We start from the raw sequence: 144,179 nt of genomic DNA on the forward strand, positions 1-144,179 counted from the left end.
TCAAGCCCAGCTTAGTAATGGAGAGGCACTTTAGCACTACAGCACTTTCTTTGAAGATGTGAGATATTATGTGATATGGATATGAATGGTATTATATGTTTTATGGAAAATTATTTTATCGCACTTTGTTATAAAATTATGAGAAATTGATGATTGTTAAATATACCTATAAAAGCACCCTTGTATGTTATACCCACTGCTGGAGAAAGGCTCAGTGTGAGCCAAAACATCGCCCTGACATGTGGCTCTGAATAAAGTCCATCTTTATTCCACAGTGCAAAATATGGAGTGCTGCCTTCATTTCTAATTTTTGTCAGTAATTGTATTATATAGAATTTTTTATGATGTTACATCGGCTCATCTTCTCACTCAGGTCTCTACAATATCGGATCCTCTCAGTGAAGATCTTCTACAAAAGAGAATTTTCCTGATTTACCCATCAAGGATGGATATGGACAGAGACAAGATGGCGGAGAGGATATTACACCTCACCCTAGAGGTCCTCTTCCGTCTCACTGGAGAGGTGAGAGATTCTGATGACGTCACATTACATCATTCTTATCTATGGGAATAACAGATGGACAGAACTGGAGAGGTGAGGACTCTGGAAATGTCTGTAGTGAGATTTATTAATGTGTCTCTCCATAACTAGGATTACACAGTGGTGAAGAAGACCTCTAGTGATCTCTGTCAGGACCCTGTGTCTGAGGGATGGGGAAGACCCCTAAGCCCAATCACGGGGTCTCCACCTCACCCACTGATCCATGAGGACATCAATGACCAGAAGATCCTAGACCTCATCTACAAGATGATTGAGCTGCTGACTGGAGAGGTGACACTGCTGGGAATGCTGGGACATTATACAGTAACACTATGAAGGGATTGGGGGGATGACGGTATCATTGTATGTGTCAGGTTCCTATAAGGTGTCAGGATGTCGCTGTCTATTTCTCCATGGAGGAGAGGGAGTATTTAGAAGGACACAGAGATCTGTACAGGAACGTCATAATGGAGGTTCCCCAGCCCCTCACATCTCCAGGTAATAGACAGGACTAAATACACACGGTCTATAATTATCTGTATGTAGAGAATGAATTCAGTCCCTGTATGTGTTTCCTCCAGATCTATCCAGTAAGAGGACAACACCAGAGAGATGTCCCCGTCCTCTTCTTCCACAGGACTGTAACCAAGAAGATCCCAGTGCTCCTCAGGATCATCAGGTAGATGGAGAGAAGGTGTCAGGAGATCTCCCCTATGATGTATAGACGGCTGTGAAGGTCTTGTGCTCAGTCTTGTTTTATCCACCAGTATTATATGTTTTATACTTGTGTAATGAGAACGGTGGAGATGGCAGGATTAGAGCTGATCATAGATGGGACTTCTCCATCTGTCGGTGACTTTTACAATATTTGTTTCAGGGTGAAGATCTGACCCATATTAATACTACAGAGACATATGTGAGGGGTGATGAGTGGTGTAAAGAGGAGATTCCCACATATGACTACCCAGGTGAGTAGTAACCACTGAATGCAGAGAAGTCACAGATTCCTCTCAGTCACCGGCTGTGGCTGCTTTATCGGTGGTGTAGTCCGGCCGTATTACCATGATCACCATTTTAGGCCTGTTTCACACATCAGTTTTTTCCCATCAGTCAAGATCCGCCAATTTTTGTAAAAAACGGATCCGCCAAAAATGGGGCGGATCCGTTTTTTACACTCATAGACTTACATTATTGGCGGATCCTGACTGACGCTTATCCGTCACACCCATTATTGTACGGATCCGCCAAGATTTTAGCGACTCCTGGGCGGATGAGACGGACCCTGCAACTTTTTTTGCAGTGACGGTCCGCTATTTTCACTCCGGGAGGCAATTTAACCCTTGACTACCATCCCGGGAGCCGCTAAAATCTCTCTCTCTCTCCTATGCCGCGAGACCATGCGAGATTACGCCGATATCTTCTCGCGGCCATCTCTGTAATGCTGCAAGATCACGCCAATATCTTCTCGCGGCCATCTGTGCAATTCGGGAGCGGGTTCCTTTAAATTCTAACCTTTCCCGGATCCGTCCATCCACCACTCCGGTGACACCCGTTGCTGTCAGTAAGCCTGCGGATCCGTTTTCCGCTATTTTTGCGGATTTAGACTGACCTTAAAAACTGATGTGCGAAACAGGCCTTACCTCTAAACCACAACATTCTCCTCCACCCAAAACTGTTCAAATGACTTTGGGCATTGAAAGCCCTTTTCTATAGAACTTGCAACCTGGTAGATCCACCTACCCCCTGGGATTAGAAGACGCTGACCGTTACCTGCCCAGATCTGTAAACTATAAAGCCAAATGACAGCGTACGTAGAATGTGCTGACAAGATAGAAAATCACTTGTAGAAAAATATTATGCTGGCCTGTAAGAGAAAGCGGAGGGTAATGATGCTGTTGGCTTCCTACATCCCTAAGATCTTATCGGATGAATCTTCTCTCCCTTCTGTGCTGCTGAATGTCTCACGGTCCCTACAAGACCAGGTCCAGTCTTTCTGGCCAAACTTCCCTTTTATGATTGACAACAGTAAATGTACAGTGAGGCCGAGTGTGAATTTCTGTACAATAACAGCAGAGTTTCCCGTTATCCTGACTTTTCAGTTTGTATTAAAACCAACTAACTTCAAACAGGATCGCGTTAAACTACATAAAAAATATTCCACCTGTGCCATGATATATCTCAAAGCTGTATGTGGTTTATGGCTGTATTCATTTATTCGTGCCTGCCGGAGATACTGTATTTTTCTGATTAAGAGACCCACTTTTTTCTCCCAAATTTGGGATGAAAATGGGGGGGTGTCTTATAATTCAATTTTATCTTACCGGCTGCGGTGGAGCAGGGTCACTGCTGAAGGCGGCAAGAGTGGCGTGTTGCTTCAAGCCGCAAGCTGGGATGAGGGGGTGCAACACTGCTGGTTTTCGGTGGTGCGGGGGCTCAGCCGACTTTGTGAAAGCCCGGGACCCCCTCACTTCTATGGTTTACATTGTGGTGGATTCCGGGAAAATGGCAGCCAGGGGCAGGATGGGCACAGATGGAGATTGTGATGAAGGAGCGGCCGCCATCTTAGATGTGGGGCCACATATCTGAGCTTGGCATCCATTTTGGTCTAAATTCAGAAAATACAGGCAGCTAAAGGCTTCTATACCCCCAGGCGCTGTGTACTTAGTGAATACAAGCAGGATTTAGTGTTCCAGTGCTAAATAGCCAGGGCATTGGTGTGATAATGAGGATAGGCCCAAAACAGAGCTTCAAAGCCCAGGTATGGAGCCGTGCCAGCAGGGGGCCAGATAAAGCCTGAGGGCTTCAATTAGAATGTGCGTGCTAGCAGACACAGGAATATGCATCCTTTGTGTGTCCCAGACACTGTGGCTCCATCCTATGAACACAAATTATGAACTCATGAACTCATCTTTAGAGTTATGGACACATGAAAATATCCGAGTGACCCTGAGGGAATCGTGCATCTGGCAGTGTGACTCCCGAGTCGATGAGAGCACTGATTCCTGAGATATAGAGATTGGCCCTCTACAGTGGCCCAATAGGGCCATGTTTGCACTCCACACGACCGGCAAAGCAAACCGCATTCACTGGTACCTCTCATGTTCTGATTCGATTATGCTGTAGAAAGTTATCCCCTTTCTTAGATATTGGAAATAAGTTCTGCAAAGAGCTAAAGGGTGGAGATTATTAGCCCACCCTCTGACACAGGGGGAGGAACCCAGCGTGTTTAAGGGCTGGCAGGCCCTGGCATTCAGTCTTTCACAAAGAAGATCCAGACGATGATGATCTAAGAAGGACCTGGGGACAGACCTGCCGAGGGGAGCAGCGGCCCATGCTTTGGGGGTCTGTCCAGCAACTAAGATTCTTGTACCTGTGGACTGCAGAGCTCCCCGGCAACCGCATGCACCCTACAATACAATCTTGTAAATTGACCTCCAGCTTAATATCTCTAAGCCTTGTACCCTATTGTTATATCTTTTCTCTGACTGCAAATTTGGTCCACTATAAATGTGTGGAAGTCCTTTTGAATTTTGAATTCTTCCTTCATACATACTTTGTTGTCAGGGATGTAACTTTTTTTTATTTTGTCTGAGGGGCAGTTCAGGGGCCCAGGTTCCTCATCTCCTGTTTTCCCATTGCTCTTGTGACATTATAGTCGTCCCAAAACTTTACCTTCCGTGGATCCCATTGTTTCCTTGACTAGACAATTGGAGGCTCTGTCCATCCAGGTTGCAGAGCTAAAAGGGGTTCAGCAACAGGCCTTGTCAGCTTCTGCGGTGCAATCAGAGGCATCAAACAGGTCATCTGGACCAAAATTGGCCCTTCCAGAGCAGTTTGCAGGAGATCGCAGTAAGTTTGTTTCTTTCCGTGAATCATGCAAACTGTATTTCCGTCAGTATCCTCTCTCTTCAGGGGTGAGGCTCAGCGTGTGAGTATAGTGGTCTCATTTGCATGGGCTTTTTCTCTACCCTCCGATTCCCCTGATTTTGAATAGGTGGACTTTTTTTTTTTCTGCACTCGGCCTTATCTATGATGATCCAGATAAACTGGCTTTGGCCGAGTTCAAGATTCATTCTCTTGTTCAGGGGAATCCGCCGGCCGAAGATTACTGTGCTGAAATTCGCCGCTGGTCCATGGATACTCAGTGGAATGACCCTGCTCTTATGATTCAGTTTTTGCAGGGAGTGTCTGAGAGGATCAAGCAGGCTTTGGTGATGTATGAGACTCCCACCTCTCTGGAGGTAGCCATGGCACTTGTAGTCCGTATTGACCGCCATTTTCATCAAAGGTCTCAGGAGACAAAATCGGTATGGGAGGGGGTAGCAACATCAATAGCAACCCCGGAGACCTCTGTAGAGCCAATGCACATCGCTGGGGCATCGCATGAGGATAAAACACCCTTTATCCCTAAAAAAGGAGGGGTCTGTTTTTTCTTCAGCAAAAAGGGACATTATATTATCGCTTATCCCATGGCACCGAAAAATGGTGCGCCGGTGGAAAAGTGGTAGGCTCAGGGGGTTTGGAGGATTCCAGACTGAGTCTCCCCGCAAGGGTAATAATCGGGGGGTCAGGAGGTTTTTATTGAAGTTTTCTTGGATAGCGGTTCTGCGGCGAATATTATTGACTAATATTTTGCCCGCACATCCGGGTTAAGAGATAACAAGCTTTCTAGTCCTTTACAGATTGTTGCCATTGATGCGTCTCCACTCTCTCAAGGGGTTTTTAAGGAGTGTGTATTGGATTTGGAACTCCGCATCGGGGTCCCCCATTCGCAGCCTTTAACATGCCTTGTGCTAAAAAAACTACCTGCACAGGTAGTTTTGGTGTTTCCTTGGTTGTCGGTTCACAATCCAGTAATTGACAGGAAGACATAGGACATAGTCCAGTGGAGCGCATTCTGCAGAGAACTGTCTAGACACGTGTATTTCAGCTATGATTCCTAGTATCCCTGAACCTTTACTGGAGTATTCTGATGTGTTCTCTGAAAAGGGGTGTCAGGAGCTGCTGCCGCCGCATCGGTCCTATGACTGCACTATAAGGTTGAAACCAGTGGCTAAGCTTCCTAAGTGCAGAATGTATAATCTGTCCGGTCCGGAGACACAAGCCATTAAGGAGTTTATTACTGAAAGTTTGATCAAGGGTCACATTAGGCCATCGTCGGCTTCAGCCGGTTTCGTCTTTGTCAAGAAGAAAGATGCTGGATTACATCCGTGTCTGGACTTTAGGGAGGTTAACCAGATCACGGTCCATAATCCGTATCCTATGCCGCTGATTCCGGATCTGTTTAATCAGGTGTCGGGTGCCTAATGGTTTACTAAACTTGACCTCGGGGTGGGGGTGCACAACCTCAAAAGAGTTTGTCAGGGGGATGAGTGGAAAACAGTTTTTAATACTCCTGAGGGTCACTTCGAAAATTTCATAATGCCTTTTGGTTTAACCAAAGCGCCGGCAGTTTACTAGCATTTTATAAATGATGTATTCGCTCACCTCTTAGGTAAATTTGTGATTATTTATTTGGATGACATACTCGTTTATTTGCTTGACCGTGATTCACACATGGAGCAAGTTAAACAAGTGTTGCAGTTGCTCAGGAAGAACAAGCTATACGCCAAGCTTGAAAAGTGTGTTTTCACCGTACAAGAATTACCATTTCTAGGATACGTCATTTCCGCCTCAGGGTTTATGATGGATCTCTCTAAGTTGCAGGCTGTGTAAAATTGGGACCGTCCCGATAACTTCAAAGCATTACAGCAGTTTTGGGTTTTTCGAATTATTACAGGAAGTTTATCAAAAACTTTTCCGTGGTTGCTAAACCTTTAACCATCATGACTAAAAAGGTACAGACTTTTTATTAACTGGTATGAGAATGCTGTGCACGCTTTTGATTGTTGGAAAATAAGGTTCACTTCGGAGCCCATCCTTGTTCAGCTGGATGTGTCCCTTCCCTTTACTGTGGAAGTGGCCGGTAATTATTGGATTTCACGATTTATAAAAACATCATTAAAATCTAGGACCAATTCTAAAGTAAACTTTGTATCGTGGGACCTAAATCTGGTTCTGACAGCCATAACGGACGCTCCTTTTGAACCCATGGAATCGGCATCCATGAAGGTTCTTTTGCTTAAAACAGGTCTGCTGGTAGCATTAACATCAGCCAGAATTGTCAGTGATATTCAGGCTCTTTCTATAGCCCCACCATTCACCCAAATCCTAGATGATAGGGTTATCTTTAAGCCCGATCCAGCCTAAATTTACAAAGTAGTGTCGCGATTCCATGCTACAAGAAGTTGACCTCCCTTCTTTTATTCTAATCCAAAGAACTAGAAGGATAAAAAAATGCATACTTTGGATGATAGGAGATGTGTAACTGGATTCCTGTCCACTTTGAAACACTGGAGAAAGGATAGGTCTTGGTTCGTATCCCTCCAGAGTTTTAGGAAAGGGTGTAGAGCCTCAAAACCCACAATTGCTAGGTGGGTCACAGAGGCCATTTCTCTAGCCTACTTAGCAAGTGGCAAGATGGCCCCGTAACGTCTCAAGGATCATTCTGCTCGCATTCTACTCGAGCCGTGGCATCCTCCTGAGTAGAGTTGAGTGAAACGGGTCGGTCAAATTCATAAGTCACCGACTTTCGCTGAAGTCGAGTTTCATGAAACGAAACCCGACCATAGCGTGAGGTCGGCCACGAGGTCGGTGACCAAAGCGCCAAAGTCGCGTTTCAAAAGATGCTTCCAGCGCCCTTTTTCAGCCAATGATGGAGGACGCACACTGTGGGCAATGCGATGACATGGGCATCGGTCACCACCATCTTTGAGAAGGGCATGCAAGTGATTGGCTGGCTTTGTGTGGCATCACAGGGGCTATAAAAGGGCGTGAACGCCGACCGCCATCTTACTTATGCTGATCTTAGCATAGGGAGAGCTGCTGCTGCTGATGATTCTGTAGGGAGAGCATTAGGCAGGGAAGAAGAACCAAAAAACTGCTTCTGCTGTTAGCGATTTCCACTTACAACACAACACTTTGTGTGCAGTGACGGGGAGGCTCTATTTTTGTGCATCAGCTCTGTTGGTTATTAGGCTGCCTTATAAGGCTCCCTGATAGCTGCATTGCTGTTTGCACACTGCTGTGCAAACTGCTTTTTTAAAAGCAAAAATACTTTTCTTCCTCTTTTCTGCACAGTTACCAAGCGTTCATTTTTCCACCTTTTGTGTGTGCACTGTGCAGCAGTCCTGCTTATTAGGCTGCCTGCATCCATGCTTGGACTGAGAGCATCATTGTCAGCGTCCTCAAATCTCTAGTGAGATCCAAAATCTCACTAATCCTATAGACACCCTCCACCTTGTCATACACCATCCAATTTCAGCCTGTTACATTGAGGTGTAATCTCTCCTGGGCCAGAGACAATAGTTCTGCGTCCTCAAATCTATAGTGAGATTCAAATTCTCACCAATCCTATAGACACCCTCCACCTTGTCATACACCATCCAATTTCAGCCTGTTACATTGAGGTGTAATCTCTACTGGGCCAGAGACAATAGTTCTGCGTCCTCAAATCTATAGTGAGATTCAAATTCTCACCAATCCTATAGACACCCTACACCTTGTCATACAGCATCCAATTTCAGTCTGTTACTTTGAGGTGTAATCAATCTCTCCTGGGCCAGAGACAATAGTTCTGCGTCCTCAAATCTATAGTGAGATTCAAATTCTCACCAATCCTATAGACACCCTCCACCTTGTCATACACCATCCAATTTAAGCTTGTTATATTGAGGTGTAATCTCTACTGGGCCTGAGACAATAGTTCAGCGTCCTCAAATCTCTAGTGAGATTCAAAGTCTCACTAATAGTAGATACAACTTCTACCTTGTTTTACCGTACCATATAGCTGGTGGTATTTTGGGTACATTTTCACAAAAATGAGCAAGTATGGTGTAAGACGTCATGGAAGTGGGCGGGGGTTGCCAGCTGGTCCCGATGGTGGTGGTGGTGTTGCATCTGTTGGTAGTGGCAAAAGCACAATAGCACCTAAGGCAGGAGGTGTTGAGCCTGCATCATCATCTGGCTCCACAAGGCCTCGAAGGCTCTCTTTTCTGGGAGTAGGTAAACCACTTTTAAAGTCGGAGCTTCAGGAACAAGTTTTGGCTTACATTGCTGACACAGCCTCCAGCTCTCTCGCCTCCTCTTCTGAAGTTTCAAAAAATAAAAGCACTGAGTCGTCATTGGAGGCTCCTGGTCAGGAACAACACCTTTCCTTGTGTCCTTCACCCCTACCAAAAGTGAAGGATGCGGCAGGCCACACTACCGATTACTCCATGGAGCTCTTTTCACATAGTACCATGCCTGTGGTAGCAAGTCAAATCGTGAATTCCCCAGTCCAAGATGAATCTGACATGGAGTGCACTGATGCACAGCCACTGCTAGATTTTTCTGCTGGTACATTCACTCAGAGCACTACATTGTCCTCGTAGTGTACTGAGGCAGAATCAGACCCTGATGAAACTCAGGTTCCCCTTCCCACATACTGTACCACCTTACACGGTGACACAGAGGAAGTTGCACATGAAATTGAAGAGGAGGTGATGGATGACCCAGTTGTTGACCCAGATTGGCATCCAATGGGGGAAGAGGGTGCCACTGCCAATAGCTCAGAAGAGGAGGAGGAGGATCCGCAGCAGGCAACGACATCGCAACAGCTGTTATCTGGGCAGGACCGTAGCAGTCCAAAAACGTGTTACAAAAACCAAAAGAGTTGCAGGACAGCTTGGCCACACGGTCAAATTAGCACAGCGTGCAAGGTCTCAAAATGTCTTCCATAGTAGGAAGAGTGCAGTGTGGCACTTTTTTGAACAAAATCCTAATGATCAGGCAAAGGTTATCTGTAAGAAGTGCACAAAGACCTTTAGCCGAGGGAAAAATCTGAGAAATTTGAATACCAGTTGCATGCTTAGACACTTAACCACCATGCACTTGCAAGCGTGGACACAACACCAAACCTCACATACCACAAGTGCAACTGCTCCGAATGAAGGTAGTCAGCAACGCTACATCGCTTCCCCCATTGTAAGCCCACCGGTTAGCACACCACCAGCAGCAAATGTCGAGGTGTCGTCTCAAGGGCAAAGCAGTCATGGAATCACAATGTTATTGCTACGAAAGACTGAATCTAGGCCATCAGCAACACCACCATCACCATCACCAACCCTCTCTGTCCGCCATGTCCACCTCTAGTTCCACCATATGCAGCTCTCAAGTCCAGCTCACCCTACCAGAGACTCTGAGTAGGACAAGAAAGTACTCATCCTCTCATCCGCGTACACTGGCTTTGAACGCCCACATTGCCAAACTAATCTCGTTAGGGATGATGCCCTACCGGTTGGTTGAGAGCAAAGCTTTCCGCGAGCTCATGGCCTATGCAGTACCACACTATGACCTACCCAGTCGGCACTTCTTTTCGCGAAAAGCCATCCCAGCCCTCCACGTGTATGTGAAAGACCGGATTGTCCATGCACTCAAGCAATCAGTGAGTGGAAAGGTGCACCTCACAACAGATACATGGTCCAGTAGGCATGGCCAGGGCCGTTACATATCCATCACTGCGCACTGGGTTAATGTGGTGGATGCAGGCTCCACAGGGGACAGCGGTGGTGGGACGGTGCTGCCTGGCCCACGGTATAGGAAACAGTTGGCTGTAGGCGTTCGATCCTCCTCCTCCTCCTTCAGAAGCGAAAGCTGGTCCACAGAGCACAGTCGCACGAGCACTCCATCCGCAGCTGCCAGTGTTGCACATGAGGTGGCCCACTATCGAACAGCTAGTGGTAAGCGTCAGCAGGCTGTGTTGAAGATGATGTGTTTGGGCGACAACAGACACACTGCAGAGGTACTGGCCGACTACTTGCAGCGACAAACTGAGTCATGGCTGGGCAGTCTACATCTTGAGGCAGGCAAGGTAGTTAGTGATAACGGCCGGAATGTTGTGGCAGCCATAGCCCCTTCAAAACTCAGACACATACCTTGCCTGGCTCACACCTTGAACCTGGTGGTGCAGTGCTTCCTCAATAATTATCCGGAGTTAACACCCCTGCTCCATAAGGTGCGAAGACTGTGCTCGCACATCCGCCGGTCACCCGTACACTCCAGTCGTATGCAGAAGCTGCAGCGATTGCTCCACCTTCCCAAGCACCGCCTAATTATCGATGTTGCAACAAGGTGGAACTCCACCCTGCACATGGTTCAGAGGCTGTGCGAACAGAGGCAGGCTGTAATTCATTTGTGGGAGCATACACGGGCAGGCAGTTTGCAGGCAGACATGGAGTTGTCTGGTGTGCAGTGGTCAAAGCTGAAAGACCTCTGTAAAGTCCTTCAGTGTTTTGAGGAATGCACACAGCTGGTAAGCGGAAACGACGCCATCATAAGCATGAGCATCCCACTTATGTGTCTGCTCATGCAAACTTTGACGCACATTAAGGTGCAGGCGTCTGCAGCCGAGGAGGAAGAGGAGGAGCGAAGCCTTGATGACAGTCAGACATTTTCTGGTCAGGGAAGTCTCGTGGACGAGGTGGAGGAAGAGGAGGATGATGGGGATGATTATTTTGGGGAGGATGCTTCTCAGAGGGCAAGAAAAACTGTTGGCGTGGCAAGGTCAGGTACAGGGTTTGTGCGTGACTGGAGGGATGTGGATTTGCCAGAAAGTGCTCCTCCACCCAGCACTCGCAGTGCATCATTGACACCTGGAACATTGGCCCACATGTCTGATTATGCCTTGCAGATCCTAAAAAGGGACCCCCGCATTGCCAAAATGATGAACGATGACGACTACTGATTGGCCAGCATCCTGGATCCACGCTATAAAGGCAAATTCCAAAACCTCATGCCACAGGAGAACCTAGAGCTAATATTGGCTAGCAAACAAGCAACTCTGGTAAACCGTTTGTTTGAGGCATTCCCAGCACACAGCGGCAGTGATGTTTTTCCAACAAGCCGTAGGGGGCAACATGGAAGAGGTGTTTGTGGTGCATACATCCGAAGTGGCATTGGACACAGGAGTTTCATGACTATGTTGTGGACTGATTTTTCAAGTACTGCTCACACGATTGGTAATACTGCATCGAGTGAAAGTGACAGGAGACAGCAGTTGTCATCTATGGTTACAAACTACTTCTCCTCCCATATCGATGTTCTCCCTCACCGGTCTTACCCCTTTGACTATTGGGCCAGTAAACTTGACACCTGTCCTGAATTGGCGCAATATGCCTTACAGGCGCTCGCTTGCCCTGCTGCTAGTGTGTTATCTGAATGAGTCTTCAGTGCTGCTGGATCAATCCTGACAGAAAAAAGGACCCATCTGTCAACCCAAAATGTTGATGATCTAACCTTCATTAAAATGAACCATGCATGGGTTTCAAAGGATTTTGTCCCACCCTCCCCTGCTGACACGTAGGTTGACAGAAAAATGGCTTGCTTTTGTCCTCCACTTCCGCAGACTTCTACAATTACTCCATTTGCAGCTGCTGAATGTCCAACATCAACATATGCCAATTTTTCCACCTCCCTAACTGGGCTGCCTCCCCCCACAGGGCCGGGGTCACCACATGGCACACGCACCCGTGCGAGAGCCATTGCCCTGGACAGGTGGGTGGGCACACTCTTTGGCACTAACACAAGGTCCCACATAGTAGAATCAAGTGTCTCTGACGGTGGGGGGATGTCATCGCCAATGAGTGGGCCCCCCCTACTTGCTCAGGATCACAGCAATTGCAAAGTTGAAATACCTCTCCCTGCTCCACCGCCGTGACGTCTTCCACGTTTCCTGACAGTGAAATTCTGGTCAGAGAGCGCGATGACATCACGTCTGTACGCCTTCTGCCTAAACATGAATTGTGGCATGTGTTAAGGGGGTTTCACACATAGCAAGATCGCTAGCGATATCGCTCGAGCGTCACCGATATTGTGACGCAACAGCGATATCGCTAGCGATCTCGTTAAGTGTGAAAGGTAGCGGCGACCGGACCCCCCGCTGCCTATCGCTGATCGAGCTAGAATGAGCAGGTCCATTTTTCCATCGTTGGCGTCCCGCTGGCCAGCACTCATCACTGTGTTTGAAGCTTAAAAACGACGAGCGACGTCGTTAGCGATGCAGAGCTCAGCGATACAGGTCTGAATCGGTTACAATTAAGTTGTGTGAAAGGTACTCAACGACCAACGTGGTCGTTATGCAGATCGCTGATCTGTCTTGCATCGTTGATGAGATTGGACTGTTTGAAAGCTATCTAGCGATCATGTAACGATGCACCAGCGATCTTTGCCAGGTCGGATCGCTATCGTTATCGCTGGTGCGTCGCTATGTGTGAATGGGCCTTTAAAGGAGCCCATTGACACTCTTTGGCCCTGGGCCCACGAAAATCTGGAGCCAGCACTACCCCCCCACAACTTTAGCCAAATAACCCCCAGTTTTCAATGCCTAACTATTATTATAAAGTAAATTAAGGTTGACAAGCTTAAGGAATAAGAATTGATGTTTTTGGCATTAAAATGGGCACTGTAGGTGTGTTTCCTGTCCTCCACTCACTGCCGACTTTTCTTCCCCATTGACTTGCATTGGGTTTCGTGTTTCAGTCGGCCTTCGACTTTTCACGATAATCGGCCGATTTCGTTTGACCCGACTTTTGAGAAAGTCAGGTTTCATGAAACCCGACTCGACCCGATAAAAGGCAAAGTCGCTCATCTATACTCCTGAGCAGAGAGGTCATACGACTCGTTAGACGACATCTGTAGGGCAGCAACCTGGTCCTATCCTTCTACCTTCTATATGCACTTTAGATAGGATATGGGTGATTCCTCCAACCTCACCATTGGGCAGGGGTGCTCCAGGTGGCAGTCCCACCTTAGATTATTATATTTCTCTGTGAATCTTTCATTGTGCTGTCATGGGTGATTGATAAAGTCTTAGTTACTTACCAGTAACGTGATTTTTTGGAACCCATGAAAGCACCCTTATATTCCCTGCCATTACATGTGGGTGAGCACTGCTTTCGCTAGCGTTGTGTTTCCACACCTTTAGTTTATTAGTTGGTAACATAGTTATTAAGGTTGAAGGAATACTTTAAGTCCATCTAGTTCGACCCATATCGTAACCTAATATGCCCTAACATGTTGATCCAGAGGAAGGCAAAGAAAAACCCATGTGGCAAACAGTAAGCTTCATTTTGGGGAAGAAAATTCCTTTTCGACTCCACATATGGCAATCAGACTAGTTCCCTGGACCAGCGCAATATCAAGAAAACTAATGTATATAAACTGTAACATTATACTTTTCGAGAAAGGCATCCAGTCCCCTCTTAAATTTTAGAAGGGAATCACTCATTACAACACCATACGGCAGAGAGTTCCATAGTCTCACTCCTCTTACAGTAAAGAATCCGCGTCTGTGATTATGCTTAAACCTTCTTTCCCTCAGATGTAGAGGATGCCCCTTTCTCCCCGTCTCAGGTCTATGAGTAAAAAGGTCATTAGAAAGGTCTTTGTACTGCCCCCTCATATATTTATACATTGTAATAAGGTCACCCGTTAGCCTTCGTTTTTCCAAACTATATAACCCCAAGTGTAATAACCAGTCTTGGTTTTGTAGACCCCCCAGTGCTCTAATAACCTTGGTCGCTCTTTGCACCTGCTCCAGTTCAGCTATGTCTTTCTTATACACCGGAGACCAGAACTGTACACAGTATTCCAAGTGTGGCCGCACTAGCAACTTATATAGAGGTAAAATTATGTTCTCCTCATTAGCATCTATGCCTCTTTTACTTGATCCCATGGTGTTAGTTGTTTTATGATGTTTTTATTAATAACCATTGGAGGTCTTCTCATGCTGTGTAATCCAACTTATGCGAGGGAGAGGTGCCACCTCTTTAGCCTGTAGGTTTCATATGCATGGTGGGCAGATCCCCTCTCTCATGGTGCTGTCATGGGTTTAGAAAAATCCTGTTACCCGTAAGTAACTAATTCTTTTGAGTCCCCACTCATGGAACAAGGACCTGAGTGGGGACTTATTTTTTTTTTGCGAGATGAGTACCAGATTTTATTGGTGTTATTTTCACCTACATAAGATTGTTTAGTGGCTGTTTATTCCAATATTTGGGAGGCAGAATGAGCAAACATTTGAACACCAGGCTCCACTGGTTCATCCTATGAGGTTTTCTATTAGACTGTGAACTGTCATTGTCCTGGTGAATAATTGAATCGTTTTACATAACTTGCCATTTTTACTGACAGTTTAAGTAGAAATGTTGGTAAAATGTGAAATTGAAGAATTTTTTATTCCTAAATAATTGGTTTTATTCTTGGCAGATGACTGTAACAGGAGATCAGAGGGACAGCTGACATCTTCAATTTTAAAATCAGACTATCTTGAGATCCCACAGGATACAATTGAAATTAATGCCATTACTCCAGATATACCATCATCTCTTCGCAGCAACGATCTGTCATCTGATCCTTTGAAACAGGTCCTGTCTTCTGCTTCATTACTGACTACTAAGGAACATCAATGTCACAAGCTTAGCATTAAAAAACTAATTGCTCCAAAAGCAAAGAAGCCATTTTCACGTTCAGAATATGGAAATAGTTTTCCCCTCAAAAAGTCTTCTCTTAAACATCAAAAAACTCACACAAAGGAGAATAGATTTTCTTGTTCCAAGTGTGGGAAATGTTTTAATCAGAAAGCGCATCTTGATAGCCACCAGAGAACTCATACAGGGGAGAAGCCTTTTTCATGTTTAGAATGTGGGAAATGTTTTTACCGGAAATCAGATTTGGTCAGGCACTGGGGAACTCACACAGGGGAGAAGCCTTTTTCATGTTCAGAATGTGGGAAATGTTTTAACCTGAAAACGCATCTTGATAGGCACCAGAGAATCCACACAGGGGAGAAGCCTTTTTCATGTTCAGAATGTGGAAAATGTTTTAATCAGAAAGCGCATCTTGATAGGCACCAGAGAACCCACACAGGGGAGAAGCCTTTTTCATGTTCAGAATGTGGAAAATGTTTTAATCAGAAAGAGCTTCTTGGTAGACACCAGAGAACTCACACACCGGAGAAGTCTTTTTCGTGTTCAGAATGTGGGAAATGTTTTAACCGGAAAATGCAACTTGTTAGCCACCAGAGAACCCACACAGGGGAGAAGCCTTTTTCATATTAAGAATGTGGGAAATGTTTTTATCAGAAAGCGCATCTTGATAACCACCAGAGTACTCATACAGGGGAGAAGCTTTATTCATGTTCAGAATGTGGGAAATGTTTTTATCAGAAAGCGCATCTTGATAACCACCAGAAAATTCACACGGGGAGAAGCCATTTCCATGTTCAGAATGTGGGAAATGTTTTAACCAGAAAGCAGAACTTGTTGCACATGAGAGAATTCACACAGCAATGAAGCCATATTCATGTTCAGAATGTGGGAAACATTTTATCCAGAAATATGTTGTTGTACACCAGAGAACTCACACAGGGGAGAAGTCTTTTTCCTGTTCAGAATATGGGAAATGTTTTACTCAGAATTCACATCTTGTTGCACATGAGAATTTACACAGCAATGAAGCCATATTCATGTTCAGAATGTGGGAAATGTTTTAGAGATAAATCATATTTTGTTACTTACCAGAGAATTCACACAGGGGAGAAGCCATATTCATGTTCAGAATGTGGGAAATGTTTTTATTAGAACGCGCATCTTGATAACCACCAGAAAATTCACACGGGGGGAGAAGCCATTTCCATGTTCAGAATGTGGGAAATGTTTTAACCAGAAAACAGAACTTGTTAGGCACCAAAGAATCCACACGGGGAGAAGCCTTTTTCCTCTTCAGAATGTGGAAAATGCTTTTTGAAGAAATCCTTTCTTCTTAGTCACCAGAGCAGTCACACAGGGTAGCAGCCTTTTTTTATTGAATGGCTCATCTTCCCGCCCCAGAGCCATTACTGCCTCACCTCAACATAGAAAAAGAAGCAGTCTTATCCCTCATGACACCTGACAGCTCAAGCCTGTAAGTCCTGCACCATCTTCTCCTCTCTTACTGTCGGCCTTAAAAGAAAAAAGCTCAACTAATCTCCCTGTACTCTCACCGAAAACCAGACACTGAGCAGTGCTTGCTTCACAGTGAAATGTACCGCCCCCCGCCCTAGCCACAGTAGATTCTGATATTGAGAAGGCCATAATTGACTTGCAACATCATATTGTGTATTTCCCTACTACTCAAGACATTGAACAATATATACAGAGGCTGGAGACCACATACAAAATGAAAATACGTTTCCTCACTTCTAGAATAGTCACAGCTTACTGACAAGATACAGAGATTACAGGATGATGTCATACAAGTTTTGAGCCATCAAAATGCTCATAAACAATCACTGGATCTTCACAAAATAAACAGTCTGTTTAATATGGTTGACTACCAAGAACCAGGGCTGTAGAGTCTGAGTCGGTGCTCATTTTGGTGGAGTCGGAGTAGGTATAGAATGGACCGACTCCGACTCCTAAAATATATAATAAATTGGGTACAGTAGTTCAATGCAGAATGTGCTGAATATTTTTTCATAGGAATTTGGAAAAGTTATGAAATGTCCTATAAATGGCTGTTCTATTCCTGATCTAAGGCTACATTCACACACAGCGTTTTGGCTGCGTTTTTTGAGGATTCGTTTGTCAGCTGCAAAAGCAGATCAGCTTTTTAAAAAACCGCATCACCTGAAAGGTTTTTGAGCTCATAGATAATGTTTTCAATAGAGCAGATTTCTAATCTGCTTTTGCTATCTATCCATCCATTTATCCATATCTGTCTATCCATATCTCATCTGTACCAAAATGAATGAAGGCTGGGTAGCACACAGACTAACACTCCTTTTTTTAGCACTAGTCAGGTACACCTCATAGCTGCCCAAAAGGATGCCCAGGACAGGCATTGCTCGCTCGTCTTCAGTAACACATCAACATCAATTGATAGTTGGAATAAATAGACAGCATTCACCACATCTGCAAGCTTTATTTTCAAGTGTAGGGGTGTGCACTATGAGGTTCTGCAGCAGCTGAGGTGTGCAGTATGAGGTTCTGCGGAACAGTATGAGGTTCTGCCCCCCTAGGTTTGATCCTGGCTACGCCCATGGTGTGAATGTAGCCTGAGGATCTAGCTTTGTCTTAGCTGAGATACGTCAGTGCTGCACTCCAGCACCAGTGAAGCTCCTCCTCTACAGACAAGGGTGCAAAGTAAACACTCAGAAAGAAGGAAGGCCTGCACTCATCTCAGAAGAATTGCTAGAGTACAGAGGATAACAAGATTAAGGTAATTACTTCTTAAAGCATATTTCACCCTAGCATGCGTATTGGGGGTGTGATAAAACACTCCGGGATCGCCTTTGCTGGGGTCAAAGGCCACGTGGGTTTAGCATGAAACTCAGGTGCACAGCCGGGATCCAGACATAACTGACACTGGAATGAATATCAGGAGAAAACATAGAGCAAGCAATATAAAAAATTATATTCAATTTTATTCAAGTAAAGTACTACAAAAGACATGTATCTATAGAATTGTGCAATTGTGGACAAAAACAGATAGTATCCGCATACAGTATCCCAGACCTCCAAATAGGTGGAAAAATTCCCGGACCATGTCCCAAGGAAGTACAAAAAATTCCCACAATAAGAAATTGTGGCCCCCAAGCACAGTGGCCTAAGCTAGACATTAGTAAGGGGCATCATTATAATAGAACAGGCCGCAATGAGTAAGCGGCAAAAAACAATGGGGAAGAAAAAGACCCCCAAGGGGCACTTACCAGGAATGGAGGAGAGGGAAAGGGCTGTACCACCCCCGACGCGCGTTTCGCGGCGTCTCAGGCCGCTTTCTCAAGAGGGATATGGTAAAAGGTCCATTTAGGACCTTAATATAGCCCCTGACCTCAGTCATGTGACCAAAACTGGCAAATAGAAAGAGCGCAACCAGCGCATGCGCCTGCAGTGATGCAAAGTCCAGAATAGGACCTTAGAATAGCCCCTGACCTCAGTCATGTGATCCTCAACAGGCCAATAGTAAGGGCACAATCGGCGCATGCGCCCCAGTCACCGCAAGTCCCGCAGAGCGCCACAAGCATCATGCACCGGCGCACACAGACCCAGAGAAAATCCCCGGGGATGTGTGCACCGCACATAGAGATGCCGAGCGCAGAGCGGGACCACAGAGAACTGGAGGCGATGCGCACGGCCAGATACCATAAGGCCAAAGCACAAATTGAGAAGTTCAATGGGGCAAAACAATAATATAAGAGCTTGCATGGAAAAATGTATATATATATATATGTCTACACGGATCCTATTATTCCAGCCACCAATTATAGATAGCCCATTATGAGATCCATCTCTAACTATACATATATTGCAATATAAAACGCCACATAAATATGTATATCAAAATACAACCAGATAACATGTACACGATATAAGTATAATATACATGCAATAAATTACATAGTATAGTGTATTGAAATACAGAAACATATCGCAAATAAAGGTAAATATACATTAAACATTATCAAAAAAAAAAAAAAAAGGGGCATCCAATATTGCAATGTCAGCACTGCAGGCTCTTGAAGGTGAAAGTCCAGTATATAAACGGTCACATCACAGATCCACGGACAAGGGAGATAATATGTGCAGAAAAGTAAGTCTATATGAAAAAAAGAAGAAATTATGTTAAAAACAAAAAATTAAAAACAAAATTAAAACAAAAAGACAGCCACAAAAAACCATAAGAAGATATGGAATGTGTAGACAAACAAAAAAGGAGGAAAAAGGAATAAAACTACCGCAATAATGGGACAAGACAATTGCCAATACTATATGGACAAATAGTGGAGGGAGGCAGCAAGAGAAATATAATATATTGCCAATATTATAAAAAAGAGGCAAAACTAAGATGTTCATTAAGTCCCTTTGGGGTCATGGTATCCAGTTCCACAATCCACCTTGCTTCCATTTGTGCAAGTATTCTCTTGTTGTCACCACCCCTAATGCCCATGTGCAATACATCAATCCCCCTCACCTTCAACATACCAGCATCGCTGTTATGATATAATCGAAAGTGTCGGGGGATAGTTTTTAAGTCAGCCGGATCAGACGCCGAGTTAGCCGCGCCAATGTCCCGCACATGCTCCCGAACTCGTATCCTCAATTCCCTAGTCGTCAAACCAACATAAATTTTCGGACACGGACATGTGGCATAATATATCACGTTAGATGTGCCACATGAAATCCGATTTTTGATTTTAAACTGTCTGATACCACTAGAGGAGGAAAAGGTAGAGCAGCGCAGGACATTGGCGCAGGAAATACAATGTCCACAAGAGAAAGATCCAGTGGTCGGACCACTAGAGCCGAAAAAATTCTTTAGGGTGGGAACATAATGACTCCGCACCAGAATGTCATTGAGATTTTTAGATCGGCGAGGTGTCATAGAAGGAAAATTCCCCAGAGCAGCCCCCAGGGAAGGATCCGTCTCTAAGATGGACCAATGTTTGCACAAAATATTGCGCATGTTTTGCCACTCATGGTTATATGTTGAGATAAATCTAACGGGCCCATCACCAACACTGCCTCCACCCTTCTGAGCTGAATGTAAAAGACTACTGCGTGTGGTATATCTAGCCCTATTATAGCCGGCTTTAATACATCTCCGGCTATATCCTCTATTGAGAAAACGATTCGTCAGATCACTGGCTTGTTTCTCAAATCGGTCATCGGTGGAACAGATGCGTCGCATACGGAGAAACTGTCCGACCGGGATGGCTCTCACCGTGGCATAATCATGGGCTGACGTGGCGTGTAACAGAGAATTCACAGAAGTGGGCTTCCTGAATACGTCCGTCTGGATGCGCCGGCCAGCATCGACCTCCAGACGGACGTCCAGGAAGTCCAAACACGCCTCATCACATGAATATGTAAGATGAATATTTTTGGTGTTATCATTTAATGTCCTCATGAAATCCCCGAGCTGGTCGACTGTTCCGTCCCACAAAAACAGTACATCATCTATATAGCGGTACCAGCACAGCACACGGGACGCGCCCCGTGGGCCCCCGTCGCCAAACACCTCCCTCTCCCAGGCGCCAAGGAAGAGATTGGCGTACGAAGGCGCACAAGCCGCGCCCATGGCCGTGCCCCGCTTCTGCAAATAAAACTGATCCTTGAAAACAAAGAAATTGTGGGTAAGGATGAAGTCGACCAGCTCGAGGATTAGCCCACACAGAGGGCCATCCAGGTCGGAGGTCCCCAAAAACCAGCGAACCGCATCTAATCCCACCGCATGGTCGATGCAAGTATAGAGGCTTTCCACGTCAGCAGTCACTAGAAGAGTGGATGGTTCCAAAAGGACGCCGTCAACCCGTGCCAGGACGTCCGTCGTATCTCTGATATAGGATGGCAGTGATTCAACAAGTGATTTCAAATAAAAGTCAATAAATTGACATATAGGTTCACACATGCCACCAATACCCGACACGATAGGGCGCCCTGGGGGGTTGAGGGCGTCCTTGTGGACTTTGGGCAAAAGATAAAATGTGGGGTTCCTGGGAGACCTGACAGTCAAACCATCAAAAACCCGCTTGGTTATGATACCACTCCTAAATGCCCGATCAAGAATAACCTGAAGTTCATGTGAGAAGGTGGCCCTAGGGTCGAATGAAAGTTTCAAATAAGTATCCGCATCTCTCAGTTGACGGAAAGCCTCCCGCTCGTATTTCTGGTTCGGCCAGACCACTATATTCCCCCCCTTGTCAGCCGGTTTGAATACTACATCACCCAAAGACTGTAATTGGGAAATTGCCTCACGTTGCTTATAAGTGAGATTATCAAATCTCCGTCTCGATGATAACTTCTTAAAATCATCACTAACCAGCTTCGTAAAAATCTCAACAGAAGGACAAATAGACAAGGGGGGGAACTTAGTGGACTTGGGCCGAACCAGAGGGGGAAACTTACTTGTACAAGGGCCGCCCTGTTCCGAGAGCAAATCCTCCAAATCGGAAAGCGCCGCCCTTTCCACATCACTCAGAGCCTCAAGAGTATGACTTCGGGCATGGAGTTTTTTCAAAATAAGTTTTCTTGAAAAGAGTTGGAGGTCTTTCAAGGCTGTAAAATAATCAAACGAGTTGGTGGGTGAGAAGGTCGACCAGCTCGGGGATTTCATGAGGACATTAAATGATAACACCAAAAATATTCATCTTACATATTCATGTGATGAGGCGTGTTTGGACTTCCTGGACGTCCGTCTGGAGGTCGATGCTGGCCGGCGCATCCAGACGGACGTATTCAGGAAGCCCACTTCTGTGAATTCTCTGTTACACGCCACGTCAGCCCATGATTATGCCACGGTGAGAGCCATCCCGGTCGGACAGTTTCTCCGTATGCGACGCATCTGTTCCACCGATGACCGATTTGAGAAACAAGCCAGTGATCTGACGAATCGTTTTCTCAATAGAGGATATAGCCGGAGATGTATTAAAGCCGGCTATAATAGGGCTAGATATACCACACGCAGTAGTCTTTTACATTCAGCTCAGAAGGGTGGAGGCAGTGTTGGTGATGGGCCCGTTAGATTTATCTCAACATATAACCATGAGTGGCAAAACATGCGCAATATTTTGCGCAAACATTGGTCCATCTTAGAGACGGATCCTTCCCTGGGGGCTGCTCTGGGGAATTTTCCTTCTATGACACCTCGCCGATCTAAAAATCTCAATGACATTCTGGTGCGGAGTCATTATGTTCCCACCCTAAAGAATTTTTTCGGCTCTAGTGGTCCGACCACTGGATCTTTCTCTTGTGGACATTGTATTTCCTGCGCCAATGTCCTGCGCTGCTCTACCTTTTCCTCCTCTAGTGGTATCAGACAGTTTAAAATCAAAAATCGGATTTCATGTGGCACATCTAACGTGATATATTATGCCACATGTCCGTGTCCGAAAATTTATGTTGGTTTGACGACTAGGGAATTGAGGATACGAGTTCGGGAGCATGTGCGGGACATTGGCGCGGCTAACTCGGCGTCTGATCCGGCTGACTTAAAAACTATCCCCCGACACTTTCGATTATATCATAACAGCGATGCTGGTATGTTGAAGGTGAGGGGGATTGATGTATTGCACATGGGCATTAGGGGTGGTGACAACAAGAGAATACTTGCACAAATGGAAGCAAGGTGGATTGTGGAACTGGATACCATGACCCCAAAGGGACTTAATGAACATCTTAGTTTTGCCTCTTTTTTATAATATTGGCAATATATTATATTTCTCTTGCTGCCTCCCTACACTATTTGTCCATATAGTATTGGCAATTGTCTTGTCCCATTATTGCGGTAGTTTTATTCCTTTTTCCTCCTTTTTTGTTTGTCTACACATTCCATATCTTCTTATGGTTTTTTGTGGCTGTCTTTTTGTTTTAATTTTGTTTTTAATTTTTTGTTTTTAACATAATTTCTTCTTTTTTTCATATAGACTTACTTTTCTGCACATATTATCTCCCTTGTCCGTGGATCTGTGATGTGACCGTTTATATACTGGACTTTCACCTTCAAGAGCCTGCAGTGCTGACATTGCAATATTGGATGCCCCTTTTTTTTTTTTTTTTGATAATGTTTAATGTATATTTACCTTTATTTGCGATATGTTTCTGTATTTCAATACACTATACTATGTAATTTATTGCATGTATATTATACTTATATCGTGTACATGTTATCTGGTTGTATTTTGATATACATATTTATGTGGCGTTTTATATTGCAATATATGTATAGTTAGAGATGGATCTCATAATGGGCTATCTATAATTGGTGGCTGGAATAATAGGATCCGTGTAGACATATATATATATATACATTTTTCCATGCAAGCTCTTATATTATTGTTTTGCCCCATTGAACTTCTCATTTTGTGCTTTGGCCTTATGGTATCTGGCCGTGCGCATCGCCTCCAGTTCTCTGTGGTCCCGCTCTGCGCTCGGCATCTCTATGTGCGGTGCACACATCCCCGGGGATTTTCTCTGGGTCTGTGTGCGCCGGTGCATGATGCTTGTGGCGCTCTGCGGGACTTGCGGTGACTGGGGCGCATGCGCCGATTGTGCCCTTACTATTGGCCTGTTGAGGATCACATGACTGAGGTCAGGGGCTATTCTAAGGTCCTATTCTGGACTTTGCATCACTGCAGGCGCATGCGCTGGTTGCGCTCTATTTGCCAGTTTTGGTCACATGACTGAGGTCAGGGGCTATATTAAGGTCCTAAATGGACCTTTTACCATATCCCTCTTGAGAAAGCGGCCTGAGACGCCGCGAAACGCGCGTCGGGGGTGGTACAGCCCTTTCCCTCTCCTCCATTCCTGGTAAGTGCCCCTTGGGGGTCTTTTTCTTCCCCATTGTTTTTTGCCGCTTACTCATTGCGGCCTGTTCTATTATAATGATGCCCCTTACTAATGTCTAGCTTAGGCCACTGTGCTTGGGGGCCACAATTTCTTATTGTGGGAATTTTTTGTACTTCCTTGGGACATGGTCCGGGAATTTTTCCACCTATTTGGAGGTCTGGGATACTGTATGCGGATACTATCTGTTTTTGTCCACAATTGCACAATTCTATAGATATATGTCTTTTGTAGTACTTTACTTGAATAAAATTGAATATAATTTTTTATATTGCTTGCTCTATGTTTTCTCCTGATATTCATTCCATTGTTTGAGTTTATGCATCATTTTGGCCTTGGAGGATAGTTCTTTCTTCCCTCCATACGCCATATAATGACTAAAGGGTTTTTGTTTTCATAACTGACACCGGGTCAGGTTTATTTAAGGTGAAAGCCAAAACATACAGGGAATAAAACATAAAACAAATCCTTGCATGTCCGGCACTAACTATACAGGGTCCGAAATAACTACCAACTGGAGGGCTTCTCCCGTCCAGCCCAACCACAGTTACCGTGAGCACTGCTTTCACTCACAAGTGTCTCTCACACAGACATGCTCTCTGTGTTCCCCAAGCTGAGCGACTAACACACCACCTGGCGTCCTTTTATATCCGCCTCCCATTACTCATTAGTCATTGGGTGAGATACTGACCACACTAGGCCACATAGGAAAGGTATCTGGGCGAGATATACCTGCCCTCATCCATGATTCCCCCATGATTCTCACATATCCCCCCTCTGCTCAGACCACTCCGGTCGAGCAATGACACCTGCCACACAGTGCACTCAGGAAAGGGCATCTGCATTCCCCATCTGTACCCCTGGGCGGTGCTCCACCGTAAAATTGTAGGCCTGCAGGGCAAGGAACCACCGGGTCACTCGGCTATTCCATTTCTTGTGCAAGTGCATCCACTTGAGAGGGGCATGGTCAGTGATCAGCCTGAGCTTTCTGCCCACCAGATAATATTTGAGGGACTCTATAGGCCACTTAATGGCTAGGCACTCTTTTTTGCGAGATGAGTACCAGATTTTATTGGTGTTATTTTCACCTACATAAGATTGTTTAGTGGCTGTTTATTCCAATATTTGGGAGGCAGAATGAGCAAACATTTGAACACCAGGCTCCACTGGTTCATCCTATGAGGTTTTCTATTAGACTGTGAACTGTCATTGTCCTGGTGAATAATTGAATCGTTTTACATAACTTGCCATTTTTACTGACAGTTTAAGTAGAAATGTTGGTAAAATGTGAAATTGAAGAATTTTTTATTCCTAAATAATTGGTTTTATTCTTGGCAGATGACTGTAACAGGAGATCAGAGGGACAGCTGATATCTTCAATTTTAAAATCAGACTATCTTGAGATCCCACAGGATACAATTGAAATTAATGCCATTACTCCAGATATATCATCATCTCTTCGCAGCAACGATCTGTCATCTGATCCTTTGAAACAGGTCCTGTCTTCTGCTTCATTACTGACTACTAAGGAACATCAATGTCACAAGCTTAGCATTAAAAAACTAATTGCTCCAAAAGCAAAGAAGCCATTTTCACGTTCAGAATATGGAAATAGTTTTCCCCTCAAAAAGTCTTCTCTTAAACATCAAAAAACTCACACAAAGGAGAATAGATTTTCTTGTTCCAAGTGTGGGAAATGTTTTAATCAGAAAGCGCATCTTGATAGCCACCAGAGAACTCATACAGGGGAGAAGCCTTTTTCATGTTTAGAATGTGGGAAATGTTTTTACCGGAAATCAGATTTGGTCAGGCACTGGGGAACTCACACAGGGGAGAAGCCTTTTTCATGTTCAGAATGTGGGAAATGTTTTAACCTGAAAACGCATCTTGATAGGCACCAGAGAATCCACACAGGGGAGAAGCCTTTTTCATGTTCAGAATGTGGAAAATGTTTTAATCAGAAAGCGCATCTTGATAGGCACCAGAGAACCCACACAGGGGAGAAGCCTTTTTCATGTTCAGAATGTGGAAAATGTTTTAATCAGAAAGAGCTTCTTGGTAGACACCAGAGAACTCACACACCGGAGAAGTCTTTTTCGTGTTCAGAATGTGGGAAATGTTTTAACCGGAAAATGCAACTTGTTAGCCACCAGAGAACCCACACAGGGGAGAAGCCTTTTTCATATTAAGAATGTGGGAAATGTTTTTATCAGAAAGCGCATCTTGATAACCACCAGAGTACTCATACAGGGGAGAAGCTTTATTCATGTTCAGAATGTGGGAAATGTTTTTATCAGAAAGCGCATCTTGATAACCACCAGAAAATTCACACGGGGGGAGAAGCCATTTCCATGTTCAGAATGTGGGAAATGTTTTAACCAGAAAGCAGAACTTGTTAGGCACCAAAGAATCCACACGGGGAGAAGCCTTTTTCCTCTTCAGAATGTGGAAAATGCTTTTTGAAGAAATCCTTTCTTCTTAGTCACCAGAGCAGTCACACAGGGTAGCAGCCTTTTTTTATTGAATGGCTCATCTTCCCGCCCCAGAGCCATTACTGCCTCACCTCAACATAGAAAAAGAAGCAGTCTTATCCCTCATGACACCTGACAGCTCAAGCCTGTAAGTCCTGCACCATCTTCTCCTCTCTTACTGTCGGCCTTAAAAGAAAAAAGCTCAACTAATCTCCCTGTACTCTCACCGAAAACCAGACACTGAGCAGTGCTTGCTTCACAGTGAAATGTACCGCCCCCCGCCCTAGCCACAGTAGATTCTGATATTGAGAAGGCCATAATTGACTTGCAACATCATATTGTGTATTTCCCTACTACTCAAGACATTGAACAATATATACAGAGGCTGGAGACCACATACAAAATGAAAATACGTTTCCTCACTTCTAGAATAGTCACAGCTTACTGACAAGATACAGAGATTACAGGATGATGTCATACAAGTTTTGAGCCATCAAAATGCTCATAAACAATCACTGGATCTTCACAAAATAAACAGTCTGTTTAATATGGTTGACTACCAAGAACCAGGGCTGTAGAGTCTGAGTCGGTGCTCATTTTGGTGGAGTCGGAGTAGGTATAGAATGGACCGACTCCGACTCCTAAAATATATAATAAATTGGGTACAGTAGTTCAATGCAGAATGTGCTGAATATTTTTTCATAGGAATTTGGAAAAGTTATGAAATGTCCTATAAATGGCTGTTCTATTCCTGATCTAAGGCTACATTCACACACAGCGTTTTGGCTGCGTTTTTTGAGGATTCGTTTGTCAGCTGCAAAAGCAGATCAGCTTTTTAAAAAACCGCATCACCTGAAAGGTTTTTGAGCTCATAGATAATGTTTTCAATAGAGCAGATTTCTAATCTGCTTTTGCTATCTATCCATCCATTTATCCATATCTGTCTATCCATATCTCATCTGTACCAAAATGAATGAAGGCTGGGTAGCACACAGACTAACACTCCTTTTTTTAGCACTAGTCAGGTACACCTCATAGCTGCCCAAAAGGATGCCCAGGACAGGCATTGCTCGCTCATCTTCAGTAACACATCAACATCAATTGATAGTTGGAATAAATAGACAGCATTCACCACATCTGCAAGCTTTATTTTCAAGTGTAGGGGTGTGCACTATGAGGTTCTGCAGCAGCTGAGGTGTGCAGTATGAGGTTCTGCGGAACAGTATGAGGTTCTGCCCCCCCTAGGTTTGATCCTGGCTACGCCCATGGTGTGAATGTAGCCTGAGGATCTAGCTTTGTCTTAGCTGAGATACGTCAGTGCTGCACTCCAGCACCAGTGAAGCTCCTCCTCTACAGACAAGGGTGCAAAGTAAACACTCAGAAAGAAGGAAGGCCTGCACTCATCTCAGAAGAATTGCTAGAGTACAGAGGATAACAAGATTAAGGTAATTACTTCTTAAAGCATATTTCACCCTAGCATGCGTATTGGGGGTGTGATAAAACACTCCGGGATCGCCTTTGCTGGGGTCAAAGGCCACGTGGGTTTAGCATGAAACTCAGGTGCACAGCCGGGATCCAGACATAACTGACACTGGGTCAGGTTTATTTAAGGTGAAAGCCAAAACATACAGGGAATAAAACATAAAACAAATCCTTGCATGTCCGGCACTAACTATACAGGGTCCGAAATAACTACCAACTGGAGGGCTTCTCCCGTCCAGCCCAACCACAGTTACCGTGAGCACTGCTTTCACTCACAAGTGTCTCTCACACAGACATGCTCTCTGTGTTCCCCAAGCTGAGCGACTAACACACCACCTGGCGTCCTTTTATATCCGCCTCCCATTACTCATTAGTCATCGGGTGAGATACTGACCACACTAGGCCACATAGGAAAGGTATCTGGGCGAGATATACCTGCCCTCATCCATGATTCCCCCATGATTCTCACAGGGGCCTTTTAGGTCCCCATGCTTACTTTTTTGCTATTATCTGCAAAATTACTTAAGTTAGAATTTTGAAACTCCAGGTTATCCTCAAGTATGTCATTGTTGGTAATATCCAGTTGTTCATATAATTTAATTCATAGGCATTTTGGTGTAACAATGCTTTTTTGATGAAAACCACATCTGTACGGATTGGGGGCCTTTTAGGCCCCCATGTATTTTGTTATCATGTTCTCAGTAGTGTTTGTGTCTCAAGTTACTTTATTTGTACTCAGTAATGCTGGTGGAGGGGCCAGGGTGTGGATAATGCCATATGAGGATGTCATGTGATTTTTGGAGGGAGAGATAAGGCCATGACATCATCTCAGGTCCTTCTGAACACAGTAATGAGCTGTGTAGAGAGTAATGAGGACAGTATACACTGTGAGCTAATTGTGAAGGACTTAAGATAAGATGTTGAGAGGAAGTCTGATTCAGTTTCAGTTTCTCTGATTCTAAGAAGCCTGCAAAGGGTAACGCTATTGAGCTACAGACATCCAGAGAATTGTACAACACCTATAAGAAAGTATAAAAGGTAAGAGAGGGTGAGAGGAGGGAGGGGGCACTTAACACTTACAGTGTGTCACATACAAGCAAAGAGTGGACAACCCTGATTGTGTTCATTGTTTTTTCTTTTAGTTTGCTAACATCTAGTCAGCAATGGCACAGTCTTCCTCCAAGCATCTGAGTGACAAAGAGATTGAAGCAATTGTGTTTCAAAGTGAAGATGAAAGTGAACTATCTTTGTCTGATGACGAGTACCTGCCACCAGAGAATCAAACATCCTCAAGTGATTCTTCTTCTGATGATGAAGTGAATACAGTGGATCCTCAAGAAGTGATGAATAGAACATCCAAAACGAATGTTTTTTGGGACAGTAATCCTACATTAGTCGGACGTACTGCAATCCATAATATTGTGAGACAGGTTCAAGGAGCTGTGGGAAGTCCCAGTTACTTTTCCCCTAAAGACGTATTCTGTACTTTTTTTCTGACAGTATTGCAGAAGAGGTCCTTCTATGTTCAAACCTAGAAGGAAGACATATCGCTTCTGCAAAAAATAAGTCCTGGAAAAATATCTCAAATGAGGAACTTTATGCATACATTGGACTTTTACTACTGTCAGGGAGTCAAAAATCGTATGTTCCAATACAAGAATTATTTCTGGACCCACTTTCAGATCCACACTATAAGGCGTCAATGTCAGTGGACAGATATGAGGAAATTAGAAGACACATTCGATTTGATGATAAGCGAACACATGCATTGAGGTTTGAAACAGACAAATTAGCCCCTATTAGTTATATCTGGAACACATTTATCAAAAATTGCACCAAACTTTACAATCCTAGTGCTAATGTTACAGTAGAGGAGCAACTTATACCGTTCAGAGGACGCTGCAAGTTCATACAATTCATGCCCAGCAAGCCAGCCAAATATGGAATCAAAATCTTCTGGATGTGTGATTCTGCAAATTATTATGGCATAGATGGCGTAATCTACTGTGGCAAAGAGGTTGGTGCACCAGTACAGAAGGATCTGGTGTCTGAAATTGTCAAAACTCTTGCTGTTCCAATATTCAATTCAGGTAGAAACATTACCATGGACAATTATTTCAACAATGTTGAAGTAGGCAATTTTCTGCTTCAAAAAGCAATTACACTTGTTGGTACTATCAAGCCAAACCGACGAGAAATTCCAGAAGCACTGAAACCCAATCGTCAGCGAGCACTTTATGAGAGTGTCTTTGGATTCAATAACAAAGCGACTTTGGTATCTTACAAAGCGAAGGAGAAATCAGTGATTTTACTCAGTACCATGCATCACAATTGCAGTATTGACAACAATGACAGAAAATTAAAACCAGAAATCATCCTGCATTACAATAAAACAAAAGGAGGTGTAGACAAAAAGGATGAGATGGTGGGAGAATATTCATGCAAGAGGCAAACAAAACGATGGCCTGTAGTACTTTTTTCAAATATGCTTGATGTAGCATCCCTAAATTCATTCATCTATACAGAAACTCATCCAGAATTCCATGCAGGGAGGAAGGACAGGAGACGCCTATTTTTGAAGGACCTTTGTCATGAACTTGTAATGCCTCACATGATACAGCGAAGCGACGTGAAAGGCTTGCTAAAGCAAACTAAAGAAGCAATGAAACAGTGCGGCGTACAGTTTCAGATGATTCCAGGGTCAGGAGAAAGAAAAAGAAAGCGCTGTTTCATGTGTCCAAGAAACTTAGAAAGGAAAACTGAGAGATTTTGTTCAATTTGTAAGGAAAATGTCTGCAAAGAACATTCTTCTGAAAAAATAACTTGTCAAAATAGTTTGGAAGACTAATATATTAGAAAAGAAACATAATAGAAATGTAGCTGCAGCTACCAGGACTGGCTGAATACAAACACTAAGGAAACCAGACAAAATCTCATGGAATAATAGCAGGGCAAAAACTTAGCTTTTAGTAGTCAGGAACTAAACTGGATGCAAGAGCTCAGAGCAGAAAGGATCACCAGCAGCCCTGCAGGGCGTCGGCTGCCTTATATCCACTCAGAAATTCCAGATGTCCAATCACACTCGCCTGTTCAGATGACAGGTTCTTCCAATCCCAATCAATTTCACTACCTCTCTTCACCAGCAGAGGGAGTTCATCAGACATCAAAGGTGAAGGGGAGAATGAACTCACAACAGTACCTCCCCCTTGAGGAGGGGTCACCGAACCCTCATCCACGCCACCAGGGCGATCAGGATGGGCCCGATGAAAAGCACGCACCAATCTTTCGGCATGAATATCGGAAGCAGGGACCCAAGAATTATCCTCCTGGCCATAACCCTTCCATTTAACCAAATACTGGAGTCTCTGTCTAGCCAGACGAGAATCCAGTGTCTTCTCAAGCTCATATTCCACATTACCTTCAACCAATACAGGGTCAGGAGGTGCCACCACAGGAACTACTGGCTCAACAAACCTCTTTAACAGAGACTTATGAAACACGTTATGGATCTTGAATGTAACAGGAAGAGCCAATCGAAAAGCGACCGGATTAAGAATCTCCAAAATCTTGTAAGGTCCAATAAATCTAGGTTTAAACTTTGGAGAAGCCACCTTCATAGAGATATTCTTTGATGATAACCAAACCATATCACCCACCTTAAACCGGGGACCAATTGTCCTATGCCGGTTGGAAAACCGCTGGGCCTTTTCCTGGGAGAGAGACAACTTATCCACCACTTGGTCCCAGATCTGGTGCATTCTCTCCATCACAGTGTCAACACCTGGGCAGGCAGAAGACTCCACCTGCCCTGAAGAGAATCGAGGATGAAACCCAAAGTTACAAAAAAAAGGTGACATCAAAGTGGCAGAACTAGCTCTATTATTTAAAGCAAATTCGGCCAAGGGCAAAAATGAAACCCAATCATCCTGATCAGCAGAAATAAAACATCTCAAATACGACTCCAAAGTCTGGTTTGTTCTCTCCGTCTGCCCATTGGTCTGAGGGTGAAACGCAGAGGAGAAGGACAACTGAATTCCCAGCTTGGAACAGAAAGTCCTCCAAAATCTAGAAACAAACTGAACTCCTCTGTCAGATACAATATTCTCAGGAATCCCGTGCAAGCGAACCACCTGTTGCAAAAACAAGGGCACCAACTCTGAGGAAGATGGCAACTTAGGGAGTGGTACAAGATGGACCATCTTAGAGAATCTATCACAAATCACCCAAATAACAGTCATTCTCTGAGAGACAGGCATATCAGAGATAAAATCCATTGAAATATGGGTCCATGGCCTCCTGGGCACCGGCAAAGGCATCAACAACCCACTAGAGCGAGAACAAGGTTTAGAGCGGGAGCAAGACCCACAGGACTGCACAAAATTCCTGACATCACGAGACAAGGCGGGCCACCAAAAAGACCGACTCACCAAATCTCTAGTACCAAAAATACCTGGATGACCAGCCAATGCGGAGCAATGAACCTCAGACATCACTCTCTTCCTCCACTGGTCAGGAACATACAATTTTCCAATGGGACAACGCTCAGGTTTGTCCTCCTGAAACTCTTCCAGAATACGTCTCAAATCGGGCGAGATGGCAGAAAGAACTACCCCCTCACCTAAGATGGTAGCAGGCTTGGTCACAATAGGAGAATCAGCAAAGAAAATCCTAGAGCGGGCGTCTGCCTTGACATTCTTAGTGCCCAGAAGAAAAGAGACCACAAAATCAAAACGTGTGAAAAACAAGGCCCACCTAGCCTGTCTAGGATTCAAGCGTTTGGCCGACTCCAGGTAAATCAAATTCTTGTGGTCAGTAAGGACCACGTCTTGATGTTTAGCTCCCTCCAACCAATGTCTCCACTCCTCAAATGCCCATTTCATGGCTAACAGTTCCCGATTCCTCACATCATAGTTACGTTCGGATGTGGAGAACTTTCGGGAAAAGAAAGCACGGATTCAGTTTAGGTGTTACAGGATCTTTTTGGGACAAAACAGCTCCTGCACCAATCTCAGAAGCGTCCACCTCTACCTGAAACGGGAGTGAGACATCAGGTTGCCGCAAAACCGGAGCAGAAGTGAACCTTCGCTTCAGCTCCTGAATGGAAGAAACAGCCTCCGGAGACCAATTCAGCACATCAGCCCCCTTCTTAGTCAAATTAGTCAATGGCTTGGCAATACCAGGAAAGTTAGCTATAAATCTACGATAAAAATTAGCAAAACCCAAAAACTTCTGGAGGGTCTTCAAAGAAGTGGGCTGAACCCAATCATAAATGGCCTGAACCTTGGCCGGGTCCATTTCAATAGTTGACGGAGACAAAATAAATCCCAAAAATGAAATCCTCTGTACACCAAAAGGGCATTTCGATCCCTTGACATACAGGGAATTTTCACTCAAAATCCGGAACACAGTCCGAACATGTTCCACATGAGAGTCCCAATCCTTGGAAAAGATCAAAATATCATCCAGATAGATGATCAAAAATGTATCCACAAAGTCTCGGAAAATATCATTCATGAAGCACTGGAAGACAGAAGGGGCATTAGTGAGCCCAAAAGGCATCACCAGGTACTCAAAATGTCCCTCCGGAGTATTAAATGCCATCTTCCATTCATCCCCCTGCTTAATGCGAATAAGATTATACGCCCCCCTGAGGTCAAGCTTGGTAAACCAGCAAGCACCTTTAACTCTGGAGAATAGATCAGAAATCAGGGGTAACGGATACTGATATTTAACAGTAATTTTGTTGAGGGAACGATAGTCAATACAAGGCCTTAATGAACCATCTTTCTTGGCCACAAAAAAAACCCAGCACCTAAGGGTGAAGAGGATGGTCTAATACGACCCTTCTCCAACGACTCATTAATATAGGATCGCATAGCCTCGTGGTCAGGTACAGATAAATTGAAAAGTCGACCCTTGGGAAATTTACACCCAGGGCTCAGCTCAATTAAACAGTCATAACTCCTATGAGGAGGCAAAGACGCAGACTCATTCTCACTAAATACATCATAAAAATCATCCAAATAGTCAGGAACATCATGCGACTGGGGAGAGGTGGAGAAAATAGGAGCGTCACTAAGGGCACACTGACAACCCCAACTCACCACAGACACAGATTTCCAATCCAAAACTGGATTATGGATTTGCAACCAGGGAAACTCCAGAACGATGGTATCATGCAAATTATGCAACACCAAAAATCTGCAATTTTCTTGATGGTCTGGGGGCGACCCGCATTACCACCTGGGTCCAAAACTGAGGTTTATTCTTCGCCAAAGGAGTAGCATCAATACCCCTCAAAGGGATAGGCGTCCGCAGAGGTGTCATAGGAAACCCACAACGTTTAGCAAAATCCAAGTCCATCAGGTTCAGAGCTGCTCCCGAATCCACAAAAGCCTTAGCGGAAAATGTGGACAGGGAGCAGATCAGAGTAATTGCCAGAAGAAACTTAGGTTGAACACCACCCACAGCAAATGTGTGTGCAAAACGTTTCTCTCATTTAGGGCAGACAGAAATAATATGAGAGGCATCTCCACAGAAAAAACACAGCTTATTACGACTTCTGAACTCCTGACGTTGCGCCCTAGACGAAACTCTATCACATTGCATAGGTTCAGACATTTGTTCAACAGGTGGCATCACCTCTCATGCAGTTTTGCGTTCACGCAAACGCCGATCAATCTGAATGGCTAATGACATAGAATCGTCAAGACCAGAGGGAACAGGAAATCCCACCATAGTATCTTTTACGGTTTCTGACAAACCCTTCCGAAAGAGAGCTGCCAAGGCACCATCATTCCAGGTATTAAGGACCGCCCACTTTCGGAATTTTTGACAGTACAACTCTGCAGAATCCTGACTCTGGCTCAATGCCAACAGGGCCTTTTTAGCCTGATCAATAGCATTAGGTTCATCATACAACAACCCCAAGGCCTGAAAAAATGCGTTCACATCAGTCAGAGTAGGATCATCAGGTTTCAAAGAAAACGCCCAATCCTGGGGATCGCCGCGCAGCAAAGAGATGACAATTTTAACCTGCTGCGCGGAGCTCCCCGATGAGTTAGGCTTCAAGGCAAAAAATAATTTACAATTATTCTTAAAATTCAGAAATTTAGACCGATCCCCAAAAAACACATCAGGAGTAGGGATCTTTGGTTCAGCAGCATGTGAATGAGCAAGATAGGCGGAAATTCCCTGCACTTCAGCAGTAAGCTGCTCCACACGATCAGACAATTGCTTAATCTCCATTGAGAAAAAAATCCCCCTACGACCTCAGAGAAAGAGGAAAAATATACACAAAAAAAAATTCTGACACTTATTTTCTTTGTTTTTTTTTTACAATTTTATCCTGCCATTGAGTACCCTAGAACCAGCGGTATGGCTGGTGATTCTGTTATCAATGAGTCACCGGAGGAGGAGAAAACAAAAATACAAGCTAAGTCCAGAAAACCAGAGAGGTTGGTAGCTATCGGATTGCAGACCCCTGATCCTATACACCACAACTAACAGTAGCCGTGGGGGGTTCCTACGGTGCCCTAGACCCCTCGTCACAGCCAGAGAACTACATAAGCCTAAAGAAGGAAAGGGGAAATCTAAACTGCCCCAGAGCAGACCCCAATGCAATAGACAGCCCCCAACATGTATTGTCTGTGAAAAACAGATGAAAACACAAACACAGACAGAAAGACAGGCTGAGCAAACGATGGGGCCCAACTAACTAGATAGGACAGGACAGAAAAGATGCTGGCTGCAATCCGCAAAAAACCCTACCAAAAAAGGCCTATCCGTCTGATAGGGAAAAAGGCCCTGAAGTCGCTAGACTTCAAAATCACTATATCAGCACTCAGGTATAATCTGGAAACAGAACAAAGAGATCAACTGATCAGAGACAAAAATGGAATTCAGCCAGTCCCAACCAGGATTGGCTGAATACAAACACTAAGGGAACCAGACAAAATCTCATGGAATAATAGCAGGGCAAAAACTTAGCTTTTAGTAGACAGGAACTAAACTGGATGCAAGAGCTCAGAGCAGAAAGGATCACCAGCAGCCCTGCAGGGCGTCGGCTGCCTTATATCCACTCAGAAATTCCAGATGTCCAATCACACTCGCCTGTTCAGATGACAGGTTCTTCCAATCCCAATCAATTTCACTACCTCTCTTCACCAGCAGAGGGAGTTCATCAGACATCAAAGGTGAAGGGGAAAATGAACTCACAACAGAAAACTGTGTGAGTAACAAATCTACTCACCCAGGATCTGGTTTTCTGTTCAGGGTAGAGGCGGTCAATTGTTCAGCCTGAGATGGAAGTCTAAGTGGTATATTATAACCCGCTGAAGGCCTCCAAGTTGTCAGAGAAGGGATTTCTATGTCTCCTCAGGTATTTTCTATATTATGGGTACCCATGCAATCAAGCATAATCAGAGAGACAGACTGCTCGTTGTATTTCCAAATACCGAATATACTCGTGTATAAGCCGACCCCCCCTAATTTTGCCACAAAAAACTGGGAAAACTTATTGACTCATGTATAAGCCGAGGGTGATGCTGCACAAGGGTTAATGGTGGTCCAAAAAGATGCTCCATAGATAAATACCCCCCATAAAATGCTGCACAAGGGTTAATGGTGGTCCAAGAAGATGCTCCATAGATAAAAAAAAAACATATATTGCTGCACAAGGGTTAATGGTGGCCCAAGAAGATGCTCCATAGAATAAAAAAAAAACATATATTGGTGCACAAGTGGCCCAACAAGATGCTCCATAGATAAAAAAAAAACATGCTACTACACAAGGGTTAATGCTGGCCCAAGAAGATGCTCCATAAATACCCCCCATATGCTGCTGCACAAGGATTAATGTTGGCTCAAGAAGATGCTCCATAAATACTCCCCATATGCTGCTGCACAAGGGTTGATGCTGGCCCAAGAAGATGCTCTTTAAATACCCCCATATGCTGCTGCACAAGGGTTAATGCTGGCCCAAGAAGATGCTCCATAAATACCCCCATATGCTGCTGTACAAGGGTTAATGCTGGCCCAAGAAGATGCTCCATAAATACCCCCATATGCTGCTGTACAAGGGTTAATGCTGGACCAAGAAGATGCTCCATAAATACCCCCCCATATGCTGCTGCCGCTGTTGCAATTAAAAAAAATGATAATGACATACTCACCTCTCGTTGCTGGGGGCCAGGTGCCAGTGTCGCCGCTGGCTTAGGCCCCCAGCACTGGCGATACTTACCAGTCCCCGTTCCGTCGCTGAGCTTGGCTGTCTCCCGGGTCTCTGCAGTGACGTTCAGCAGAGGGTGTGCAATGACGTCACAGCCAGAGGACCCGGAGACAGGTGAATATTGCTCTGCCCCCTGTCATACTCACCCCCTCCTGGCGCACGGTCTTCTCTGCAGCCCCTGCTTCTCCCTCGATCGTCTTCTTTCTGCGTTCACTTCTGTCTCTGTAAAAACAATCCCCTTTAACCCCTTTCCGACATCAGGTGTAAATGTATGCTGATGTCGGACTCTCTCCCCTTTGATTTGGGCTCCGGTGCTGAGACATCTTTTCAGGCACGTCAGCTGTTTTGAACAGCTGACATGTGCCCCTAACAGCCTCTGACAGCGGCATTTATCTCACACTTCTGGACAGCACCAGAAATCCCACCCATCAGTGACCCTGTCACATGATCGCGGGTCATCGATGGGTAGGTATGACAACTAAAGGTCTCTAGCAGACCTCTATGGATGTCATTGCCAGCTTGCTATCAGCGCTGCGCGCTAACTGAAACCTTGTGACCCAAGGATCATCCTGCCGAACTCCCACTCGCCTTTTAACATGGGCAAAACACTACTCGGACAACACAGGGTGAGGGTAAAACAGTGGGGAAATGCTTTATTGAAACACAAAACAGGCTGGTAGCACATAAAACAGTCCCAGCAAAATACCCAAGATGGTGCACATTACAGTCTCACCCTTCCGCTGGCTCGCCGGGCTAATAGCAGCTGTGACTTCAGATCTTCCAGGGTCACTACCCCACCTGTGGCACACAGACAGAGAGGAGGTAACGACAAGCATAGGAAGATGACAATCCATTGAGTCCATACATGGTACAAGGCCAGTTGATCCAAGGATCACAACCTGGCTTCATCTTCCAGGGTTGACTACATCACCTGTGACACGCACACAGAGAGGAGGTGATAGCAAATGTAGGAAGACTACTGTTCATTGAGCCCATATAAGGTACAAGGCCAGTTGATCTGAGGATTACAACCTGGCATCTCCAAATGTATCCATGGTTCAGCAATAGTCAATGGAACAGATCTGTATTTTTCCAACTGAGGCTGAAAACCTCAAGGTTGTTTGCTGTAGAATGATAGATCCGTGTCCCTCGTGATGGAGCCATGATGTAAAATGTCTGCTGTCCTGTCTCTGGTCCTTTTGGGACGTATGGATGAATCTCTCTGGCTGTTTCTCCCTCAGTCTCATTATAGAGGCAGTATTTCAGCTGATGTTATTTGTGGATTTTTCTTGGCATCCCAATTTTCCTGGCATTTGTTAAAAATCACAGGTGAGGATCCTACCTTTAGTAGCCATTCAAACCCAATTGTGTCAACTTCTGTGCATGTTATCAGGCCAAAATCACTAGGGTATGTAAACTTTTGCTCAGGGTCATTTGAAAGTTTTTGGTTGTCTTTATGATTTAAAAAGAGAAAACACAGTAGTTTGACAATAAATGGTGTCATCCAACCACTAAACATGAGTGGAGAAAAAGTTTTGGTGTTATCATTCATATTCTCTGAAAAAAAATAAGAAAGCAAAAATTCTGCCAGGGTATGTAAACTTTTGAGCTTAACTGTTTATTCAAGCGAGACTAGACAAAGAAAACCCTAAAATCATGTATCATGTTATCCGAAACAGTCAGAAAACTAGCCCCATATTGGCAGACCCCAGACCTCAGACTATATACTGTGTAAGTTTATAAGCCCCTCCAGTGTCAGGAATAGATAGTATGTGACAATACTGTATATACCACTCAGGGAACACTTACCTTTCAGAGATAATTTCCATATTCATACTAAATAATGGCACAGATCTCCCAGACATTATGATTGCACATATCCCTAGTCTTTACAACGATATTGCACTCATTCCCTGACAGACAGCAGCATGGCCATTAGTTAGAAGCTGCTAATGATCTTTGGAGCAGGTGAGTTTTCCCTGAGTGGTACATATTGGGCCGTCTGAAGACTGAGTTTAGTCTAGGACAATTTGTCTGCACTACTAATTATCAGCAGTTACATTACCAAACTAGGGCAGTCCCTATAGGAGGAAAACACAAGAATTATGCTGTATTGTCACATACTATCAATTCCTGACACTGGAGTGGCTTAGAAACTTACACAGTATATAGTCTGAGGTCTGGGATCTGCCAGTATGTGGCTAGTTTTCTGACTGTTTCGGATAACATGATACAGGATTTTAGTTTTTTTGTCTAGTCTCACTTGAATATAGGTCAATATTAAATAAAGTCTCCTTATGAGTCGTCTTTGGAGAGGACGATGAAACGCATAGAAATGAGAGGCTTGGAGAGTGAGTGTGTATACGTCACCTCACCCTATATACTGAGATGTGGGATATATGTTTTTTCTATTAGTCACCTATTGACTAACCTTCAGGGGGTGAATTATTGGTATAGTTTTACATTTGGAAGTAATAAAGTTTAATTTTATCTTTTTGTCAGCAAACAAGAGGAATGACAAGAGAAAACCCCTTTAAGATGATGTAATTTTGGTTAAAATGATTCCAACATTCTGAACAAAAAAAGGCTTCTCCCCTATGTGACGTCTCTGATGTTTATTAACAGTTGATTTGCGAGTAAAATATTTCCCACATTAAGAAAATGTAAAAGGTTTCTCCTCTGTGTGACTGCTCTGATGTCTTACAAAATGCTCTTTCCAGTTAAAATATTTCCCACATTCTGAACAGGAAAAAGGCTTCTCCCCTGTGTTTGCTCTCTGGTGACCATCAATATGCGTTTTCCAGATAAAACATTTCCCACATTCTAAACATGAAAAAGGCTTCTCCCCTGTGTGGGTTCTCTGGTGCTTAACTAAATCTGATTTCTGGATAAAACATTTCAAACATTCTGAACAGGAAAAAGGCTTCTCCCCTGTGTGGGTTCTCTGGTGCTTAACTAAATCTGATTTCTGTTATAAAACATTTCAAACATTCTGAACAGGAAAAAGGCTTCTCCCCTGTGTGAGTCCTCTGGTGCCTAACCAATTTTGAGTTATGATTAAAACATTTCTCACATTCTGAACATGAAAAAGGCTTCTCCCCTGTGTGAATTCTCTGGTGAGCATCAAGGTCTGATTTCTGAATAAAATATTTCTCACATTCTGAACAGGAAAAAGGCTTCTCCCCTGTGTGAGTCCTCTGGTGCCTAACCAATTTTGAGTTAAGATTAAAACATTTCCCACATTCTGAACATGAAAAAGGCTTCTCTCCTGTGTGAGTTCTCTGGTGAACAACAAGGTCTGATTTCTGATTAAAACATTTCTCACATTCTGAACAGAAAAAAGGCTTCTCCCCTGTGTGAATTCTCTGGTGAGTAACAAGTTCTGATTTCTGTTTAAAACATTTCCTACATTCTGAACATGAAAAAGGCTTCTCTCCTGTGTGAATTCTCTGGTGAACAACAAAGTCTGATTTCTGATTAAAACATTTCTCACATTCTGAACAAGAAAAAGGCTTCTACCCTGTGTGAGCTCTCTGGTGCCTAACCAATTTTGAGTTAAGATTAAAACACTTCCCACATTCTGAACATGAAAAAGGCTTCTCCCCTGTGTGAGTTATTTGGTGTCTAACAAGATTCCATTTCTGGTTAAAACATTTTCCACATTCTGAACAGGAAAAGGGCTTCTCCCCTGTGTGAGTTCTATGGTGAGTAACAAAACATGATTTCCGTGTAAAATATTTCCCACATTCTGAACATGAAAATGACTTCTTTACTTTAGAAGCAGTTTGTTTTTTAATGCCTCTTTTGTGACTTTGATTTTCCTTTATAATCGGTAATGAGTCAGAAGATGGCACCTGTTTCATAGAATCAAATGACAGATCTTTGCTGTGAATAGATGATGGTATATCTGGAGTAATAGCAATTACTTCAGTTGTATCTTGTAGGATCTCAAGATCATCTGATTTAAAAGTTGAAGATGTCAGCTGTCCCTCTGATCTCCTGGTACACTCATCTGCTAAGATAAAAAAAATATTACTTTTTAATAAAATATCCTTGAGTTTTATATTTTTGAACATTTCTGCTTAGCTTGCCATTTTTGTGGACAGTTTATGTAAAAAAACTTTAATTATTTACCAAGACAATGACAGTTCACAGTCTAATAGAAAACCTTGTTGGATGAACCAGTAGTGTGTGGTGTTCAACTGTTTGTTCATTCTGCCTCCCAAATATCAAATATAAAGAAACCAATCAATGTTATGTAGACGAAAATAATACCAATTCTCATCTCACAAAAAACAAGTCCCCACTCAGGTCCATCATCTGTCAATGGAAAAAGAGGTTCCCACACTATTAGTGGCTCAAAGGCTGTTGAAAAGCAACAAGGTTTCTATAAACCAATCCAGCAAAATCCGCTCTCACTTCGGAGTCTTGCAGTGTGCGCAAACAACATTTAGGATCCCTGTATTTAGCAATATTATAGTGAGAAGAACCCACTTAATTTTTGGTGTGTGTCTCCTGGAGCACAATCTGGGCACTATGTGCTGGGTAATAAAATGGCAAATGTGTAATTTTCACTCTCCAACATCCACTGCGTGTTAATTTCCAGAAAGTGGCTGTGGCGTCAAAATATTCACTCCTCCTAAGGATTATAACCCTCAGTGAATTAATTTATAAAATGGAATCACTTTATGGGGATTTCTACTATTCTGGTTTTCTGGCATTTAGTTATATTAGGGCTTCTGCATATGGTGTGTCCAATCTCATCTGGGATCTGTTCCTGCTGTCCAGCTGGAGTAATCTGCTCCCTACTTCAGCCAATTGGAAAGTACCACACCCTACTAAAGCGCAAAGCACATGGCCGGAATCTGCCAGATACAGCGCTGTTCTCCTCTGGTTCAGTCCTCTGTGCTCAGCTTGCGGCTTGTGCATTTGTTTCCTGCTGTGACCGTGGCCCGTTTACTGACTACTCTTGTGTCTTCTGATTCTGTATTCTGTCCTTCTGGTTCTGACCCAGCTACCTGACTATTCTTCTTGCCATCTAACACCACAGAATAGCAGGTAACACCATGGTCCAAGTCAAGGGGTCCCTGTGTAAGTCTAGATTCCATGTGAGGATGTTAAAGGGCGTTAAGCAAGGCAATCCTTGGGATATGGAAAGCAGAGAAGATAGAATCATAGAATCATAGAGTTGGAAGGGACCTCCTGGGCCATCTGGTCCAACCCCCTGCTCAAAGCAGGATTCGCTAAATCATCCCAGTCAGATGTCTGTCCAGCCTCTGTTTGAAGACTTCCATTGAAGGAGAACTCACCACTTCTCGTGGCAGCCTGTTCCACTCATTGATCACTCTAACTATCAAAAAGTTTTTTCTAATATCTAATCTGTGTCTCCTCCCATTCAGTTTCATCCCATTGCTTCTAGTCTTTCCTTGTGCAAATGAGAATAAAGTTGATCCTTCTACAATGTGACAGCCCTTTAGATATTTGTAGACAGCTATTAGAGCCAAGAATGTTCATGGTGGACATCTTTTGAGCTGCCAGGTGACCACGAACAGTGCTCCGAATACATTGTGTCTGCAAACTATTCCAGCTCGATCTGCATTCAAATAGCTAAATGGCGCTCCTTCCCTTCTGAACACTGCCATGTGCCCAGACAGTAGTGTACAAACGTATGTAGGGTATAGTGCGAAGCTGGAAAATAATTTTTAAGATCCATTTTTTTCCTATTTGGCTACCAGCCTCGCTAAAGCTGAAAACTGGGGGCTGGTATTCCCAGGCTAAAAATAGCAGCCTGCAGCTGCCCAGAAAAGACGCATCTATTAGATGCGCCAATTCTGGTGCTTTGCCCGGGTCTTCCCACTTGCCTTATAGTGATGGCAAGTGGGGTTCATATTTGTGGGGTTGATATCACCCTTGTATTGACAGGTGACATCAAGCCCACAGCTTAGTAATGAAGAGGTGTCTAGAAGACACCTCTCCATTACTAATCCTATAGTTATATGGTAAATAAAGACACAGAATAAAGTCTTTTATTAGAAATAAAACAAAACGCAGTTTTTGTTTTTTACTAAAAAATAACAAACAGAATTCTCACGGTGATCTGCTGTGACATCACTTAGCTTGAACTGTGGTGACCTCATCACTGACTTTTTCCCACCGTCCTGAGGTCACTGCAGTTCAGCCTGGCTGGAAACCTCGATGATGTCACTGCTGGTCAATGATGCTGTGCTTGCAGCAGCTCATTCACCAGTGGTTCTCTGCCTGCACGGTCGCATCTTGGCACCGTCCAGGTTGAAAACTAATTATCCTCCAGACATGGATTATGGCGTGGGACAGAGCGACAGACAGATATGGTATAGTGTTGTATTTTATTTTTATTGCAGAACGAGGTCTCCGGTGGAAATAGGCGTTAGGTGAGTATAACTGTGTTTGATATTTTTAAATAAAAAAGGAAAACTGTGTTTTGTTTTATTGCTAATAAAAGACTTTATTCTGGCTGTGTCTTTATTTTCCATGTAACCAGGGCCGGACTGGGAGTGAAATTCAGCCCTGGCATTTGTAAGACCACAGGCCCACGTCTTGTACCCTCTGTAATCTTGCTCTCTAGATAGTCTAATACAGGTCCGCGGCCTACAATCACAACGTTTAGTGTTGTGATCTGCAGAGCTGACAGCCACTGAATTATGGCCACTTTAGATGAGCCAATAATCATGAAATGTGGGATTGTAAGAGCCCGGCTTCCTGATTATCGGCTCATTTCAATAGGTCAGTAATCACCTGATGGAAGGAAAAATGATTATTAGTCACGGCTTAAAAATCCAGGTTCTTGGTGGCACATTGCTCGGGGTAAACAGGACATGCGCTCCTGAGAACAGGACATGCTACGTGCACAGAACATATTACCAGTCGCTGTGTGCACAGAGAAGTGCGTCCTCCTGTGTGAACAGGCCGTAGAGGACACTGACTGACGTGTATATGGCTGGTCGGTGGTCGTGGACATGCTGGAGCACAGTAATGACAGGAAAGTCTCAGTCAGACGGCCGTTTCTCACGTCCATGTTCTCTCTGTGGTTTTCATTAGTTCTCTTCCATTATAGTCTATGGTGCTGCTCACAGGCTCATGTTCTTGCAGACTGTGTCTCCCCAAATAAAAATCAGAGACATTTTCATTTTTTATCGTTGTCACAGACACATTCCCCTCCACAAGTCTCTGAACCTGCGCCGATCACAGGCCCCACATAGATCGCCCCAGTGCACACTCTGCGCGGATTAACACTGTGATGTACAGGAGAAGATTTTCATTCATTTAGTTTTTTCAAACGTGAAAATCACTAAAGTTCCCGTCTGGGGGCCGCACCCATCACCGGCCCATGTGTAGTGACTCATTAACCAGGTTATCGCTGCCTTGCCTTCCTTATAGAAGCAGCAGAGATTGGACAGATGGCTTTCATGCTGGGATGCCTGTATTTTGTGGCTGCAGAACCAAGGTAAGGGGATGTGCACACATCTTTGTCAGGCGGATTGAAGAAGCGCCACAAACCTGCCGCTAAACATGAACTTAGTGCACGGCAATGGAAAACCACATTGCTGTACCCGCTCCGTCTCTTACGTCTTTTATCTGCTTCAGTGCTTGGAAACTGAGGCCATTAATAGAAGTAGCACATTCTGTCACCTGCAACTATAATAGAAACTATCGAGAAAAGACGCCGGTGGCACAAAAGACATGGCGCCTTCAGGTAAAAGACTGGAGACACTTTCCTGAAGCAGCTCTGCCCCCTGAAATAAAACTGTGTGCACATACCCTAGATACAAACACTAGGCTACAGCACCCTGCAAACGCTGAGTACAAGAATCATTCTAAGGCCGGGGTCACACTAGGGTGTGTGATGCGAGAAACAACACCCGGCACTGCAACCGGCACTTGGACCGGAGTGTGCGGCTACATGGATTTCTAAGGATTTATGAAAAATGTTGTCCCAAGCTTGCGACCTTTTATTTAATTCCAAAGGTGCATAAGGACCCCCTTAATCCACCTGGGAGGCCGATTATTGCAGCTAATGATGGCCTTTGTGAAATAGCGTGTGATATTGTGGATCACTTTTTGAAACCTCTTGTGACACAACTGCCCTCTTTTATTAAAGACACTAACGCAGCTTAGGGTCATTTGGAGAGCATTCAACTTACTGAGGAAACGGTACTTGTCACCGCAGATATGGAGGCATTATATTCTTCTATCGGTCATTCAGACGGATTGAAGGCAGTAGAGAAATATTTGAGTCATAGTAACTTGAATGGAGATATGTCCTCCTTTATCTTGAAACTGTTGAGGTTTATCCTTACTCATAATGCCTTCACTTTCGATGGGAAGATATTTTTGCAGCAAAGAGGAACAGCAATGGGGGCCTCGTGCGCCCCCTCTTATGCAAATTTGTTTATGGGGGCCTGGGAATGGTCCATCTTCAAAGGTGAGGAGATCCCTAATGTTGATCGGGTCCACAACTGGATTCGTTATATCAATGATATTTTGTTCATCTGGGAGGGTCCAGTTGTGGACCTTGAGACATTTATGAATGCACTTAATGATAACGATCAAAATATCAGACTCTCTTATAAATTTGGACGAAAGATCGATTTCTTGGATTTATCCATTTCAGTGCTCCCTGATGGAAGTTTGTCTACCACGGTTTTTCGTAAACCAACATCAACTAATTCCTTACTGCATGCGTCCTCCGCTCATCCTAAATCAACAATTCAAGGCATACCAATTGGCTAGTTTCTGTGTATCAGGAGGATTTGTTCGGAAGATCCTCAGTTTGAGGAACAATCCAGTATTCTTAAAAAACGGTTCCAAGATCGAAGATACGGCCACCGGGCCATTCAAAGGGGATATAATAGAGCCAAAAATACGCCAAGAGAATCACTTCTTCACAAAAATCAGCCCCTGGTGTCGTGTGATGAGGGGGGCAAGCAGGTAAGGTTTATTACCAATTATAACAATTATAACCAATTATAAGGTGGCCGGAATTGAGAGGGATTATTGACAAACACTGGAAAATCCTTCTCACTGATCCCATTCTTAAACAATGCTTGCCAGATGCACCATCTTTTGTGGCAAGAAGGGCCCCCAACCTGCGGGATATATTGGTCCACAGTGCATATGACCCCAAAAGAAAAGAAAAAAATAAGAAAAACTCAGAACGTAAGGTGTTTTTCCCTTGCGGGTTTTGCAAGGGTTGTGCTAATATGAAAAAGGGCTTTAGTTTCTCTAACTTTGACCAGTCTAGAAAATTTGACATTATGGTCAATATCACCTGTTCATATAAGGGGGTTGTGTATTATGCAGAGTGTCCCTGTGGAAAAATTTGCATAGGTATGCAGTCATGAGCTCAAAGTTCGTGACCGTGAGCACTGTTTAGACATTCAGAAAGCTAAAACAGCCACTGTTATCAGCTCTCTAAAGACCCTTCCTAGGCATTTCAGGAAGTACCATCAATGTAATTCTAGACTGTTTAAGGTGAAGGGGATTGATATGGTTTTATGTGTTATGATGAGTCACCAAAGGAGGAAAAAACAAAATACTAGCTAAGTCCAGAAAAACCAGAGAGGTTGGCAGCTATCGGATTGCAGACCCCTGAACCTATCCACAACAACTAGCAGTAGCCGTGGGGGGTTCCTACGGTGCCCTAGACCCCTCGATCACAGCCGGAGAACTACATAGCCTAAAGACAGAAAGGGAAATCTAAACTGCCCCAGAGCAGACCCCAAAGCAATAGGCAGCCCCCAACATATAATGACGGTGAAGCAAGATGAAAACACTAACACAGATAGAAAGATAGGTTGAGCAAATGATGGGGCCCAAGCTAACTAAATAGGACAGGATAGGAAAGCCGCTGTCTGCCATCCGCAAAAACCCTATCCAAAATGTGCCAACCGACTGATAGGAAAACAGGCCCTGAAGTCGCTAGGCTTCAAAAGACTATATCAGCACTCAGGTATATTCTGAAGACAGAGCAAAAGATCAACAGATCAGAGACAAAAATGGAATTCAGCTCACCCCCGGCCGGGGATGGCAGAACTCCCAAAAAACAAGGCAAAACAAAAACAAAACTGAAGTGTACAAAGCAGAGCAGAAAAACTTAGCTTTGAGACGCAGGAATCAGACTGGTCTCCAAGAATCCAGCAGGATCACCAGCAAGGCAGAAGGGCGTCGGCTGCCTTATATCCAGTTGTCAATTCCAGCCATCCAGTCATCATCTAGCTGCCCAGGTGTTTGGTAATCAGTCTCACTACCTTCCTTCACCAGAGGAGGGAGTTCATCAGACCTCACCAGTGAAGGGAAAAATGAACTCACAACATAGAAACATAGAATCATAGAATCGTAGAGTTGGAAGGGACCTCCTGGGCCATCTGGTCCAACCCCCTGCTCAAAGCAGGATTCGCTAAATCATCCCAGTCAGATGTCTGTCCAGCCTCTGTTTGAAGACTTCCATTGAAGGAGAACTCACCACTTCTCGTGGCAGCCTGTTCCACTCATTGATCACTCTAACTGTCAAAAAGTTTTTTCTAATATCTAATCTGTGTCTCTTCCCATTCAGTTTCATCCCATTGCTTCTAGTCTTTCCTTGTGCAAATGAGAATAAAGTTGATCCTTCTACAATGTGACAGCCCTTTAGATATTTGTAGACAGCTATTAAGTCTCCTCTCAGTCTTCTCTTTTGCAAACTAAACATTCCCAAATCCTGCAACCTTTCCTCATAAGACAGGGTTTGCAGACCGGTCACCATTCTGGTCGCTCTTTTCTGAACTTGCTCCAGTTTGTTGATGTCTTTTTTAAAATGTGGTGCCCAAAACTGGACACAATATTCCAGATGAGGTCTGACCAAAGAGGAGTAGAGGGAAATAATGACTTCACGTGATCTAGACTGTATGCTTCTGTTAATACATCCTAGAATTGCATTTGCCTTTTTTGCTGCTGCATCACACTGTTGACTCATATTCAGTCTGTGATCTATTAGTATACCCAAGTCTTTTTCACATGTGCTGTCACTTAGCCCTATTCCTCCCATTCTATATATGCTTTTTTCATTTTTATTGCCCAGATGTAGTACTTTGCATTTCTCCCTGTTAAAAACCATTCTGTTAGTTGCTGCCCACTTCTCCAGTTTATTTAAATCTTTTTGAATCCTCTCTCTCTCTTCTCTAGTATTAGCTATCCCTCCTAGCTTTGTGTCATCAGCAAATTTAATCAGTTTACCCTCAATTCCTTCATCTAAATCGTTGATAAAGATGTTGAACAATACAGGGCCCAGGACAGAGCCCTGTGGTACCCCACTTGAGACATTCTTCCAACTGGATGTACAGCCATTTACGACCACTCTTTGGGTCCGATCACTAAGCCAGTTATGAATCCACCTAACAGTTGCCTTGTCCATTCCATACTTAGTCATTTTTTCAATAAGGATTGTATGAGAGACTTTGTCAAATGCTTTGCTGAAGTCAAGATATACTATATCTACAGCATTTCCTTGATCCACCCAATCAGTGATACCGTCATAGAAGGAAATTAAGTTAGTCTGACATGACTTATTAGTTAGAAACCCATGCTGACTCTGTTTAATCACTTCATTCTTATCCAGGTATTGACATACATGTTGTTTAATAATTTGTTCAAAGATCTTTCCTGGTATAGAAGTCAGACTCACCGGCCTATAGTTGCCTGGGTCCACCTTCTTCCCCTTTTTGAAGATAGGAACAACATTTGCTCTTCTCCAGTCTTCTGGCACTTCTCCTGTTCTCCAAGAATTTTCAAAGATTATGGAGAGGGGTTCAAAAATTTCTTCTGCTATCTCCTTCAGTACTCTGGGGTGTAATTCATCTGGACCTGGAGACTTGAATTCATTTAGGTTAGCTAAGTGTTTCCTCACTATCTTTCTGTTTATAGATATCCTGGATTCTTCTATTCCCTTAATAGGACAGTGAATAACAGTTGATGTTGCATTTCCTTTCTGAGAGAAAACAGATGCAAAATAGGAATTTAAAAGTTCAGCCTTCTCAGCCTTGGCCCTAGAGGGGGGGATGTGTCTAAAATACTGGCCAAAAAAGAATGTCAATGGATTTATAGGCTGGGGACCCTCACACCCCAGGGTCTAGATGAAAGCTTTGGCTTTAGCGCTTATCTCTGATAACTTTAGGGGTGGTTACTTTGAGGGTAGGGGGTTTTAATGTGTCAATTAGTTTGTGTGTCTCTCTTTAATTTTATTTATTTTTATGTTTAGTACTCCTGCCTCCACTCCTGTTCATATCGCAGAATGATGTACATCTTTCCTCAGATGGGATCATGAAGAGGATTTTTTACGATGGGGTTTCGTTGTCCTGCACTAATAGATGGATGGATGCCATTATGGATATGAAATGACCATGAGATCTTGTGTTATGCTGTTTTTGGTTGACACCGCAGCAGTGACGCCTTGTGTGACATTATCATCTCTTGTGCTTTGCACTTGAGTGGTGATGTTGCTGAGTGATACCGCTATGCGATATTAATAATACCATTCTAGTACGGCATTCAAATATTATGTATAGTTTTTGATATTGTCTTGTCAGTTAAATACTATAATCAAAAGTCTGATATTGCTGAGGAATATTATCATGTGATATTAATAACAAATGTATTGGTTAATCCTAGTACAGCGTATAAACGTTATATATACTTTTTTGATATTGACAGGGCATTGGAATATCATAATCAAGTTCATGTTTGCACTAGATATGAATATTTAGACATAGCTCTTTTATCGATTTACTGATTGATACTTTAATTGCACCGTCACTTAATTATAGCTATGTATTCACTAATATGATATGATGGAATTGTGGTCGTGTTATTTCATGCCCACCCATTTGTGGTAGCACGCGTGCGTGGTATACGGGGACGGTGGAAAATGCAAAGCGGTCTGTTCATGAATTAGGTGCGCACATCTCCACATAGGACCTGGCGATGCCTTATCATGTGACCGCAAAGTATTATTCCCATTGGACTCTATGTCCCACGTGATGCAGCGCATGCGTCATAAACACCTCAGTATTGGGATTTGAGCAGGACCTTTGGTGTTCATCGCACGCAGGTGCAGCTGATCATTTGGTATAGTGACTATAGACCTATGCTGCGCAGGCGCCACCACTGATCCCCCACAACGGTACAATTGTTTTCTGCGCAGGCGCCAGTAGAGATCTATTATGGTGGACATAGTGAACGCAGGTTTGCGCAACTTTTAATGATTATGCACACGTGGTACTGGTATATAAATCGGATCTCCCCCTGCCCTGACACGCCTCCCGAAGAAGCAGTGCGAAACGCGCGTTGGGGTCGAGGGACGTCCAGGCATCTCCACCCGCATTTACAGGTATAGAATTGTCTAGCCTTTATTATATTCACCGGCATTAATTTTACCTCAATTGAGGTTCATTTTTGGGATAATTGGATATAGCTGCTTTTATGCAGCAATGAAATGTCATAATACAAATGATGTGGCCAGCAAATGTTTTACCATTGCAAGGTGATGATCTGTAGGATATCAGGTGCATTGTTCTTTTACCCCCTTACTTTTTCTTTGGTGAATTTTGGTGTTTGGTGTTATGTTCCATCACTTTTCCTGTGTATATATTTTTGTGTCTTTTTGTGCAATAAAATATAAATTTTTAACAAGTATACACTATTGTGTGGGGTCAACATTTGTTGTTACCACAAAAGTAATAATATGATTCTGTGGTGTATTATTTATGCATGGATTCATGCTTTTTGCGCCAATTTTGTGATTGTATGGACTTCTAAGGGCCAATGCAGACGGCCATATATATTCCCTGATCTGAGAGAATCGGCCAATTCTACTGTACAGCTGACACTTGGATCAGGATCTGACCCGAGTGTCAGCACAGTGTGGTCCGATTGTCTAGGATGAGAAAATCAGAGAACACTGAGGAAAAGATGGAGAACAAACGCTTCTCCATTATGTCATCGGAGTGCAGTCCGGTGTTTTCCACGCACTCATTGTATTGCATTACTGAGCGTGATCGGAATATCATATGTTAACAATATATAACATATAACGTATGTTCCAACCCCATGGATAGAGACAAACACCTTGGTCGCCTCAGAAAGACCTTTTTGAGTCAGGGCTACCATCCAAGAACAATTGAAAACCAAATTACAAGAGCCACCAGAATATCAAGGAATCACCTGCCACATTACAAAGCTAAAGAAGAGAATAACCGGGAGCCTCTAGTGGTCACCTACAACCCAAATCTGGAGGAGCTAAGGGGAGCGGCACGGAAATTACAACCTTTACTACAAAAAGATGCCTGATTACAATCCATGTTTCCAGACCCCCCACTACTGTGTTTTAGGCAGCCCCCAAATCTAAGAAGCGTCATTGTCAGAAGCTCCCTGTCCTCAACAGCTGCAGGAACCTTTCCTTGCAACCAGAAAAAATGTAAAGCCTGTCCATTTATAATAACCACGGGCAAGATAAAGATCCCCACCTCACATCAGGACTACAAGATCCCAGGTACTTTCACCTGCATCACATCTAATGGGGTGTACTTAATTATTTGTACTAAATGTCCAACTGGGGGTCTGTATGTGGGGGAGAGCGGGCAAAAACTGAGAATAAGGATGAATTCTCATCGCCACACAATAAGAGAAAAAAGAAGGGATCTACCTGTGGCAAACATTTTTGTATCCCCGGTCATAGCATGATGGACATTAAATTACTTGTATTAAATGGTAACTTCAACTCTCAGAGAGACAGGAGGGTCTGGGAGTATAAATTTGTGACATCTTTTGACACACTCAGTGCAGGAATGAATGTGTCACATGGATTTATGTCTTTTTACATCAATTAAGGAATTTGCTCTTCAGACCTTCTGGGGTCATCACACAACACAGAACTAGACCCCAATCAGAGGGCAATAAAACTTTCACACTCCTTATCTATGAACTCTTCCAATATTTATGTTTATACCTCTCCCATAATGACAATTCTGCTAAATGTCACTTGTCTTATCTATTGCATTATTTCTGTTTTGTTTTGTGTATAAATATGTGATTTTTCAGATGTTGTATTAGTATATCCTGATGAGGAGACCTGAGGAGTCTCAAAAGCTTGCAATGTGTTTCCATCTTTTCAGTTAGCCATTAAAAGGTATCAACCACTGAGGACTCTCAATTCTGAATATTCTTCTATCTACTGGCTAACACGGTACAAAGATATATATCTTTCCTGTATCAAAGTCATTTGAACAGTTTTGGGTGGAGGAGAATGTTGTGGTCTAGAGGCAAAATGGTGATCATGGTAATACGGCCGGACTACACCACCGATAAAGCAGCCACAGCCGGTGACTGAAAGGAATCTGTGACTTCTCTGCATTCAGTGGTTACTACTCACCTGGGTAGTCATATGTGGGAATCTCCTCTTTACACCACTCATCACCCCTCACATATGTCTCTGTAGTATTAATATGGGTCAGATCTTCACCCTGAAACAAATATTGTAAAAGTCACCGACAGATGGAGAAGTCCCATCTATGATCAGCTCTAATCCTGCCATCTCCACCGTTCTCATTACACAAGTATAAAACATATAATACTGGTGGATAAAACAAGACTGAGCACAAGACCTTCACAGCCGTCTACACATCACAGGGGAGATCTCCTGACACCTTCTCTCCATCTACCTGATGATCCTGAGGAGCACTGGGATCTTCTTGTTTACAGTCCTGTGGAAGAAGAGGACGGGGACATCTCTCTGGTGTTGTCCTCTTACTGGATAGATCTGGAGGAAACACATACAGGGACTGAATTCATTCTCTACATACAGATAATTATAGGCCGTGTGTATTTAGTCCTGTCTATTACCTGGAGATGTGAGGGGCTGGGGAACCTCCATGACATCCTTGTACAGATCTCTGTGTCCTTCTAAATACTCCCACTCCTCCATGGAGAAATAGACAGCGACATCCTGACACCTTATAGGAACCTGACACATACAATGATACCGTCATCCCCGATCCCTTCATAGTGTTACTGTATAATGTCCCAGCATTCCCAGCAGTGTCACCTCTCCAGTCAGCAGCTCAATCATCTTGTAGATGAGTTCTAGGATCTTCTGGTCATTGATGTCCTCATGGATCAGGGGGTGAGGTGGAGGCCCCGTGATTGGGCTCAGGGGTCTTCCCCATCCCTCAGACACAGGGTCCTGACAGCGATCACTAGAGGTCTTCTTCACCACTGTGTAATCCTGGTTATGGAGAGACACATTAATAAATCTCACTACAGACATTTCCAGAGTCCTCACCTCTCCAGTTCTGTCCATCTGTTATTCCCGTAGATAAGAATGATGTAATGTGACGTCATCAGAATCTCTCACCTCTCCAGTGAGACGGAAGAGGATCTCTAGGGTGAGGTGTAATATCCTCTCCGCCATCTTGTCTCTGTCCATATCCATCCTTGATGGGTAAATCAGGAAAATTCTCTTCTGTAGAAGATCTTCACTGAGAGGATCCGATATTGTAGAGACCTGAATGAGAAGAAGATGATCCGATGTAACATCATAAGAATCCTGTGTAATAATACAATTACTGGAGATAATAAGGGAAACATATGAGGAGATTTATTATCTTACAGGGTTTAGTTTTCTCCCCTGACATCTACTAATAAAACCTATATATTTAGGCCACAGACAACAAGCAGTTTCCTCCTCGGAGTCGGCAGCTGAACACGTTCCTCATAGACTCATCTTCCATAACGCTAATTCTCGTCTCATTACCGACACTGGAATCGGCATTAGCAATACTGCAGGAGATATTCATTACACGCGACATGAGAAATAACTCCTTCATGATGAGGACGACATCTTCATCTCCTACTGCGGCTCTAGAGACAGATGTGGCCAGAGTCGGTCACTGCCTCCATCCCCACCGGCCGTCTATATGAAGGTTTCCCGTCTTCCCCGCACTGGAATCTTCTCTCACGTTAGATCTCAGCTCTGAGTCACACACAGAAGTTTGAGGCTTTTCTGGAAGAACAGGACAGGAGAGATCTGAGGCCGATGTCTCCATGTACAGGGTTTCCCCTCGGGATAAGAGGCTTTTCTATCCCTTTCCCCCAATTAGAGGGGACACCTGTGGATATCGGGGTCTTTACCGGCTGCAGTCCTGGGGGGATTTACTCGGTAACGTGGACGTTGGACAAACGTCACCATCAATTCCCATCAGAGTGAAGGAACATCGCTCCTCTATTCAGCTCTATGGATCCAGGATGAAATCCACTGCGGCCCCTGCAAGAAAAGAGCGAAGTCTGGTGAGACCCCCGAGGCCGGAGATTTCTACAGTTGCTCTGTGCGCACAGGACCTGTGATGAGGTCACAGGAGGGGAGGAGTCAGGGGTCACATGATCAGGGCCTCAGTGTGTGCAGGACTCTGCTGTGCTGGTTGCCATGGTGCTGGATGAGGGGAAGTTTCTGTGTGGGGTCAGGAGGGGTTTACAGGGTGGATGTAGCAGAGCCGTGTGTGTACGAGGTGTATGGAGCAGAGCCGTGTGTGTACAAGGTGTACGGAGCGGAGCCGCGTGTGTACGAGGTGTACGGAGTGGAGCCCTGTGTGTACGAGGTGTACGGAGCGGAGCCGTGTGTGTACGAGGTGTACGGAGTGGAGCCCTGTGTGTACGAGGTGTACGGAGCGGAGCCCTGTGTGTACGAGGTGTATGGAGCGGAGCCATGTGTGTACGAGGTGTACGGAGCGGAGCCGTGTGTGTATGAGGTGTACGGAGCGGAGCCGCGTGTGTACGAGGTGTACGGAGTGGAGCCCTGTGTGTACGAGGTGTACGGAGCGGAGCCGTGTGTGTACGTGGTGTTCGGAGCGGAGCCATGTGTGTACGAGGTGTATGGAGCGGAGCCGCGTGTGTACGAGGTGTACGGAGCGGAGCCGTGTGTGTACGTGGTGTTCGGAGCGGAGCCATGTGTGTACGAGGTGTACGGAGCGGAGCCGTGTGTGTACGAGGTGTACGGAGCGGAGCCGCATGTGTACGAAGTGTACGGAGCGGAGCCGTGTGTGTACGAGGTGTTCGGAGCGGAGCCGTGTGTGTACGAGGTGTACGGAGCGGAGCCGCGTGTGTACGAGGTGTACGGAGCGGAGCCGTGTGTGTACGAGGTGTACGGAGCGGAGCCGCGTGTGTACGAGGTGTAAGGAGCGGAGCCGTGTGTGTACGATGTGTACGGAGCGGAGCCGCGTCTGTACGATGTGTACGGAGTGGAGCCGTGTGTGTATGAGGTGTACGGAGCGGAGCCGTGTGTGTATGAGGTGTACGGAGCGGAGCCGTGTGTGTACGAGGTGTACGGAGTGGAGCCGTGTGTGTATGAGGTGTACGGAGCGGAGCCGTGTGTGTAAGAGGTGTACGGAGCGGAGCCGTGTGTGTACGAGGTGTACGGAGCGGAGCCGTGTGTGTACAAGGTGTATGGAGGGGAGCCGTGTGTGTACGAGGTGTACGGAGCGGAGCCATGTGTGTACGAGGTGTACGGAGCGGAACCGCGTGTATGCGAGGTGTACGGAGCGGAGATGTGTGTGTGCGAGGTGTATGGAGTGAAGCCGTGTGTGTACGAGGTGTACGGAGCGGAGCCATGTGTGTATGAGGTGTTCGGAGCGGAACCGCGTGTGTGCGAGGTGTACGGAGCGGAGATGTGTGTGTGCGAGGTTTACGGAGAGGAGCCGTTTGTGTACGAGGTGTACGGAGCGGAGCTGTGTGTACGAGGTGTACGTAGCAGAGCCGTGTGTGTACAAGGTGTATGGAGTGGAGCCGTGTGTGTACGAGGTGTAAGGAGCGGAGCTGTGTGTGTACTCTGTATACCACCATCTTCAGTCACACACCCCTGTGTACGCTGTATACACCCGTATACCCCCAGCTTCGGTCACAGACCCCACATCTCTCACACTGTAGAACTGACGCCGGACACACACGGTAAAACTGCAGTCGTCGGTCTCTCATCTCTCGCACTTATACTGATAACATAAGATGGAGTCAGACGAACCCTCCTACAAAACGTGAGAACAAAGTCATTACTACAGGACTGTGTGAGAAAGGGATTTATTCTACAAGAAACGCTGGGGCCACAAATGAGGGAATCCGGGCCCCGTGGCTGGATACTCCGGGTCCCCTGCGTGTTAGGACCAGGCGGGGTCTTTGTCCCTGGAGCTTCTCTACTCGGGATAATGAGACTCTGATCTTGGTCATCCGTGTGGATAATGGAATTACAAAGCTTGTCATAGACTTTCCATGTTAAGCACGGACGGCACATGTACAGCACACGGACGGCTCATGTACAGCACACGGACAGCACATGTACAGCACACGGACGGCACATGTACAGCACACGGACGGCACATGTACAGCACACGGACGGCTCATGTACAGCACACGGACGGCACATGTACAGCACACGGACGGCACATGTACAGCACACGGACGGCACATGTACAGCACACGGACGGCTCATGTACAGCACACGGACGACACATGTACAGCACACGGACGGCACATGTACAGCACACGGACGGCACATGTACAGCACACGGACGGCACATGTACAGCACACGGACGGCACATGTACAGCACACGGACGGCTCATGTACAGCACACAGGCGGCACATGTACAGCACACGGATGGCACATGTACAGCACACGGACAGCACACGGACTGCACATCTACAGCACACGGACAGCACACGGACTGCACATCTACAGCACACGGACAGCACACGGACTGCACACGTACAGCACACAGACAGCACACGGATGGCACATGTACAGCACACGGACAGCACACGGACTGCACACGTACAGCACACAGACAGCACACGGATGGCACATGTACAGCACACGGACTGCACATCTACTGCACATGGACAGCACACGGACTGCACACGTGCAGCACACAGACAGCACACGGACGGCACACGGATGGCACATGTACAGCACACGGACGGCACACGTACAGCACACGGACGGCACATGTACAGCACACGGACGGCACGTTTACATGGACCCATAGACTTGTATTGGCCCTTTGTCATCTGTGCTGCTGGGAAAACATGGACATGAGAGCAGCACCGTAGGTCAAATAGGGGACACGTGGCATCTGTGAAAAACATGACAGGTCGTGTGAAGGGGCCGTACAGTCACATAATAGAAAACATTAGCAGAATTGCCGTCTTTTTCTACATCCTACCTCACAAACAGCAGAATAAAAAGTGATTATTAACAAGTCCTACATGTCCCCCAACTACTCTGCTAAATCCCCTCTGGCTCCGTGGCCGATGGTTCGGGGGCCCTGATGGTTATTATTCACTTTGCAGCTATAATATAAGGTGAAGCCACAAGACCCCTGCAGACCAGTGCTGAGGCTGACGGAGACCCCCGGAGCCACAAGACCACTGCAGCCCAGTGCTGAGACTGACGGAGACCCCCAGACCTACAAGACCACTGCAGACCAGTGCTGAGACTGACGGAGACCCCCAGACCTACAAGACCACTGCAGCCCAGCGCTGAGGCTGACGGAGAACCCCAGAGCCACAAGACCACTTCAGTACACTGCTGAGACTGGCAGAAACCCCCCAGAGCCACAAGACCACTGCAGCCCAGTGCTAAGACTGGTGGAGACCCCCGGAGCCACAAGACCACTGCAGCCCAGTGCTGAGACTGACGGAGACCCCCGAAGCCACAAGACCACTTCAGTACACTGCTGAGACTGGCAGAAACCCCCCAGAGCCACAAGACCACTGCAGCCCAGTGCTAAGACTGGTGGAGACCCCCGGAGCCACAAGACCACTGCAGCCCAGTGCTGAGACTGACGGAGACCCCCGAAGCCACAAGACCACTTCAGTACACTGCTGAGACTGGCAGAAACCCCCCAGAGCCACAAGACCACTGCAGCCCAGTGCTAAGACTGGTGGAGACCCCCGGAGCCACAAGACCACTGCAGCCCAGTGCTGAGACTGACGGAGACCCCCGAAGCCACAAGACCACTTCAGTACACTGCTGAGACTGGCAGAAACCCCCCAGAGCCACAAGACTACTGCAGCCCAGTGCTAAGACTGGTGGAGACCCCCGGAGCCACAAGAACACTGCAGCCCAGTGCTAAGACTGGCAGACACCCCCAGAACCACAAGAACACTGCAGCTCAATGATAAGACTGGCAGAGACCCCCGGAGCATTGGTGTTTGAGCCACGGGGGATTTATCATTTCATGCTAATTATTTTTACATTCTCAGAAATCCCCTGTAGTGTCTGTTCACATTCACCATTTTTGCTGTGGATTGATCTACAGTGTTGGCAGGAAATATTCTACTTTTTTGCAGCCTTTTCACTCACATTTTTTTGTCCCATTCATTTGAACAGGGAAAAAAACACTGCAGAATCTCTGAAAGATGACAGCAACAGATTTATAAAAAAAAAGTGTCTTCAGGCCGGTGTCCGTGTCTGGCCGGTGTCCGTGTCTGGTCAGTGTCCATGTCTGGCCGGTGTCCGTGTTTGGCTGCTGTCCGTGTCTGGCTGCTGTCCGTGTCTGGCCACTGTCCGTGTCTACCCAGTGTCCGTGTCTGGCCACTGTCCGTGTCTACCCGGTGTCCGTGTCTGCCCAGTGTCCATGCCTGCCCAGTGCCCGTGTCTGCCCAGTGTCCGTGTCTGCCCGGTGTCCGTGTCTGGCCGGTGTCCGTGTTTGACTGCTGTCTGTGTCTGGCCGCTGTCCGTGTCTGGCTGCTGTCCGTGTCTGGCCAATGTCCGTGTCTGCCCGGTGTCAGTGTCTGTCCGCTGTCCGTGTCTGGCCGCTGTCCGTGTCTACCTGGTGTCCGTGTCTGCCTGGTGTCCGTGTCTGGCCGCTGTCCGTGTCTGGCCGTTGTCCGTGTCTGCCCGGTGTTCATGTCTGCCCGGTGTTCGTGTCTGGCCGGCATTCATGTTTGCCCGGTGTCCGTGTGTGGCCAGCGTCCATGTCTGCCCAGTGTCCATGTCTGCCCGGTCTGTGTCTGGTTGGTGTCCGTGTCTGGATGTTGTCCATGTCTGGATGCTGTCCGTGTCTGGCCGGTGTCCGTGTCTGGCCGCTGCACTGGGACAGGCTGGAATAGTATAGTAGACGTCACTATTCCACACAATAGGATATTAAGCCCTGTTCACACTGTGCTTCTGCAGTGCGTCCGGGGGCTCTGCCTGAATCCCTCTAAAATAGGAATCACATAAATCCCCGTTGGGGCCACAGACGGCACTGACACCAGCAGAGGACAAAGGAATTTGTTTTTTTTCTGAAATTGACTGATTTATGTCCTTAGGCCGGTGCACACGATCAGGAATTGGCAGCGCTTTGGACGCAGCACATGTCCGCTGCCAGCTACTGAACACAGGTGACTCCACATGTGATCACTGAACCGTGCGGATTCACTGCGTACAATACATTGTACGGGTGAGATTTATCGCATCTCCACAAGATAAATAGACATGTGATCTGGAAAGACGAACCGCATGTCCGTCTCTAAGGATAGGGAATGTAGATTGTGAGCCTCATTGGGGACAACGCCACTAATGTCTGTAAAGTGCTGTGGAATTAATAGCGCTATATAAATGAGTAACTATAAATATATAAACTGCGGGGGTTCTGGCCTTTCACAAAATGTCAGCAGAGCCCCTGCAGCACCGTACACCCGCAGCGGCGCTCCACACATCTGAACGACCCCTCATCCCAGCCTGCAGCAACGCTCCACTCCTGCCTCCTCCAGCAGCGACCCTGGGACCCCGCTTCACCGCAGCCACCAACCCCGGTAAGTAATTTATTAAAAAAAGTTATTTTCCTTTTCTTCTTCTCAAAATTTGGGGTGCGTCTTATAATCCGGAGCATTTTATAACCTGTAAAATACGGTAAACTACTGATTCCTATTATGGCGACACTACAATTACAGGACTATATATGCAGCATATATACACAGATACACACTATACATGGACACATATTATATATACTTTATAAATATAGAAACATACACTATATGCTGTATATACAGTACACACATACTGTGTATATAAAGTATATACACACAGAAACATTCAGTTTATATACAGTATATACAGTATGCTCACATACATATACAGCTTATATATTTACACAATATAGTGCACACATGCAGTATACAAGTATAATATACATACACATACCATATACTGTATGTACATGTATATGTATATATACAGTGGGGCAAAAAAGTATTTAGTCAGTCAGCAATAGTGCAAGTTCCACCACTTAAAAAGATGAGAGGCATCTGTAATTTACATAATAGGTAGACCTCAACTATGGGAGACAAACTGAGAAAAAAAAATCCAGAAAATCACATTGTCTGTTTTTTTTTCATTTTATTTGCATATTATGGTGGAAAATAAGTATTTGGTCAGAAACAAAATTTTATCTCAATACTTTGTGATATATCCTTTGTTGGCAATGACAGAGGTCAAACGTTTTCTGTAAGTCTTCACAAGGTTGCCACACACTGTTGTTGGTATGTTGGCCCATTCCTCCATGCAGATCTCCTCTAGAGCAGTGATGTTTTTGGCTTTTCGCTTGGCAACACGGACTTTCAACTCCCTCCAAAGGTTTTCTATAGGGTTGAGATCTGGAGACTGGCTAGGCCACTCCAGGACCTTGAAATGCTTCTTACGAAGCCACTCCTTCGTTGCCCTGGCGGTGTGATTTGGATCATTGTCATGTTGAAAGACCCAGCCACGTTTCATCATCAATGCCCTTGCTGATGGAAGGAGGTTTGCACTCAAAATCTCACGATACATGGCCCCATTCATTCTTTCATGTACCCGGATCAGTCGTCCTGGCCCCTTTGCAGAGAAACAGCCCCAAAGCATGATGTTTCCACTACCATGCTTTACAGTAGGTATGGTGTTTGATGGATGCAACTCAGTATTCTTTTTCCTCCAAACACGACAAGTTGTGTTTCTACCAAACAGTTCCAGTTTAGTTTCATCAGACCATAGGACATTCTCCCAAAACTCCTCTGGATCATCCAAATGCTCTCTAGCAAACTTCAGATGGGCCCGGACATGTACAGGCTTAAGCAGTGGGACACGTCTGGCACTGCAGGATCTGAGTCCATGGTGGCGTAGTGTGTTACTTATGGTAGGCCTTGTTACATTGGTCCCAGCTCTCTGCAGTTCATTCACTAGGTCCCCCCGTGTGGTTCTGGGATTTTTGCTCACCGTTCTTGTGATCATTCTGACCCCACGGGGTGGGATTTTGCGTGGAGCACCAGATCGAGGGAGATTATCAGTGGTCTTGTATGTCTTCCATTTTCTAATTATTGCTCCCACAGTTGATTTCTTCACTCCAAGCTGGTTGGCTATTGCAGATTCAGTCTTCCCAGCCTGGTGCAGGGCTACAATTTTGTTTCTGGTGTCCTTTGACAGCTCTTTGGTCTTCACCATAGTGGAGTTTGGAATCAGACTGTTTGAGGGTGTGCACAGGTGTCTTTTTATACTGATAACAAGTTTAAACAGGTGCCATTACTACAGGTAATGAGTGGAGGAAAGAGGAGACTCTTAAAGAAGAAGTTACAGGTCTGTGAGAGCCAGAAATCTTGATTGCTTGCTTCTGACCAAATACTTATTTTACACCATAATATGCAAATAAAATGAAAAAAAACAGACAATGTGATTTTCTGGATTTTTTTTTCTCAGTTTGTCTCCCATAGTTGAGGTCTACCTATGATGTAAATTACAGACGCCTCTCATCTTTTTAAGTGGTGGAACTTGCACTATTGCTGACTGACTAAATACTTTTTTGCCCCACTGTATATATATATATATATATACTAGCTGAAGAGCCCGGCGCTGCCCGGGCATAGTAACTAACTGTGGTTAGTTATAGCAAATTATAATTATCCTCCATCCCATAGGCCCGTGCCCATATACCCATCATACATATCCTCCATCACATAGTCGAGTGCTCATATACCCATCACACATCCTCCATCCCATAGTCCCATGCCCATATACCCATCATACATATCCTCCATCCCATAGTCCCATGCCCATATACCCATCATACATATCCTCCATCCCATAGTCCCATGCCTATATACCCATAATACATATCCTCCATCCCATAGTCCAGTGCCCATATACCCATCACACATCCTTCATCTCATAGCCCCATGCCCACATACCCATCATACACATACTCCATCCCATAGTCCCGTGCCCATATACCCCATATACCCATCATACATATCCACCATCTCATAGCCCCGTGCCCATATACCCGTCATACATATCCTCCATCCCATAGTCCAGTGCCCATATACCCATTGTGACATCGGCGGCTATGCCCGCCGATGCCCCTTCTAGAGCAGCGCGCACCGCAGCGTTTCCCTACCTGCGCGCTCCCTTCCGGCCTCGTGCCCGTCGTCCACGCTCCCTCACGGCGGCTCCTGGCTTCCGCTCTCTGTCACGCGCTCGCCCCCTCTCGTCCTCTCTCTCCAGCTGTGGGCGGCGCTGAGGGGCTGGCCTGGCGCACGCACTTCCGGGGGCTGGTATATTTCAGGCGTCCTCGCTGTTAGGAGGACGCCTGATGATTGTGTAGCAATCTGGCCCCTACAGTGCGTCTGTAGTTAGTCCTATCTCTGCCTATCCTTCCTGCCTTCCTCTGTGTCGTCCTCCCCGCTCTCCCCAGTCTGTCCACGCTCTCCTTTCTTCCATTCCATGTGCCGTTCCCTGTCTCCAGTTCGCCTTGATTCCTCCTCTTGCCTTTCCGTATTGAGTCCTTCCCTGAGCCACCTGTCCCTGCTAGTATTTCTGTCCGCTGCTTCCCCAGGCCTTTTGTTCGTGGAGCCGTCCCTCTTGGTTCCGGCTGTCGCGCCTCCGTCCTCTGAGGTCCTGCCCCAAACGGTCCCTGTATAGGGGCGGTCTTCACCTGGCGTGCTCGACCCGGGGGCTCCGGATCCGCGATCCAGAGGGTCCACTCTCTGACATAGTTTTCGTCAGCACTACACCCATCATACATATCCTCCATCCCATAGTCCAGTGCCCATATACCCATAATACATATCCTCCATCCCATAGTCCCGTGCCCATATACATATCCGCCATCCCATAGTCCCGTGCCCATATACCCGTCAAACATATCCTCCATCCCATAGTCCCATGCCCATATACCCATCATACATATTCGCCATCCCATAGTCGAGTGCCCATATACCCATCACAGATCCTTCATCTCATAGTCCCATGCCCATATACCCATCATACATATCCGCCATCTCATAGTCCCGTGCCCATATACCCATCATACATATCCTCCATCCCATAGTCCAGTGCCCATATATCCATCACACATCCTCCATCCCATAGTCCCGTGCCCATATACCCATCAAACATATCCTCCATCCCATAGTCCAGTGCCCATATACCCATCACACATCCTCCATCCCATAGTCCTGTGCCCATATACCTATCATACATATCCTCCATCCCATAGTCCAGTGCCCATATACCCATCACACATCCTCCATCCCATAGTCCCGTGCCCATATACATATCCGCCATCCCATAGTCCCGTGCCCATATACCCGTCAAACATATCCTCCATCCCATAGTCCCATGCCCATATACCCATCATACATATTCGCCATCCCATAGTCGAGTGCCCATATACCCATCACAGATCCTTCATCTCATAGTCCCATGCCCATATACCCATCATACATATCCGCCATCTCATAGTCCCGTGCCCATATACCCATCATACATATCTGCCATCCCATAGTCCAGTGCCCATATACCCATCACACATCCTCCATCTCATAGTCAACCATTATGACATCATAATGAGCGGCGGAAGGGCTTGCAACCTATGATGACATCATGATAAACCGGAGAGACTAGAGTCTAGGCTAGTTAACAAAAAATTATCAAATTTTTATTAATCATAAAAAGTGACATAAAATGTCAGTATATGCAAAAAGACACTGAACACAATACACGAGTGAGCAGACAGTATGAAAAGGGGTACTTATATAATTAAAAGTGACCTCAAAACCCTAGAACGTGGCATGAATTTCCTACGATCACGCTTAGTACATACGGGATAAAGCAGATATATATGTGCTGCCACTAGTCACAGCAGTCTTAGTGGACAAAATAGTCCCAAGTATAACAAGCATAATGCTAAACCCCAGGTACCGAGGTTCCCCCAATTATAATCAATGTCGTAAATAGACAAATCCAATAGCACTAAATAATATGGAGGGGCACCGGACACTGCGGCATGTGAAGAGACTAAAGATCCATAGTTAGTGAAAGGTGTATTAGGCAGAACAATTGAGATAAATGAATCAACCAAAATACATTGCTAATATGTAATTACCCGTCATGCTTCCAAGCGTGAAGGCAGGACGACAAACCCCGACGCACGTTTCGATGTGTAAATCTTCCTCAGGGGGCGTGGCTTTAATATGCCTAGGTTCCCATTTAAATACCCTACTTGTTTGCGAAGTTACCAATAGGAATGTAATGAAGCGAATGGGTGTCAATGTATCCGCCCATGAACGTCACACTTAATCACAGTTCAATTGTTCCAGCCAGTCCCCAGAGGCGGAAAGGGCACCTCCACCAATGATATGCTCAGACATCAACGCTGACAAGCAGGAAGTGAGGGCGGTGACCCTCACTCCTGCCAGTTAAGTACACACACGTCACTTCCGCCCTCAGTACGGAGCGGTGAGTGGCAGTATGGGGGGCGGGTATTAACCCCGTGCCGCTGGTGAACCCGCACGTCACTACCACTCTGCTGCTGCGTCACGTGGGACGGCCGGCGCCTAGCCGTCACCAGGCGACGCAGTCATGCAGGAGATGGAAAGGACGCACTAAGAACATCCGGCAGTGAGATAGCAACCATGAACAGATTGCTTACAGGGAAAGTGATGATATAGGGGATATATCATGGAATTTGACCTATATCATCACTTTCTCTGTAACATTTTTGGAGCAGTTTCTCCATTTCCCGAGACCCGTAACATTGTTATTTTCCTCCGGTGGAGCTGTATGATGGATTATTTTCTGCAGGACGAGATAACGTTTTTATTAGTACAATTGTGATCGCTCGTTACAGCATTTTTTGTGGAATTGTGCCATCCATAAATACGTAATTTTGGCAATTCTCACATTTTTCCTATTTCTGGTGTTTACTGATCGGGTTAATTGTTTTTATGTTTTTTACAGAGGGGTAAAAGACACACAGACAGTGCTGTACAAAAACAACAGATAATGTAACAAAAAAGGACAGCGAGCACTGAAGGAGATAAAAACTGCCAAGATCCTGTTATTAGAGAAGCCGATAAAGGCAATAATGTAGTGTTAGTAGCAATGGACAATATAGTTAGGCTGAGTTCACACGTGGCGTTTTTTTCGCGTTTCCGCGGCGGTTTTAACCGCGCGATTTTGCCGCGAAAACGCGAAAAATAAGCATCCCATGCATTCCTATGGGATTCCGCAATGCTGTGCTAATGCTGCGGTTTTTACCGCGGCGGAATCGCTTCGCGGTAAAAACCGCAGCATGCTCATTAATTTGCGGAATCGCGGCGATCCCGCACCCATAGGAATGCATTGTTCCGCTTATTTCCCGCATGTGGCTGTGCACAACATGCGGAAAGTAAGCAGAACAATTGCGGATGGTACCCACGGTCCGGAGGAGAGGAGACTGTCCTCCGGGCTTTGGGTACCTTATCCCTGTAAAAAATAGAATTTAAAAATAAAAAATATTGTTATTCTCACCCTTCGACGTCCCGCGCAGCCTTCCCGCTTCTCTTCACGCTTTCGTTCCCAGTAATCCTTTGCGAAAATGCCCGCGATGGCGTCCGTTCTCACGGGATCGCGAAGTCTCGCGGTCATTCACGCGACGTCATCGCGAATTACCGCGAGACGTCGCGATCCCGCGAGAACGGACGTCATCGCGGGCATTTTCGCAAAGGATTACTGGGAACGGCTGCGCGGGATGTCGGAAGGTAAGAATAACACCGTTTTTTATTTTTTTTTACATACTATCTTTTACTACTGATGCTGCATAGGCGGCCTCAGTAGTAAAAAGTTGGTCACACTTGTCAAACACTGTGTTTGATGAGTGTGACCAACCTGTCAATCAGTTCTCCAAGCGATGCTACAGATGGCTTGGAAAACGCTAGCATTCTGCAAGCTAATTACGCTTGCAAAGTGCTAGTTTTTCCGCGGGAAAATCGTGGGAATTTAAAATGCGATTTTCCCGCGGACTGGAATTCCGGAATTCTCGCGGAAATTTCCGTGAGAATTCCGGTACGTGTGCACATAGCCTAAGGAGCAGAAAGACAGCGATCAGATAGCAGCACAGAGAAAAACAAGCGCTGATCCCACAAATAACGAGAAGGAACAACTAAGATCTTCTCTGAGATTTCACATAGAGAAGGGACGATTGTCTAAGAAATATCAGAGAAACTCTTCCCTGAATTTCCACACAAGCCGCATTGGTGTTATATTCCTAAAGTCCACAAAGACGCAGCGCCCCCACCAGGCCGCCCGATAGTGTGCGGGGTCGGATCAGTAACAGAATCTTTCTCTACATTTATAGACCGGTGTCTGAGACCATTACTGAGAATAGCACCTGCTCACATCAAGGACACCGGAGATTTATAGAGAATTGTGTCCGGTATAGATTGGCAGGAGGGTTATAAATTGGCTTTGATCGACGTCGGGAGCTTGTACGCACGAATTCCACAAATCACAGGACTGGAAGCAATAAAAAATCTATGGAAAAAACTGCTGAAACAGATTACTACAGTCATATGTTAAAGTTTGGGCACCCCTATTAATGTTAACCTTTTTTCTTTATAACAATTTTGTTTTTTGCAACAGCTATTTCAGTTTCATATATCTAATAACTGATGGCCTCAGTTATATTTCTGGATTCAAATGAGGTTTATTGTACCAACAGAAAATGTGCAATCTGCATTTTAACAAAATTTGACCGGTGCAAAAGTATGGGCACCTCAACATAAAAGTGACATTAATATTTCGTAGATCCTCCTTTTGCAAAAATAACAGCCTCTAGTCCCTTCCTGTAGCTATTAATGAGTTCCTGGATCCTGGATGAAGGTATTTGTGACCATTCCTGTTTACAAAACAATTCCAGTTCAGTTAAGTTTGATGGTCACCGAGCATGGACAGCCCGCTTCAAATCATCCCACAGATGTTCAATGATATTCAGGTCTGGGGACTGGGATGGCCATTCGAGAACATTGTAATTGTTCCTCTGCATGAATGCCTGAGTAGATTTGGAGCGGTGTTTTGGATCATTGTCTTGCTGAAATATCCATCCCCTGCGTAACTTCAACTTCGTCACTGATTCTTGCACATTATTGTCAAGAATCTGCTGATACTGAGTTGAATCCATGCGACCCTCAACTTTAACAAGATTCCCGGTGCCTGCATTGGCCACACAGCCCCAAAGCATGATGGAACCTCCACCAAATTTTACTGTGGGCAGCAAGTGTTTTTCTTGGAATGCTGTGTTTTTTAGCCTCCATGCATAACGCCTTTTTGTATGACCAAACAACTCAATCTTTGTTTCATCAGTCCACAGGACCTTCTTCCAAAATGTAACTGGCTTGTCCAAATGTGCATTTGCATACCTCAGGCGACTCTGCTTGTGGCGTGCTTGCAGAAACGGCTTCTTTCGCATCACTCCCATGCAGCTTCTCCTTGTGCAAAGTGCGCTGTATTGTTGACCGATGCACAGTGACACCATCTGCAGCAAGATGATGCTGCAGGTCTTTGGAGGTGGTCTGTGGATTGTCCTTGACTGTTCTCACCATTCTTCTTCTCTGCCTTTCTGATATTGTTCTTGGCCTGCCACTTCTGGGCTTAACAAGAACTGTACCTGTGTTCTTCCATTTCCTTACTATGTTCCTCACAGTGGAAACTGACAGGTTAAATCTCTGAGACAACTTTTTGTATCTTTCCCCTGAAAAGCTATGTTGAATAATCTTTGTTTTCAGATCATTTGAGAGTTGTTTTGAGGAGCCCATGATGCCACTCTTCATAGGAGAATCAAATAGGGGAACTACTTGCAAGTGGCCACCTTAAATACCTTTTCTCATGATTTGATACACCTGGCTATGAAGTTCAAAGCTCAATGAGGTTACAAAACCAATTTAGTGCTTCAGGAAGTCAGTAAAAAGTAGTTAGGAGTGTTCAACTCAAGAAAATGATAAGGGTGCCCATACTTTTGCACTGGTCAAATTTTGTTTAAATGCAGATTGCACATTTTCTGTTAGTACAATAAACCTCATTTGAATCCAGAAATATAACTGAGTCCATCAGTTATTAGATATATGAAACTGAAATAGCTGATGCAAAAAACAAAATTGTTATAAAGAAAAAAGGTTAACATTAATAGGGGTGCCCAAACTTTAACATATGACTGTATATTGGATTCATCCTGGAAAGCCTGAATGTTATATTGTCCCATAAGGCCTTCTCTTTTGGGAGCAGCTGGTCCACCCAGATGACGGGGACAGCGATGGGGGCGCCAGATGCTGCAGTTTCACTAATTTGTTCTTGCCAGACTTTGAAAATAAATATATTTATAGTGTAAAACCCCCACCTGACACCTCCGTGCGGACCACCGGTACGTGGATGATGTGTTTCTGGTGTGGGCTGGGACAGAAAGGGGTTCATGATTTTATTACATATATGATCGAGGAGAATAAGGTTAATATGAGATTTATTCACAATTTGGACAGAATAACTTAGATTTCTCAGATGTGAATAATAAAATAGTGGATGGTAGAATAATAACCAGCACCTATAAAAACCTGCAGCCACCAATATGTCCCTCCATTCTAATAATGCGCACCTGGAACATACTAACAGAGGCCGACCATACAGCCGGTATCTGAGGCTGAGAACAATGAATAGTAGAGAAGAAGGTTTCCTACAACAAGCGAATGACCTGACAGACGACTTATTACACAGAGGTTATCCGCCAACATTATTACACTGTGCTAGAGCGATGGAGGAACCCATGTGGGTCTACTTACAAGACCCAGGAGGAAGAGCAGAAAAAAGGACGAGATAATAAAAGGTTTATTGTTACTTTTACACCTAATCCCAATATGAATGTAATAAAATCAGCGATAAACAGGAATTGGCATTTGTGAGGAGATAAAGATTTAGCCGTAGCAGCAAAGAACAACCCTCGATTGTTTCTAGAAGAAGCGGTGACTTAGATGACTTATCGCTACAGGAAAGATTCCAGGAGAAGAACAATAAAGTCACCTGGTTACATGGAAGACGTCCAAGAGGCCATTTCCATTGTGGGGATTGCTCCTTCTGTCATCTCCATCTTACAGGAGAAATCTGAGGATCGGGGCGATGACGGTAGATAAACTAATCACGGGCCGCACAGAGCAAGCGCTTTATGTCATATACTGCCCAGGACAATTATTATACTGCCCAGACTATTAGACCGCGGCACATCAGGCTCAGAGAACATTTCCATTCAGTTACACAGGGAAAGGATCTGTGACATTAATGATATAAGAGAGGTCCATAATGCGGACCCCGATGTGCTGAGATCTGCAGGAATTGAGCCCGCTGATTATCCTGTACAAGGCGGTGACCAGAATAGATTACTACTAACAAGAGAAGCAGCATGGATTGTGGATTGTGATGCACAAGTTCCCCTTGGCCTCAGTGATACATTGAATATGTCTGTGTGGCTGTGATCTATGTTATATTTCTTTTAATTTTTTGTATTAATCATCTCACTGTACTCACTGTAAATGTTTTGCCCTTCTCAGTTAACCATTTCCTAACCCTTGTTAAAAGGAAGTGGTGTAACCCCCTGACAAGCATGGACCGGTAGAAGTGCTAAGCAAGTGCGAAACGGCCGTAGTCCGTCAGGCTCTCTCATCTGTATAGCTCCCTGCTACCTGCACGCCACACTCTAATATGGTTTGATGTCTCGTTTCACCATGGAATAAAATTGCAAGAAGGATCTGGGTGACAATTCTTTCAATTCCTTATGATTACTCTTATACGTATACACAATGGTGATGAATGGAAGGCCGCATTCGGACCGGAGGGTCATATTGAAAATTTGGTGATGCCATTCAGATTAAACAATGCTCCGGCAGTCTTTGAAAATGTCATTTTTTTTCTCACCGATGGGTAGATTTGCGGAAGTTTACCTGGATGATATATTGAGTTACTCACGTCCTCTGCAGGAGCATCATGAGCATGTCAGACAGCTGGAGTGGGAAAATCATTACCCAGCAATCCCTTTTTGACATTTTGAAGACCTCCATCATTGAAAAATGTCCTAGCACCAAGAAACATAAAAAAGGAGGAAGATTTGCTAAAAATCGCCTGTCTCCCGAATAAACTCATTACATGCAATCTGAAAACTTGCCTCTGTTGTGACTCGATCTGCCATGGTCTCTCTGAATTCACCCTTATTTCTACTGGTGAAATTTTCCCGATCAAAGCCCCATGTCATGTTCCACCAGTTATGTTACACACGTGATTATATGCTCATACCAGAAATTATATGTGGGAAGGACGACCCAACCCCTCCACAAAAGGCTGAACTCACACCGTTCCAATACTCCATAGGGTTTTCTCCAACATGGGCTTTCATTTCACTGCACCATCAAACACAAGAAAGATTCCACACAACTGAGAATATTCCCCACAGAGGAGATTCCCCCACAGGAAAAGAATCGCATTGGACAACTACATCGGGAAGAAATCTTCTGGATTTATAAACTAAACCCCCTTACTCCAAATGGCCTCAGTGAGAATACAGATGTTACAGAGGCTCCTGCTGCACCAGCCTGGGATAAGTCAGATCATCGCCGGATCCCCGAACACCTCCTGTGACCCGGCTCCACCAGCGCTGCCGACCCCCCCCCCGGGTTTACTGAATTCAGACTGTGGGACAGACCCCCATTTGACACATTAACTTTTTCCCTATTTTCCTTCTGAATATTTGGGGTGCGTCTTATGGTCCGTTGCGGCTTATAGTCCGAAGGATACAGTATATATTTATTCATTCTTTTAGGTGACCTCACTTCATCCATAGGCGCTTTACAATGTAATTATTGTATGTAAGTGTGTTCTGTTTTCTCATGAACTATAATTTATCTTTGTGTGACGGACTTTCTCATGAACTTTGACATTTTGTGCTTTGTTGGTGTTTTTTTTTTCATTCCAAAGACATACTGATAGGGAATTTAGATTGTGAGCCCCATCGGGGACAGCGATGATAATGTGTGCAAACTGTAAAGCGCTGCGGAATATGTTGGCGCTATATAAATAAAAAGATTATTATTATTATTATAAAGACTGCATATAAAACGTTCCAGGCTTGACATGTTTATCCGCTATCAGGCTTCGTCCTGAGGAAGACGTCCTGTGTGACTGTGAAACGCGTTGACTTTGAAAACTAATTTGAATAAACGTTCTTAGTGAAAATCTCCATCTCCGATCGTCTCCATCAGCAGCGCAGGTACAGACACATTATACCCGGATCAGCTCTTCTGCTCGGTCTTTGGCCCCGGGTCCGGCAGCAGCTGATTTATGCATTGAGCATGGTGTAAAGGAGCCGCTCCATCAGGTGAGTGTAACACTCCCCTACTCTCATTACATCTGGTTATCAGGTAAGACCCTATTTTTCGCTTGTTTGTTCCTCAGTATCTCGACTACAAGAAATCTCTGTAACACTTTCAGGTTACTTGGATAAAACTAATGAAGGGACTGCTGGGACCGTAACGGGGTCCATCTGAGACCCCAATGCAGAAGCCAAATGTCCTGAGAACTGGACCTGCTGGACCACAAATTGTCATTTCTCTAGGTTACCAAATACATAGTTGTCACGTAGAACCTGGAGACCCTGTCTGACGTGCTCAGCATGCTCCTCCAGAGGACGGGAGTAACTCACTATATCATCCAGGAAAATTACCACAAATCTACCAATCAGTGAGAAAAATATAATTACTGACATTGTCACAGACTGCCGGAGCATTGGTGACCCCGAATGGCGGCCTCAGGTTGGGTTTTCTTACAACGAATATTGGATTTATGTTGGGGCCCCCTGTCCCTGACAGCCGGTGTCGTTTCCCCTACAGAGGCTAATCCACAAGGGCCCTGAGGAGCGAGACTCGGGCGAGTTTCTCACAAGTGTGACCCCGGCCTCAGCCGGACTCTGGAAGGGGGGAAATAACCGAGATTTGGGCATTTTAGCTCCTGGTGTGGAGTCGATAGCACAATCATATGCCGCCATATAGTAGACGGCCGGTAACTGGTGAGAATTCCCTCATGTGTGGGGTCTATTTCCCTCCAGAGAAATCACACATCACATTCCACACATAACACTGTGTAGAGAAGGCGGCGCGGGGTAATTGTGCCAGTAGTGAGGGGAGAATAATGGCGGGAATGTCACTGACTGAGGAGAAGCCTCCATGGAGCCTCTTCACTCCGGAGATCATGTGACCCTGACTCCTCCCCTCCTGTGACCTCATCACAGGTCCTGTGCACAGAGCAGCCATATATGTGGAGTGCGGCTCTGCAGGTTAGTGATGGGCAGTCCGGCTCTTCTGGCTCCTTTCCCCACTTTTCTCCCTCCTGTCCCTTCACTATAAAGCCTGGGCCTCATTATACAGCTGTACAGGGGTCTAGTGAAGGCTTTTTAGCCCTTTCCTCAGACTGTAGATCCTGGGCACAGGCCCTCACTCCTGTCCCTTCACTATAAAGCCTGGGCCTCATTATACGGCTGTACAGGGGTCTAGTGAAGGCTTTTTAGCCCTTTCCTCAGACTGTAGCTCCTGGGATCAGGCCCTCACTCCTCTCCCTTCACTATAAAGCCTGGGCCTCATTATACAGCTGTACAGGGGTCTAGTGAAGGCTTTTTAGCCCTTTCCTCAGACTGTAGCTCCTGGGCACAGGCCCTCACTCCTGTCCCTTCACTATAAAGCCTGGGCCTCATTATACAGCTGTACAGGGGTCTAGTGAAGGCTTTTTAGCCCTTTCCTCAGACTGTAGCTCCTGGGAACAGGCCCTCACTCCTGTCCCTTCACTATAAAGCCTGGGCCTCATTATACAGCTGTACAGGGGTCTAGTGAAGGCTTTTTAGCTCTTTCCTCAGACTGTAGCTCCTGGGAACAGGCCCTCACTCCTGTCCCTTCACTATAAAGCCTGGGCCTCATTATACAGCTGTACAGGGGTCTAGTGAAGGCTTTTTAGCCCTTTCCTCAGACTGTAGATCCTGGGCACAGGCCCTCACTCCAGTCCCTTCACTATAAAGCCTGGGCCTCATTATACAGCTGTACAGGGGTCTAGTGAAGGCTTTTTAGCCCTTTCCTCAGACTGTAGCTCCTGGGAACAGGCCCTCACTCCTGTCCCTTCACTATAAAGCCTGGGCCTCATTATACAGCTGTACAGGGGTCTAGTGAAGGCTTTTTAGCCCTTTCCTCAGACTGTAGCTCCTGGGAACAGGCCCTCACTCCTGTCCCTTCACTATAAAGCCTGGGCCTCATTATACAGCTGTACAGGGGTCTAGTGAAGGCTTTTTAGCTCTTTCCTCAGACTGTAGCTCCTGGGAACAGGCCCTCACTCCTGTCCCTTCACTATAAAGCCTGGGCCTCATTATACAGCTGTACAGGGGTCTAGTGAAGGCTTTTTAGCCCTTTCCTCAGACTGTAGATCCTGGGCACAGGCCCTCACTCCAGTCCCTTCACTATAAAGCCTAGACCTCATTATACAGCTGTACAGGGGTCTAGTGAAGGCTTTTTAGCCCTTTCCTCAGTCTGTAGCTCCTGGGATCAGGCCCTCACTCCTGTCCCTTCACTATAAAGCCTGGGCCTCATTATACAGCTGTACAGGGGTCAAGTGAAGGCTTTTTAGCCCTTTCCTCAGTCTGTAGCTCCAGGGAACAGGCCCTCACTCCTGTCCCTTCACTATAAAGCCTGGGCCTCATTATACAGCTGTACAGGGGTCTAGTGAAGGCTTTGTAGCCCTTTCCTCAGTCTGTAGCTCCTGGGCACAGGCCCTCACTCCTGTCCCTTCACTATAAAGCCTGGGCCTCATTATACAGCTGTACAGGGGTCTAGTGAAGGCTTTTTAGCCCTTTTCCTCAGACTGTAGCTCCTGGGAACAGGCCCTCACTCCAGTCCCTTCACTATAAAGCCTGGGCCTCATTATACAGCTGTACAGGGGTCTAGTGAAGGCTTTTTAGCCCTTTCCTCAGTCTGTAGCTCCTGGGCACAGGCCCTCACTCCAGTCCCTTCACTATAAAGCCTGGGCCTCATTATACAGCTGTACAGGGGTCTAGTGAAGGCTTTTTAGCCCTTTCCTCATGATAAGGAGAGAGTTAAATTAACCCTTCACGGTTGAGCCAGCGATTTCCAAATTATTCCAGTGTTGCTAGCAACTCAAATGACCACACGGAGACGGGGTCTCTGTACGGGAGGATCGAGGCAGATCACTAAGCCCCTTTATTTTAGTCACATCTTTTATAATCTTTTGCTTAATTATGCAAGGTTCTCAAGTACCAATAGCATCATTTCACTTTATAAGCCAATAATATTGCAAGAAAACCGGAAACTACATATAAGTCCGTATCCAAATAGAAAGTAGTATAATGGAATATTCAGAGCAATACACTCCCCCCCCGAGCCCCTTATCTTGCACCTGATGGAAACAGTCTGGTTTCATGACAGGCCATGCCAATTATAAAAATTTATCTTACAACAACAAAAACGGAGAAACGAAACCTTACATTGAATGGATAAAACGAAACTTCAACTCTGATTTTAGTATTAACCCTTAACATTCCCCCCTAGATAAAAAAATGTTTAACACGTATGCAGCATCAGAGGTGCTATCCCAAGCTAACAGCTTGAGGGGTACTGGTCTTCACATGACTGATGCCATGTTACCAGTCATGGCTGTCGCGGCGCACCCGTCCCCCCTGTATACTGCAGTTCACGAATAACAATTTTTGATGACGGTGGTGGGGATCTTTTGTAGGTAGCCATGCGCTTGGCTTCAACATCTTCATCAAGTAGCCTTTTGAGATCGGTGTAGAGAAAAGCAGAGGCAACGACACCTTTGGTATCATCATTAGCTGTCTTAGTGCAGAATTTCCTAATACATACAGAAATACACCAAAGAACAAGTTTTAGTATCACATATACAACAAGGATACAGGCAGCAATGTGCAACAAGCTCTGTAAGATCCCAGTTATCCAGCCCCCAATTCCCTTAAGCCAATTGGCTGGATTGAAAAAGGAGAAGGTGTCTGAACAACCAACTGTCCTTATTACGATCATTATCTTTAACGTATTAATCTCTGAGTCATTGAATATCTTCTAACTTTAACTTTTAACTTCTACCAATAATAATAATATGAAAAATACGGAAAACCAAAACATTATGTCCCTTCATTTGCTATTGGCTTGTTGGGTGATGAGTAGAGTTGAGCGATACCGTCCGATACTTCAAAGTATCGGATCGGAATGGATCGGCCGATCTTAAAAAAAAGTATCGGTATCGCCGATTCCGATACCGGAAGTCCCATTCAAGTCTATGGGACTTCCGGTATCGGAATAAGAAAAACCCTGTTTTTGCCTTGTACAGCCTCTCTGGGGTCTGTACGGGCCTTTCGGGGGGCTGTGCCGGCCTGCCAGGGGGTCTGTGCAGGCTCCGGTGGTCTGTGCCGGCCTGCCGGGGGGCTCTGCCGGCCTGCCGGGGGGGCTGTGCTGGCCTGCCGGGGGGGGCTGTGCAGGCTTCGGTGGGCCGTGCCGGCCTGCCGGGGGGCTGTGCCGGCTCCGGTGGGCTGTGCCGGCCTGCCGGGGGGCTGTGCCGGCCTGCCGGGGGGCTGTGCAGGGTTCGGGGGTCTGTGCAGGCATCGTCCGATGGGACTACAAGTCCCATCGGGCGATGCCTGCTACCATGACAGTGATTGACACATTAGCCAATGATGGGACAGTAGTAGTCCCATCATCCGGCTAATGTGTTGAATGTAAAAAAAAAAAAAAAAAAATTACATGCTACATACATGCTACATTCATACTACATACATGCTACATTCATACTACATATATACTACATGCAACATACATACTACATATATACTACATGCATGCAACATGCATACTACATATATACTACATGCTACATACATACTACATATATGCTACATATATACTACATGCATGCTACATACATACTGCATGCTACATACATACTGCATGCTACATACATACTACATATATACTACATGCATGCTACATACATACTACAGATATACTACATACATACTACATGCATGCTACATGCTACATACATACCACATACATACTACATACATACTACATGCTACATACATACTACATATATACTACATGCATGCTACATACATACTACATGCTACATATATACTACATGCTACATACATACTACATGCATGCTACATACATACTACATACATACTACATGCATGCTACATACATACTACATGCTACATATATACTACATGCTACATACATACTACATGCATGCTACATACATACTACATACATACTACATGCATGCTACATACATACTACATGCTACATACATACTACATATATACTACATGCATGCTACATACATACTACATGCTACATATATACTACATGCTACATACATACTACATGCATGCTACATACATACTATATACATACTACATGCATGCTACATACATACTACATGCTACATACATACCACATACATACTACATATATACTACATGCATGCTACATACATACTACATACATACTACATGCTACATACATACCACATATATACTACATACATACTACATACAATACATTCATACAATACATACATAGACATACAGTACATATAACATAGAGTAACATACTTACCAATACTTGTCACATTGTTCCCCGAAGCCATTGTCTTTTAAAGGAATAAATATTAACATAACAAACCACAAAAATACTCACCCACGATCCGAAGCAGTCCACGAGTGTGTCCCACGACGATCTTGGGTAGAGAACTGCAGCATCAGCTGATGCCGCCGTTCTCTACGGGCTGCAGGAATCCAATGACGGAAGGTAGGTATCCTTCCGCACTGTATTCCTCCGCCACTTAAAAAAAAAAAAGTCCCTAGTCTCACTTTATGCCATTGCTGTGTGGGAATTTCCCACGCAGCAATGGCATAAAGTGAGACTAGGGACTTTTTTTTTTTTAAGTGGCGGAGGAATACAGTGCGGAAGGATACCTACCTTCCGTCATTGGATTCCTGCAGCCCGTAGAGAACGGCGGCATCAGCTGATGCTGCAGTTCTCTACCCAAGATCGTCGTGGGACACACTCGTGGACTGCTTCGGATCGTGGGTGAGTATTTTTGTGGTTTGTTATGTTAATATTTATTCCTTTAAAAGACAATGGCTTCGGGGAACAATGTGACAAGTATTGGTAAGTATGTTACTCTATGTTATATGTACTGTATGTCTATGTATGTATTGTATGAATGTATTGTATGTAGTATGTATGTAGTATATATGTGGTATGTATGTAGCATGTAGTATGTATGTAGTATGTATGTAGCATGCATGTAGCATGCAGTATGTATGTAGCATGCATGTAGTATATATGTAGTATGTATGTGGTATGTATGTAGCATGTAGTATGTATGTAGCATGCATGTAGTATGTATGTAGTATGTATGTAGCATGCATGTAGTATGTATGTAGCATGTAGTATATATGTAGCATGTAGTATATATGTAGTATGTATGTAGCATGTAGTATGTATGTAGCATGCATGTAGTATATATGTGTTATGTATGTAGCATGCATGTAGTATGTATGTAGTATGTATGTAGTATGTATGTAGCATGCATGTAGTATGTATGTATGTAGCATGTAGTATGTATGTAGCATGCATGTAGTATATATGTAGTATGTATGTAGCATGTAGTATGTATGTAGCATGCATGTAGTATGTATGTAGTATGTATGTGGTATGTATGTAGCATGTAGTATGTATGTAGCATGCATGTAGTATATATGTGTTATGTATGTAGCATGCATGTAGTATGTATGTAGTATGTATGTAGCATGCATGTAGTATGTATGTAGTATATATGTGGTATGTATGTAGTATGTATGTAGCATGCAGTATGTATGTAGCATGCATGTAGTATATATGTAGTATGTATGTAGTATGTATGTAGCATGCATGTAGTATGCATGTAGCATGCATGTAGTATGTATGTAGTATGTATGTAGTATGTATGTAGCATGTAGTATGTATGTAGCATGCATGTAGTATATATGTAGTATGTATGTAGCATGTAGTATGTATGTAGCATGCATGTAGTATGTATGTAGTATGTATGTGGTATGTATGTAGCATGTAGTATGTATGTAGCATGCATGTAGTATATATGTGTTATGTATGTAGCATGCATGTAGTATGTATGTAGTATGTATGTAGCATGCATGTAGTATGTATGTAGTATATATGTGGTATGTATGTAGTATGTATGTAGCATGCAGTATGTATGTAGCATGCATGTAGTATATATGTAGTATGTATGTAGTATGTATGTAGCATGCATGTAGTATGCATGTAGCATGCATGTAGTATGTATGTAGTATGTATGTAGTATGTATGTAGCATGTAGTATGTATGTAGCATGCATGTAGTATATATGTAGTATGTATGTAGCATGTAGTATGTATGTAGTATGTATGTAGCATGCATGTAGTATGTATGTAGTATATATGTGGTATGTATGCAGTATGTATGTAGCATGTAGTATGTATGTAGCATGCATGTAGTATGTATGTAGTATGTATGTAGTATTTTTTTTTTTTTTTTAACATTTAACACATTAGCCGGATGATGGGACTACTACTGTCCCATCATTGGCTAATGTGTCAATCACTGTCATGGTAGCAGGCATCGCCAGATGGGACTTGTAGTCCCATCGGACGATGCTTGCACAGACCCCCGGACATCAGCACAGCCCCCTGGCAGGCCGGTACAGACCCCCACAGGGTGCACAGACCACCGGCAGGCCGGCACAGCCCCCCGGCAGGCCGGTACAGACCCCGGGCAGTCCACACAGCCCCCCGGCAGGCCGGCACAGCCCCCCCGGCAGGCCGGTACAGACCCCGGGCAGTCCACACAGCCCCCCGGCAGGCCGGCAGAGACCCCCGGAAGGCCCGAAATGACGGCGCATCATGATGCGCACACACCGCGCATCATGATGACGTCAGGCTGTCAATCAACTTTGAACTTCCGATTCCGATGCCGACTTTCGATATTGAAAAAATATCGGAAGTCTGTATCGGAATTCCGATACAGCAAGTATCGGCCGATACCCGATACTTGCGGTATCGGAATGCTCAACACTAGTGATGAGGAGAACTTGATAGAGACCGTCATACAAGGGTTCTAGTCCGTGCTTCCTGACATGCCTTTTCACGACTACCAAGTCACCAGGCTTCAGGTTATAACAGGTATCGGTTTCTGCTGAATCTGGAAAGGAAAAGAAAAACTAGAACATAGGTGTTAGCAAGATTTTTACTAAGCAGAATAACATATTGAACAACACGGTCAGTCTCTTCTGATAACTGCTGAGGCTGGAAATTTGCAACTGGGGGCCTAGTACCAAACAATATCTCATATGGGGACAGGCCATATTTTGTAATAGGGGTAGTACGGATGTGGTATAGAACAATGGGTAGGCGCTCTGGCCATGGAGCCGTAGTCTCCTGCATCATTTTGGTCAATTGTCCCTTCAGTGTGCCATTCAACCTCTCAACTTTCCCACTGGATTGTGGGTGGTACGGAGTATGGAGGGCTACAGTGGATCCAAGCATTGTCAGAACTTCTTGGTACATATGAGAAGAAAAGGCCGGGCCTTGATCACTTTCAACAACTTCTGGAACCCCATATCTGCATATAACTTCCATCACCAGTTTCTTTGATGTGGTCTTTACAGTCATGTTGGTAACAAGGAATGCTTCCGGCCAACTGGAGAACCGGGGCCCAGTAGAATTTTTGCACCAGTGCGAGGGCCTGATTCTTTCCTCGATGTGTAGGTCCATGTGCCCATATGGCAATAGCAGGGTACATCCGCTTAGGGAGACACACAAGTCTGTCCTTTTTCCAGAGACCATTATCCATTCGTGCCCCATCAGTCTTCCATTGCTTCACCTCTTCCTTTGGAGACATTCTCTGCATCGTCATTAAGCGGTCTTGCAGGGTCCGACAGAAAACTTCAGTCTGTTGTAGATCATCAGGTTCTTGTAGGGTCAATGCTTCTTGTAACTGTTTACGCTGAGAGCGTGTGGTCACCATAGCTGGTATGGTTGGTTCAACGGATAAGAGAGCGGCGGCTTTTGCTTGCATATCCGTAAATGTGTTGCCAACAGTCTGTGGACTGTTCCTAGGACCGTGCGCCTTAACTTTGATAATAGCCACCTGAGTAGGTAATTTGATCGAGTCCATGAGGGTTTTAACAGCTTCAGCATTTTTCACTGGGGTTCCGGCAGTAGTAATAAACCCTCGATTGGCCCATAGAGCCCCAAAATCGTGAGCAATACCAAATGCATACCGTGAGTCCGTGTATATATTAGCCCGTTTGTTCTTGGCCAAAGTACATGCAGTAGACAGAGCCGGGAGTTCTGCTTCTTGTGCTGACTGTGAGGCGGGAGCGCAGCTGCGTGCACTACAGTGTCCTCTGTGGTAACAGCATATCCCGTGTGGAATCTACCAAACTCGTCAGCATATCTTGAACCGTCCGTGTATAACACCAGATCAGGATTTGGGAGTGGGTTCTCACTGACATTTGGTGGAGTAGCTGTTTCTTCAGTCAAAAGTTGGGAACAATCATATTGGAGGTAATCCTCATCACTGCCATCTTTCCTTATAGTTCATTATACCGTCTTTCAAGGCGTTGTAAAGGGGTTGCATTATGCGGGATGCATCCGGTATCCACTGACAACAATAAGTGCATAGTCCAAGAAAACGCTGGAGTTCAGTTTCATCTTTTGGGAAAGGAAGGGAGCTGACAGCTATTATTCTTTCTTCTGCGAGGTGTCTGACACCCTGAAGGAGACAGTGACCCAAGAATATCACTTGACCAAGGCAGAACTGAAGTCTCGAGGCCGAAACCCGACAGTTCAGTGCTGCCAGATACTTAAGGAGGCTAACAGTGGCAGAAATGGCAAAAGACACCTGCTCATATTTTTTTTGCAAACTGGTTGGGACTGTTTTGGGCCCCTTGTGACATAGCAGGGACGACAGTTAATATGGACAGTTAAGTGAATACAAATAGAAACTGGCAGTCTGGGTATAACGGAATGCTAAAGAAGGCATTGGTAAGATCAATAACTGTAAACCAAGCAGCATCCTGGGGTATTTGGGACAAAAAAGTATGAGGATTAGGCACCAGGTTTGAGAAACACTTTTACTGGTTCTACAGGCATTTTCCCTATATCATTTGGCCCTTTTGACAGGAGTTTAGATAGTATCTCTGAGAGGTATGGGGTGAGTCATTGATCCTCAGGCAATATTGGGGGTGGATCTGGGCCTATCAGGGCCATCATAACTGTAGGAAGGGCATGCAAAATACAGATTTTCTCACTGTCTTCATCTACATAGGGATTATATAACAAAAAAAAAACCATCTGACCATCATCTTGGAATTGTATTCAGGAGCGGAACTGCAATAATAAATCTCTCCCTAGTAAATTTACAGGGCATGTGGGAGAGATTACAAACTGGGCAGTAACTTCGGGGAAGGGTCCCACAGAAATAGGGTTTATAAAAGTATATTAATTGGGTCTACCATCTACTCCGATCAAAACAGCAGGGGAATGACAATCTCTGATAGTGCTCGAGTCTGACGCATCGCCAGAATTAGCAGGGAGGGGCTGAGGAGCAGGATTCCCAGTAGCTGAAGTCTGAGGGGGGGGGGCCAGAGTTTGCTGTGTGCTCCAGTGATAAGAGATTGGCTGTGCACTCGCAGCTGCGGTGGGGGCGAAGGGGGATATGGTGTGGGCTAAGATGGGAGGGGGTACTGAAGCAGCTGCAGCTGTTAGCTTGCTTTTTTTTTCTTTTTTTTTTTTCAAATCATCACTTTTAACTATTTCCCTGACACATTAACCTCGATCTCAGTGTCGTCTCCGTTAATCACATTCTCAATTCTCTCCTGTACCACAACACTTTCTGTCTTTTTCACAGTGTTAGACAATTTTCCTTTTTCCACATAGTAATAAAAACAATCAGAATTCACTTCCTCTGTTCTTCCTAACACCTTCGTCACACAATTCATGTGCAACAAGTTCCACCCAAACATCAAACTCACCCTCAACTCTTCAAAATCCCAAATCCATTTTCTAGAACCTACAGTCAAGCTCTAAGGTACATTCAGATCTGTTCAGACAATGAGGATAGAAAACTACAACTACTATCACGCCTATCCTCAAAAAGCCCTCTCTTGACCCATCCTCTGTATCCAGCTATCGCCCTATATCACTTCTCCCCTATGCCTCCAAGCTACTGGAACAACACGTCTACCTTGAACTGTCCTCCCATCTCTCTTCTTGCTCCTTCGACCGCTTACAATCTGGCTTCCGGTCACACCACTCCACTGAAACTGCCATTACTAAGGTCACCAATGACCTCTTAACCGCCAAGAGCAAGCGACACTACTCTGTCCTCCTCCTCCTGGACCTGTCGGCTGCCTTTGACACAGTGGACCATTCCCTATTACTACAGACCCTCTCATCTCTTGGCATCACAGACTTGGCCCTATCCTGGATCTCATCATACCTAACAGACCGGACATTCAGCGTCTCCCACTCACACACCACCTCCTCACCTCAGAGACCTCTGCTCTCTCTCCTCACCTCGCCCCCTATCCGTCGGAGTCCCACAAGGTTCAGTCCTTGGACCCCTGCTCTTCTCCATCTATACCTTCGGCTTGGGACAGCTCATAGAATCTCATGGCTTTCAGTATCACCTCTATGCTGATGACACACAGATCTACATCTCTGGACCAGATATCACCTCCCTACTAACCAGAATCCCTCAATGTCTGACTGCTATTACATCCTTCTTCTCCGCTAGATTTCTGAAACTTAACATGGACAAAACAGAATTCATCATCTTTCCCCCATCTCACGTGACCCCCCCCAACGAACCTATCCATTACAGTAAATGGCTGCCCACTCTCCCCAGTCCCACAAGCTCGCTGCCTCGGAGTAATCCTTGACGCTGATCTCTCCTTCAAACCACATATCCAAGCCCTTTCCACTTCCTGCCGACTTCAACTCAAAAATATTTCACGAATCCGTTCATTCCTCAACCAAGAATCTGCAAAAACCCTAGTCCATGCCTTCATCATCTCTCGCCTTGACTACTGCAAACTCCTGCTCTGTGGCCTCCCCTCAAACACTCTCGCACCCCTCCAATCTATTCTAAACTCTGCTGCCTGACTAATCCACCTGTCCCCCTGCTATTCCCCAGCTTCTCCCCTCTGTCAATCCCTTCACTGGCTCCCCATTACCCAAAGACTCCAGTTCAAAACCCTAACCATGACATACAAAGCCATCCACAACCTGAGTCCTCCATACGTCTGTGACCTCGTCTCCCGGTACTTTCCTGCACGCAACCTCCGATCCTCACAAGATCTCCTTCTCTACTCCCCTCTTATCTCCTCTTCCCACAATCGCATACAAGATTTCTCTCGCGCATCACCCCTACTCTGGAACTCTCTACCACAACAAATCAGACTTTCACCTACCATCGAAACCTTCAAAAAGAGCCTGAAGACCCACCTCTTCCGACAAGCCTACAACCTGCAGTAACCACCGACCGACCAAACCGCTGCACGACCAGCTCTACCCTCGCCTACTGTATTCTCACCCATCCCTTGTAGATTGTGAGCCTTCGCGGGCAGGGTCCTCTCTCCTCCTGTACCAGTTATGACTTGTATTGTTAACATTATTGTACTTGTTTTTATTATGTACACCCCTCCTCACATGTAAAGCGCCATGGAATAAATGGCGCTATAACAATAAATAATAATAATAATAATCACTCAAAAAAACATCGCAGACCTCCAACCCATATTCCACAGAGACCACAGACTGAAAGCAATATTCCCGGAACTGCCACTTCTCTCCTACAAACATCTTCCCAACCTAAGGAATATCCTTGTCAGAAGTACCCTCACATCACCTTCAGAGACAGGCACAGTCCCTGTAACAGTAAGAAATGCAAGACCTGCCCCCACATATCACCAACAGATAAAGTCCCCATACCCAACACAAATCAGGACTATAAGATCATGGACTCTTTCTCATGTCCATCCTTCAATGTCGTGTACATGACACAGTGTACAAGGTGCAATGCAGGGACATACATCGGGGAAACTAAGCAAAAGCTACAAACAAGGATGAATCTGCACAGACATACGATAAAGACTGAGCTGGACACACCTGTAGGGATACACTTCTCTAGGCCTGGACACAGCTTGGCAGATCTAAAAGTCCTAATATTGAAAGGTCATTTTTCATTTTTTTTTTTTTTAATAGTGACAGAGAAAGGAAGATTTGTGAGTTTAAATTTTTAAATATGTTCCAATCGCTAACAATAGGACTGAATTTGACACCTGGGTTCATGACTCATTACATGGACACAGTTCACACCTCCACAAGAAGGTCTTCAGATCTCTAATAGAACACTTGGTCCTCATCTGCATGTGTAACAAAAACCTTAATTTGATTTCCTTGGCATGTCTATAGCTAGCATCATCTCATGTCCTGTTGTAATTCCTATTTAAATGTTGCCATCTTTTCTCAGTGATTCACTTGTAATCTAGCCTGATGAAGGGGCCGCCTGAGCCCTGAAAGCTTGCTTGCAAATATAATTTCTCTGGTTAGCCAATAAAGGTATCACACCTTGAATAATTACATCTATTTTTCTGGCTAACACGGTACCACAATTTTATTTTGTATTATACATGTGCCAAGCCACAAAATTCTTCTTTTCCTTCCACAGATTCTCTCATTTACAGCTAAATACCCTTACTTCAATTGTGCACAATACTGGAGCGGCCATCTCAGTTTGTTCCACCGGGTCAATAATCCCCCTCTGGGATTACCCAAAATTCGTGGTACTCAGTGAAAGGAGGAGGGCGTCTCAGACTCTCCCTCCGGACACCTCTGGTTATATATATATATATATAACTATATATACCTGAGTTACGTATCCTACCCATCTTCGATCACATGACCACCCTGATTACTAACAGTGAATTCAGGAATTCAGGATATTTTGACTATAAAGAGAGCCACAATCACTGGTCAATCCGGGGTGTCCGTCCATTATGAGGTACGGTTCGAGCACTGGGCCCCCAACGGGACTACACCTCTATATGATTCCACCCATGAATCACCCCACCAGGGGACAAACCTCAGATCCTCTTTGCAGCAGCAAGCACAGGAAAACCACACCAACGGTCAGTCTGAACAGTATAACTGCCAACTTACCGTGGTCGTGGGGGGGGTGATCAGTCCCAGTTTTCCAGCACCTGTGTCCGCTCTGAGGGTCCTTTGTCTTGTTGTCCTCCGGGGGGGGGCAGAGGCGTCCCTATTCAGGGGCCCCACGTTGCGCGCCAAGCTGATAAGGAGAGAGTTAAATTAACCCTTCACGGTTGAGCCAGTGATTTCCAAATTATTCCAGTGTTGCTAGCAACTCAAATGACCACACGGAGACGGGGTCTCTGTACGGGAGGATCGAGGCAGATCACTAAGCCCCTTTATTTTAGTCACATCTTTTATAATCTTTTGCTTAATTATGCAAGGTTCTGAAGTACCAATAGCATCAATTCACTTTATAAGCCAATAATATTGCAAGAAAACCGGAAACTACATATAAGTCCGTATCCAAATAGAAAGTAGTATAATGGCATATTCTTCAGAGTTTTACACTCCCCCCCCCCCGAGCCCCTTATCTTGCACCTGATGGAAACAGTCTGGTTTCATGACAGGCCATGCCAATTATAAAAATTTATCTTACAACAACAAAAACGGAGAAACGAAACCTTACATTGAATGGATAAAATGAAACTTCAACTCTGATTTTAGTATTAACCCTTAACACTCAGACTGTAGCTCCTGGGAACAGGCCCTCACTCCTGTCCCTTCACTATAAAGCCTGGGCCTCATTATACAGCTGTACAGGGGTCTAGTGAAGGCTTTTTAGCCCTTTCCTCAGACTGTAGCTCCTGGGCACAGGCCCTCACTCCAGTCCCTTCACTATAAAGCCTGGGCCTCATTATACAGCTATACAGGGGTCTAGTGAAGGCTTTTTAGCCCTTTCCTCAGACTGTAGCTTCTGGGAACAGGCCCTCACTCCTGTCCCTTCACTATAAAGCCTGGGCCTCATTATACAGCTGTACAGGGGTCTAGTGAAGGCTTTTTAGCCCTTTCCTCAGACTGTAGCTCCTGGGAACAGGCCCTCACTCCTGTCCCTTCACTATAAAGCCTGGGCCTCATTATACAGCTGTACAGGGGTCTAGTGAAGGCTTTTTACCCCTTTCTTCAGACTGTAGCTCCTGGGCACAGGCCCTCACTCCTGTCCCTTCACTATAAAGCCTGGGCCTCATTATACAGCTGTACAGGGGTCTAGTGAAGGCTTTTTAGCCCTTTCCTCAGACTGTAGCTCCTGGGAACAGGCCCTCACTCCTGTCCCTTCACTATAAAGCCTGGGCCTCATTATACAGCTGCACAGGGGTCTAGTGAAGGCTTTTTAGCCCTTTCCTCAGACTGTAGCTCCTGGGAACAGGCCCTCACTCCTGTCCCTTCACTATAAAGCCTGGGCCTCATTATACAGCTGTACAGGGGTCTAGTGAAGGCTTTTTAGCCTTTTCCTCAGACTGTAGCTCCTGGGAACAGGCCCTCACTCCTGTCCCTTCATTATAAAGCCTGTGCCTCATTATACAGCTGTACAGCGGTCTAGTGAAGGCTTTTTAGCCCTTTCCTCAGACTGTAGCTCCTGGGCACAGGCCCTCACTCCTGTCCCCTCACTATAAAGCCTGGGCCTCATTATACAGCTGTACAGGGGTCTAGTGAAGGCTTTTTAGCCCTTTCCTCAGACTGTAGCTCCTGGGCACAGGCCCTCACTCCTGTCCCCTCACTATAAAGCCTGGGCCTCATTATACATCTGTACAGGGTTCTAGTGAAGGCTTTTTAGCCCTTTCCTCAGACTGTAGCTCCTGGGCACAGGCCCTCACTCCTGTCCCCTCACTATAAAGCCTGGGCCTCATTATACAGCTGTACAGGGGTCTAGTGAAGGCTTTTTAGCCCTTTCCTCAGACTGTAGCTCCTGGGCACAGGCCCTCACTCCTGTCCCCTCACTATAAAGCCTGGGCCTCATTATACAGCTGTACAGGGGTCTAGTGAAGGCTTTTTAGCCCATTCCTCAGACTGTAGCTCCTGAGCACAGGCCCTCACTCCTGTCCCTTCACTATAAAGCCTGGGCCTCATTATACAGCCGTACAGGGGTCTAGTGAAGGCTTTTTAGCCCTTTCCTCAGACTAGCTCCTGGGCACAGGCCCTCACTCCTGTCCCTTCACTATAAAGTCTGGGCCTCATTAAACAGCCGTACAGGGGTCTAGTGAAGGTTTTTTAACCCTTTCCTCAGACTGTAGCTCCTGGTCACCATGTGATCTCACCAGAACCCTAACAAGCTAATTAAGGTGTGAAATCTTGGTCAAAATTATCTCAGTACACAAATCTCTAAAGGTGCCCAAAGTTTTGCATCGCCCTTTTTCCTTTCTGCAATTATGAAATTGTAATAAATGTCTATATATATATTTTATTATTATTTTTGTCTAAAATACAAAGGCCATGTGTCATCTTAGAGGTTCGGCCTTTTAGAGATCATTTCATCTTCATCTTACTGCTGCTCACAATAACGGTCATTTTGACCCGGGGCGCCCACACTTTTACATGCCGCTGTCAATGCTTCATCCCGCTGGTGCTCAATATTTAATAGGGTCTTGTTATTAAACTTAATGAAAAGTTTGGTGAATTCCTTTGAGCTGTTATTACTAGAGATGAGCGAATATCGTCGGAGAAGTTGTTATTGGCTAATATCACTTACCGAATAGCTGCATCGGGACCCCGGATCCCTGGAGCGCTCCCGATAATCAGCTGCATGTGTCGCCCTCCATGCAGGTGCTGTGACTATCACACAGCGCGACACACGCAGCTGATTATCGGGAGCGCTCCAGCACACTGAGTCCTGCACACACTGAGGCCCCTGATCATGTGACCCCTGACTCCTCCCCTCCTGTGACCTCATCACAGGTCCTGTGCACAGAGCAGTCATATATGTGGCGGACACTCCTGGATCTTCTGCTTTCTGGGCCGGTTCCTCCTATGAGTCCTATTAACCCTTTCGCCCCCTGTATTCTCCTTTCTGACAGGACAATATCTGAATTCGGACAGTGTGACAGGAATATAAGCAATGTGGAAGGAACAAATGACAATTTTACTTTTTTCCTCACAAAAATGTGACTTTACCCCAAAATTGTCAGCGTAACAAATCCTTATTTCCCCACTGTAGTTTGTAGACTCCATATACAGATCCCTTAAGGGCGAAAAGAGCTGAATTCCCCACTTAAGTTATTGCATTTTGGAAATTGTCCCCACTGGGAATTTATCTCCAGGTAAAGGCACAATTGTGTCTCCATGGGGGTTGTGCTCACAGCCCAACATCGTGTGGCCTCCAAAGAAATGCCACCCCGCACCATTACTGACCACTGCCAAACCGGTCATGCTGAAGGATGTTACAGGCAGCAGATCGCTCTCCATGGCGTCTCCAGACTCTGTCACGGCTGTCACATGTGCTCAGTGTGAACCTGCTTTCATCTGTGAAGAGCACAGGGTGCCAGTGGCGAATTTGCCAATCCTGGTGTTCTGTGGCAAATGCCAAGCGTCCTGTACGGTGTTGGGCTGTGAGTACAACCCCCATCTGTGGACATCGGGCACTCAGACCATCCTCATGGAGTCAGTTTCTAATGGTTTGTGCAGACACATGCACATTTGTGGCCTGCTGAAGATCATTTTGCAGGTCTCTGGCAGTGCTCCTCCTGTTCCTCCTTGCACAAAGTTGGAGGTAGCGGTCCTGCTGCTGGGTTGTTGCCCTCATACGGCCCCCTCCACATCTCCCGGTGTACTGGCCTGTCTCCTGGTAGCGCCTCCAGCCTCTGGACACTACGCTGACAGACACAGCAAACCTTCTTGCCACAGCTCACATTGATGTGCCATCCTGGATGAGCTGCACTACCTGAGCCACTTGTGTGGGTTGTAGAGTTCGTGTCATGCTACCACGAGTATGAAAGCCCAACCAACATTCAAAAGTGATGAAAACATCAGCCAGAAGCATTGGTACTGAGATGTGGTCTGTGGTCCCCACCTGCAGAACCACTCCTTTATTGAGGGTGTCTTGATAATTGCCAATAATTTCCATCTGTTGTCTATTCCATTTGCACAACAGCATGTGAAACTGATTGTCAGTCAGTGTTGCTTCCTAAGGCCTTTTTCACACTTCAGTTTTTTGTAATCAGTTGAAATCCGCCAAAGATGAAAAAAACGGATCCGTTTCTGTTTTGGAACAAACGGATGTCAGCGGACAGTTTTTTGGACGGATCCACCGAGGTTGCAAAGGGCAGGAAAATTAAAGGAACCGCGGTCTGAAAAAGGAGAGAGAGAGAGCGACTGTCAGTCAAAATCCGCCGCTAATGCAAGTCTAAGGGGGAAAGAAAACGGATCCCCCAAAAATGGGCGGATCCGTTTTTTCTAAAACTGGCGGATTTTGACTGACTTCAAAAAACTGAAGTGTGAAACAGGTCTAAGTGGACAGTTTGATTTCACTGAAGTTTGATTTACTTGGAGTTATATTCTGTTGTTTAAGTGTTCCCTTTATTTTTTTGAACAGTGTATATAGATAGAGAGATTTTTTTTCTTTACGTTGGAGGGTCCAATTCCAGCTATTGCTGTGGGATCTGTGATTTCTATCTACTCCACTGTGTACAGGATAATAGAGTATAATAAAGTAGTTATGGACGGGACGTAACTAACATTGTGCAGTGATTCTGCTTTCCATATAGTGACGGATATTTCTTGTTGCTGAAACTGTGATTTTTTTTCCACTTTAAGCCTTTTTTAAACCCCTCTGATCAGTGCGATCATACAACATACAAGCCTCTGATGGCTCCGGTGATGCCCTGTACTACTGTAGTGCCGTGTATCATCACTGCCTGTCAGTGTAATACTAACGGCCCCATACACATGAGAAACATTTTAATATCGGCTTTTTCTGGAGTTTTTCTTGTAATGTAGGAAAGCCTAAGGCCAGAAATAAACCCCATAAATCACTGTACATGGAGACTTTGGGATCAGATCATTTCTGTCCGCGTTGATTGTGGAAACTAAAAATCTTTTCTAAAAGCCTCAAACTTCTGTGTGTGACTCAGAGCTGAGATCTAACGGGATAGAAGATTCCAGTGCGGGGAAGACGGGAAACCTTCATATAGACGGCCGGTGGGGATGGAGGCAGTGACCGACTCTGGCCAAATCTGTCTCTAGAGCCGTAGTAGAAGATGAAGATGTCGTCCTCATCATGAAGGAGTTATTTCTCATGTCGCGTGTAATGAATATCTCCTGCAGTATTGCTAATGCCGATTCCAGTGCCGGTAATGAGACGAGAATTAGCGTAATGGAAGATGAGTCTATGAGGATCGTGTTCAGCTGCCGACTCCGAGGAGGAAACTGCTTGTTGTCTGTGGCCTAAATATATAGGTTTTATTAGTAGATGTCAGGGGAGAAAACTAAACCCTGTAAGATAATAAATCTCCTCCTATGTTTCCCTTATTATCTCCAGTAATTGTATTATTACACAGGATTCTTATGATGTTACATCGGATGATCTTCTTCTCATTCAGGTCTCTACAATATCGGATCCTCTCAGTGAAGATGTTCTACAGAAGAGAATTTTCCTGATTTACCCATCAAGGATGGATATGGACAGAGACAAGATGGCGGAGAGGATGTTACACCTCACCCTAGAGATCCTCTTCCGTCTCACTGGAGAGGTGAGAGATTCTGATGACGTCACATTACATCATTCTTATCTATGGGAATAACAGATGGACAGAACTGGAGAGGTGAGGACTCTGGAAATGTCTGTAGTTAGATTTATTAATGTGTCTCTCCATAACCAGGATTACACAGTGGTGAAGAAGACCTCTAGTGATCGCTGTCAGGACCCTGTGTCTGAGGGATGTGAAAGACCCCTGAGCCCAATCACGGGGCCTCCACCTCACCAACTGATCCATGAGGACATCAATCACCAGAAGAACCTAGACCTCATCTACAAGATGATTGAGCTGCTGATTGGAGAGGTGACATTGCTGGGACATTATTATTATTATTTATTTATAGAGCACCATTGATTCCATGGTGCTGTACATGAGAAGGGGGGTTATATACAAATTACAGATATCACTTACAGTAAGCAAACTAACAATGACAGACTGATACAGAGGGGAGAGAGGACCCTTCCCTTTTGGGCTTACATGCTACAGGATGGTGGGGAAGGAGACAGTAGGTTAGGGGGTTGCAGTAGCTCCAGTGATGGTTAGGCGGTAGCTCCAGTAGTGATGAGGAGGCAGCGGGATCATTGCAGGCTGTAGGCTTTTTTGAAGAGGTGGGTTTTCAGGTTCCGTCTGAAGGATCCGAGTGTGAATGATAGCCGGACGTGTTGGGGCAGGGAATTCCAGAGGATGGGGGCTATTCGGGAGAAGTCTTGGAAGCGGTTGGGTGAGGAGTGAATAAGTGTGGAGGAGAGAAGGAGGTCTTGGGAGGACCAGAGATTACGTGAGTGAAGGTATCGGGAGATTAGTTCTGAGATATATGGAGGAGACAGGTTATAGATGGCCTTGTAGGTCAGTATTAGTAATTTGAATTTGATACGCTGAGTGAATGAGAGCCAGTGAAGACATTTGCAAAGGGGAGAAGCGGAGGAGTAGTGAGGAGAGAGATGAATTAGTCAGGCGGCAGAGTTAAGGATGGACTGGAGAGGTGCAAGGGTGTTAGCAGGGAAGCCACAGAAAAGGATGCTGCAATAGTCGAGGCGGGAGATGATGAGGGCATGCACAAGTAGTTTAGCAGGTTGAGGAAGGGATGGATTCTGGAAATATTTTTGAGCTAGAGGCGGCAGGAGGTGGAGAGAGCTTGGATGTGCGGTTTGAAGAACAGGGCAGAGTCAAGGGTTACTCCGAGGCAGCGGACCTCCGGTAGGGGGGAAAGCGTGATGTCAATTGTTATAGAAAGGTCGGGTAAGGAAGATCTTTGAGATGGGGGAAAGATGATTAGTTCAGATTTGTCCACATTGAGTTTGAGGAAGCGAGAGGAGAAGACGGAGAATATGGCTGATAGACACTCTGGGATTCTGGAGAGCAGAGAGGTGACGTCTTGGCCAGAGAGGTAGATCTGAGTATCATCGGCATAAAGGTGGTACTGGAATCCGTGGGACTTTGAGTTGCCCCAGGCCAAGTGTATAGACTGAGAAGAGTAGGGGTCCTAGAACAGAGCCTTAGGGGACTCCAACAGAGAGAGGGTGGGATGAGGAGGTAGTGTGGGAGACGCTGAATGTGCAGTTGGAGAGGTATGAGGAGATCCAGGATAGGGCGAGGTCTTTGATGCCGAAGGAGGAGAGGATCTGTAGTAGGAGGCAGTGGTCAACTGTGTTGAAAGCAGAGGACAGGTCTAGAAGGAGGAGTATAGAGTATTGTCCGTTAGCTTTGGCTGTAAGTAAGTCGTTAGTAATTTTGGTCAGGGCTGTCTCAGTGGAGTGATGGGGGCGGAAACCAGATTGTAGGTTGTCAAAGAGCAAGTTAGATGAGAGGTTGGAGGAAAGTTCAGCGTGGATATGCTGCTCCAGGAGTTTAGAAGCAAATGGGAGCCGCGATATTGGGTGATAGCTGGACATGGCTGTTGGGTCGAGGGTTAGCTTTTTAAGGATAGGCGTGATTGTGGCATGTTTGAAAGCAGAAGGTAAGGTACCAGAAGTTAGTGATAGGTTGAAGAGGTGGGTTAAGAATGGGATAAGTGTGGTGGTGAGGTTGGGGAGGAGGTGGGATGGCATAGGGTCAAGTGCACAAGTGGTAAGGTGTGATTTGGAAAGAAGATGAGCAAGCTCCCCTTCAGTGATGTTAGATAGGGAGGTTATGGGATTTGGGCATTGGTCTTGTGTGCAAAGGGGTTGTGGTGGTTGAGCAATAAAGACATGCCGTGTTTGGTCTATCTTGGTTTTGAAGTGTGCGCGAAGAGATGAGGGAGGTTGGAGGGGGCAGTGGTGGGCAGAGGAGGATCTGTAGTAGGAGGCAGTGGTCAACTGTGTCGAAAGCAGAGGACAGGTCTAGAAGGAGGAGTATAGAGTATTGTGGGTTAGCTTTGGCTGTAAGTAGGTCATTGGTAATTTTGGTCAGGGCTGTCTCAGTAGAATGATGGGGGCAGAAGCCAGATTGTAGATTGTCAAAGAGCAAGTTAGATGAGAGGTGGGTGGAAAATTCAGTGTGGACATGCTGCTCCAGGAGTTTAGAAGCGAATGGGAGCAACGATATTGGGCAATAGCTGGACGTGGCTGTTGGATCGAGGGTTGGCTTTTTAATGATAGGTGTGATTGTGGCATGCTTGAAAGCAGAAGGGAAGGTACCCAAAGTTAGTGATAGGTTGAAGAGGTGGGTTAGGGAGGGGATAAGGGTGGTGGTGATGTTGGGGAGGAGGTGGAATGGGATAGGGTCAAGTGCACAAGTGGTGAGGTGTGATTTGGAGAGAAGATGAGCAAGCTCCCCTTCAGTGATGTTATATAGGGAGGTTATGGGGTTTGGGCATTGGTCTGGTATACAAAGGGGTTGTGGTGCGGCAAATTCCTCGGCAGAGATTAGGGAAGTCGAGGGGGCAGTGGTGGGCGGAGGAGGGAGTTAAAAGTATTGAACAACTGTTTGGGGTTGTGGGATAAGGAAGATACAAGGGATGTAAAGTAGGCCTATTTAGCAGAGGTGAGAGCCGATATGAATGCAAGTGTTGCTTGTTTGAGTGCAGTGAAGTCGTCTTGGGAATGTGTTTTCTTCCTGCGCCGTTCTGCAATTCTGGATGCTTGCCGAAGCTTTTTGGTGGTGTTATTGTGCCAGGGTTGTCTATTGATTCGTCGCACTCTGTTATGCATGACAGGGGCGACTGTTATGATTGGGTCACCGAGGCGGAGAGCAGGCCCAAGCTAAGCCACAGAAAACCAGAGAGGTTGGTAACTAAGCGGATTGCAGACCCCTGATGCTATCCACACAACTAGCAGTAGCCGTGGAGCGTACCTACGATGATCCTAGACGCCTCGACACAGCCGGAGAACTAAATAAGCCTAAAGCAAGAAAGGGGAAATCTAAACTGCCCCAGAGCAGACCCGAAAGGAATAGATAGCCCCCAAACATATATTGTCGGTGAGACAAGATGAAAACACAAATGCAGGTAGGAAAATAGACTGAGCAAACGATGGGGCCCACACTAACTAGACAGGACAGGAATGGAAAGACACTGTCTGCAATCACGCAAAAAACCCTGCAAAAAATGCCCAACACGTCTGATGGAAAAATACTGAAGTCACTAAACTTCGCCCACTATATCAGCACTCTGGTATATTCTGAAAGCAGAGCAAAAAGAGGCCAATCTAATAAGGGACAAATACAAACTGGCACAAACAGTAGCATAAGGATGGAAATTCAGCACAGCCCCCGCCGGGGCTGGCTGACCACAACTGTTGTGAATTTGCTTTCTGGCCTGCTCTTGAGTACCCAAGGATCTGCGGTGCCTCCTGAGGTCTTAGTTCACCAGCCTAAACCGCAGATCCTAGGGTACTCAACAGCAGGCCAGAAAGCGAAATCACAACAGGCGACCAAGTTGATGGCTGATGCAAGAGTGGCATTGTAGAAAGTAGTGGTAGTGTCAGTGTCGTGGAGTGAAGATATGGAGGACAGTGGTAGAATAGAGTCAGAGAGTGTGCGAGTGTCTAGATGTGTGAGGTTTCTGCGGGGGTGCGCATGCTTCTGGACATCGGTGACAGGTGAGGAGGATAGGGATGAGAAAGTGAGTAGATGGTGGTCAGATAGAAGGAGATGGGAGGTGGTGAAGTTAGAAAGAGAGCAGAGGCGGGTGAAGGCCAGGTCTAATGTATGCATGTCCGTCTGTGTGGGTGGCTGAGGAGGACCACTGAGTGAGTCCAAAAGATGAAGTAAGGGACAGGAGTTTGGAGGCTGCTGAATGTTGGGTGTCAATGGGGATGTTGAAGTCACCCATGATGATGGTGGGAATGTCAGCGGAGAGAAAGTGAAGGAGCCAGGTGGAGAATTGGTCAATGAAGGCAGTGGTCGGGCCTGGAGGTCGGTATATGACGGCCACTTGGAGGTTGGAGGGAGAGTAGATGCGGACAGAGTGGACTTCAAAAGAGGGGAGGACAAGGCAGGGAAGAGGTGGGATTGGGTTGAAGGTGCAGTTGGAAGAAAGGAGAAGGCCCACTCCTCCGCCATGTCTGTGGCCAGGGCTAGGAGTATGGATGAAGTGGAGGCCGCCGTAACCTAGCACAGCAGGGGAGGCTGTGTTGGAGGGTGTCAGCCATGTTTCGGTGAGGCCAAGGAAGGAAAAATTGCGAGAGGTAAAGAGGTTGGGAATCACATGGAGTTTATTGCAGATGGAGCGGGCATTCCAAAGTGATCCAAAGAGTGGAAACAGGGTGGTGGGTGTCAAGGGCACGGATTTGAGGTGGGAAAGATTTCTGGTGTTTGTGTTGGTTTGGGAACGATAGAAGGGGGTAATGATGGGAGGTATGGGCTGTGGGGGTCCAGGGTTGGGAGATATGTCACCAGCAGTGAGGAGAAGCAGAGAAAGGGAGAGCATATGGGAAAAGGAGGGTTGGTGGCTTGTTTTGTATTTTATTAGGAGAGCTCTGAGGTCGAGGAGCAGGTCAGCAGAGGAGGTCAGGTGGGGAGGCAAGAGGGAAGGAGAGAGTATTATTTGGTTAGCAGGTGCTGGGGTTTGCAGATAGCGATGGAGAGTGAGTAGTGGAGCCAAAACTGTTAGTGCGTATGTCAGCATGGTGAGAGTAATTTAGAAGGCAAAAGAAATTTAGAACATGTAAATGCAGCGGTTAGTCGTACCTTCTGGTCACTTCAGGCTCATTTCAGATGTTATCCTTAGAAGACATCCTTGCAATGACAGACCGAGGTCAGACAGACCTCTAAGTCTGAATTTATACTAACTTAACAGCACATGAAAGGGCCCAGGTGTGATCAGAAAGGGAGGAGCAGCAGGGAGACTGGATGCAGACACAGGAGATGATTAATTAAAGTCACAAGAGGAAATGCAAAGGGAGATAGTATTGCAGCCATAACATATACCAGTGATGGCAGACAGATACAGGGGTGATTGGGGTTCAGGAAAGCTGGGTGATGATGGTATTGCAGCCTGAACACATACCATAGATAGCAGACAGATACTGGGGTGATTGGGGTTCAGGAAAGATGGGTGATGATGGTATTGCAGCCAGAACACATACCAGTGATAGCAGACAGATACAGGGGTGATTGGGGTTCAGGAAAGATGGGTGATGATGGTATTGCAGCCGGGACACATACCATTGATAGCAGACAGATACAGGGATGATTGGGGTTCAGGAAAGATGGGTGATGATGGTATTGCAGCCATAACACATACCATTGATAGCAGACAGATATAGGGGTGATTGGGGTTCCGGAAAGATGGGTGATGATGGTATTGCACCCGGGACACATACCATTGATAGCAGACAGATACAGGGGTGATTGGGGTTCCGGAAAGATGGGTGATGATGGTATTGCAGCCGGGACACATACCATTGATAGCAGACAGATACAGGGGTGATTGGGGTTCAGGAAAGATGGGTGATGATGGTATTGCAGCCAGAACACATACCATAGATAGCAGACAGATATTGGGGTGATTGGGATTTCGGAAAGATGGGTGATGATGGTATTGCAGCCAGAACACATACCTGTGGATGAAGCAGATCGATTGTCAGAGTGATAGTAATAGTGAAGCATAGTAATAATAATAATGAAGCATCTATAGCAGGGAGTCATTTTCAGGCATATTTCAGATGTTATCCTTAGAACGACATCCTTGGAATGACAGACTGACATTATACAGTAACACTATGAAGGGATCGGGGGATGACGGTATCATTGTATTTGTCAGGTTCCTATAAGGTGTCAGGATGTCGCTGTCTATTTCTCCATGGAGGAGTGGGAGTATTTAGAAGGACACAGCGATCTGCACAAGAACGTCATAATGGAGGTTCCCCAGCCCTTCACATCTCCAGGTAATAGACAGGGCTAAATACACACGGCCTATAATTATCTGTATGTAGAGAATGAATTCAGTCCCTGTATGTGTTTCCTCCAGATCTATCCAGTAAGAGGACAACACCAGAAAGATGTCCCCGTCCTCTTCTTCCACAGGACTGTAACCAAGAAGATCCCAGTGCTCCTCAGGATCATCAGGTAGATGGAGAGAAGGTGTCAGGAGATCTCCCCTATGATGTGTAGACGGCTGTGAAGGTCTTGTGCTCAGTCTTGTTTTATCCACCAGTATTATATGTTTTATACTTGTGTAATGAGAACGGTGGAGATGGCAGGATTAGAGGTGACACCAGTGACCGGAGATAAACTTTTTACTTCCGATCACAGCTGAGCGGTCATGCTGTGTTCTGACAGTGTGTGAACCGCGGCTCTGTGACCGGCAGGGATTATTTTACCACCAATCAGAAGCGCTACATCGGTGTTTACCACACTGCCACACAGCTTGGGAAACACCGGCTTTTGTGCTGTGCATTTTCCGCTATATTCTGCGATTAAATCGGCAAATATTGCAAATTCGGCGATCGTGAACCGAACATTGAAATATTCGCTCATCTCTTGCCATAATACTGTGTGAGGTGCTGTGGGGCTGTCATACTGTGTGGGAGACCTCATACTGAGCTACATGGCCACACAGGAGAACAATTTCCTTGTGATGAGTCAGATAGAAAGTGAGAAATCCAGGCCTTTGGTCTATCTGATTGCCGTCCTCCTGAATTGATATGGTGTTGTGTGCCAGGAGAGAGACATCAGATAGTACGTTCTGAAGGAAAGCAAAGATATAATGGCAGTAAGAATTCGGATTCCAGGCAGAGAGCATAGCGGAGACACAGAGCAGGAAGAGGTCAGTAGCTCAGGTTTGCTGCACTATTGTGGCTTATAACAAAGGTTATGTACTGCCGCATGTCACCGGAAAGTTCCTGACTGCATAATGCAGAAGAAGCATTCATAAAGTGTTGTGCCTGCCATCTGATGTGTGTTACACCGTCCCTGCGTACTCACCCGGCCATCGCTCCCACGCCGCAGCCCCCCGCCGCCCGACATCCATGTAGGTCGCCTCTGACAGGTGCGCGGTCGGCGGCGTCCCTGCATGCAATGCGCATGCGCCATAGGCCGCGGCCGCGCCTCCCTCCAGCTTCTTGTGCTCTGGCTATGCCCTGACCTGGAAGCACCTCCCTGACCAATGGCAGACCAGACAGGAGCATATCAGGCCGCTTCCCCCTGTGGGAGGTGCCTGATTGTTGTGTTTCCAAGCACACTGGCCTCGCTGCATCGTGTGCTCTCAGCTCCTGCAGTTCCGTTCTTGCCTGCTCTCCGCAGCAGCCTCTCAGTCCTGTCTCCGGTGTTCCTGCCATCCTACTCCAGTCCTGTCTCCAGTGTTCCTGTTCCATCCTACTCCAGTCCTGCCGTCCTCCAGTGGTCCTGTTCCATCCTGCTCCAGTCCTGCCGTCCTACTCCAGTCCTGCCTCCAGTGTTCCTGTTCCATCCTACTCCAGTCCTGCCGTCCTACTCCAGTCCTGCCTCCAGTGTTCCTGTTCCGTCATCTATACTTCTGTCCCACAGTCCTACTCCGGTCCATCCTGAGCCGCCCCTCTCGGTACCGGCTACCGTGGTACTCGAACCCCTGGGCCTGCTCCTAACGGTCCCTGTATAGGGGTCGGTTCCACCTGGCAGCTCGCCCGGGGCCCCTCGGTGCCACGGTCCAGAGGGTCCACTCCTGGAGTTTCCGGCTCCAGACTACCCACACTAACAGTACAATCAGGCCATGGATCCCGCCGGTACCACAGCTGCCACCCAGAAAGAGTTACTCTTCCTGCGGGAAAATCAGGGACGCATTATGTCCATCATGAAGTCCATGGACACCCGTTTGTCGGCCCTGCAGGTGACCGATCCTGGAACTGCCACGTTACTGACCAGTCTTCAACAGGAGCTGGTCCAGCAACAAGATACCCAAGCCCATATTTTGTCTCACATGGCCTCCTTTGATAGCCGCCTGTCGGCCCTATGTTCTGCCGCCGCAGCTCTGACTCCTCCCCCCGCTCCTACAGCTCTCCCAACACCCCGCCTCGCTTCACTGGGGATCCTAAGCGCTGCAGGGGGTTCTTAAATCAGTGTAGTCTCCACTTTGAATTGTTGCCGCATCAATATCCCTCTGACCGGGCCAAAGTAGCCTTCATTATGTCCCATCTGGAGGGAGAGGCCCTGTCCTGGTTGAATCCCCTCTGGGAACGTGACGATCCCGTTGTCTCAAGTCTTCCGGTTTTCTAGGATACTTTTCGCAGGGTCTTCAATGAGCCGGGTCGGTTAGCTGTCCTCACTGAATCACTCTTTAATCTACATCAGGGTTCTCTCACGGTCGGTCAGTACGCTATTCGCTTTCGCACTATCTCCTCCGAGCTCGGCTGGAATAACACGGCTTTGGTAGGGGCGTTCTGGCGCGGTCTTTCAGGCAGAATAAAAGATGAACTCGCAGGTCGAGAGACCCCAAACTCATAAGAGGACCTTATTTCGCTGGCTACCCGCATTGACCTACGCTTCCAGGAGCGCGCTCGGGAGTCAGCGAGAGAGAGGAGATTCACCAGGCCAGTCCCCTTTTGCATCCGTTCTGCCAGTCCTCGGTCAGTCAAGCCCATGCAGATTGACCGTCTCAACTTGACCGAGTTACGTCAGCAAGAGAGGCGGGCACAAGGTCTGTGCCTCTATTGCGGAGCTTCATTGCACTATATCCGCACCTGTCCTAAGAGACAGGGAAACTCCTCCGCCTAGGTCTGGTAAGAGAGGCCTCCCTAGGCGACGATGGTCCCTCTCAACCTCTTACTATTTCTGTGCTTCTGGTTTCAGGGGAGAGACGTGGGTCCGAGGTGGCCTACGTGGATTCGGGTTCGGCAGGTAACTTCATTCGGCCAGAAGAGGTGGACAAATACCAAATTCCCGTGGTTGCCCTATCTAACCCTCTCCAGATTGCCGCGGTGGATGGCAAACCGCTACAGGTGACCGTCACCTTGGTCACTGAGGAAGTGGAGTTGCAAGTTGGTGCCTTACATCGAGAGAAGATAGCCTTTTACGTTTTGCCTAAGCTCTCCCATGCCATTCTACTCGGTCTCCCATGGTTAAGGACTCATCAGCCTGTCCTCGATTGGTCTTCTGGGGAGATACTCCGCTGGGGGCACCAGTGCCAAGCTCGCTGTCTGATTCCTGTCCACCTGGTGGCCGCTCCTCGGCCGCTCCCAGACCTTCTGGGTCTTCCTCCAGCCTACAGTTCCTACGCCGATGTCTTTGATAAGAAGGAAGCGGAGGTCCTTCCTCCACACCGGCCTTTTGACTGCCCAATTGAACTTGTTCCTGGTTCAACTCCCCCAAGGGGCAGAATCTACCCCCTGTCTCCCGCTGAGACCACAGCTATGTCCGAATACGTTCGAGAGAACCTCGCCAAGGGTTTTATACGGAAATCCTCGTCACCCGCGGGAGCCGGGTTTTTCTTCGTCAAAAAGAAGGACGGAGCTCTACGGCCGTGCATTGACTATAGGGGTCTGAATGAAATTACCATTAAGAACAGGTACCCCTTCCACTCATTCCGGAGCTGTTTGATCGTCTTAGAGGAGCCCGGGTCTTCTCCAAGCTGGACCTCAGAGGAGCCTATAATCTGGTCCGCATCCGGGCTGGAGACGAGTGGAAGACGGCTTTCAACACTCGAGACGGCCATTACGAGTACCTGGTCATGCCCTTTGGCCTCTGCAATGCTCCTGCGGTGTTTCAAGAGTTTGTCAATGAGATCTTCCGGGACCTCTTGTACTCCTGTGTGGTCGTATACTTGGACGACATCCTCGTCTTCTCGCCGGATATCTTGTCCCACAGAAAGAGTGTCAGCTTGGTGTTACAGCGTCTTCGGGAGAACCGCCTGTATGCGAAGATTGAGAAATGTCTCTTCGAACAGACCTCCCCTGTTCTTCTGGCTGCACAGTCATCTTGGTGGTGGTGGATCGTTTTTCCAAGATGGCCCACTTCGTCCCTCTGCCCGCTCTTCCCTCGGCTCCGGAGCTGGCTAAAGTCTTTGTCCACCAAATCTTCAGACTCCATGGACTACCTCAACGCATAGTGTCGGACCGAGGGGTTCAGTTTACCTCCAAGTTCTGGCGATCGCTTTGTAAGCTCATGAACATTTCCCTTGACTTCTCCTCAGCCTACCATCCACAGTCCAATGGGCAGGTGGAGCGCACCAACCAGACGTTGACTGGGTACCTACGTCATTTCTCCAACGCACACCAGAGCGATTGGGTTGACTTACTTCCCTGGGCAGAGTTCGCTTACAACAACCATGCCGGTGAGTCCTCGGCCAAGTCTCCGTTTTTCATTGTGTTCGGCAGACATCCTGGTGTTCCTCTTCTGATAACTCCTGCCTCCGAGGTACCCGCGGCCAACGCTTTGTCCTCCGAGTTTTCCAAGATCTGGGCCGAGACCAACACGTCACTCAAGAAATCCGCTGATCGGATGAAGAACTTTGCCGACAAGAAGAGATTGGATCCTCCACCCTATCGTGTTGGGGACAAGGTCTGGCTCTCATCCAAATTCATCCGGTTGAAACTGCCTACTTACAAGTTGGGGCCACGCTACATTGGTCCGTTTGAAATTCTTGGACGTATCAATGAAGTCGCCTACAAATTGAGGTTGCCTGCTTCGCTCCGGGTCCCGAACACCTTCCATGTCTCTCTCCTGAAACCTGTGGTGCTGAATCGCTTCCATTCCTTGCCTGCTTCTGGTCCTCAGCCGGTGGGTGCCGATGATGTCTTTGAAGTGGAGGACATTATCGCCATGAAGAAGGTTAGAGGTAGGACATTTTTCCTTGTTGACTGGAAGGGCTTTGGTCCTGAGGAGAGATCCTGGGAGCCTCAGGAGAATATCAATGCTCCCCGTATCCTCAAGAGATTTCTTGCTAATGTCCGGGGAGGGCGGCTTAGGGTAGGGGGTACTGTTACACCGTCCCTGCTTACTCACCCGGCCATCGCTCCCACGCCGCAGCCCCCAGCTGCCCGACATCCACGTAGGTTGCCTCTGGCAGGTGCGCGGTCGGCGGCGTCCCTGCATGCAATGCGCATGCGCCATAGGCCGCGGCCGCGCCTCCCTCCAGCTTTTTGTGCTCTGGCTATGCCCTGACCTGGAAGCACCTCCCTGACCAATGGCAGACCAGACAGGAGCATATCAGGCCGCTTCCCCCTGTGGGAGGTGCCTGATTGTTGTGTTTCCAAGCACACTGGCCTCGCTGCATCGTGTGCTCTCAGCTCCTGCAGTTCCGTTCTTGCCTGCTCTCCGCAGCAGCCTCTCAGTCCTGTCTCCGGTGTTCCTGCCATCCTACTCCAGTCCTGTCTCCAGTGTTCCTGTTCCATCCTACTCCAGTCCTGCCGTCCTCCAGTGGTCCTGTTCCATCCTGCTCCAGTCCTGCCGTCCTACTCCAGTCCTGCCTCCAGTGTTCCTGTTCCATCCTACTCCAGTCCTGCCATCCTACTCCAGTCCTGCCTCCAGTGTTCCTGTTCCGTTATCTATACTTCTGTCCCACAGTCCTACTCCGGTCCATCCTGAGCCGCCCCTCTCGGTACCGGCTACCGTGGTACTCGAACCCCTGGGCCTGCTCCTAACGGTCCCTGTATAGGGGTCGGTTCCACCTGGCAGCTCGCCCGGGGCCCCTCGGTGCCACGGTCCAGAGGGTCCACTCCTGGAGTTTCCGGCTCCAGACTACCCACGCTAACAATGTGTATACTTCTCATCAAGGTCTTGTTAAATAAAGGAAAGTCTATTTTGAACTTTGGTCTCCCTCATTCATCTCCATACCATCTGGTCTGGGCCTACAACGGCAGCATGCAATCTGCAGAGTCGTGAGTTATGACTCTGCCAAATATATATGTTCGGGTAGTGTAGAAAATTGCTTTGGAAAAGCTTCTGGGATCGACTTTGGGATTGCCCCTTGCAGACCTGGGGGGCTGGACCCTCATCTGACCTTGTTTTCCATGGGCACACCGCTGGTGAAGGTTCCCTCTCTGCCTGCTGCACGCGCCATCTTCCTACTCTGTGGTGACATCACCGCTACCCGGTGTTCGGGCGGTGTGGAGATTTCCTTCTGAACAGCATCTGCGTCCTGCCTTAGGCTTGCCCCTTGCTGACCGGGGGGTTTTCGCCCTCTGCTCAAGTTAAGGCAGGGCACATCGTTGAAGTTTCTGTGGAGGACTGCTGCGGGCGCCATCTTCCTCCACCTTCAGTGATGTCCCCAGGCGCAACCAATCAGCGATGCGGGATTTCCGTTACAGACAGAATTAGACGATAATATATAGCTGACCAGTGGAAGCGCTGTTAGGCCGTCGTCAGAGTTTGCTCACTCCTTTCTTCAGCCTCCCGGCCATGAAGTTTTACACTTTTGCTACAAATAAACTACGGACTTTCAATATGGATCAGTGAGTGCTGCAGTCCTTACTTTTTTTGGTGAAATTATATATATAGATAGATATGTGTATGTACGTACAGTGGGGAAAAAAAGTATTTAGTCAGTCAGCAATAGTGCAAGTTCCACCACTTAAAAAGATGAGAGGCGTCTGTAATTTACATCATAGGTAGACCTCAACTATGGGAGACAAACTGAGAAAAAAAAATCCAGAAAATCACATTGTCTGTTTTTTTTTCATTTTATTTGCATATTATGGTGGAAAATAAGTATTTGGTCAGAAACAAAATTTCATCTCAATACTTTGTGATATATCCTTTGTTGGCAATGACAGAGGTCAAACGTTTTCTGTAAGTCTTCACAAGGTTGCCACACACTGTTGTTGGTATGTTGGCCCATTCCTCCATGCAGATCTCCTCTAGAGCAGTGATGTTTTTGGCTTTTCGCTTGGCAACACGGACTTTCAACTCCCTCCAAAGGTTTTCTATAGGGTTGAGATCTGGAGACTGGCTAGGCCACTCCAGGACCTTGAAATGCTTCTTACGAAGCCACTCCTTCGTTGCCCTGGCGGTGTGCTTTGGATCATTGTCATGTTGAAAGACCCAGCCACGTTTCATCTTCAATGCCCTTGCTGATGGAAGGAGGTTTGCACTCAAAATCTCACGATACATGGCCCCATTCATTCTTTCATGTACCCGGATCAGTCGTCCTGGCCCCTTTGCAGAGAAACAGCCCCAAAGCATGATGTTTCCACCACCATGCTTTACAGTAGGTATGGTGTTTGATGGATGCAACTCAGTATTCTTTTTCCTCCAAACACGACAAGTTGTGTTTCTACCAAACAGTTCCAGTTTGGTTTCATCAGACCATAGGACATTCTCCCAAAACTCCTCTGGATCATCTAAATGCTCTCTAGCAAACTTCAGACGGGCCCGGACATGTAGAGGTTTAAGCAGTGGGACACGTCTGGTGCTGCAGGATCTGAGTCCATGGTGGCGTAGTGTGTTACTTATGGTAGGCCTTGTTACATTGGTCCCAGCTCTCTGCAGTTCATTCACTAGGTCCCCCCGCGTGGTTCTGGGATTTTTGCTCACCGTTCTTGTGATCATTCTGACCCCACGGGGTGGGATTTTGTGTGGAGCACCAGATCGAGGGAGATTATCAGTGGTCTTGTATGTCTTCCATTTTCTAATTATTGCTCCCACAGTTGATTTCTTCACTCCAAGCTGGTTGGCTATTGCAGATTCAGTCTTCCCAGCCTGGTGCAGGGCTACAATTTTGTTTCTGGTGTCCTTTGACAGCTCTTTGGTCTTCACCATAGTGGAGTTTGGAGTCAGACTGTTTGAGGGTGTGCACAGGTGTCTTTTTATACTGATAACAAGTTTAAACAGGTGCCATTACTACAGGTAATGAGTGGAGGAAAGAGGAGACTCTTAAAGAAGAAGTTACAGGTCTGTGAGAGCCAGAAATCTTGATTGCTTGTTTCTGACCAAATACTTATTTTCCACCATAATATGCAAATAAAATGAAAAAAAAACAGACAATGTGATTTTCTGGATTTTTTTTTCTCAGTTTGTCTCCCATAGTTGAGGTCTACCTATGATGTAAATTACAGACGCCTCTCATCTTTTTAAGTGGTGGAACTTGCACTATTGCTGACTGACTAAATACTTTTTTTCCCCACTGTATATATATATTTGTCAGAGTCATATCTCCCGACTCTGCAGATTGCAGCTGTCGTTGTATTATTACACAGGATTCTTATGATGTTACATCGGATCATCTTCTTCTCATTCAGGTCTCTACAATATCGGATCCTCTCAGTGAAGATCTTCTACAAAAGAGAATTTTCCTGATTTCCCCATCAAGGATGGATATGGACAGAGACAAGATGGCGGAGAGGATGTTACACCTCACCCTAGAGATCCTCTTCCGTCTCACTGGAGAGTTGAGAGATTCTGATGACGTCACATTACATCATTCTTATCTATGGGAATAACAGATGGACAGAACTGGAGAGGTGAGGACTCTGGAAATGTCTGTAGTGAGATTTATTAATGTGTCTCTCCATAACCAGGATTACACAGTGATGAAGAAGACCTCTAGTGATCGCTGTCAGGACCCTGTGTCTGAGGGATGGGGAGGACCCCTGAGCCCAATCACGGGGCCTCCACCTCACCCCCTGATCCATGAGGACATCAATGACCAGAAGATCCTAGACCTCACCTACAAGATGATTGGGCTGCTGACTGGAGAGGTGACACTGCTGGGAATGCTGGGACATTATACAGTAGCACTATGATGGGATCGGGGGGATGACGGTATCATTGTATGTGTCAGGTTCCTATAAGGTGTCAGGATGTCGCTGTCTATTTCTCCATGGAGGAGTGGGAGTATTTAGAAGGACACAGAGATCTGTACAAGAACGTCATAATGGAGGTTCCCCAGCCCCTCACATCACCAGGTAATAGACAGGACTAAATACACATGGCCTATAATTATCCGTATGTAGAGAATGAATTCAGTCCCTGTATGTGTTTCCTCCAGATCTATCCAGTAAGAGGACAACACCAGAGAGATGTCCCCGTCCTCTTCTTCCACAGGACTGTAAACAAGAAGATCCCAGTGTTCCTCAGGATCATCAGGTAGATGGAGAGAAGGTGTCAGGAGATCTCCCCTATGATGTGTAGACGGCTGTGAAGGTCTTGTGCTCAGTCTTGTTTTATCCACCAGTATTATGTTTTATACTTGTGTAATGAGAACGGTGGAGATGGCAGGATTAGAGCTGATCATAGATGGGTGACTTTTACAATATTTGTTTCAGGGTGAAGATCTGACCCATATTAATACTACAGAGACATATGTGAGGGGTGATGAGCGGTGTAAAGAGGAGATTCCCACCTATGACTACCCGGGTGAGTAGTAACCACTGAATGCAGAGAAGTCACAGATTCCTCTCAGTCACCGGCTGTGGCTGCTTTATCGGTGGTGTAGTCCGGCCGTATTACCATGATCACCATTTTGCCTCTAGACCTCAACATTCTCCTCCACCCAAAATTGTTCAAATGACTTTGGGCATTGAAAGCCCTTTTCTATAGAACTTACAACCTGGAGGATCCACCTAACCCCTGGGATTAGGAGACGCTGACCGTTACCTGCCCAGATCTGTAACTATAAAGCCTAATGACAGCGTATGTAGAATGTGCTGACAGGTTAGAAAATCACTTGAAGAAAAATATTATGATGGGCCTGTAAGAGAAAGCGGAGGGTAATGATGCTGTTGGCTTCCTAGATCCCTGAGATCTTATCGGATGAATCTTCTCTCCCTTCTGTGCTGCTGAATGTCTCATGGTCCCTACAAGACCAGGTCCAGTCTTTCTGGCCAAACTTCCCTTTTATGATCGACAACAGTAAATGTGCAGTGAGGCCGAGTGTGAATTTCTGTACAATAACAGCAGAGTTTCTCTTTATCCTGACTTTTCAATTTGTGTTAAAAGTAGCATAATTTTCGGACTATAAGATGCTTGAGGAAAATGCGGGGTACATCTTATAGTCCGGATGTACCGACTCTGGCTATGATGGGTAGGTGGGGGAACGGCATCGGCGGAGCATCGGGTCACAGGAGGCTGGAGCCGGTGGCTGCGGCTAACTCCTGTTCCCGCTGCTAAAGAGAAATGAATATTCACTGCATTCCACTCCCATGGGCTTGAAGGGCAATGAATATTCATTTCTCTTTAATAATAGTATCTTGATCTGATTACACCCCCCACCTCGGTCCTGGTATGCATGGCCCCATCCTTATAATTGGCTCCCATCCAAATCCTTGTATGCATGGCCCCATCAGAAAACATTAAAAAACAAATCATTACACTTACTTACCCCGCGCTCCCTCGCAGCGTCCTGCTCTGGTGCCAGGAACTGCTATATGCTTGTAAGCAGCGCATGGCAGGGACGTCATGTACTGCTCACAAGCAGAGCACAGCTGCCAGGACTGTGGACACAAAGGACAGTGAGTATTCATTGCTCTTCAGTAGCACGCAGTGTCAGCCACCGGCTTCCTGCTGCTACTGGCGGTCACGTGTGCAACTACGTAAGAGAAATGAATATTCATGAATTCTCACTGTTCTCAGCGCTGCTTACAAGCTTAAAGCAGTTGCTGGCACCGGAGCAGGAGGCTGCAAGGGAGCGCCGGGTAGGTAAGTGTAATGGTTTGTTTTTTTAATGTTTTCTGATAGGGCCATGCATACCAGGATAGGAATGAGGGTGGGGGCCACTTATAAGTATGGGGCCCTGCATACCAGGACGGGATGGGGCTGTAGGCTACCAGCAGGTGCGTTGGATGCAGTGACGAGCAGAAAACAGAGCAAGTGCTAATGGGTGTTTTTATATACCCAGAGAAAAAGATAACAACGCTTTCTCCATGCAGGGAGTTAATATATACAAGATGCACAGAAGTATTGCGCGGGCAAATATGTGGAAGTTCAGTATTATGCAGTGACAGCTTGACTTCAGCTGTCAACAGTGGTAACAACAAAAAAAGAATTGCTAACGGCGGGAGAGGAAAAAACGGTAGTGTTCAACTTATCAGACTCTGTTGTCCGAAGGGAGGTGGTTGAAAGATTCCACGATGGCGCCGCAGACGGCGCGTCACGTTGAGGAAGCGGTCCTCGATGTACCGGAGGCGCTGTCTCTTAGCGGCGAAGAAGAGTCCGGGACCTTTTGGTGGGCTGCTGTATGTCCAGATGAGGTGGAGGGTTCTAGTATCAAGGCCGCAGCCGCAGATGTAAAGTGAAAGTCTCCGACGGGAGTCATGCACTCTACACTGTCTGCTGTTAAGCGTTGCACAGTATGGTCAGCGCTTCCTGCCTGCAGTCGCGTAGGGTCGGCATCCGGCAGCAGTAAGTGGTCACTGGTGCTGTTGCTGGATGTTGGGGGGTGCGCACACAAGCGCAGTTTGTCGTCAGTAGTGTTATCCGCAGGGAGGGAGCAAACCTTCCTCTGCTGCACCTCCTGTCTTTCCGCCAGAAGCCCCAGGTTCCAGCGCACCCCCCTTTTTATATCAGACTCGCCCTTTGCAGCAGAGGTCACAGGTCTGTCCCGGTCAGGTTCTCTGTTCCCCTGCCACACTAGTGGCATTCCCACACTGTTGCCTTTATTGTTCCGGTCCTTCCTCCTACAGGGCCATGCATACCAGGATAAGGATGGGGACATGCATACCAGGATAGGGATGATAGTACCATGCATACTAGGAGGAGATAGGGGACCCTGCATACCAGGATATGGATGATGGTACCATGCATACCAGGACGAGATGGGGCCCTGCATACCAGGATGAGATGGGGCCATGCACACCAGGATGAGATGGGACCATGCATACCAGGGCGAGATGGGGCCATGCATACCAAGACGAGATGGGGCCTTGCATACCAGGACGAGATGGGGCCATGCATACTAGGACAAAATGAGGCCCTGCATACCAGGATAGGGATGATGGGGTCATGCATACCAGGATAGGGATGAGGGATACATGCATACTAGGATGAGATGACGGGCCATGCATACCAGGATAGGGATGGGACCATGCATACCAGGATAGGGATGATGGTACCATGCATACCAGGACGAGATGGGGACCCTGCATACCAGGATAGGGATGATGGGGTCATGCATACCAGGATAGGGATGAGGGATACATGCATACTAGGATGAGATGAGGGGCCATGCATACCAGGATAGGGATGAGGCCATGCATGCCAGGATGGGGATGAGGTGGCCATGTGTATCAGAATGGGGATGTGAGGACCATATATACCAGGATAGGGGATATTAAGTACAGAATTGACCACATTTTTTGCTTCAATTTGTTTTTCCTAATTTCCTCCACTAAAACCTAGGTGCGTCTTATCGTTCAAAAAATACGGTAAGTGTCAATTTTCTGTACAATAACAGAGTTTCCCTTTAGCCTGAAATTTCAATTTCTTTTAAAACCAACTAACTTCAAGGAGGATTGTGATAATCAACAGGACAAACATTCCACCTGTGCCATGATATATCTCTAAGCTGTGCGTGGCTGAGGGCTGTAATATACATTTATTCCCGCCTGCAGGAGATGTGTTGGCTCCAGCCCTGGTTTCATAGATTTACTAAACGTCATGAATTCCATTATGTTTTCCATCCTAAGGAATTCAGATTACTGCACAATCTCTCCTGAAATGGTGGCGCTAATACATTCTCTCCTCTTCTGGTCAGGATTCATAGTAGCTCCAATGGTCCACCATAAATGAGGGCAACTCCAGTTTAGTGTTCTCCCCTAGTACATACATTGTTGTTGGGGATATAACATTTTTTTTGTTCTATGTCTTTTTTTAACCTGCTCATTCTGTATGATAGTTTGATTGTGGTGGGATCGGCCTTCCTGCCTAATGTGAGTCTGTAACTCCCTGATAGTCTTGAAAAAAATCTCTCCATTGCCTCTTCCAAATGTCTAAGATCTAAATTTAAAGGGAACCCGTCAGCAGGATTGTGCTCAGTAACCTACAGACACTGTCAGGTCGGCGCTGTTATACTGATTGCATTGATACCTGGTGGTGAAATCCGTCTTGTGGTTGTTGTTTAATCTGTATTTGTAGTTTTCAGTTAATGAGATTCTCGTGCTCTGGGGCGTGGCTGTGGGCGGGGCTTTATGTGGTGCTCTAATTACATATGCATCTGTATTGGCTTATGACAGGTCACTGATCCCTCACTGACCTGCCCCCCATTTTTACATAATGCATATAATAGTGTTGATATTATTGTTGATAATGCCTATAATATTGTGGCTATTGTGAGGCTTAGAAAAAAAATTTTTCACATGACACTGGCGGCGCCTGTCCAATAGCCTCTACCTCTTACTTATAGATGGTACTGCGCAGGTGCCGCCATCACCGGTGACATTTTTCTGGATGTAATTTTTTATGTAAAATAGGGGGCAGGTCACTGAAGGATCAGTGTTATGAATGAGTCACCGAGGAGGAAAAACAAAAAGCATGCTAAGCCCAGAAAACCGGAGAGGTTGGTAACTAGCGGATTGCAGACCCCTGATCTTATCCACAACAACTAGCAGTAGCCGTGGAGCATGCCTACGGTGGTCCTAGACGCCTTGTCACGGCCGGAGAACTAAATAAGCCTAAAGAAAGAAAAGGGAAAATCTAACCTGCCCCAGAGCAGACCCCAAAGGAATAGACAGCGCCCAACATGTATTGCCGGTGAAACAAGATGAAAACACAAACACAGATAGAAAGATAGGATGAGCAAATGGTGGGGCCCACACTAACTAGAAAGGATAGCAAAGGAAAGCTGCTGTCTGCAATCCGAAAAAACCCTGCCAAAAAGATGTCCAGCACGTCTGATAGGAAAAATCCCTATATCAGCACTCAGGTATATTCTGAAGACAGAGCAAAAGAGATCAACTGATCAGGGACAAAAACAAACTGAAATAATCAGAGACAAAAATGGGAATTCAGCACTGCCCCAGCCGGGGCTGGCTGAACACAAAAAACTAAGTAACCAGACCAAAACTCATATGAACAATAGCAGAGCAAACTTAGCTTTGAGAAGGCAGGAACCGAACTGGAAACCAGAAGCCACAGGCAGGAGAAATCACCAGCAAGAAAATAGGGAGTCGGCTGTCTTAAATCCAATCAAAGACTCCTGATGTCCAATCGCAGTCCTCCTCCTCAGGTGGCAGGTCTCTGCCATTTAGATCAGCTTCATTACCTCCTTTCACCAACAGAGGGAGTCCAGATAGAGAACTCACTACTCCTCTGTCAGCACAGCCAGCTCCATCACCCTCACCAGAAGCCAGAGGTGAACCAGAAAATGCATTCACAACAGTAGCCCCCCTTGAGAAGGGGTCGCCAAACCCTCATCCACATCCATCCTCATCCACGCCACCAGGTCAGATCAGGATGGGCCCAATCTATTGGTATGAATATCAGAGGCAGAGACCCAAGAATTGTCCTCCTGGCCATAACCCTTCCACTTGACCAAATACTGGAGTCTCCGTCTAGCCAGACGAGAATCCAGTATTTTCTCTACCTCATATTCCACATTACCTTTAACCAATACAGGGTCAGGAGGTGCCGCCATAGGAACTACTGGCTCAACAAACCTCTTCAACAGCGACTTATGAAACACGTTATGGATCTTAAACGTAACAGGAAGAGCCAATCGAAAAGAAACCGGATTAAGAATCTCCAAAATCTTGCAAGGTCCAATAAATCTTGGCTTGAACTTTGGAGAAGCCACCTTCATAGAGATATTCTTTGATGATAACCAAACCATATCACGCACTTTAAACCGGGGACCAATGGTCCTATGCCGGTTGGAAAACCACTGGGCCTTTTCCTGGGAGAGAGACAACTTATCCACCACTTGGTCCCAAATCTGCTGCATTCTCTCTACAACAGTGTCAACACCTGGGTAGGCTGAAGATTCCACTTGCCCTGAAGAAAATCGAGGATGAAACCCAAAGTTACAGAAAAAGGGCGACATCAAGGTGGCAGAACTAGCTCTATTATTTAAAGCGAATTCGGCCAAGGGCAAAAATGAGACCCAATCATCCTGATCAGCAGATATAAAACATCTTAAATAGGACTCCAAAGTCTAGTTTGTTCTCTCTGTCTGCCCATTAGTCTGAGGGTGAAACTCAGATGAGAAGGACAACTGAATTCCCAGCTTGGAGCAAAAAGCTTTCCAGAATCTGGAAACAAACTGAACTCCTCTGTCCGATACAATGTTCTCAGGAATTCCATGCAACTGAACCACCTGTTGTAAAAACAAGGGTACCAACTCTGAGGAAGATGGCATCTTTGGGAGTGGTACAAGATGGACCATCTTAGAGAATTTATCACAAATCACCCAGATAACAGTAATTCTCTGAGAGACAGGAAGATCAGAAATAAAATCCATTGAAATCCATGGCAAGGGCATCAACAACCCACTAGAGCGAGAACAGGGTTTAGACTGGGAACAAGTCCCACAGGACTGCACAAAATTCCTGACATCACGAGATAAGGCAGGCCACCAAAAAGACAGACTCACTAAATCTCTGGTACCAAAAATACCTGGATGACCAGCCAATGCGGAGCAATGAACTTCAGACATCACTCTCTTCCTCCACTGGTCAGGAACATACACTTTCCCATAGGACAACGCTCAGGTTTGTCCTCCTGAAATTCTTCCAGAGCACATCTCAAATCGGGCGAGATGGCAGAAAGAACTACCCCCTCACCTAGGATGGTAGTAGGCTTGGTCACAATAGGAGAATCAGCAAAGAAACTCCTAGAAAGGGCGTCTGCCTTAACTTTCTTGGAAGAAAGGAGACCACAAAATTAAAACGAGTAAAAAAACAAGGCCCACCTAGCCTGTCTAGGATTCAAGCGTTTGGCCGACTCAAGGTAAATCAAATTCTTGTGGTCAGTGAGGACCACAACTTGATGTCTAGCTCCCTCCAACCAATGTCTCCACTCCTCAAATGCGCATTTCATGGCTAACAATTCCCGATTCCCCACATCATATTTGCGTTCAGATGGGGAGAACTTTCGGGAAAAGAAGGCACAGGGATTCATTTTAGACATCACCGGATCTTTTTGGGACAAAACAGCTCCTGCACCAATCTCTGAAGCGTCTACCTCAAAAGGAAGTGAGACATCAGGTTGCCATAAAACCAGAGCAGAAGTGAACCTCCGCTTCAGCTCCTGAAAAGCCGAAACAGCCTCTGAAGACCAATTCAGCACATCAACACCCTTCTTAGTTAAATCAGTCAGTGGTTTGGCAATACCAGAAAAATTAGCTATAAATTTACGATAAAAATTTGCAAAACCCAAAAACTTCTGGAGAGCCTTCAAAGAAGTGGGCTGAACCCAATCATAAATGGCCTGCACCTTGGCCGGGTCCATTTCAGTAGTTGACGGAGACAAAATAAATCCCAAAAATGAAATCCTCTGTACACCAAAAAGGCACTTCCATCCCTTAACATACAGGGAATTCTCCCTCAAAATCCGGAACACAGTCCGAACATGTTCCACATGAGAATCCCAATCACTAGAAAAGATCAAAATATCATCCAAATAGATGATCAAAAACTTATCCACAAAGTCCCGGAAAATATCATTCATAAAGGATTGGAAGACAGAAGGGGCATTAGTGAGCCCAAAAGGCATCACCAGGTACTCAAAATGTCCCTCCGGAGTATTAAACGCCGTCTTCCACTCATCCCCATGCTTGATGCGAATAAGATTATACGCCCCCCTGAGATCAAGCTTAGTAAACCAGCAAGCACCTTTAACTCTGGAGAATAAATCAGAAATCAGGGGTAACGGATACTGATATTTAACCGTAATTTTGTTGAGGGAACGATAGTCAATACAAGGCCTTAATGAACGATCTTTCTTGGCCACAAAAAAACCCCCTGCACCTAAGGGTGAAGAGGATGGTCTAATATGACCCTTTTCCAATGACTCCTTAATATAAGATCGCATAGCCTCGTGTTCGGGTACAGATAAATTGAAAAGTCGACCCTTGGGAAATTTACACCCAGGCCTCAACTCAATTGCACAGTCATAACTCCAATGAGGAGGCAAAGACGCAGACTTACTCTCATTAAATACATCCTAAAAATCAGCCAAATAGTCGGGAACATCATGCGACTGGGGAGAGGTGGAGAAAACAGGAGTGTCGCCAAGAGCACACCGACAACCCCAAATCACCACAGATACAGATTTCCAATCCAAAACTGGATTATGAATTTGCAACCAGGGAAAACCCAGAACAATGGTATCATGCAAATTATGCAAGACCAAAAATCTGCAATTTTCTTGGTGGTCTGGGGCGACCCGCATTATCACCTGGGTCCAAAACTGAGGTTTATTCTTCACCAAAGGAGTAGCATCAATACCCCTCAAAGGAATAGGCGTCCGCAGAGGTGTCATAGGAAAACCACAACGTTTAGCAAAATCCAAGTCCATCAGGTTCAGAGCCGCTCCTGAATCCACAAAAACCTTAGCGGAAAATGTGGATAAGGAGCAGATCAGAGTAATTGCCAAAAGAAACTTCGGTTGTACACCACCCACAGCAAATGTGTGTGCAAAACGTTTCTGAAGACAGAGCAAAAGAGATCAACTGATCAGGGACAAAAACAAACTGAAATAATCAGAGACAAAAATGGGAATTCAGCACAGCCCCAGCCGGGGCTGGTTGAACACAAAAAACTAAGTAACCAGACCAAAACTCAAATGAACAATAGCAGAGCAAACTTAGCTTTGAGAAGGCAGGAACCGAACTGGAAACCAGAAGCCACAGGCAGGAGAAATCACCAGCAAGAAAATAGGGAGTCGGCTGCCTTAACCCCTTACCTACAATTGACGTAATATTCCGTCCATGTGACCATGGACCTAATTACCATGGACGGAATATTACGTCATCGCGATCAGCGGCGCCCACGTGGTGAGCGCCGCTGATCGCGGCCGAGTGTCAGCTAATTATCATAGCTGACACCCGGCACAATGTGTCAGGGGCGGTCACGGACCGCCCCCGACACGTTAACCCCTTGCACACCGCGATCAAACGCGATCGCGGTGTACCGGGGGTTAAAGGGAAGCATCGGCAGGGAGGGGGCTCCCTCCTTGCTTCCCTGAGCCCCCCACGGCAGCGCAATGTGCAGCGCTGCTGCGGGGGACTCCCTTCCTCCAGGCCCCCGAATCCAAGATGGCGACGGGGGCCTTCGGGGGCCTGAGGAAGCTGGCTTCCTCAGTGCCTGCAAAGCGCAGGCATGAGGAAGTCTGCAGCAGTGCCTGTGACAGATCGCTGATCTGTCACAGTGATCTGTGATGTGACAGATCAGCGATCTGTCACAGGACAGTGATGTCCCACCTGGGACAAGGTAATAAAGTAAAAAAAAAAAAAAAAAAAGTGTTAAAAATAATTTAAAAAAAATCGCTAAATAAATTAGTTAAAAAAAAAAAAAATATTCCCCAATAAATCCATTTTTTGAAAATAAAAAAAAAACAAAACAATAAAAGTACACATATTTGGTATCGCCGCGTCCGTAATGACCTGCCCTATAAAACTGTCCCATTAGTTAACCCCTTTAGCGAACCCCTTAAAAAATAAAAATAAAAAACGAAGCAAAAAATAATGATTTATTATCATACCACCGAACAAAAAGTGTAATAACGCGCGATCAAAAAGACGCATATAAATATCCATGGTACCGCTGAAAACGTCATCTTGTCCCGCAAAAAACGAGCCACCATACAGCATCATCCGCAAAAAAATAAAAAAGTTATAGCTCGCAGAATAAAGCGATACAAAAATAATTATTTTTTATATAAAATTGTTTTCATTGCAAAAAACCGACAAAACATAAAAAAAGACCTAAATGAGGTATCGCTGTAACCGTACTGACCCGAAGAATAAAAACGCGTTATCAATTTTACCGCACGCGGAACGGTGTAAACGCACCCCCCAAAAGAAATTCATGAAAAGCTGGTTTTTGTTCATTCTGCATCCCAAAAATCGGAATAAAAAGCGATCAAAAAATGTCACGTGCCCGAAAATGGTACCAATAAAAACGACAACTCGTCCCGCAAAAAATAAGACCTCACATGACTCGGTGGGTCAAAATACGGAAAAATTATAGCTCACAATATGTGGTGATGCAAAAACTATTTTTACAATAAAAAGTGTCTTTTAGCGTGCGACAGCCGCCAAACATAAAAACCGCCATAAATAGTAAATCAAACCCCCCGATATCACCCCCTTAGTTAGGGAAAAATAATAAAACTAAAAGAAAATGTATTTATTTCCATTTTCCCGCTAGGGTTAGGGTAGGGTTAGGGCTAGGGTTAGGGCTAGGGTTAGGGCTAGGGTTAGGGCTAGGGTTAAGGCTAGGGTTAGGGTTAGGGCTAGGGTTAGGGCTAGGGTTAGGGTTAGGGTTAGGGCTAGGGCTCAGATTAGGGTTAGGGGTGTGTTGAGGTTAGGGTTGGAGTTATAATTGGGGGTTTCCACTGTTTGGGCACATCAGGTGCTCTCCAAAGGCAACATGGCGTCTGATCTCAATTCCAGCCAATTCTGCGTTGAAAAAGTCAAATGGTGCTCCTTCCCTTCCAAGCTCTGCCATGTGCCCAAACAGTGTTTTACCCCCACATGTAGGGTATCAGCCTACTCAGGACAAATTACAAAACAACTTTTGGGGTCCAATTTCTCCTGTTACCCTTAGGAAAATAAAAAATTGGGGGCAAAAATATAATTTTGCGGAAAAAAATGTTTTTTTTATTTTCACGCCCAGGCGTTATAAACTTCTGTGAAGCACTTGGGGGTTCAAAGTGCTCTCCACACATCTAGATAAGCTCCGTGGGGGGTCTAGTTTCCAAAATGGGGTCACTTGTGGGGAGTTTCAATAGTTTAGGTACATCAGGGGCTCTCCAAATGCACATGACACCCGCATACCAATCCATCAAAGTCTGCATTCCAAAACGTCACTACTTCCCTTCCGAGCCCCGACGTGTGCCCATACAGTAGTTTTCTCCCACATATGAGATATCAGCGTACTCAGGACAAATTGGACAACAACGTTTGGGGTCCAATTTCTCCTGTTACCCTTAGGAAAATAAAAAATTGGGGGCAAAAATATAATTTTGCGGAAAAAAATGTTTTTTTTATTTTCACGCCCAGGCGTTATAAACTTCTGTGAAGCACTTGGGGGTTCAAAGTGCTCTCCACACATCTAGATAAGCTCCGTGGGGGGTCTAGTTTCCAAAATGGGGTCACTTGTGGGGAGTTTCAATAGTTTAGGTACATCAGGGGCTCTCCAAATGCACATGACACCCGCATACCAATCCATCAAAGTCTGCATTCCAAAACGTCACTACTTCCCTTCCGAGCCCCGACGTGTGCCCATACAGTAGTTTTCTCCCACATATGAGATATCAGCGTACTCAGGACAAATTGGACAACAACTTTTGGGGTCCAATTTCTCCTGTTACCCTTGGGAAAATAAAAAAAAATGGGGACTAAAAGATGATGTTTGTTGAAAAAATACGATATTTTTATTTTCACGCCCGGTCGTTATAAACTTCTGTGAAGCACTGGGGGGTTCAAAGTGCTCACCACACATCTAGATAAGTTCATTAGGGGGTCTAGTTTCCAAAATGGGGTCACTTGTGGGGGGTTTCCACTGTTTAGGTACATCAGGGGCTCTCCAAACGCAACATGACACCCGCAGACCATTCCATCAAAGTCTGCATTCCAAAACGTCACTACTTCCCTTCCGAGCCCCGACGTGTGCCCATACAGTAGTTTTCTCCCACATATGAGGTATCAGCGTACTCAGGACAAATTGGACAACAACTTTTGGGGTCCAATTTCTCCTGTTACCCTTGGGAAAATAAAAAAATGGGGACTAAAAGATCATGTTTGTGGAAAAAATACGATTTTTTTATTTTCACGCCCGGTCGTTATAAACTTCTGTGAAGCACTGGGGGGTTCAAAGTGCTCACCACACATCTAGATAAGTTCATTAGGGGGTCTAGTTTCCAAAATGGGGTCACTTGTGGGGGGTTTCCACTGTTTAGGTACATCAGGGGCTCTCCAAACGCAACATGACACCCGCAGATCATTCCATCAAAGTCTGCATTCCAAAACGTCACTACTTCCCTTCCGAGCCCTGACGTGTGCCCATACAGTAGTTTTCTCCCACATATGAGGTATCAGCGTACTCAGCACAAATTGGACAACAACTTTTGGGGTCCAATTTCTCCTGTTACCCTTGGGAAAATAAAAAAATGGGGACTAAAAGATCATGTTTGTGGAAAAAATACGATTTTTTTTATTTTCACGCCCGGACGTTATAAACTTCAGTGAAGCACTGGGGGGTTCAAAGTGCTCACCACACATCTAGATAAGTTCCTTGAGGGGTCTAGTTTCCAAAATGGTGTCATTTGTGGGGGGTTTCTACTGTTTTGGTACATCAGGGGCTTTCCTAATGCGACATGGTGTCCGATCTCAATTCCAGCCAAAAACGTCAAATGGCGCTGCTTCCCTTCCGAGCTCTGCCATACGCCCAAATAGTGGTTTACACCCACATGTGGGGTATCAGCGTACTCAGGATAAATTGCACAATATCTTTTAGGGTCCTGTTACTTTTGGAAAAATAAGAATTGAGGGTGAAAAGATCATTTTTGTGGAAAAAATATGATTTTTTAATTGTACTGCTGTACGTTATAAACTTCTGTGAAGCCCTTGGGGGTTCAAAGTTCTCACCACACATCTAGATAAGTTCCTTGGGGGGGTCTAGATTCCAAAATGGTGTCATTTGTGGGGGGTTTCCACTGTTTTGGTACATCAGGGGTTTTCCAATCGCGACATGGTGTCCGATCTCAATTCTAGCCAAAAACGTCAAATGGCGCTGCTTCCCTTCCGAGCTCTGCTATGCGCCCAAATAGTCATTTACACCCACATATGGGGTATCAGCGTACTCAGGACAAATTGCACAATAACTTTTAGGGTCCTGTTACCCTTGGAAAAATAAAAATTGTGGGTGAAAAGATCATTTTTGTGGAAAAAATATGATTTTTTAATTGTACCGCTGTACGTTATAAACTTCTGTGAAGCCCTTGTGGGTTCAAAGTTCTCACCACATATCTAGATAAGTTCCTTGGGGGGTCTAGTTTCCAAAATGGGGTCACTTGGGGGGGTTTCCACTGTTTAGGTACATCAGGGGCTCGCCAAACGTGACATGGCGTCCGATCTGAATTCCAGCCAATTTTGCATTGAAAAAGTCAAACGGCGCTCCTTCCATTCTGAGCTCTGCCATGCGCCGAAACAGTGGTTCCCCCCCACATATCAGGTATCAGCGTAGTCAGGACAAATTGCACAATAACTTTTGCAGTCCAATTTCTCCTGTTACCCTTGGTAAAATAAAGAAAATTGAACCTGAAGTATTTTTTTTGTGAAAAAAAGTTAAATGTTCATTTTTTTTTTAATATTCAAAAAATTCCTGTGACGCACCTAAAGGGTTAATAAACTTCTTGAATGTGGTTTTAAGCACCTTGAGGGGTGCAGTTTTTAGAATGGTGTCACTTTTGGGTATTTTCTATCATATAGACCCCTCAAAGTGGCTTCAAATGTGAAGTGGTCCCTAAAAATAAAATGGTGTTGCAAAAATGAGAAATCGCTGGTCAATTTTTAACCCTTATAACTTCCTAGCAAAAAAAAATTTTGGTTGCAAAATTGTGCTGATGTAAAGTAAACATGTGGGAAATGTTATGTATTAAGTTTTTTGTGTGCCGTATCGCTGTGATTTAAGGGCATAAAAATTCAAAGTTGGAAAATTGCGAAATTTTCAAAATTTTCGCCAAATTTCCGTTTTTTTCACAAATAAACGCAAGTTATTTGAATGCAATTTTACCACTAACATGAAGTACAATGTGTCACGAGAAAACAATGTCAGAATCACCAGGATCCATGAAAGCGTTCCAGAGTTATGACCTCATAAAGGTACAGTGGTCAGAATTGTAAAAATTGGCCCGGTAGTTAACGTGCAAACCACCCTTGGTAGTGAAGGGGTTAAATCCAATCAAAGACTCCTAATGTCCAATCGCAGTCCTCCTCCTCAGGTGGCAGGTCTCTGCCATTTAGATCAGCTTCATTACCTCCTTTCACCAACAGAGGGAGTCCAGATAGAGAACTCACTACTCTGTCAGTACAGCCAGCTCCATCACCCTCACCAGAAGCCAGAGGTTAACCAGAAAATGCATTCACAGCAGATCAGTGTCATAAACCAATACAGATGAATATGTACGCAGAGCACCACATAAGGCCCCACCCACAGCCCAACCCACAGCCAAACCCACAGCCACTCCCACAACCCCACCCCGAAGCACGAGAATCTCATTAACTGAAAACTACAAATACAGATTCAACAATAACCAGCCCGCAGCTTCCCAGAAAAAGCATGTCTATTAGATGTGCCAATTCTGATGCTTTTCCTAGCTCTTCCCACTTGCCCTGTAGCTGTGGGAAATGGGGTTCGTATTTGTATGTTTGTGGGTTTGTGGTGTTGATGTCACCCTTGTATTGTCAGGTGACATCAAGCCCATGGCTTAGGCTAGTTTCACATTTGCGATTCTGGGCGCAGCGCCCCCTGCCGCGCCTCCTCTGGTAGCTCCGCCTACCTGCGCAAGACGCTGCATGCGTCCTGCGTCCCCTATCTTTATCACTGGGGACACAAGTCATGAGCAGTCTGCGTTTGACGGCGCATGCGTCCTTTTGATGGTGCGCCGAGCGCAACCAAAATGCAACAGGTTGCGTTCGGCACTGGTCGGCGCACCGTCAGAAGGACGCTTGCGCCGCCAAACAGACTGCGCATGACCTGCATCCCCAGTGATAAAGATAGGGGACGCAGGAAGCATGCAGCGTCGTGCGCCGGTAGGTGGAGCTACCGGAGGAGGCGCGGCAGGGGGCGGGGCTTAGCGGTGGCCGTGCGCAGGCCGTCGCTGCGCCCAGAATCGCAAATGTGAAACTAGCCTTAGTAATGGAAAAGTGTTTATCCATTAAGAACCCCATAGTTACATGGTAAATAAAGACACAGCCAGAATAAGGTCTTTTATTAGAAATAAAACAAAACAGTTTTCCTTTTTCAAAAATAGCAAACACAGTTATACTCATCTAACACCTAAGTGCAAAGCACCAAAATTGACGCATCTAATAGATGTGCCTTTTCTGGGCAGCTGCAGGCTGCTATTTTTAGGCTGGGGGGTCAATATCCATGGCCCCTTACAAGCCTAAGAATACCAGCCCCCCAGTTGTCAGCTTCAGCAAGGCTGGTTGTCAAAAATGGGGGGTACTCCATGCCGTTTTTTTAAAATAATTTATTTAAATAATTAAAAAAACAGTGTGACGACCCCTCTATTCTGGATAACCAGCCTTTCTGAAGCTGACAGCTGAGGGTTGCAGCCCCCAGTTGTGAGTTTTGCCAGACAGGTTATAGAAAATACAGGGGATCCAACACCGGTATTTTCATTCATTTATTTAGTTTTAGTGCAGGCGGTGGGTGAGGAATACTCCCATCATCCGCTCCTGCTGTCACTGTACTTAGCAGCAGCAGGTGTAGGTTGATGGGAGTAATAATCCCAAAAGCCCGCACCTACTATCATCATTCTGACTTTAATAGAACTCTCCTCATTCTCCCCGTTGGCAGAGCAGAGGAGAATAATGAGAGTGTCTTCAGCACCCGCCGGCGGGGAACAGTGCTTACTGTACCGCTTCTTCCCTGCCGGCCGCCCATGTGGTACTGATACTGCACACGGGCGGTATACGGTTGTCACATTTTGCCACAAATATTACACACATGGACGTCTCCGGTACCGGAAATATCAGGAGGTGTGAACCCGGCCTTATACACAGTTCTCTTTAAATGCCTAATATTTCTTCTTGAAACTCATCTGACAGAAAATATTGGAGCTTACGATAGTTTAGATTGTGAAGTCTCTGAGACCCATACTCTAATTACCCCAGAGAGGTTTCACCACTAGTTTCTCATTTATTACTGATGGAGACTGTGGAGTTTGATCATTTCAGTAGTTCCTAATCAGGCCCCATTATTAATATCTGACGTGTGTCACTTTATGTGGTGGTAAGTTTGGAATTTTTCACAAAGGATAATAGAAAATAAATGGATCTTACAAATTATTTTCCAGCTTCGCACTATACCCTACATACGGTTGTACACTACTGTCTGGGCACATGGCAGTGTTCAGAAGGGAAGGAGCGCCATTTAGCTATTTGAATGCAGATCTTGCTGGAATAGTTTGCAGACACAATGTATTGGGAGCACTGTTCATGGTCACCTGGCAGCTCAAAAGATGTCCACCAGGAACATGCTTGGCTCTATCTTCTCTGCTTTCCATATCCCAAGGATTGCCTTGCTCATCACCCTATAACACCCTCACATGGATTTGACATTACACTGGGACCCCTAGGCTTGGACCATGGTGTTACCTGCTATTCTGTGGTGTTCGATGGCAAGAAGAATAGTCAGGTAGCTGGGTCAGAACCAGAAGGACAGAATACAGAATCAGAAGACACAAGAGTAGTCAGTAAACGGGCCACGGTCACAGCAGGAAACAAATACACAAGCCGCAAGCTGAGCACAGAGGACTGAACCAGAGGAGAACAGCGCTGTATCTGGCAGATTCCGGCCATGTGCTTTGCGCTTTAGTAGGGTGTGGTACTTTCCAATTGGCTGAAGTAGGGAGCAGATTACTCCAGCTGGACAGCAGGAACAGATCCCAGATGAGATTGGACACACCATATGCAGAAGCCCTAATATAACTAAATGACAGAAAACCAGAACAGTCGAAATCCCCATAAAGTGATTCCATTTTATAAATTAATTCACTGAGGGTTATAATCCTTAGGAGGAGTGAATATTTTGACTCCACAGCCACTTTCTGGAAATTAATACGCAGTGGATGTTGGAGAGGGAAAATTACACATTTGCCATTTTATTACCCAGCACATAGTGCCCAGATTGTGCTCCAGGAGACACACACCGCAAATTAAGTGGATTCTTCTCACTATAATATTGCTAAATACAGAGATCCTAAATGTTGTTTGCGCACACTGCAAGACTCCGAAGTGAGAGCGGATTTTGCTGGATTGGTTTATAGAAAACCTGTTGCTTTTCAACAGCCTTTGAGCCACTAATAGTGTGGGAACCTCTGTTTTTCCATTGACAGATGATGGACCTGAGTGGGGACTTGTTTTTTGTGAGATGAGAATTGGTATTTTTTTCACCTACATAACAAGGTTTTCTATTAGACTGTGAAGTGTCATTGTCTTGGTAAATAATTTAAGCTTTTACATAGCTTGCCATTTTTATGGACAGTTTAAGTAGAAATGTTCAAAAATATAAAACTCAAGGATATTTTATTAAAAAAGAATTGTTTTTTTATCTTAGCAGATGACTGTACCAGGAGATCAGAGGGACAGCTGACATCTTCAATTTTTAAATCTGATGTTCTTGAGATCCTACAAGATACAACTGAAGTGAATGCCATTACTCCAGATATATCATCATCCATTCACAGCAAAGATCTGTCATCTGATCCTATGAAACAGGTCCCATCTTCTGATTCACTACTGACTACTAAGGAAAATCAAAGTCACAAAAGAAGCAATAAAAAAAAAACTGCTCCTAAAGCAAAGAATTCATATTCATGTTCAGAATGTGGGAAATGTTTTGCACAGAAATCAAATTTTGTTGCCCATCAGAGAACACACACAGGGGAGAAGCCTTTTTCCTGTTCAGAATGTGGGAAATGTTTTGCACATAAATCATATTTTGTTACCCACCAAAGAACTCACACAGGGGAGAAGCCTTTTTCATGTTCAGAATGTGGGAAATGTTTTGCACAGAAATCACATTTTGTTACCCATAAGAGAACTCACACAGGGGAGAAGCCTTTTTCATGTTCAGAATGTGGGAAATGTTTTGCACATAAATCATATTTTGTTACCCACCAAAGAACTCACACAGGGGAGAAGCCTTTTTCCTGTTCAGAATGTGGGAAATGTTTTAACAGTAAATCAGATTGTGTTAAGCACCAGAGAATCCACACAGGGGAGAAGCCTTTTTCCTGTTCAGAATGTGGGAAATGTTTTAACAGTAAATCAGATTGTGTTAAGCACCAGAGAATCCACACAGGGGAGAAGCCTTTTTCATGTTTAGAATGTGGGAAATGTTTTGCACAGAAATCAAATGTTGTTACCCACCAGAGAACTCACACAGGGGAGAAGCCTTTTTCCTGTTAAGACTGTGGGAAATATTTTAACCAGAAGGATCTTCTTGACCGCTATCAGAGCAGTCACATAAAGAAGGAGCCATTTTCATTTTTCTTAATGTGGGAAATATTTTACATGGAAATCAACTGTTAATAAACATCAGAGACGTCACATAGGGGAGAAGCCTTTTTTATGTTCAAAATGTTGGAATAGTTTTAACCAAAATTGAATCTTCTTAAATGGGTTGTCTCTTGAGATTCCTCATCTTTGCTGACAAAAGAATAAAACTAAACCTTATTAACTCCAAATGTAAAACTATACCCATAATTCACCCCCTGAAGGTTAGTTAGTAGGTGACTAATAGAAAAAACATGTACCCCACAGTTCAGTATATAGGGTGAGGTGACGTATTCACACTCCAAGCCTCTCATTTCATTGTCCTCACCAAAGGCAACTCATCAGGAGACTATTTAGTATTGACCTATGTTCAAGTGAGACTAGACAAAAGCTAAAATCATTTATCATGTTATCCGAAACAGTCAGAAAACTAGCCACATATTGTCAAATCCCAGACCTCAAACTATATACTTCATAAGTTTATAAGCCCCTCCAGTGTCAGGAATAGAACAATACAAATGGTAGAAAGCTGCATCCTATAAATGTAACAAATTTATATTTTAAATAAACAGGTCATGCTAGCTGAAAATCATGGACATATAAATGGATCAGTCATACATATGCAAAATCACGGGGGTGTGGCAAAACCACATAAATGATCAAAACACCCAAATCTTAGAAAAACATATACTTTATTTTGGATAATTGGACAGAAAAAGGAAGGTCGTGGAGAGCATGTGCAAAAATAAGCAAAAAGTGCCACAGTGCAACAAGAGGACGCGCTGACCAATGAACCACCACCATCAATGTATCTCAACCATATTTGTTATATCATCACCACCCCCAAGTTATATTTAAAAGGTTACATCAGAGATAAAGAATACAAAGTCTGAAAAAATAGCAATACCTCTTAGGAAATGGGCCAAAGGTATTAGGGCCATCAAATGAGTCGTGCAACCACCTGAAATTAGGATAGCTGCTATTGTATCACATGAATATGAATCTAATATCCTTCCCGGTCTCATCTCTCCTTTTGCCCATTTAGAAAGTGGCGTCTCCCATTATGGCGGACCCAGTCAGCGCGTCACCCTGATGCACGTTTTGGAGACTGAATCCTTCGTCAGGGGGCGTGACAGTGAATAAGAGACACTGGTTTAAATTGCCATCTACCGGATGTGATGACACCGCAGCTGGAAATGACACATCTGTAGTCCTAGCAACCTGGAATGCCCGGTGGCATTAGAATCATGCGGTAGGCAGAACCAGGTGGGTCACTCGGCAACCGCCCCCATATAGAGATGCTGCAGACCATCAGGCGTGTCGGGGCAGGGCGCACACGCGTACAGGGCCGCGGCATCATCAGATCCTCCCACATTATTGCATCACCACCAATATTGAAAATATGTGAAGATACAAATCTCAAGTAAGGGACCTGCTAAAGATAATGTATTCATTTACCATAAAAAGTCAAAAAGCTATGTCATAATATTTCCTAGATCCACTTATTGTAAGAATCTATAAATCAGCCTATCGCATTATCTACCATATATCATCTATTAGTTATATAACTTTATAAGTACACATATGACATGTTATCCAAGATAGTATTCTATAGCAATAGATGGCAAAAGCATCCATATATATATAAGTGGCATCAAATCCATAATATAGAGACAGTATATAATATGGCAAATTCCGATCCCAATGTTGAAACTGAAGGTGGGAGGACTCCATGTGTTCATGAAGCGCCTTCAATCCAGACAGAATGTATATGTGCACAATCTAAAAAATAATAAGAAAAATAAAAATAATTAAAAACAAGCACAGCACACTATTACCCATAAATGCACTGCTCCAAAGCAGGAAAATAGATAACAAGAATATATAGTATGAATTTGAATTTACCAAATGGCTGCAATGAAGCAAAGAGTGAAAAATTTAAAGGGGTCTGAATACTTTCCATACCCACTGTATCAGTAAAAATAACTCATCTTTATTAGGTAAAGTATAAAAGAATTGCGCCATTTTCCGATATTCGTCTCGTCCATTTTTCATGATCTTGGGTTGATCTTGGGTTGGGTGAAGGCATACAAATAGTTTAAATAATCAAGTATTGCTATAATAATCTCATCTCCATTCTTACCCTTTATGTAAATACTGAATGAGGGACACTTGTTAAGTCTAAAAATAGGTTACATTCCTCTGTATAAAGAGACAGAGAGAAACAGCCAGAGAGATTCTGCCAAGACATCTATTCATCCAAAGGACAAGAGACAGGACAGCAGCCACAACATCGTCACAAGGGACACGGATCTATCATTCTATAGGAAACAACCTAGGGGTTTTCAGCCTCATTTAGAAGAATACAGATCTACTCCATTGACCATCACTGAACCATGGATACGTTTGAAGCCAGGTTGTGATCCTCAGATCAACTGGCCTTGTACCTTGTATAGAATCAATGGACTGTCATCTTCTTACACTTGTTGTTACCTCATCTCTGTGTGCGTGCCACAGGTGGAGTATTTGACCCTGGAATATGAAGCCAGGTTGTGATCCTCGGAACAACTGGCCATGTGTGGACTGTCATCTTCCTACACTTGTTACCTCCTCTCTGTGTCTGTGCCACAGCTGGGGTAGTGACCCTGGAAGATCTGAAGTCACAGTAGCTATTATCCCAGCAGGTCAGTGGAAGGGTGAGACTCTGTAATGTGCCCCATCTTGGGTATTTTGCTGGGACTGTTCTATGTGATATCTGCCTGTTTTGTGGTACACTAAAGCATTGCCACACTGTTTTACCCTCACCCTGTGTTGTCTGAGTAGCGTTTTGCCCATAAAAAGGAGAGTGGGAGTTTGGTGGGACAATCCCTGATCCATGTGGTTTTGGCTAGTGGGTAGCGCTCATAGCATTCCGGCAGTGACAAGCATAGAGGCCTGCTGGAGACCTCTGGTTGTCATGCTAACCCATCGGTGACCCATGATCATGTGACGGGGTCACCGATGGGTGGGATTTCCAGCATGCTTGCTGGAAGTGTGCATTATGTGCCGCTGTCAGAGGCTGTTAGGGGCAAATCGCAGCTGTTCAAAACAGCTGACGTGCCGGAAAAGATGTGAGCTCACCGCCATAGCCCACATCAAAGGGGGAAGTACATGAATGCCCAATGTCAGAAAGGGGTTAAAGGGGATTGTTTTTACAGAGACAGAAGTGGTAATCAATCATGCATACTTACAAATAATTACAAAAATACACAGCTTCTAATGTTATAGTATATAGTTACGACAAGAAAATATAATTGTTAAAAAATGCTTATTCTTGTATATTATTCAGGACTTATTACCAGATGCGATATGACAATTTCTTATAAAAAAATGAAGTGGTTTATTTGGATTCTTCCATTAAAGAAAAGATTATTACAGAAAAACTGTAAAAAATAGGTGCATGATTATAAAGAGATTGTCCATTTGTTCATAGCAAAGCTTGTACCCTTCTTTTCCTGGAACTCTGCATGGTAAATGGCGTCTGTCTCTGTTAAGCGAAGTCACATGGTGATTCAGTTACATACCAGCTGTCCGTAGTGTCGTGCAAGGATCATTCCTCAAGTCTGTGTCTCATGGTGGTGAAGGAGCGAGCGACCCCCTAGAGTAAGCCCCCACCTTAAATATACGTCTTCTAAAGCACGTGGTCTCTATAAATGGAGTTGACATCTACCATGAGCTAAACTTGCAAAAAAACACATGCAGTGTCAGCTGAAGGCACTCTTCAGTAAAGAATTGAGTGTAAGAAATTAACAACCGATTAATATTTAACAATTCCCCCTTTTGAGGGTCAAAGACATTAATTGGAACCCTCAAAATATAAGATCTTTCTTAGTTTCTTCTTCTTTGACAAAATAATTTAATATCAATAATAATAATATCAGATTATTGTTATATGTACTCAATGATGTGAATTAATTATATGGTAAGCCGTGAACAATATTCATAAAAAATATGTATAATTATATTTCCCTAAATCTAAATTGAAGCATCTCAGGTCCAGTCATCATCATCTGATGTTATTCTGACTCATGGATATGTAGAATGTATGGTACCTGGATAGACCTCTCTTTCTGGGCCCCTTCCGTATCGACCTGTACTCACGTTCATACCGATTAATCAGACAGCTTAACTCAGCCACGATCTCATGTAAGAAGACTCCAGGAAAAGAGGGATGCTTTAACTGAAATTCTTGTATTATGATGAAAGCAGCAGGTAAAGAGGAATATTCTTCAGAGGACATGTAACAGGATGCATACAGATGGAGGGACGATCACAAAATGGAGAATAAAGGAGGGAACAAACATACATCACAGGACTACAGGGAGAGAGTTGGAACAAAATACAGGGAAAGGCAAACTTCTGCCTAGCAACAGAGATGCAACACAAACAATGCAAATATTAAATGATTTCCCAAGTCGTGGGACATGACACTCCCCGTCTGAAATCCTTGGATTTCACGATGTCCGTAATTCTTCGAAGTCGTTCGAACCTGAAAAACAAGAGAAAAGAAAAAAAAACATGTATGCAATAATACACATCAAACATTTTTAAAGTCCAACTCGTTGTTGTTGACCCGTAGATCACACCGGAAGATAAGTCCAAGACTATAAACCCATCTTCGGATTGGGGAAGCTGGAAACATGCCAACTCTTCCACCAACCCAGCAATCCAATGTAAAATGTCAATGTTCAATTAAAAACTGGGGAATGAGGAGGAATGCTCCCCGCCGTGAGCAACGTCCAGGAGCAATGTTCAGTTCATGTGACGTCCTCCTTTGGCAGTAGCAGCACGAGATCGGTGACCGGACGGAGGAATGTTCGGGTAGAGCCCCCTTTTGTCACCTTAACTTCTGTCTTACGAGTCTTTCCGTCCTCGCTGGGCATGACCTTGGTGATAAGACCCATTGGCCAGTCGTTACGATGAGCCTCTTAGTCTTTTAAGAGAACAAGGTCTCCTTCTTGGAGATTGGGACTGGGTGTCTGCCATTTGTGATGGTTTTGAAGCAGGTGCAAGTATTCGGTCTTCCAATGGTGCCAAAACACGTTGGCTATGTGTTGTACGTGCTTCCACTGACGTTTGTAAATGTCCTTGTTATCGAAATTCCCGAGAGGAACTGTAGCAGCTCCAATCTTCTGTGTAAGAAGTGTAGCTGGGGTAAGAATCATTGGAGCATCAGGGTCAGATGATACTGGGACCAAAGGTCTAGCATTTATTATGGCTGACACTTCTGCGAGGAAAGTGACCAGAACTTCATGAGTAAGAGGAAGTTTATGGTCCAGCAACATGGAGTCAAGGATCCTTCGTGCAACTCCAATCATGCGTTCCCAGGATCCACCCATGTGTGAAGAGTGTGGAGGGTTGAATACCCAAGTGCATCCATTGTCGGACAAGAAATTGTCAAACTGAAATTCCTTGCAGGCTCCTACAAAGTTGGTGCCGCAGTCGGACCGGAGTTGCTTGGCAGGTCCCCGGATGGAAAAGAATCTTCTTAGGGCGTTGATGAAGCTAGAGGTATCCATGGATTCAATTACCTCGATGTGAACTGCACGGATACTGAGACAGGTGAACAGGACAGCCCACCCCTTACTCTTTGCGGCTCCTCCACGGGTTCTTCTGGCAACAACCGACCATGGGCTGAAGACGTCTACACCAACGTATGAGAATGTTTGGTCTGTGCTCAGTCGATCTGCTGGAAGGTTCACCCTTTGTTGTTGGTGTCTTCCTCGTAACCTTCGACACTTGACACATCTATGGAGAACTGAGGAGACGCACCTCTTCATCCCCATGATCCACAAGCCAGCAGACCTGATGGCACCTTCAGTAAGATGTCTGCCTTGGTGCTGCACTCGTTCGTGATAGTGCCGAATCAACAGAGTAGTGACGTGATGCCAACCTGGAATGATGATAGGGTTCTGCTCCTTATCGTATTGGTCAGATTTATTTAAACGTCCACCCACTCTTAGTAACTGGCAATGATCGACTACTGGGTTCAAGTCAAGCAGAGTGCTGTTTCTAGACATACCGACTCCCTTTGTAATACTGTCAATCTCGTGTGAATATTCTTCTTGTTTCACACACCTGATGATGACTTGTTCAGCATGGTCTATGTGGTCGGCAGTAAGACGACTCTTACACACATGCCAACCATGGCACCCTGAGGGCTTGTCCTTTGTAAAACAGCGAGCAATGTGGATGAGACGAGCTATAGTTCGTACAGCGGAGGACCAGCTAGAGAAGCGTTCGAAGTGGTGAGACTTCAACCCTTGCCTAGGTGTCGTTGAAGTATAGTGAACAGAGATAGTTTGTCTGATTTCCTTATCAGATTCTGGTTCCAACAGCTCATAAGCATTGTTGGTGTTGCTCACACAGAAATCTTCGTACAGGAGACTGGGAGGCGTAAACCACATGTTGTCACCAAACTTAGAAGCAGATGTAAGTCTTGTACCTCGGTCAGCTGGGTTTAGATCGGTGGAGATGTGATGCCACTGCTCGGGGGTAGAAAAACTTCTGATGCGCTCTACTCTGTTGCTCACATATACTGTACATAGAACTGCTTTGTTTGGTTGTGTATGTACCCGAGTACCACTCTGCTGTCTGTGTAGAAGGTAAAGGAATCAATTGCAATGTCCATTTCGTCTCTTACAACTTCAGCAATTTCTACTGCCAGTACTGCAGTGCAAAGTTCGAGTCTGGGTACAGAGTGTGCAGGCTTCTGAGTTAATTTGGCCTTACCCAGGATGAAACCACAATGCACCTTATCAGCTTCTAAGGTCTTCAGATAAGCTACTGCGGCTATGGCTTCTGTAGATGCATCACAGAAAATATGGACTTCTCTTCTGGTTGCAGCCAAAGATGATCTTAGAGAATAACAACGTGGGACTTGGAGTTGCTCTAAGAACTTCAAGGACTTCTTCCATGTCTCCCACCTTTGCTGTTTCTGAGTCGGAAGCAGGGTGTCCCAATCAGTGTTCTCGGCAGTGAGCTGTCTTAACAGTATCTTGCCCTGAATAGCGATGTATGCTACAAACCCGAGAGGATCGTAGATGCTGTTTATGACAGATAGGACTCCTCGTTTGGTAAAGGGTTTGTCACAGGGCGACACTTGGAAGGTGAAGGTGTCCTGTTTGATATCCCACAGTAGACCAAGGCTGCGCTGTGTGGGAGGAACATCAGAACCTAGGTTGAGGTCCTTTAGGTTCGTGGCATGGTCCTCAGATGGAAACGCGCTCATTACTTCTTGACTGTTAGAGATGATCTTGTGGAGTCTGAGGTTTGATGTGGATAGCATTTCCTGTGTCCTGGAGAGTAGGTCAATTGCCTCTTCACTTGTGGGCAAGGACTTGAGCCCGTCGTCTACATAGAAGTTCTTCTCTACGAATTGACGAGCATCGGATCCGTACTCTCTCTCACCTTCCTGGGCTGTCTGTCTCAGTCCGTAGATCGCTACAGCAGGTGAAGGACTGTTGCCGAAGACATGGACCTTCATCCGGTAGTCTATGACTTGATTGTTGACATTGTTGTCTTTGTGCCATAGGAACCTAAGATAGTTTCTGCTGTCTTCCTTCATGATGAAGCAATGAAACATCTGCTGGATGTCGGCCATTATAGCAACAGGTTCTTGTCTGAAGCGGATCAATACTCCAAGGAGGCTGTTGTTCAGGTTGGGTCCAGTTAGTAGCAGGTTGTTGAGAGAGAGGCCTTCATACTGAGCACTGGAGTCAAACACCACTCTGATCTGGTTAGGCTTGCGAGGGTGATAGACACCAAAGGATGGAAGGTACCAACATTCTTCTCCTTCCTTCAGTGGTGGCGCAGGTTCAGCATGATCTTTGTCAAAGATGTTCTGGATAAAGTCAATGAAATGCTTCTCCATCTCTGGTTTCCTCTTTAGGGTACGTTTTAAGGATGAGAACCTTGCAGTTGCTTGCTGCAGGTTGTTTGGCAACCTCGCTCTTGGGAAACGAAAGGGTAAAGGAGCTACCCAACTGTTGGAGTCGTCTTGAACAAATTCTTTGTTCATAACCTTTATGAATTCTTTATCTTCCCTTGTGGGTGCTAACTTGTTGTCTTCACTTGTGGAATCGAACACTGTTGACCCGAGGTTTTCGTCCCAGGGCTGGAGCATGTTCATGTTGTTGAAGGATTCCTGTTGCCTCTTGGTGTTGCTCACTTTCTCTTTCACCCAGTAATGATGTGGGTATGGCTGAAAATGAGTGCTGCGACCATTTGGCAAGATGTGTTTTGTAAGAGGAGATGTTATTAGGTCTCTTCATCTTGTGTATGCAAACATCGCCTATAATTACCCAGCCTACATCAAAGCGTTGGGCAAATGGTGCGTCGTGTGGTCCGTTAATTTGCTGACGTACCTTGTGCAGCCGGAGAATGTCTCTGCCAAGCAGAATCAGGATATCTGCTCTGTTCTTGAGGGCTGGTATCTTGTTTGCTATCCCCTTGAGATGTGGGTGATGAAGAGCAGCCTCTGGCGTTGGGATCTCTTCTCGATTGGATGGAATCTGGTTGCACTCGACAAGTGTGGGTAAGGGTATCTCCACGGTGTTGTCGAGGGATGTCGCTATAAGACCACTGGCCCTTCTCCCAGAGACCTCTGTAACACCGCTGCAGGTACCTAAGGTGTAAGGGTAAGCATTTCCCTTTCAGTTAAACATATCAAAGAGTTCTGACCTTGCAAGTGATCGGTTGCTCTGATCATCCAAGAGGACGTACACCTTCACGGCTTTCTCTGGGTGACCGTTGGGATATACGTTCACCAGGCAAATCTTCGCACAGGACTTGTCCCAGAGACCTTCTCCGCAGACTTCTGTGCATGAAGAAGATATTGTGGTATGACTTGCAGTTTGAGCTGCGTCCTCCCCGCCATGGCTCGTGGTGGGGGAAGGAGTATGTGTAGAGTCAGGACGGTATGGGTGGAGTGCTTGTACGTGATCCTCACTGTCACTCTCCATACACTTAATTGTAGTTTTACAGTCTTTAGCAAGGTGTTCAGTAGAAGCACAACATCTGTAGCATACCCCGAACTTCTTTAGAAGTTCCTTGCTTTCTTGGAGCGGTTTCTTTCTGAAGCCGATGCACTTTTTTAAGGGATGTGGCTTCTTGTGGATGGGACACTCACAATTTGGGTTCTCTATCTTTTCACCCTTGTTGCTCTTGCATGGGGCTGATGTTGGTAAGGGAAGAATATCCGTCTTCTTCACTGACACTGGACCCCTGCGGTTTCTGTCATTCGAGCGTGTGCTCACGTATTTAGAGGGAGGTGAAGCTGGGCCACTGGATTCTCCGTAGGAAAAGCTTGGGTCGTTCTTACGCTCTGCAATGTCTTTTATAAACTCACAGAAGTAGGAGAACGGAGGAGATGACACTTGATGGTCTTTCTTGTATTTTGACCTTTTTGCAGTCCACTTCTCTTGTACATTGTATGGTAGCTTGGAGATAATGGGGTTTACTCCACGAGCAGTGTCCAGGTAGCTAAGGCCAGGTAGGTGGGTGTCTGCCTTGGCCAGCTGGAGCTCTAACAGCAGGTCACTGAGCTCTAGGAACTTTGAACTGTCCTTGCTTGATATCTTTGGAAAATTCTGTAGTCGCTTGAATAGTGCATCCTCTATGGCTTCTGGACTGCCAGAGTTTCTCTCTAGTCTTTCCCATGCAGCCATGAGACCAGCCGTTGGATTACTGATATGTACAGACCTGAGTCTCTTGACACGCTCTGTGGATTGTGGTCCTAACCATCTGATCAGCAGGTCCAGCTCTTCCGCAGCAGTGATGCCGAGGTCACCAGTTACGGTTCTAAAGGCACTTTTCCAACCTCTGTAATTTTCAGGTTGGTCGTCGAAACCTTGTGAGACCGGTTTTAGTAAGTTCACGGCGAATCATGTACCTTGCGAAGTCGGACGTGTCTGTTCTTTCTGACTTAGGATGCACAATTGTAGGCTGAGCGGTGTTGTACATAGGGGTGGAGACGTCTTGGCCTTGAAACATGGGGAAGTATGGACTGGCATATGCATTTAGTCCAGCAACTGGTTTGGTGGGTATAGTTTCTGCTACATGTGGAGGTGGCACTGTGTGGTTGTCGAGGGTATAATGACCTTGAATGCAGGATTCTGTAAGTGGATCGGCATCCTGGTGCTCTAGAGAAGCGTCAACACCATCAAGAGTGTTAGTGATGATCTGCGGTTCGCCATCTTGGCTTAGCACGTAGTCTCTTGTGCGTTCAATAGGGTCTTCTGCCTCCATTTCACACAAACTGACGCTGTCTCTTTGACTCCCACTGATAGCCTGCTCGAGTACCTTTAATTCTGCCATGGCTGTTGCATGCTCACATTCCTTCTCTAGAGCTTCCATTTCCGCTTTCACGCGTGCCGCTTCTGCATCCATTTCTGCTCTATTTTGTGCAGCAGCTGCATCCATTTCTGCTCTCTTTTGTGCAAAGGCAGCTTGTACCTTAGTAGTTTCAGCCTTAGCACGTGCTCTTATAAGCTGCTAAGTAAGAGTAGAATATTTTGATGAACTTGACCTAGATGAACGTTTTGAGTGCTTACACGATTTGGATGAGCGAGTTGATGCATCTGGTGTCCGTGCGATTCTAGCCTCTATCTTGGCTTTAATGTCACGTACAGTGCAGTCTCTTTCAGAATTAAGCTGCTGGAAACCTTGCAATTCGTTTAAAGTCTCTGGGAGATTCAGTTTCTTCAGGAGAATAATGTATTGGTCACTCTTCTCCATATACATTTGGTATGCTGTGCATAATTGTTCTAGAACTCCCTCTGGTGGTAACTCATGAGAAGCAGGCCTTGATGCAGTATCTATATGACTCAGCACTTTCTTCCATACTGAAGACACATCACTATATAATTCACATTTTGCAGTCTCTAAATTCTCCATGACTTTCCATGTGGGTTTGACTGTACGTTTTCCCCGTTCACTAGATGGTGGATGGGGGTCTGGGTCTCTTTCCTGTGCTTGTAAGTCTGGTAGGGACATTGTATTCCTTGCTTCAGACATGATTAGATTGCAGGCAGGAAGAGTTGATGATGGGGGTTATACTTCCCACTGTTCAGCAACAGGAAATACACAGAGACTCTGCACAGAGTTGATACTTTGTATCTAATGCTGGAGCAGCTGCAGGGTCCTGTGTAATGATGGGAGTTATATTCCTCTCTGTTCAGCTGCAGTGTGTGGCTTCTATGCACGCTGGGGTCTGGCTGGAACTGGGTTACAGTCTATCTGGGAAATGTCCTTTTCCACTGAGATTTAGCACAGACCTTGAGTTACTGTCTCTGAAGGCAGGTTATTCCTTTTTACTATTCTGACTCATGGATATGTAGAACGTATGGTGCCTGGATAGACCTCTCTTTCTGGGCCCCTTCTGTATCGACCTGTACTCACGTTCATACCGATTAATCAGACAGCTTAACTCAGCCACGATCTCATGTAAGAAGACTCCAAGAAAAGAGGGATGCTTTAACTGAATTTCTTGTATTATGATGAAAGCAGCAGGTAAAAAGGAATATTCTTCAGAGGACATGTAACAGGATGCATACAGATGGAGGGACGATCACAAAATGGAGAATAAAGGAGGGAACAAACATACAGTACATCACAGGACTACAGGGAGAGAGTTGGAACAAAATACAGGGAAAGGCAAACTTCTGCCTAGCAACAGAGATGCAACACAAACAATGCAAATATTAAATGATTTCCCAAGTCGTGGGACATGACAGATGTCATCTGGTCTTCATTTTGATGTCTTCTGTCTTTTCCTTGGTTCTTTTTTAGAACAGTCTTTATATGATAATTCCTTTGAGATAGCTTATAGATGTTGTAGAAATCATGTCGTGTGTCATGTGTCAAATCAAAGTCCATAAATTCAAATGTTGATAAGAAAACAAAGTCCATAGATGAAATGTAGCTTTAATATCTGTGCAGTGTCACTTTTAAAAACCTGGACTTACATTGGCTCGCCTTGGATATTCTGGAATCCTCCATCGGCACTGGTCTTTGAATAGGTGTGACGTCTTTGGTCAGCAAAGCAAGGGTTAAAATGACTCTTCCTTGCTAAACATAGCACCATAACCAGTCCTCAGTCCTAATGCACAGGACACAGGTCAGGGTTGTAGCTTCCTCACAATTACCTTATTGTTCACCAGCTTTACAGGTGATTGGAAACCCCTGGAACTTGATAAGAGAGTGATAACACAGTTCATCTCAGCATCATAGGAGCATCGTCCTCTGGTTGTCACGTTAGACACTTTAATTGTGACTGTCAGTGGTGAATTCTGCATTTGTAATTAACACAGTCTATTACTCAGAAATCACAGCTTTGTTACCTTCTGGGACTTCTGGATCGCGGCATTCTTCTTCTTGCAACTGATAAGAATCAATAAAGTTTAGAAATATGAAAAGTCTTTATTATTGCAGTTTCAGCATCTTGCTTGAAGTCTTCATTCCCTTTTCTATACCAAATCTGGCAATTTTCCTAACCTATAATATTACAGCGTACCATAGCAGTCAGTAATATCCATATAATTATTATCATAATATGTACCATATATGGATTTCAATGTTTGAAATAATAAAACAATAATAAGTGATAATACATTATTATCCATATTCTTTCTATATATGGAACATTTTTTTATGTCATAGGTGTAATTACCTTTTTCAACCCATAGGTGTCAGTGTGTTTTATGTAACAAGTGTTTTCATCTTTATTAATAAAACTTTATTAATAGAATATATTTATTATACCAATAATATGTAAGAATGTATAGCCATGAACCAAATTAAGAATATATGAGTGAGCGAATGAATGAATGAAAGAATTGTTGCATATAACTCAGAATTGAAACATTTTCCTTTGTAATGGCCATATCATTGTTATATTTAATGAAGCAATATTCTCATAGTAGATATTACTTTATTAAATATTGATTTTTTTGTTTGTTTTTTTCTTGATTGACAGAAAAAATAAAAATTTAAGAATTAAAAATAAAAATAGAATAATAAAAATTGAAAATGAAAAATAAAAATGAGAATAAAAATAAGAATAAAAAATAAGGCCTTTATGTTGATACCAAATGCAGAATAGTTATGTCTTCAGTAACACATACCCTTAATATTTCCATGATCTGGATTATTTCATAATTGTCATAAACTTGTATTACCAAAATATTCAAATTATGCAACTTTGCATGTAATACTCCTCTTAGTGTAAAGAAATGACTCTTTATAATACTCAATGTTATTATACCCAATACTTATACCATTGTACCTTATTTATATTTTTTCCTATTAAAATGTGTGAAGAAGAAGTATTAATCAAATGTGATTATGTAGTCAGGATCAAAAACACATTTCCCCCTTAATACCAAAAAATATTGTTTCATGAAATAATTCATTTATCAAAACCAAAATTAAAAATCATTAATTTATAAATTGTGTAAATTGTATACTTGCTTTATACCATTTATTTGTCTGAAGATGTGTAACTATCTATGTAACCATTAAAAATAAAATTGAATATCATAAAATTATCCTTTGGAAAAATTAATTTAAATGTAGATTTTCTTAATAAACCATTTTGATGTGTGATTGCACTTAGGCCTCTTTCACACATCAGGTTTTCGCCGTCAGGCGCGATCCGGCACTTTTGACAAAAACCGGATCCGGCGAAATGCAATGCCGGATCCGGTTTCCCCCCCATTGACTTGCATTAGTGCCGGATCGAGCCGGATGGCCATGCGTTTCATCCGGTTTTCGCCGGATCCGGCAATGTGTCGCGATCCGGCGTCTGGAAAAAACGGCTACTGTATCCGGATCCGGCGCGTCTGGCTTTTTCACACAATGAAAGCCTATGAGCGCCGCAATGCGCCGGATCTGGTTTTTTTGGTCTGAGCATGCTCAGTAGCTCTGCCCACAAGACATATATAAAAGCAAGACAGTGGGACCCTCAGCCACACCCAACATGCCACCCAAGACAGCAACCAGGCGCAGGAGAAGGCAGGAGACATCTGCAGCAGCACCATCAGCACCACCCCAATTGGAGCAGCATGCTGAACAACGGGAGGGGAGTCCAGCAGCAGATGAGAGACGGTAATTATCAAATCCCCCATTCCTCCAAACTAGGGCCATGGAATATCAAGATATTCATTGGCCCTTTGTTTATCTTTATTCAACAGCCGCTCAATAGATGCAGCAGCAGCAGCAGCAGCAATGGCAGCAGCAGGAACACCACCCACAGCCATGGAGTCTGGCCAGCAGGAAGACAGCACATCTTCTTCTGGGAGCCCTCCCTCGCATCGTCAGCGTTTGACGGTAAGTTTTTATTTCCAAAATCCATTATCTCTGTAATATATGTCTATTCATTGCCTTTTATTTCAAAACAGGAATCACAAGATGAAGAGGAGCTCCCAGAAGAAGAAGGAAGGGGTGGACAGACACCTGGAGTGGGCTCACAATTGGTAAGTTTTTTGCATCAAACGCAGAAACACAACATCACACTACACACAACACATAGAAAACAATGTTCTGCAGACCACACGCAGCAAACAAATGCCTACATCCAAAGACATAACATTTTTTGTTTTCTTCTCTAGTCTTCCCAATCTGGTGCTCGGCCAAGAGGTCCTCACAGTGCCTCCCAGGGTCGTCGGCGACAGCAACGCGGCGGTCACCAGCGTGTAAGTATAAATATTTTTGCTTTGTTTTTTTGCACTTTTTATTTCATTTCTTTTGTGGAGGCTAATTATGTTATTTTTGTCTTTTTCTTTAACAGCCTTCACAGCGTGCTCCCGACTCTGACGGTGAGGATGGAGGAATCGATGTGGACCACCTCATCGATCTCATCAGAGAAAGGGAGCCGCTCTGGAATATGGCTGACCGCCGCCACGCTGACCTGATCGTTACCCGACGACTCTGGGAGGAAATCTGTTCGCTCCTTGTGGGCCGCTGGGAGGACCTCGATGCTCGGGCCCAGATTAAAGAGCGTAAGTATATACAGTACCGGTTGCTTGATGTAAACCAGTGTTTCCCGAACTCCAGTCCTCGTGGTCCCCACGGATCATGTGTTCAGGATTTCTATTTACTATGGAAATCCTGAAAACATGACTCCTGGGGACCATGAGGACTGGAGTTTGGGAAGCACTGATGTTGTATACTAACCACTCCTTTCTCGTTTCAGGGAACAGAATTGTAAATCGGTGGCGGTCTGTGAGGGATCGTTTCAAGAAGGAGTTCAATAAAGAGATGCGGGCCCCGAGTGGATCTGGAGGACGCAGGAGCAAGTACAAGTACGCACAAGCCCTGTCGTTCCTCCGGGAAACAATGGTCACCAGAAGGTAAATATCACACACCACATGTGAAAAAAAATGTTTAGCTGTAACAATTTTTTTTCAGCCAGGGCCATACCATGTCAGTATTTTAATTGTTTTTTTTTCTCTTTATTCCACAGCACGGTGAGCAGCACTCGGGAGCCTGCACGATTGGACCCTTCTGAGGCGATCCCTGAGGAGACCGGCACCGAGGGACACTTCGACCGCCCCGGTACATCTGCACCTTCCCAGCCTTCCCACACATTCGACCCATCTGTCCCATCCACCAGCACAGGTGCATCGTGGCCGCCTACATTACATGAAGCTGCTGGTGAGGAGATCGCTTTCCCTTTACCCCACCCTTCTGCCCCTGCCACCTCTAGTACACCTGCGGGTACTGGGCGGCAGCGGCAGAGGGGTCAGGAAAAGACTTATGCGCCAGAGTTCTTGCATCTGAATGCATCTTTCCAGAACTGTCTAAAAGTCTTGTCAGAGCAAATCTCCGCAGGCTTTCAGCAGATCAACTCCAGCATTCTGGAGGTGAAGACACTTCTGCAAACCATGCATTCAGAAGCAAGATCTTCGCCAAACCACACCTTTTTCAGGTCTGTTGTGGAGCGCATGGCAACACTATCTCCTACCCAGCAGATGCATGTAATGCATTCGTGCCACGGTGCTCTACAGCAGGTTACCTCCCAACCTCCACCTCCCACCACTGTAGTTCCTCCACCTGCACCCCCTCCAGCCACTTTCCATCCTCCCCCTCCTATTACATCTGCACCCCCTCCAGCCACTTTCCATCCTCCCCCTCCTATTACATCTGCACCCCCTCCAGCCACTTTCCATCCTCCCCCTCCTATTACATCTGCACCCCCTCCAGCCACTTTCCATCCTCCCCCTCCTATTACATACCATCCACCTCCCCAGTACCAGCAACCTCCCCAGTACCAGCAACCTCCCCAGTACCAGACATCTCCCCACTTCCAGCAACCTGCCCCGTACCAAACTCCTTCCCCATACAACTTGCCATCAACATCATCTGCTCCTACAGTCCCTGCCCAACCCTCCACTCCACCGCCCACCACCTCTTCTGCCTCCCACATGTCCACCCATTCTGTAGCTTTTTCCACACCATCACCTCTAACTGTTCCTTCCCCACCACGATCCCAATCCTCTCTCCACACTCCCATTGTCGAAGTGTCCCGCAGCCCCTCCAGCAGTATTTGCACCCCACACTACACAGATTTATGATGTGTTTTGTAATAAAAATGCCCATTTGGTTGGTTTCAAACCTTTATTAAAAAAGTTTTTTTAACTTTAAAAACAGTTTACAAATAAAAAATATTTTAAATAAATGTTAAATTATTGTTTACGCTGGTTGTCTGTCATTTCTTTCTGCGGCGAAATATGTTTAAAAAAAAGGTTAAATACAGGGTATTTAAAAGGTAAAAAGGTATTCAAAACCAGGTATATAACTGTGGGTAAATTTTAGCTTTTTGCCACAGTTGTGTTCCTGGTTGTGTTTGAAGCAAAGTATTTCACCTAAAAAGTTGTGTTTATTGTTGGTGATTTCCTAACAATGTACACAACTTTTGTTAAAAGGTGAAATACTTTGCATAAAACACAACCAGGTACACACCTGTGGCCTAAAGCTAAAAATAGAGACCATGACAAGATAGCCAACTTTGGTTGGCAAAGGTATATACTGTTGGTACAGAAGGTACACAAGTTTGGTTAAGGGCACAAATCTTTCACACTCTGTCATCCTGCCAGTGTACTCTGCCTTGAGGTGACATAAAGTATAGTGCAAAATTGTCCCTCATTACTGAAACCGTCACAGAACTTCTAGTGGTAATGTCATGGTAATCTTGCAAGGTGGTTTCTTCAGAGGTGTCCTCAATGGAAATGGGTTCCTTGCAGATAACAAAATTGTGGAGTACCACGCAAGCTTTGATCACCTCGTCCACAGTTTCTGTCTTGAGGTTGATCGCAGTCAATAGGACCCGCCATTTGGCTGTCAGAATACCAAAGGTACATTCAACCATTCTTCTTGCTCTTGTGAGGCGGTAATTAAAAATGCGTTTTGTTCTTGTCAATCCTCTGCTAGAGTACGGTTTCAAAAGGTGTTCTGACAGCTGGAAGGCTTCATCCCCTACACAGACAAATGGCATAGGTGGACCAGATGTTTGCGGCAGCGGTCTAGGTGGTGGGAACTGGAAGGTGTTTCCATACAGTTTACACCCCATGGCAGAAAGTTTGAAAACTTGAGAGTCATTGGAGCGGCCATAGGCCCCAATATCAACAGCAATAAATTTGTATTCCGCATCAGCGATGGCCATGAGGACAATGGAAAAATATTTCTTGTAATTGAAATATTCCGATCCCGATCCGGCTGGCTTTACAATGCGGATATGTTTCCCGTCCACAGCGCCCAAGCAGTTGGGAAACTGACATATCTGTTGAAACTTTTCTGAAATTTCAATCCACCTCTCTGTTGTGAGCTCTGGTAAAAACTCTTCAGCTAAGGAGTCCCACAGTGCACGGCATGTGTACTTCACTATTCCAGATATGGTGGAAATCCCGAGTCTGTACTGGAAATGCAGTGACGAAAGGGATTCTCCAGTTGCAAGAAATCTGTGGGGAATTAAAAAACAATCAATTAGTTTTAAATCACGGCATTACATACCAAAACTGACCTATAACACTTGGAGATACAAACTACCACCAACAAGATTGCAGTGAAAGTGTGCTCTGATGCGATCACATCCAATAAATGTGGCTTACCTTAAAGTCACCATCAGACGCTCTGCGGGTAAAACAGAGAAGCGGCAATAGGTGTCCGCTTTTCTTATGAGGTGTGCAATGCGCTCCACCAAGTAATCAAAATTCTCCATTTTCATCCGAACATATCCAAAAAATTTCTCTGGGTTTCGTCGAAGTTCCATGCAGAGTGTAGAATAGACCCCACGCGTCATTTTCTTGGCTGTGATGGGGTGGATCCACAAACGTCGTCTACGATGCCTGATGTGCTGCTGTCTCGCTCTCTCCTTCTCCAGAACAATCACCCTCAAACGATTCGCCTCCGCTGTAAAATCCGCCAAATTCTTCAAAATATTTCCAATGACAACATCCATCTTCGCCAGTAACTTGCTCTTCTCTCCAACCTGCACTTTCTCCTCTACAACCTGTCAAAGAAGGGCTATAGGAACACACTATATATAGTTTTCCAGTAGCCAATCCCGTTCGGAAGGCCACAAGGGGTGTTTTTAAATACCGGATCCGGCGTAATCCGTCGAAAAACGGATATAAAAACGGATGAACCGGATGAGACGGATCCGGTTTTGTCTGTCAAGAACAAGACGGATCCGGCAGAAAACCGGATCCGTCACATCTGGTTTTACAAAACATTTGCCGGATCCGGCGTTCCGGCACGACGCCGGATCACGCCTGACGCTGAAAACCTGATGTGTGAAAGTAGCCTAATCCACAATTAACTAAATCAAGAAATAATTACTAAAGAAATATAGAAATATATGTTGTGTAGATAATATTTCATTATGTATCTTAATATTCTAATAATTAAGCTGACCTGCATATTTCTTATAAAGACA

At 45.4% G+C, this 144,179-nt stretch overlaps 2 protein-coding genes and 2 pseudogenes across 2 annotated transcripts; 3 read left to right on the top strand and 1 right to left on the bottom strand.

Moving 5' to 3' along the window:
- The first annotated feature begins 270 nt into the window (after positions 1-270).
- On the top strand, positions 271-29,485 carry LOC141075790 (uncharacterized; annotated as a pseudogene).
- Positions 29,486-39,322: 9,837 nt separating this feature from the next.
- On the bottom strand, positions 39,323-52,707 carry LOC141075812 (uncharacterized; annotated as a pseudogene).
- LOC141075791 (uncharacterized) lies at positions 43,860-98,028 on the top strand. Its single transcript, XM_073562936.1, has 6 exons — positions 43,860-43,941; positions 44,569-44,662; positions 44,803-44,911; positions 91,618-91,797; positions 97,679-97,802; positions 97,886-98,028. Exons 1-6 carry the CDS (start codon positions 43,860-43,862, stop codon positions 98,026-98,028), a joined length of 732 nt encoding a protein of 243 aa, XP_073419037.1.
- An 8,993-nt stretch (positions 98,029-107,021) lies between these two features.
- Positions 107,022-125,260, top strand: LOC141075792 (uncharacterized). Its single transcript, XM_073562937.1, has 3 exons — positions 107,022-107,030; positions 107,091-107,181; positions 124,266-125,260. Exons 1-3 carry the CDS (start codon positions 107,022-107,024, stop codon positions 125,117-125,119), a joined length of 954 nt encoding a protein of 317 aa, XP_073419038.1. The 3' UTR covers positions 125,120-125,260.
- Positions 125,261-144,179: the final 18,919 nt, after the last annotated feature.

Source organism: Dendrobates tinctorius, unplaced genomic scaffold (assembly GCF_039654945.1).
Source record: "Dendrobates tinctorius isolate UK_male_01 unplaced genomic scaffold, ASM3965494v1 ptg000372l, whole genome shotgun sequence".
Lineage (NCBI taxonomy): Eukaryota > Metazoa > Chordata > Amphibia > Anura > Dendrobatidae > Dendrobates > Dendrobates tinctorius.

Excerpts from the sequence above, each read along its gene's own strand:
- LOC141075791 (XM_073562936.1), top strand. The coding sequence starts at position 43,860 with ATGGCCACTTTAGATGAGCCAATAATCATGAAATGTGGGATTGTAAGA. Across the intron at positions 43,942-44,568 it reads TTATCGGCTCATTTCAATAG|GTTATCGCTGCCTTGCCTTC; the intron begins GTCAGTAATCAC and ends CTCATTAACCAG. Across the intron at positions 97,803-97,885 it reads CCAGCCCTTCACATCTCCAG|ATCTATCCAGTAAGAGGACA; the intron begins GTAATAGACAGG and ends TGTTTCCTCCAG.
- LOC141075792 (XM_073562937.1), top strand. Across the intron at positions 107,182-124,265 it reads TCCCACCTATGACTACCCGG|CAGATGACTGTACCAGGAGA; the intron begins GTGAGTAGTAAC and ends TTTTTATCTTAG.